This window comes from Phaenicophaeus curvirostris, chromosome 29, assembly GCF_032191515.1.
Source record: "Phaenicophaeus curvirostris isolate KB17595 chromosome 29, BPBGC_Pcur_1.0, whole genome shotgun sequence".
In the NCBI taxonomy this organism is placed as follows: Eukaryota; Metazoa; Chordata; class Aves; order Cuculiformes; family Cuculidae; genus Phaenicophaeus; species Phaenicophaeus curvirostris.
The window spans coordinates 540543-672529 of record NC_091420.1 but is presented as its reverse complement, the minus strand read 5'-3'; the positions used below and the strand labels follow the sequence as shown (position 1 = coordinate 672529).

The following is a 131987-nucleotide window of genomic DNA, read 5'->3' as shown; positions in this document are numbered from 1 at the left end:
ATGAGGTCTCCCTTCAGTCTCCTCTTCTCTAGGCTGAACGCAGAATCATAGAACGGTTTGAGTTGGAAGGGACCTCAAAGCCCACCCAGTCCCACCCCTGCCATGGGCAGGGACACCTCCCACTGGATCAGGGGCTCCAAGCCCCATCCAGCCTGGCCTTGAACCCTCCAGGGATGGGGCAGCCTGGGCCAGGGCCTCCCCACCCTCACAAGTAAAATATTTCTCCCTAAGATCTCATCTCAATCTCCCCTCTTGCAGCTCAAAACCGTTCCCCCTCGTCCTGTCCCTGCACTCCCTGATCCAGAGTCCCTCCCCAGCTTTCCTGGAGCCCCCTTCAGCACTGGAAGCTGCTCTAAGGTCTCCCTGGCACCTTTTTTTCTCCAGGCTGAACAACCCCATCTCTCCCAGCCTGGCCTCGTAGGGGAGGTGCTCCAGCCCTCGCATCATCTCCATGGCTCTTCCTTTCCCCTCATTGCCCCAGCCTGGCTCTCACTCACCCCCAGCGGACACGATGCCTTCTACTGAGCTGGGACTTGGGACGTGTCCGGCCACGGCAGCAGCCTGAGTGGTGACCGCAGTCTGGGTCCAGATCACTTGCTGCTGCATCTGGTGGTGACACTGACACAGGTCAAATACCTGGGGGGCAACGTGGGGGGACATGGGATGGGGATGCCCTGGAGACCCCCTTCAGCACAGGCAGAGGGGTCCTTCCATCCATGGGGTCCCCCGATTTGCCCCAACATGGGGGACCCACTGCCCAGGATCCCCTTTATCATAGAATCATCAGGTTGGAAGAGACCCACTGGATCGAGTCCAACCATTCCTATCAAACACTAACCCATGTCCCTCAGCATCTCGTCCACCCGGCCCTTAAACCCCTTCAGGGAAGGGGACTCAACCCCCTCCCTGGGCAGCCTCGGACACTGCCCAATCACCCTTTCCATGAAAAATTTTTTCCTATGTGGACATGGTGCTCCCTACACCCCTGGGGTCGCTCCATGGCCCCTCAAAAGGGGAACCCATTGCCCAGGACCCCCTTTATGTCAACATGGTGCTCCCTCCATTGCTGGGGTCCCTCTGTTGCCCCCCAGATGGGGGACCTACTGCCTGGGACCCCTTTAATGTCGGGTTCCTCAACCTCTGGTCTCTCCCAGCATGGGGGTTTCTTTGCCCGGGACCCCCTTTAACATGTCCACGGGGCTCCTTCCATCACTGGGGTCTCAATTCTGCCCCCCAAAAGGGGGACCCATTGCCTGGGACCCCTTTAACATGGCCATGGGGCTCACTGCACCCCTGGGGTCCCTCCCTCCTGGGGATGTGGGGGTCCTCCCCATGGATGCCCCACCTTGATGTAGGTACGGGGTTAGATCTTGTGCACCCTGGCCCGTGGACACCGTCAGTGCCCTCCAGCATCGCACCTGTCCCCCCCAGCCCCCCTCTGCCCCATACATCACCCCCGTGTCCCCATAGATCCCCGATTTCCCTTTGCCCCCTATATCCCTTTGTGCCCCATATATCCTCTATTTCTACCCTGGGGGCTTTTTCACAAACCTGTCAGGGCTTCTCGTGTGGCCCCGTGGGGCTGGGATCGAGGGCTCCCCTCCTCCCCACCCCTGCTGGAAAAATACCTCACCAATCCCACGGTTTGAGCCTCAAAACCAGAGCCAAGCTTGTCCCCCAGCTCCAGAGAGGGACGAGCAGGGAGGAGGAGAAGCCGGGTCTCACATCCCCCACAGTGACACTGTCTCCTTGGCTCCAGGGACGCTAACTTTGCCCCCAGATAATCCCAAGGGCAGGGATAAAGGGGCCGAGGGGTGTCTGGCTGGAGACTTCACTCCTGTTTGCACCTCCCCTGCTCCCAGCCCCTGCTGGGAAGGGGACACTCACCATGCTTGAAGCCTCAGCTCACGGAGGGCGGCAGAGGGAAGGGAAAGCAGGAGCGAAGCCAATTCTGCCCCATCCCAACTCGCAGGACGTCGCAGGGCAGCACTGAAGCTCCGTTCCGGCTCTCCCCTGGATTTGCTGCAAGGAAACCGTGGGGTCTGGGGGCAGCGCTGACCCTGGGGTCGGGCTGGGTACTCACCCTCACTCTGCTTCGTGACAGGTTTATTGCAAAATCAAAACAATGAAGCCCAAGCGTGTGAAGGCGCCGAGGAGCCGCAGCCAATCGCAGACGTGCTCCCAGGGCAGGCGGCTCCGCTTCTGCCGCAGGACTGGGGAGAACCGGCAGCTCCCGAAGCGGCGACGGGGAAACAATCCTGGACAAGGCAAAGCAGCCTCAGCAGCACGCAGCCTGCTTTGCTCCCAGCCCACGGTTTGCCATTCCCAACCAGCAGAATCCAAGGGGAAATCCAACTCTACAGCTTTGTCTGCGAACCGCGTTTGTACCCCAAAGGGCAGAGTGGGAGGAGAAAAAAACCAAACCTTTCCACGGAAAAAAAAGCCAAACAACCTAGAGCCCAGATTGCTTTTATCATTGTTTCTCCTTCGTTACAACAAACCAGAAACACAGGATTCCATGGAAATCGGAACAGCTCACAAAATGGCTGAACTGAAACTCAAGGGGAGAAGGAGGTGGAGGGAACAAAACCCCTTCCCAAGCCCATCCAGCGACACGCAGGCAGTCGGATGCCGTCTGGATACAGCGGAAGGTGCCGGACAGATTTTAGATCCCGTGGTTGAAGAGAGTTGTGCCATCACGGCTGTGGTTTGATGTTCCCGCTTCCCACTCCTTGACACAAACACCAGTTGTCTCGCCGCTACCGAAAGCGCCGGTGGCATCCAGTCAAACACAACGCGATGGAAACACGAAACTGATCTAGAACCAAAAAGTAAAACCAAGGAAGATTCCAACCTGGGAAGCGCCCTGTGCCAGGCAGGAATGGGACGCTGGTTTTGCAGCACAGAGGGACTTTCGCTTGGCGTGGCCGGGGGAGCACTAACCCCTAAATGGGCCCGACCGCTCGCCCTGCTGGGAGGCTTTTTTGCTTCCAATGGGATCCAACTCGGCATTTGGCCACTTGCAGGGACAGGGCCGATGCCAAAACGCAAGTGTGGAGCTGGAGAGGCACATGGACATGCAATCCCAGCACCGACGAGTGCTCGGCCTAACACGCCGTGCTGTGCAGGCACGGGCAGCGGGTTAACTCACAATCCCAGTGGAACACTTGGGGAAGGGGGAAAAAAAAAAAAAGATATAAAAAACAATCCATAAAGAGGGTTCATACAACAGAGTATCAAAACTTTAAGGGAACACACTAGGTCTGATCTCTTGGTAGAACAGGGCCGCTCCCTATTCCCGCAGGTCCTTCTGGCGCGGATCAGGGTTTCCATGTTCGCGTGCAGGCAGACGTCACACCCCGACTGCGACGCCAGTCTCTAGAGCGGCCTCAGTCGTTGCTCTCCGGGTCTGTCTGAGCCATGTAAGCATCCAGCTCCGCATCCAGGTGTCCTTTTGTTTTGGACATGTACGCATCTAACTGGTTGTCCAGCTGCTCCTTGGTCAGCGCAGGACGTGCTGATCCTCTTCCTCGCCCTCGGCCTCTGCCGCGACCTCTGAAGCCCCCTCGTCCCCGGCCCACCATGCCGCGACCTTACAGGGAGACAAGATACCGGTTACAAATTCCCCACGGCTGCTCCCTGGACTGAGCCTGGACAACCCGGCATCTCCACAAGGAATCCCACAGTGGCAGATGCCCTTCAGCTGGTCGGGTTTTGTCCCCAGGCTGCATCCAGTCCAGAGGCCCAGAGAGACATTTGATCCGTGACTAAGAGCTCCAAATCCCATCTCCCTTCCCCATGTCCCAATCCCACCTCCACAATGGACACCTCTCTCCTGGGGTTCACACCCCAAGGCCCTGCACAACTCCAGTTCAGTCTGAAGCTTTCAGCAACGCCGTCACTCTTTACAAGCCCTTTTTTCCTACAGACACGCACTCCCAACGGAGCGGCTTCCAAATTCCTTCAGGAGCTGGAGACCCAAGAACCCACATCAATCAGCGTGTGTTTGTCTGGCTAGGAAACAGAATGAGAGCTCCAAGCCAAAGCCATCAAGAGACAGGCAGCTTCCCAGTAACTGTGCTAACTCCAGCAGCATTCCCAGACCCATCACCAGTGTCTCCTGCATTTCCTCTCACACTCCTGCTGCTGAGAAGGAAGATTTCATTTACTCAAGACTTAATCCAGCTTCAGATTTTGAATTTAAGTTCAATTTGCAGGGGTTTAGGCCCTCTCCTCTACTGTATTTCCCCCTTCACTGATTATTTCAGGAGTCTCTGGGGTTACACAGGCTCTGTATCATTCCATAGAATCACAGAATGATTTGGGTTGGAAGGGTCCTCAAAGCCCATCCAGTTCCAGCCTGCTATCACAGACAGGGATGCCTCCTGCTGGATCAGGTTACTCAAAGCCTCATCCAGCCTGGCCTTCTTAAATTCAAGGAGACAGCGTAGTCCTCCTTGCTATGCTGGAAGATCACTCCCTGCCTCAACTACTGCTCCAAGCATTCCTCAGCCACGAACGCTTCCAGATGCAGAGGACTCTCCTGAGAGCCCCCAGAATCCTTCTGGCAGCACCAGAAGAGCTGAGACCTGGTTAGGCATAAAGCTGGGTGAAACATTTCTGCAGAGAAAGCCTTAACACAGCACCGTGCCATACACAAACTCAAGGACAGAGGGATTTAGGGCTCCATGTACGTACGCACACCAGCCTTAACCAGGAGCAAGAATTAAAGCTTCCTCCCACTTGCCCACCACACTGTGTTGCTCCTGAAGTCCATGTGCACTCACCTCGGCCACCGAGTCCTCCACGGCCCATGGCGCCCCTGCTCAGACCACCTCTTCCAGGGCCACCACGGCCTCTAATGCCACCTCTTCTCAGGCCCATCCTTGGGGACATCCCTCGTCCTCCACGGAGCAGGCTCTGACCTTCAAGAGAAAGGGAATTCCAATCAGAGAAAAAAAAAAATTCAGACCAAGCAAAAGGATCAGAGTCACACGGTCAAAAAACCCAAACAAACAGCTTTACAGATATGTAAGGAACCCCCACCCAGCCACCACACTGACCTCGGAGCGGGACTCCTCCTCGGAGCAGAGCTCTGGCTCCCCGGCCACCACGCATGGCTCCCCGGGGCAAGCCCCTCTGCCCCATGGACAGCCCTCTTCCTCCCATGGCTCCGCGGGCGAGGGCTCCTGCTGGCCGGCCCAGTCGTGCCTGGATGTTACTTTTACCGAGGCGTTGTTTTAAGCTCTTCTGGAATAAAATATTTTTAAGAAACAAGAAAATCATGCAGCAATCACCTACTAACAACAGTGTGGTGGTTTGGCTTGTTTAAAATCAAACAGAAGGTCACAAGCTCCCTACAATAGATAATCCAGCTTCAAAGAAAGACAATTCAATCTGCACTGTGAAGGTTAAACAGAGAACAGAGACCCTTCCTGGCAAGAAGTGTCCGTTCAGAGATACAAAGCTTGCAGATGTTGAAGGAACCATTTTTCTCTGTGCCATTTCCAAATCAGACACTTATTCCATAAGGCAGCCTGCTAATCCCTTCAGCTGGAAGGTGACAGTCCAAGCAAACACCCCTTCAGCACAAGCCTCGTCTGTCTCCAGAGTAAGTAGCATCCACGCAGCCAAATGCCATGGATGCCGTTTCCAGTGCTCCTCCAACCCTCTCCTAGCTCGGCTTCCACACAGAATAAGACAACAGCAAGGAAAAGCATCGACTTCTCCACCTATGCTGAAATACTGGGCAAAATCACCCTCACTAGAGGGGCAAACAGCCACCTTTGTGTACCCAGACTGTAACAGGGGGTTTTCCCTGCTGCGTCTGTCCCACCGCCAGACTCCATTTTGCAGACAGAGCTTCCCTGGGGACAGGGGCAGCTCTGCCCTCAAACTCACCGGAGCTGCCGCAGGGACGGCTCAACTGCTCACAACACAGCTGAACCGCCACCTCACATCCCAGTATCACCAACACTGGCACCAGTGCAGTCTCTGCAGAGCAGCTACAGCTTCCACAGGCACTGCTGAATCCTGCAAGGCGTCAGGAAGCACAGCGGGAACCTTCACACTTGTCTCAAGAACAGAAGCTCTTGGCCCCAGGAATGCAAAGTGATGGGATGACCATAAAAGCTGTATTTTACTACAGGTTCCAAAAGTTGCTTTGCTTGTCAGCTTTATAGGCCTGCTTGACCCATGCCTGTGGACAGCTGAATCGGTCTCTAAAATCACACTCTTTTGTAGCTGCAGCTTAGTCTTAGCGCATCAGAGTTCAGATAGTCAATTCTTCCCAACATAAAATGTTAGCCTCTCCCCTGCCCAGCCCCCCTGACAGGCAGGAACGAGGAACCATGCGGATGTGCCACAGCCGTTTATGGGTTTATAAGCCAATTACTCTTTCATGTTACATACCAGGAGTTTAAGAAGCTGCCGGGCTTTGCACTGCAACAGCCCAGAAGTGCTCATCCTTCTGCTCTCCCTCAGAGCAGTTGTGCCTTGGTTTGCCCCAGCGGCTACAAAAATATGTCCAAAACCACCGTCAAGATCAATGTTTTAACACTAAAAAATCCACAGCAGGTTCACACAAACACTTGTGCACTGTGATGCGGAGGATGGCAAGACACAAATTCACTGATCTGGCACAAGCAGCACTCCACAGGAACTCGGGAAGTCCTTTCTGAGGGACAGGTGACCCATCCCATCTCTGGAACCAGCGCTCCTCAGTGCTTCCAATCAGAGCATGTTCCAAATGATCCATAAAGCTCCTGGTACAGTACTTGTGAAAATCTAGCCACCACATCCACTTTCAGAGCAACCTGAAAAGACCCAACAAAGTTTCCAGATTCCTCTTCAGTGCCTTTCCCTGGCCCTTCCCTGCAGGATTTAACTCCAGCAGATCATGGAAGTACACCTATACCCAACAACAAAAAACAATGCATTGAAGAGCTCAGCCTAAAGACTGGTTCCCCTGCCACAACTCGATTCCACAAGCAGAAGCTTCATGCTTTCAATCCAGCTTCACTGTGAAATTCTTAACTCTTCAGACTTTATTCTTTTAAGCAGAAAAGAATTCAGGCTGCCACATCCAGAGCTTTTGTTTATGAGCTCTGCAAGGCTGACTGGCACCGCAGCCTGTACAATACGAGTCTCAAGAGATCTTAGAAAGCAACCACATTCCTCAAACAGAAGAGCGAGCTTCCAGGTTTAGGTATTCCAGCTATCTATCTCAGCCATTTCCAGGGCTTTCTCCTCCTGTGTGAGGTCATGCACAGAATTCTATTTAACTCACGCTGCAGTCAGGGCAGGCCGTGCTGCTCTCTGAACTTGCTGCACAGACAAGCAGCTGCCCCACAGCTCTTAATCTGCACCTTACACCTATTTTCAGTCAATCTTACCAGCCTCCCCATTTAGCCAGGCATTTTACAACTGGTAATCTCCCTGACAACAAGCAGGCCCTGGACAAACGTTATTGGTGTTGCTGTTGTAGAGAAAGGTCCGAAGGGCAAAATCTTGCCAAGTCCAGAGTTGTTGAGAAGCACATGGACTGCAACAAAGAAATCTAAATCTATATTTGTTTTGGTTTTCTGCTCTACTGAAGGCAGCCTGAGCAGCACACCATAACCTGCAGCACTCATTGCTGCGATGCAGAATGATAAAGACTCTTTATACAAGGTGTGTGTGACTCTATGCCTTAAGGCCCGGCCTGCGGCCTCGCACTCGTGGGCAATCAGAAACCGAGCTTGTTCCTCGCAGACAGCTGCAATCAGGGGAGGGCACCACGAGAGGGTAGAGCCGGGGACGGGAGCCCCCAGCCTCACCAGGACAGTGAGAACTGGAAACAACCTGTAGCAACAATAAGTGCAGTTAGATTGCGAGATGGAGCACTCGGCATATCCAGAAACCCTGAATGCGAACATTACTCTGTAAAAATAGAGAGGAGAGATGAACAGCCAGCACAAAATAACTCCAACTTGGCAATACAGAATCCTGGAATGGTTTGGGTTGGGCGGGATCTCAAAGCCCATCGAGGTCCACCGCCTGCCACGGGTGGGGACACCTCCTTCTGGACGAGGGGGCCCAAAGCCCCATCCAACCTGGCCTTAAACACCTCCAGGAATGGGGCAGCCACTACTCCGAGAACAAGCAAGTTACAAAGCATTACTTATCTGAATTACAAAGTGGGATTGTCTGCAAGTCCCTTCCAGGTCTCTCATTTTTAACTGTCAGGAGCGTTGTTGCAGCTCCACCACATCCTGGAAAGCCACCGGCTGGGGACAGCATCAACAGGTAGCCCAGAACACGCCACCCCCTCTCACCTGTTTGAGCTTCAAAGCAGCCTGGACAGAAGGTCTGTTCTCCATCTGCTGGGCCAGTCTTCTGTTTCTGGCACTGGCCAGCTGCTGCTGCTGCTGCATGGTAGCCCGAATATTCACTGGCATCGGCTGTTTGTTCTTCAGCATGTTAGTAAAGCTTCAAGGTCGAATAAAACGGGTGTTTAAATAAAGCTTTATTACACACATTTATCGGCATTTCATGGTTCTCAAGATTTGGTCTCCAGATCCCATGAACCTTACGTAAAGAGTGGTACTCGGGTCACGTCATACGGGATTACGTGTTCCTTGTTTTCCACAAGTGTGCAAGAACTGGAAACTTGGAAATGATGTTGGATATTAATTCAGAAGTGATAAAAGCTTTAGGTTACTGATTTTAGAAATGGCAGAAGGAATGAAAACAAGCGATAAGCAGAGATGGCCATGGCAGATGGGAGAGGCAACCTGAAATCCGCCCACAAAAGCAAAATTAACACTCATACATGAGAGAAAACTTTTTAAAACCTCTGTGCCAGAGACAAATTTGCAGAAGGCATTGCCCTGAGGACAGAGCAGCGTGCCCCCGGTGCACCACAGGACTGGGGCATAAGAAATGCCACCACCCCAGTGCTGTCACTTATAAAAAAAGCTCACTGGGCGATTTCTTTGGTGCACAAAGAACCGTCTGTCTTTAAGAGCTACCTACAAGCAGAAGACACAGCAAGATAGCGAACCTCCTTCGCAGCAACCCAACGGCTTCCTACTGCATCCAGGTTGCAGAAGAGAACTTCCAACTGATGAGGGATATGAACTGACCAAGATGAAACAGGCCAGCGAGCCCTCCCTGCACTGCATCTCACTGCTCTTCTTCCCTGAGGGAAGCTCCCAGGATACCTCCCTCTGCAGCGCTCACTTGAGCCAGAACCACACTCAAGTGGCTCCCTTTATCCCTGGTTCGATGACCCCAACATTGTTAATTCAGGCGTGATTAGTAAGAAAGTGAAACACAGCTGCAGCATCACTGTTAGGAAAGCACAATAGCTCAATGGCATGGAAAAACAAGAGGAATACTCAACAGAAGAAATAAAAGAAATCAAGAAGAGAGAAAGAAATGGAGGTGAAGCAAAGCATTTGCCTCTTACAAGGCCCAAAACGTTGTTAAGGGCCTTCGGGCGTGTCTGGCGGCCTGCTGCACGCCTCTTACAGGCCGGCCCACGTGCGTGTGCCCGCCTCGGACAAAGCAGCAGGCCTGCTGCAGCTCAGGTAACATGCTACCAGGCTGCAGGGCCGGCTCTACCAATGTAACAACATGTGGAAGAAACAGGGAGGGCGTGGGGTTTCTCTTTTTGGTTATAACACATCCCATCACATTTACGTGTCGAACAGGTTAATTTTAACCGCTATGGATAAATTTCTCCAAAACATTTGCCCTTTTAACCTTGTGTACCACATCTGTTGCAGTTTAAGACAGAGGTGCTTAGCCATCTGCTCGTTTTAGTGAGGTTAAAAGAGGGCAGAAACCACGTTGGTTTTTTGGACACTGGACAGTGATAATTTAAGTAAAAATATTTCTTATGAGCTGAAGGTGCTGTTGGCTTCCTCACCGCTCGTTCAGAGACATCTTGGTGGTGCTCTTTAGCACAACCTTCGGTGCTGACTGTGCAGCCATCTTCAGATCAAGAGAATCTGTAAACACAAGAACCAGACGTCACAAAGAGCACAGACATCTTGCATGTGCTGGTCTAAACACTGAAAAAACCTGATTCTCCCCTCTAAAGGAGACAGAATGCAAGAAAGGGGCAAATAACTGATATTCCGCCACGTTTTTAAATAAGTTTCCCAGGCCACTGCCACGAGAAGCAGATTTAATAAATCAGAAAGTTAACCTAACTCACCCTCACTAAGAAGTCATCTTTAGAAAGCGAGATTTTTACTGCTGGCAGGAGGAATGCTGCAAAACCGCAGCTCAGCAGCAGTCAAGATGGCACCCAAGTGTCTTGTTTAGTACAGCATCGAGTGGCAGTGCTGCCCTTCCTCAGTGTTTAGATGGACATCCCTATTTGTTTCAAACAGACACTGAATACTCGACAATAAAATTCCAAGATTGCTCTACAGAAGCCCTGCATATTCAACAAATAGAAAGGTTTCATCCTGGCACTGCGATTGCTGACACTTGGACAGAGATAAACTGTAAAGGGCACTGTCGCTCTGGCTTTTTAATATCCAAGGCTCTGGTGGACAGCTCATCTGCAGCCCCAACATTGTTCTCCGACATGATAGATTGCCACATGCCCCACAAAATCAGCAAAGGGATTTAAACTCAGCTGTTACAGGTATTTGGAGCACAGCTTGAGCCCAAGTGCTTTGGCGGTGATGAATGCGACTGAAATGTGCTGAGCTCAAACCCACCAACCATGCAGACTGAAGGCTCCGGGGAAACCTTACAGCAGCCTCCAGTACGGAAAGGGGCTCCAGGAAAACTGGGGAGGGGCTCTGGATCAAGGAGTGCAGGGAGAGGATGAGGGGAACGGTTTTCAGGTGAAAGAGGAGATATTGAAATGAGATCTTGGGGAGAAATGCTTTTCTGTGAGCGTGGGGACGCCCTGGCCCAGGCTGCCCAGAGCAGTGGTGCTGCCCCATCCCTCCTGGAGATGTTGAAGGCCAGGCTGGATGGGGCTTTGAGCTCCTCATTCAAAACCGTTCCCCTCATCCTGTCCCTGCTCTTCCTGATAAAAAACCCCTTCCCAGCTTTCCTGGAGTCCCTTTCAGCACTGGAAGCTGCTCTAAGGTTCCTGCAGCCTTCTCTTTTCCAGGCTGCACAACCCAAACGTTCCCACCCTGTCCTCGTGCAGGAAACGCTCCAACAGATCCAGGTTCTTCTTATGTCGACAGACTCCAGCACTGGGCACCTCGAGTCCAGCCGTCCCTGCCCAACTCCGAACCACCCCTGAGCACCTCGTCCACGCGGCTTTTGAACCCCCCCCGGGGATGAGGACTCCCCCACTGCCCTGAGCAGTCTCTGACAGTGCCTGAGAGCCCTTTTGGTGAAGAACATTTCCCATATCCAATATAAAACTCCCCTGGCACAACCTGAAGCCGCTCCCTCTCATCCCATCCCTTGGTTCCTTACGGGAAGAGCCCAGTACCCCCGTCACAATCTCTTTTTGATAGGAATGGTTGGACTCGATGATCCGGTGGGTCTCTTCCAGCCTGGTTATTCTATGATTCTATGATTCCTTTTGGGCAGTTAGAGAGCAACGACATCTCCCCTCAGCCTCTTCTCCAGCCTGAAAAGCCCCAGGACCCTCAGAACCCGTGAGCTCCAGCCCCTTCCCCAGCTTCGGGACAAGAAAGATCGGCTCTGGGTGTATGAAGCCTGGGCAGGGGCAAACACAGCCCCCCCACCCCTCCAAATGACAAAGATCGCCCTCTCTCTCTAAAGGACAAAGCCTCCGCCACCCCCATTCCTGAGGGGCCTCAATGAGGGCTTCCCCACCCCCATTCCTGAGGGGCCTCGCTGAGGGCTTCCCCATCCCCCATCCCGAGGGGCCTCGCTGAGGACATCCCCGCCGCCCGCCAGGAACCACCCGCTCTCACCGAAGCAAACAGGTCGCCAGATCTCGGTTGGGGGTGGTAGGGGCTAGCTGGCGGGTGACGGCGGGGTGCGGGGCTGACTCCGGGGCCCTCCGCCCGCTCCCTCCGCGCTGGAACCGCCGAAGCGACAAAATGGCGGCGGCGCCTCAAGAACACCCGGGCTCCCCTCCCCGCCCGCGCTGGCCAAAATGGCGGCGGGGACGCACGGGACGCACAGTGACGCACAGAGCCACGCCCACTGCGTCACCACGCACGGGGGCACCCGCGGCCATTGGTTGTCCGGGACGGGAGGGGGCGGGGCCAGGCGGGGAGGGGCGGGGCAAAGGAGCAGGGTGAGGGGGGGAGGTATTCAGGGAATAATGGAGTGAGGGAGGCACCGCGTTGGAAAAGACCTCTTGGATCATCGAGTCCAACGATTCCATCTGCCGCTAAGCCATGTCCCTCAGCACCTCGTCCACCCGGCCCTTAAACCCCTCCAGGGAAGGGGACTCAACCCCCTCCCTGGGCAGCCTCGGACACTGCCCAATCACCCTTTCCAGGATGTCCAGCCTGACCCTCCCCTGGTGGAGCTTGAGGCCATTCCCTCTCGTCCTGTCCCCTGTCCCTTGGGAGAAGAGCCCAGCTCCCTCCTCTCCACAACCTCCTCTCAGGGAGTTGCAGAGAGCAATGAGGTCTCCCCTCAGCCTCCTCTTCTCCAGGCTAAACCCCCCCAGCTCTCTCAGCCGCTCCTCTTCTTCTCCAGCCCCCTCCCCAGCTTCGTTGCTCTTCTCTGGACTCGCTCCAGAGCCTCAACATCCTTCTTGTGGGGAGGGGCCCAGAACTGACCCCAGGATTCGAGGAGCGGTCTCCCCAGGGCCGAGTCCAGAGGGAGAAGAACCTCCCTGGCCCTGCTGGCCACGCCGGGTCTGATCCAAGCCAAGATGCCCTTGGCCTTCTTGGCCACCTGGGCCCCTGCTGGCTCCTGTTCAACCAACCCCCCCAGGTCCTTCTCCTCCAGGCAGTTTCCAGCCAGACTTCTCCTAGGCTGGAGCTGCTCAGGGTTGTTGTGCCCCAAGGGCAGGACCCGCCATTTGGCCTCCTTAACCCTCCTGCCGTTGGTCTCAGCCCATGGATCCAGCCTGTTCAGATCCCTTTGGAGCCTCCCGACCCTCCAGCAGATCCAGCTTCCACCCAGCTTAGTATCGTCCGCAAACTTGCTCAGGGTGCATCGATGCCTTCATCCAGGTCAGTGATAGAGATATAGAGAAGATGAATTCAAGAGAAGGGGCGTGGCCATAGATGGAGTGGGCGTGGCCACGGGCGTGACAAGAGATACAATGAGTGAAGTGGGCGGGGCTAGGAGGAAGGGGGCGTGGCCATGGACTGAATGGGCGTGACCATAGAGAAAGTAGGTGTGTGGCAGATGTGCTGTGAATGGGGCGTGGCTTTAGCTGAGTGGGCGTGGCCTTGTGCCGAGTGGGCGTGGCCTGTGGGTGAAGGGGCGTGGCCGTGGCGGATGTGGGCGTGGCCTCGCTCCCTGCAGCTTCTTGTGGGGCCAGACTGGGATGGAGACCTGGAGCTGTGGGAGTGACTGGGTTGCACTGGGACCAGCAGCCCCGGCAGACGATGGCGCTGGCGGCCCCTTTCGTGAGCCCAGGCCTGAGCGTGGGGGCTGCTGGCTGGTGGCCCAGCGGGTGAGGAGATAAGAACTGGTTCCTCCAGTCCGACATGGCATGGTTCCCCTGCCTCTGGCAGGACCAGCTACGAGTCCCGACCTGCGGCCACCCCCTCCAGACCCTCGTGTATCCATACAAGGCCAGGCTGACAGAGCTGGGGGTGTTCAGCCTGGAGAAGAGAAGGTTCCAGGGAGACCTTAAAGCAGCTTCCAGTGCTGAAAGGGGCTCCAGGAAAGCTGGGGAGGGGCTCTGGATAAGGGAGAGAATGAGGGGAATGGTTTTGAGCTGAAAGAGGGGAGATTGAGATGAGATCTTGGGGAGAAATGTTCTCCTGCAAGGGTGGGGAGGCCCTGGCCCAGGCTGCCCAGAGCAGGGGTGGCTGCCCCATCCCTGGAGGGGTTCAAGGCCAGGTTGGATGGGGCTTGGAGCCCCTGGTGCAGTGGGAGGTGTCCCTACCCATGGCAGGGGGTGGAATTGGATGGGTTCTGAGGTCCCTTCCCACCTAAACTATTTGGTGATTCTATCATGCACCCCTGTGTCCTGCACCCCGTGCAGGTTGGGGTAACCCACCTGAGCTCTGCTGCACCCCGGGTTGATTTGGGGTTGATACTGGGCTCCGGGGCAGGGTGAGGCGCAGGGTGCGATGGAGGAGCCGGCACAGGGTGGAGACGGGAATGTCTCCAGGCACTTGGGATGACCCAGGGTGGCTTTTCCCCGTGACCCCGTGGCTCAGGAGAGGGAAGGTTCCCTGGCGTCCCCCGGGGGCACGAGCAGGGGGACAGGGTGTCCTGGGTATGAAGGAGCTCACAACACACCTCTGGCTGGGTCAGTGCCTTTATTGTGGAGCTGGATCCCAGTGGGATCCCCCGGGTGTGCTGGGGAGCAGAGGGGGAGCTGGGGGTATTGTGGGGGGGGGGCTCTGTGTTTTGGGGATGCCGTGGGTGGCTGCATTGGGGTGGGAAGTGGCCTGGGTCAGGCGTTCTCCCAGAAGAAGGTGTTGCAGGCGACAGTGAGGGCGGCCACCAGGACCACGTACTCCTGGAAGTCCACCTCCCCATCGCCGTTCTCATCCAGGTCCTGCATGATCTTCTCCACGGCTCCTGAATCCTTCTGGGTCTGTTGAGGGGGGGGACGGGGTGAGCCTTGGGGCTTGGTAGCCCCAGAAGGGAAAATGGGACCCCAGTTTCCAGGGTTCAGCTGTCCCAGGACATGGAGAGAAAAGGGGACCTCTTGTCCCTGGGGCTTGGTATCCCCAGGATATGGAGGAAAAGGGGGATCCCCATCATCCAGGGCTTTGTAGCCCCAGGACATGGAGGTAAAAGGGAATCCCCAGCCTCCAGTGCTTGGCAGCTATGGGATATGGAGGAAAAAGGGGGTCCCTGTGCCCCAGCATGGCCAGACCTTACCTCCAGGAAGCATCCCAGCTCACTCTGCAGCAGCTCCTTCAGCTCCTTCTTGCTCAGCTTGTACTTGTCCCCCTCTTTGCCCGAGTAGTGGTGGAAGACGTTGATGAGCGTCTCCATGGCTCCTTCCAGCTGCGACGCCATGGTTCCAACTACAGGGAGGCACCTGCTGCGTTAAGGGGAGCACATACCAGCCCCCCTTTCCAGCAACAGCACCCCCAGATCGCAGACACCCCCTACCACTTCCCCTACTGGGAAGCATCTCGTATCGTGGCCTTAATTCTGAACGCTTGGCGCTGGGCAGGGAGCTGGCAGCGGGGCTGGGGGGGAGGTCTCGGGGCTGGATGAGGTGATCCTGTGGGAGGGGGGTCCCATTGGTTTGTTCCCTCGCAGGGACACCCATGCTCTGGCCGGGACCCACGCTCACCTGAGCTCCCCACCGTGCTGTCCGCCCGCTGCTCCGAGTCTGCCGGGCTGGGGCAGCCGGGGACGTTAAATAAGCTCCAAGCCCCCTCCCTCCGGGAGGATCCGATACCGGGGCTGGACAGCCTGGCTGGCACCGCCAGGCCACCCTGTGCCACCTTCACTGGGGCCGGGATGTGGGGAGCCTGGCCCCATGGTGTCCCCATGCCCCACACCAGCCTTGGGGTGATGCAGAGGGGGGTTTCCAGCCCCACTGGTGCTTGCAGGTGGGGGTGGGCGGCGATACCAAGAGGGGGGCTCTGAGTCCCTCCCTGTGCTAAACCTGGGAGGGGGGGGTTGTTCTTGCCACCCCTACAAGGCTGGTGGGATGCAGGGGGAGGAGGAGGTGTGGGGTGGGCAGTGGGGTCCCTCATTGGAGTCACCCCTGGCCAGCTCTCCCCAACACCAACATCCTTGGGGGTGGATCTTTCACCAGACTCTGGGTCAGATCCCTTACTGGACCTGGGCTGGATCTTTCACCGGACCCTGGGCTGGATCCTTCACTGGACCCTGGGTTGGATCCTTCACCGGCCCCTGGGCTGGATCCTTCACTGGACCCTGGGTTGGATCCTTCATCAGACCCTGGGTTGGATCCTTCATCAGACCCTGGGTTGGATCCTTCACTGGACCCTGGGGTGGATCCTTCATCAGACCCTGGGTTGGATCCTTCACTGGACCCTGGGTTGGATCCTTCACCGGCCCCTGGGCTGGATCCTTCACTGGACCCTGGGTTGGATCCTTCGCTGGACCCTGGGTTGGATCCTTCATCAGACCCTGGGTTGGATCCTTCACTGGACCCTGGGTGGATCCTTCACTGGACCCTGGGTTGGATCCTTCGCTGGACCCTGGGGTGGATCCTTCATCAGACCCTGGGTTGGATCCTTCACTGGCCCCTGGGTTGGATCCCTCACCACACCCTGGGCTGGATCCTTCACTGGCCCCTGGGGTGGATCCTTCATCAGACCCTGGGGTGGATCTTTCACTGGACCCTGGGCTGGATCCTTCACCAGACCCTGGGTTGGATCCTTCACCAGACCCTGGGTTGGATCCTTCACCGGACGCTGGGTTGGATCCTTCACCGGCCCCTGGGTTGGATCCTTCACCGGACCCTGGGTTGGATCCTTCACTGGCCCCTGGGCTGGATCCTTCACCGGCCCCTGGGGTGGATCCTTCACCGGCCCCTGAGTTGGGTCTTTCACCAGACCCTGGGGTGGATCCTTCACTGGCCCCTGGGTTGGATCCCTCACCAGCCCGTGGGTTGGATCCTTCACCAGCCCCCAGCATCTCCTGCAGCCGCGTTCCCCGTGGCATCGCAGCGCCCGGGGTCTGACCCTGCGGTGTCACCCGCTTGGCGCCCGACGGCATCCCCCATCTGTCAGCACCGCGGGGCCATTCCGGCTCCATCCCAGCCTCCTCCCCTGGGATGATAAGCTGTGGGTATCCGGTGTCCTCGGCCTCGCCATGGGAGCCAGCCAGGCTCGGGGGGAGCCAGAGGGGGCTATCAGGTGTCCGCTTGCTCCCTGCACACAGAAAGGCCTCTTGTCCAATTCAAAAAGCCCCATAATTCCAGCTCGGAGGTTGCTCCAGCAACGGCGCAGCCAAGAAACCAGATTCCTGAGCTGGCGTTGCCGACGCTGATAATCCCGGCCCCGCTGTGGCTCTGCTTACGGCCCCACATCCGTGCGGCCAGGACCGAGAGTGCGGTGGCCTCCCCAGCATCAGCATTCCTGGGGGAACAGCAGCGGTGCTGAACCCCAAACTCGGGCGAGCATGGTTATCCCCCTTTTTGGGGCTCCCCTCAAACTTCCAGCATGGCTTTACGCAAGAGCCGGGTGGTGCTGGGCTCTTTATCCTGGATTCCAGTCCTAATTGGGGGCTAATTATATCCTGCTCCCTCCGTTTCCATCTGCCGCGCTTCCTGTCCCTGTGGTTGGGAAACGCTGTGGCTGTGCGGCATCCCCTCCCCGGGGACCCCAAATCAGCCGGTGCCCCAGGTTTGGGGTGGCGGAGAGTTTGGGGTGATGTGCAGGGCTTGGGGGTTCGGCCCTTGCCCTGCACATGGGGCAGCTGAGGTGGCTGTGAAAGGGGACGGATGTGGGGGTCCTGGGTGCAAATGGGAGTCCCAGAGAGAGGTGGGGGTCCCAGATGGAAGTGGGGGGCAAGATGGAGGTGGGGGTCCTGGATGGGGGTGGGGGTCCTGGATAGAAGTGGGGATCCTGAATGGAAGTGGGGGTCCCAGGGAGAAGTAGTGGTCCTGGATGGAAATGGGGATTCCAGATGGAGGTGGGGATCCCAGGGAGAGTTGAGGGTCCTGGATGGAAGTGGGGTTCCTAGAAAGAAGTAGGGTTCCCAAATGGAGGTGGAGGTCCAGGATGGAAGTTGGGTTCCTAGATGGATGTGGGGGATCAGGATGGAAGTGGGAGTCCCAGAGAGAGGTGGGGGTCCCAGATGGAGGTGGGGTCCCAGATGGAGATGGGGTTCCAGATGGAGGTGGGGGTCCCAGATGGAGGTGGGGTCCCAGATGGAGATGGGGGTCCAGGATGGAGGTGGGGGTCCAGGATGGAAGTGGGTGTCTTGGAGGGAGGTGGAGGTCCTGGATGGAGGTGGAGGCCTCACATAGAAGTGGGGGTCCAGGATGGAGGTGGGGACTCTGGAAGGAAGTAGGGGTCCCAAGTGGAACTGAGAGATCCCAGGAGGAGGCTCAGGACCCTCTTCCCAGCAGGACACAGCTCCCATTTTTGCTGTGGGGCAGAGAGGGGGCCTTGGAGCTGGTAAGCCCCAGGAGAGGCTGGACCCAGCGCTTGGGGGCAGGGGGATATGGCAAAGGACCCCAATGTCACTCACTCAGCGGTGTCGGCGTGGGGGCCGGTGGCAGCAGAGCCCCTGTGCCCCTGTCCCCAGGGTGGCTCGGCAGCGTGCAGGATCCGGCCGCCCCTTCCGGAAAAGCCTGGCCTGTGGGGCTGAGCCACCTGCCCAGTCGGGCAGCAGCTGCCCGTGACGGGGACAGGCACCGCCACCCCGTCCTGAGCTTAAAAATAACCCAACCCCGCTCCCTGCGTTGGGCACAGAGCCCGGACCACCATGCCCCGGGCACCGGCACGGCCGCTGTGACCAACTGCCGGGCTCTCCGAGGGCTCCAGCTGTGCTTGGAGGGGCTCTGCCCGGCTCTTATCAACCCCCGAACCTCCCCGGAGAGCAGGGTTTGGCCAGGTGTTCCCCAGGTGGTGGGACTGGCTGGAGCCGGGTGCCCAGGGGTGAACCCTGACGCCGCGAGGGCATCGTGTGGGTGCCGGAGGGGTTGGCTTCGCCGGCTGCCGCTGCGGTGCCAGCCGTGGGGAGAGCACGCCCGGCGTGTCGGCGCTGGCAGATCCCAAGGACAAGCTCTTACCAAACCGGGAGCAGCGAGGGACATGCCAGGAGGTTTACACACATCTTGGAACAGGTTTCAGCCACTGCGACTCCCCATGCTCCACTTTGACCCAGCTAAACCAGTTGCTCCAGTTGCTGGGGCTGGGCTGATCTTGTCTCTTCATCCCATCGCTGGAGCATGGAAGAGGCTTTTCCATCCCTGGAGTTTGCAGCTGCTGGACACCTGCTGTGCCAGGGCTGGGAGCATCACGGTAGCACTGGGCACCCAGTTTTGCATCCTCAAGTAGTGAAGCTTTTCTCCAACAAGCCCTGATAAGGGCTGGTGTGGACCACTGCTGGGCTGGCACTCACAGTAGCTGCAGTGACCATCCTTGGTAGAGCCAAGACAGGTTGGGGACACCACGGGACGTGGTGGTGAGTGCCAACACCTTGGGATGCACCTGCATCCCTACGCCGAGCTCTTGCCCTGGCAGTCGTGCTCCTGCCCTCCTGGTAGCATTGGGGTCCCCTGTGCTGGGTCACTTGTGCCATGTCCACGGGCACGGCCCGAGCAGGGATCCCAGGACTGACCAGGAGGTGCTCCTCGCCTCCCATATGAGGAGAGGTTGAGAGACTTGGGGTTGTTCAGCCTGGAGAAGAGAAGGCTGAGGGGAGACCTTAGAGCAGCTTCCAGTGCTGAAAGGGGCTCCAGGAAAGCTGGGGAGGGGCTCTGGATCAGGGAGAGCAGGGACAGGATGAGGGGGAACAGTTTTCAGCTGAAACAGGGGAGATTGAGATAAGATATTAAGAAGAAATTGTTTACTGTGAGAGTGGGGAGGCCCTGTCCCAGGTTGCCCAGAGCAGGGGTGGCTGCCCCATCCCTGGAGGGTTTCAAGGCCAGGTAGGATGGGGCTTGGAGCCCGTGGTGCAGTGGGAGGTGTCCCTGCCCATGGCAGGGGTGGCACTGGATGGGCTTTGAGGTCCCTTCCAGCCCAAACCATTCTATGATTGTATCATTTGTATCATTCCCTGATTTCTCCTGCCACCTATGATATGGCTGCATCCTGTCACGGCATCGCTGCAGCTCCTGCTGCCTCCTCACCCCGTCCCAGCACCCCGAATTCCAGGGATGGCGAGTCACTGGCCCGCCTGGCTCTCAGGGCCAGTGATTCACCCCAAACCTGTCCCCATCCTTGCTGAGCCTGACTCACCCTGACAGTTTCCCAAGAGACCATCTTGGTCCCCTGACGTGGGACTCGATGGAAGTCCCATTCCCCCGTCATCCCAGGGAAGGGGCCGGGCCGGATGGGGCTGCAGGAAGCCAATTCCTCCCCTGTGAGCTGGTGTGATGGTGTGGGGTGGGGACTGGGCTGCCCGGTGCCGGCTGGAGCGTCCTCATCCCTGTGGAGAGGTGGAGCGAGTGCCTCAGGGCTCAGCAGAAACCAGGCTGGTGACGATGGCATCATGGCAGGGACCTCTCTGCTCTGGGTCCCCAAAAAAAACACTGGCAGGGGATCCCGAGGCTGTGCTGGGCTCCCCAGGACCCCAATCCCATGTGCTGAACTGGGGAGGCTGCATGGTCCAACCTTGCTGCCTGTCATGCTTGGTGCCGTGTTTCCTTGTGGATCATCACAGAATGGTTTGGGTTGGAAGGGACCTCAAAGCCCATCCAGTTCCACCCCCTGCCATGGGCAGGGACACCTCCCACTGCATCAGGGGCTCCAAGCCCCATCCAACCTGGCCTTGAAAACCTTCAGGGGTGGGATCTGGGAGTTCTGGTTGATGTCAAGTGAGAATCATGGAACTATGAGACGGTTTGGGGTTGGAAGGGACCTCAAAGCCCATCCAGTCCCCGCCATGTCATGGGCAGGGACACCTCCCACTGCATCAGGGGCTCCAAGCTCCATCCAACCTGGCCTTGGACACCTCCAGGGATGGGGCAACTTGAGCCAGTACCAGAGCCTGTATCCCAAATCACAGAATCATAGAATGGTTTGTGTTAGAAGGGACCTCAAAGCCCATCCAGTTTGACGCTCCTGCCATGGGCAGGGTCACCTTCCGCTACATCAGGTTGCTCAAAGCCTCATCCAACCTGGTCCTGAACAACTCAGGGGTGAGGTGGCAGGCAATCAGGGACCTCCCTGCCATGCTGTCAGCAGAGATAGTCCCCAACACCATCCCCATCCGGTGCCACCATCCACATCGCCTCTTCCCCGTGCTGTGGGCACCACACAGGGTTTGTGGCTGAGGTGCGATGCTGGGGTGCAGGATGCGGCTTGGGCGGCCCCGTGGGAATGGTTGGTGCCACGGTGCAGAGCTGCTCTGTCCCCCAGGTGGAAACCTACTTGGGCTGCCATGTTATAAATACATGATGATTAATGGGGAACGCTCGGGGAGATCCAACCCCCTAATTCATTTGGATTAATTAATTTCTACAGAGCCCACTATTAATAGGGATGATGTCAGCAGGTGGCTGAGTCATAACTCTCACTTGGTGCGGGTCGGGCCTGGCCCCGGGTCTGCAGCTGGATCGCAGGCTGGGATGAGCTGGAATGTTGGGACACAGCGAGATGTGAGGAGGGTGCTGGAGACCACGTCCCCATCCCCAGAGCGACCCCATCCCGCAGGGAAACATTTGGGGCTGGCACCTGCCTTCCCCGTCCAAGGAAGGTCTGGGTGATGCTCAAGCTCTGTGGGATGATCCCATCCTTCTTCCCACTGGAGCATCTCCCAAGTGGTGCATGAAGGTCAGGGAAGGTTTGTACCAGCAAGGCTGAGAAGGATGGGATGATCCCTTCATAGAATCATAGAATCATAGAATAACCAGGTTGGAAGAGACCCACCGGATCATCGAGTCCAACCATTCCTATCAAAACCATTCCTTCCTTCTCACTGGAGCATCTCCCAGGCGGTGCATGGAGGCTGGGGAAGGTTTGCACCGGCAGGGCTGAGTGCAAGTTTGGTTCGCTGCCCGGACGGGGAGGGAGAAGAGGGGGCTGTCTCCTCGCCCGGGCATTGTCTGTGCATCCGTCCGTCCGGCTGCAACAGGAAATCCAACCCCGTGGCGGGGGGGACAAAGCGCTGCGCTCTCCCCTCCTGCGACGCAGGGTATAAAACCTCCTGGGAGGCCGATATCGAAACTCCCAGGGGGCCGAGACCTGCCTGCAGCTCTCTGCCTGCAGGAGACGGGGGGGGGTAAGTAGGGAATTGCTGCCTGCGGCACCGGCTCCACCCTGGGCACCATGTTTCCAGTGCTTGCAGGACAAGAGGGAACCCCTGCTGTCCTCCCATCCCTTTCCTGACGTCCCCTCATCCCAGCTGCTTCCGTGATGTTTGTGCCGGATGGTAGCGCCGTCACCGAACGGCTCTGCTCCCCCTCCCTCGGGCCCTAGGGAGCAGAGGGACAACCCCTAGAGATAAGCTGAGACTTCGCAGACTCGCTGCACCCTGGGCAGGGAGAGGGTCCCCTTCTCCCATGGCACCCTGGGATGCCCCTCCACCTCCGCCCCCTCTCAGCTCCTCTCCCTGCAGCCCCGGGCTGCTCCCGTGTCCCGGCACCATGGCCACGGGCGAGCTGACCGAGCTGGAGACGGCCATCGAGAAGATCGTCACCGTCTTCTTTGCTCACGCGGCAAAGGATGGCAAGAAGGGCACGCTGACAGCCGATGAGTTCAAGGAGTTGGTCCAGCTCCAGCTGCCCAACCTGATGAAGGTGAGGTGAGGGGCAGTGTGTGGGGCAGCCTAGGGGGGTGGCTGGATGCCCATGGATCCCCCTGAGCTCGCGGGGCTGCTCCCAGTGCCCTGGGATGTGCCAGCAAGAGTGAGCAGCAGCCCTTGCTCTCCTGCATCCTCATCTGGGGACCAGGACGTGTCCGCACATCCCCTGTTCTCCCTGCAGGATGTCCCCTCCTTGGAGGAGAAGATGAGCCAGCTGGATGTGAACAATGATGAGGAGCTGAAATTTGGCGAGTACTGGCGGCTGATCGGGGAGCTGGCAAAGGCCATGAGGAGGGAGAAGGCAGGGAAGAAGAAATGATGGGGCTGGAGGCTCGGCTGACACAGAGTTAATAAAAGAAGTGTCCTTGAGCCTCAGCATCACTCTTGTTCTTAGCAGAGCTCCCAGTTTGGTCACCCATCTCCATGTGTGTCCATGGCCATAATGCCTAGGGACCAGCTTGGCACCACGAGTGGTGGGTTGGGGCTTGCTCCGTGTTGAGGTGGCTGCTGTGGGGAACCTGTGGTGGATGGGATTCTTCCCAAATCACCCTTGCGCAGGTCCGGCTTTGCGGGGTACCACCCTGTGCACCACAAGCACCTTCCTGCTGGGCTGTGGAGTTGTTTAGTGCAAGCGCGATGGGTGGCTGGGACCAGGGTGGGGCTCGGGAGCACCTCCAGTAGTGATGCCGCGGTGGCTGCCACCTCCACAGCATCAATGTCCATCCTCTCTTGGGTCTTGGGTAGCATGGGTGGAGTTGTCCACTCGCTCAGCCTGGCTCAGCACCTCTAACCAAGCTCCCAGTATAGAATCACAGAATGGCTTGGGTTGGAAGGGACCATGAAGGTCACCTAGTACACCCCCCCCGTGCAGTGAACAGGGACATCTTCAACTAGATCAGGTTTCTCAGAGCCCCATCCAGCCCAACCTTGGATGTTTCCAAGGATGGGGCATCTCCTGCCTCTCTGGGCAACTTCTTCCTGGCCTTCAGCTCCCAAATCCTGGTGCTACTGGGAAGTGGTGACATCCCCACCGTGGGGTGACGCAGCCCTGCGCCTGGTGCCCGGGTGGCCGTTCCCACGCGGTGCCGCGCGGCTCTGCCGGGTTGGGTTGGTTGGATGGGGAACCATCAATGTGGCCGGGAAGGAGGCGTTTCCCAGCCCCACGCTGGCCCCGGGCCAGGCTCCCAAATGAGACGCCTTGCACCACACCACAGCTGGCGGCGCGCAGGGAGCTCCCACTCACACCTCCCCGTGGTATAAAACCCCGGCGTGCCGCAGCCCGCGCAGACCCAGGAGAGCCCGTGGAGCAGGTAAGTGGCCCATCGCCACCATGGGATGGGGGGCTGTGCCCAGGGGTCCCACCACCCCTCCGCACCCCTCCGTGCTCCCACGCTTGGCTCTGCCACGACTTGCAGCTGGGGCAGGGATGATCCTGCTACTGGGACATGTCCCGGCAGCTCACAGCATCGCAGGGCTTCTTCCTTGCCCTGCGCTCGGTCCCGGCACTGAAGGAGGAGAAACTCCCCCCCCAAGCCGAGAGTTGAGCCTGGCTTTCTTCCCTCGCCAGCTTCTGAGATCCCATCGGAGAGGACAGCCCCACCGCTGCCGCCACCGAGGACCTCCAGCCGCCGCGAGGACCAGCATGGGCCAGTGCAACTGCCGCAAGAAGCGCAAGGTCCATGAGCGACGCTGCGACACTGGGAGGGCTGGGACCCCTGATAGGGGCGTGGGGTGTGGGGGTGACCCCACATGCCCCCATCCCTTGGAGCAGAGCCCTGGGCATGGGGTGACTCAGAGCAGCGCGACCGGGCCAGCCCCAAACTGGAGCCAGACTCCAGTGGAGGAGCCGGGGGGCTGGTTTGGGGGTTCAGCGACGCTGCCCCGGCGCTGGGCAGAGGGACCTGGTGCTGCAGATTTGGAGCCGCTTGAAAGCTCGGGGAACCAGGCAGCTTTCTCCAGCTCCCATGGACTCACCATCAGGAGCTGCGCTCGCTCCTTGCGACCTCTCCAAGGATGCCCAATGGCAGAAAGTCTCCTGTTCTCCTCGGCTTTCAAATGGGAGGTGCCCACCCTGCACACCTTTGCACCTGCGGAGGATTTGAGCTGGGGTGCCGGGCTGAGGCTCCGAAGATTGTTGGGTTCTTTCCTAATGGGCATCTCCTGATGTGGTTTAATTGTGTTTCGAGGGGAAAACCGCAGCTGTTGAGTGAATCATCATCGTTTCCCTTCAAACGCAGCCGTGGCTGGGGAGCCGGGCGCGTGGGTCAGGCTGGTCTCTGCCCCCCATCCTGCTGGGGAAGGGGTCAGCAGCCCTGATGGGGAGGGAAAGGGGCTCCTGCTGCTGCCAAGCCCCATCCCGGCGGGCACACGAGGTGTCCTGGGCACTGACTCATGCTGCCATCCACTGCTTGTGCAAAGGAGAGGAAGAACCAGTCTGGACAGCCGCAACGGCCCCCGCGTGCTGTGGGTGTAGCGCCCGGAGACGCCGGGGTGGCTGAGCCTCGCTGGCCCTGGGCAGGGAGAAGTTGGGGCAAGCAGAGACAGGCGGGTGACACGTCTTCATGGAGGGGTGGCACGTTGAGGGGGGGGGAGTATGGCAGCTGGAGGGGGCATTGGAGCTGGGCAGAGCTTGTATGGAGGGATGCAACATCTGTAAGTGGGAGTCTCACATCTGTAAGGCAGGGTGTCACCTCTGTACGGAGTGGGGTCAATATGTATGGAGTGGGGTCAATATGTATGGAGTGGTTCTATATCTGTATGGGGATCTCACAGGAGTGCAGTGGGGTCTCCTGCCTGTTTGGTGTTGTTTCACATCTGTACGGAGCAGGCTCACATCTGTATGGAGTGGTCTTGAGTCTGTAGGTGGGCCTCACACCTGTACCATGAGGTTTCACACCTGTACCATGAGGTCTCACACCTGTACCATGAGGTCTCCCGTCTATACCGTGAGGTCTCATATCTATACCGTGAACTCTCACATCTGCGGAGGGTCTCACATCCATATGGAGGGTTAGCATGTTGATAAGAGGGTTTATCACATCACTGTGGAGGGTCTGAACATCTGCAGAGAGCGCCGGCACGTCTGCTCACGCGGTGTCCCATCTTCTCAGGGGCTTGTTCTGTGCATCCAGGGATGTCCTGTCCTTCCAGGGAGGTGTCCCACAGGTCCTCACCCTCTCTCCTCGCCCCGCAGGACTGCCAGGAGCTGACGGATGTGGAACGGGCCATTGAGACTGTCATCAACCAGTTCCACTGCTACGCGGTGAAGGGGCAGAAGGAATACCTGACGCCCAACGAGATGCAGGATCTAGTGGCACAGAAGCTGCCCCACCTGGGGAAGGTGAGAGCAGATCCCAGGGGTGGCAGGGGAGCTGGGGTGGGCACAGGCTGCCTTGGGGACCCCTCAGCCTCATCACCCCGATGCTTTTTTTCTCTCTGTTGCAGTGTGTTGGACCGCTGGAGGAGAAGATCGAATGCATGGGGAACCCTGATGAGGCCAAGCTGGAGTTTGGAGAGTACTGGGACATGATGGGGGATGCAGCCAAGGGCTGCCGGAGGAAGTAGAGGGTGGTGGGGGACGGGAAGGCACCCGAGGCCTCAGGCTCTGCACCGAGAAGCGCGAGAGGCTGCTGGTCGCAGCAGGATGCACCTGGGAAAACACAGCATTGCTCCTGCTGGGGTTCATCTCCTCCCCGCATCCCTGGCCGGGGCGGTGGGAACCCCCTCCCTGGCTCCATCCCTGCCCTCTCTCGGTTCTCTTTTCCATCAGGAAAGCTCCCTTCCCATCCCCAGCTCTGGCCTGTGCCACGGCAGGAGGGAGCTGGCAAGGGGGTTCCTGGCCCTGGCTCTGGAGGTGCCTCTTTCCGTCCTTTGCTCCAGAGCCTTTCCCCCCCAGTTTGTCCCACCTCTGGCCCCAAAACCCCTCCGGTTGCAGGTTCCCCAGCCCCAGAGCATCACGGCAAGAGGGATTCAGCTCCTTTCCCCCCAAAAATCCCTTGGATGTGCAGGCTTGTACCCCTGCCACCCGATGGAAGCCCAGATTCTGCCTCGTGTTTTGAGCACCTTTGGGGTCATCTCGGGCTCTGGGCCAGCCCCGGCGTTGCCGTTCGTGGCCTGGGTGCATTCCCTGCTCTTCCCCCGGTGCAGGGATTGCGGTGCCCTGTGCCTGCCCACACGGTTTGGGGTGCTACGCCGGGATGTGCTGCCTGCACGGTGCTCCCCGACCTGCCCCCCTCTCCAGGGATGCTGGCCCCTGGCTAGCGGCTGGGCGCGGGGCTGGGACGGTGGCGGGTTGGTATCAGCTTGTGTCACTTGCAACCATTTTTGTATAAATTAATAAAGGAAAATATCGGAAAAATCCCTGCCAGGATGAACTCATTTGTCCTCCAACATGGGAGAAGGAAAAGGGAGGGATGGGGCTGCAGTGGTCGCAGCTCTGAGTGTCCCTTGCTGCTGGGTGACAGACCCTCTGTCCCCAGTGCAGAGCATGAGGGTGCAAGGGATGCTGTGAGCGTGCAAGGGATGCTGTGAGCGTGCAAGGGATACTGTGAGCATGCAGGAGATGCTGTGGGCATGCGAGGGATGCTGTGAGTGTGCAAAGGATGCTTTAAGTGTGCAAAGGATGCTGTGGGTGTGCAAATGATGCTGCAAGTGTGCAAAGGATGCTGCAAGTGTGCAAGGGACGGTATGGGCGTGCAAGGGATGGTGTGGGCATGCAAGGGGTGCTGTGAGTGTGCACGGTGCTGTGAATGTGCGTGAGCACCGTAGGAGGGTGTGGGCGTTGCGGGTGTGTGCGCTGCTCTGAGTGTGCGCAGTGCTCTAGGTGTGCACGGCACCGAAGGTGAGCATGGGGCTGTGCCCATGCCCAGTTCCCGGGGTGCCCCATGGTCCCTTTTGTGGAAACCCCACAAACAGAGCCAGGGCTGTGTCTGCAGACCAGGCACCCCGAGGGCTTTGGGTGAGCTCAGAGGACACCCTGAAATCCGGGGCTCAGGGAGACACAAAAGCTGTGAGGCTGGCAGCAAGATCCCACCTGTGCCGGGAGAATGTTTGTTTTCTGTTTAATTGCAACAAATAAGAAAACAATAAATGCCAATAAAAGCGGTGGCTAACTAGGATGGAGCAATTAGCTCAGGCAGTGAGAGCATAGAAAGCAAAGAAATGGGCTTGGAGAGGGTGCAGAGCCACTGAGTTGGGTTATCCCACCTTTCCTCCTCCACCCAGGCCATTCCTGCTGAGCTCGGCATCTCGGAGGAGCCTGTGAGTGGTCCTGGAGACATGATGGGGACCCCAAAAAGTGCAGGCTCCTCAGCAGCGCCTGCATCACCTTGCGAGGCTTTGTGCTGCAGGGAAAAACCCAAAAGATGAACCAAACCAACCCAAAATGCAGAGAAATGGGATGAAACTCGAGGACGGACCAGGGTGGCAGGTTGTCCCGACACGGTGGCTCGGCCACAGGCCACCCTCTGTCTCCTCTCACCTTGGGGTGGATTTCACAATGCGAATGACTATTTATTGTTCCTGCCTTGGAAATAAATACATGGAAATTAAGCAGAAAGGTGTGGTGTGCATTTAATTAGAGACAGGAAATGTGTCAGGGTGATGGGGGGGGAGGAAAAGGGGAGCCAGGACTTCTGGATCGCCTTCCCAGGACCAGGCTGGGAATGTGCCGTGGGAGTGGGGACTCCTGGGTCCCCCTTCTGGTTTGGCGACTGGCTCGCCGTCGTGATGGTGCGTTGTCGGGAGGACGGCAATTCCTGTGGCGTGAGCCATCCTTGATAAGTATCTGTTGGATCTGGAAAGTCTTTGGTGGCAGCAGGAAGAGCTCAACCTGCGCTGGAGGGGTTGGTGCCCCTTGGTGAGTCAGCGCTGGCCGCACAAGGACGGCACCACCACGACCCCAGGTGCTGGGGGAACGCTGAGAAACGCATTTATCCATGCTGGTGGTGTGCAGGAGCGGTGATGGAGCCCATCACAGCCAACACAAAGACCCTCGAAGCTGGAGCTGCGCGTCCTCCATCTACAAAGGGTCCCACGGAGCAGAGTCCATCCATGAGATGCCAAACTGCTCCCAAGCTTTCAGACCTGGAGCTTTGGGGGGACCAAGGGAGAGATAAATGTAATCAGGACAATCAAAACGGCTGGGAAACTGTCTTGCCATGGGTTTGGATGGGACGTGGCTGCTCTGAGCACACGCACACACCCTGGATGCCTTGTAAAAATAAGGGCCTGGATGTGGTTGTGACATCTGCCAGGCACAGGAGAGTAATGAAGGGCCATGATTCAGAGGTGAGCTGTTTGCCTGCAGGGTCGGGGAGGGATTCCCACCCTCTTGGATTGTTGCATCAACGACACCGGGAGCATCTCGGCTGAGGATGGGTTTGCTTCTCCCAACAGAGATTAGGAAAAAGCCAGTGGAGAGCTGAGATGACACATATGGTGGTTTTTACAGGATGGGAGCCCCAAAGGTCTTCTGAGCAGGTGGAATATATCACCTCCTACATCTCCAAATATGCAGCTCCCAGTAACGCCCGTATCTAATCTGGGCATCGCATCGCTGCGCCATCGCTCCAGCAGACACACAGGGGTACAATTTGCGGGGACAATTAATTACGGATGTGAGTTTTCAAACACAGCTTCCAGCTGAGGAGCTCCTTATCTGTCCCAAAGCATCCAGAGAGAGCTGAGAGCTGGACTCGGCCCTGCTTGGTACCGGTATTTGTGCTTCCAGAGCTCCTGATGTAGCAAAGACCCGAGCCAGCCCCTTTACCCTTAAAAACGAGGGCATTTGGTTCAAATAAACGATGGTCCCCACCTTGCTGGGCAGCTCCTGTCCCACATCGGAGCTGATGGGCTGTGGTCACGGAGGGTGGTTTGGAGCAGGGTGGGTGGTGGGGATGTGTGATGGGATGGAGGAGCTAGTTTGGCTGGTGCATGGCTGAATGGTGGTGGGTTTCAAAACCCAGGGACTAGGCTGGAGTTGGTCTGTGGCCAGGAAACCACCTGGAGCCCACCGCCCTTTCCAGCTGTCAGGGTCCCTCAAGGTGGCCTCCAAATGCCATCACCGCACAACCACGTGCAGGGCAGCCCCTGGGAGACGGAGCCCACAGCAGGTCCCAGCTCGCGACGACCCATCCCGGTGTTGCAATTGCAAGGAGCCATTTCCCAGGTGAGCCCCAGCCTGGGAACGCCCCGGGAACGTCAGGGAGGGGCGTGAGCCTCTTTAAAAGCTGGGTTGGGCTCTACGGTATGGGTGCAAGGTGAGGAAAAAGCGGGTGTCATCGTCTCCCACTGCCCGTACGGCCAAATCGGAGACAGACGGACACAACAGGAACCCCAGACAGAGCCAGGTAAGAGTCCGAACTGGGGATGAGAAAACCAGCACTGGGACCCTTTGAGTGAATATTCAATCAAGAACAGCTCTGGAACATGCTGCTGCAGGTCGAGTGATGGAAATCCCTGGAGCCCTTTGGCAGCTCCGTGTATGTGGGGCTGGTGAGGACCCATCGGGTGCTGGGGAGCATCTAGGGCAGTTGGGTTGGAGTGAAAAGGACCCACTGGATGCCAGGGAGCATCAGGGAGAGCCAGGCTGGTGTGGAGAGGACCTGTTGGATGCTGGGGACTATCCAGGGGAGATGGGCTGGGGTGGAGAGGACCCATCGGATGCCGGGGAGCATCCAGGGGTGTGGGGCTGGGGTGGAGAGGAGTCATTGGATGTCGGGGAGCACTGGGGGGAGCTGGACTAGGAATGGGTGGTCGGGCACAGGGCTTTGCCAGTGTCCATCGACCTCCACTGCCTACGAGAGCCCAGGACACGGGGTTGTCACTGGGATCTGGAAAAGGGGCATTTCCCCTGCGTTGCCCAGGGTAGGGAGCACCGGGGCTGTGGGTCTCTGGGCTGCTGAGCGCGTGAGGAAGGAGAGGGAGAGGTGGCAGAAGAAAAGCGACCGCAGAGGCAGGAGCAGAGACGCTGACAAGCCCCGTCCTGCCCTGCCCGCCTACCTGTCCCCCAGCCCTGCCACCAGCGTGCCAGCATCCCCGCGCCCCGACACGGTGACACTGTCCCTGTGCCCTGGGCTGGCCCCGGGGCCGCGTGGCGGGGCTGGGGAACGGGCGACGGCGGGGCCGCGCGGGCTGGTGCCGTGAGTCAGCGTCGGAGCAGGAGCCACGATGCCCCGAGGATGGGCTGGGCGCAGGGCGGCGGGGGACCGGTGCCATCAGCGCGGGGTCCACAGCGGGTGCAGGGGGTGGGTGCTCTGACCCGAGTGCTGCTAATTAAACGTCATTGGTAATTAATGGCCTGAGATGAGGAAGGGCTGGAGCTGGAAGTCTCCAGTGAGACCAGGCTCGTGGTGGGACCAACTGCCAGCACCAGGACCCTTCAAAAGCCACCCTGGAGCCCAGCAGCCTGCAAGGTGGGGATCATTCCCAGTCGTGGGCCACCGCACAGCAAAGCCTTTCATGAAGATGAGGATGGCTCAGGAGAGCACCCAGCCACAAGGAGGCATGGAGGGATGAGCACAAGAGCGCAGGGAGCCCAGGGCTGAGCCTCCTGTCTCTTCCCACCACCCTGATGTGCCAACATCCTCAGCTTGGGGCTGAGTCGGGGAAGATCAGTGCACAAAGAGGAGATGTGAGCCAGGTTTAGGGTGTGGAGCAGGTCCTGTCCTGCTCCCAGAACTGCAGACGCTCTCCTGGATGATGGCGCTGGAGTGGGGGATGGCACTCGGCCACTGCTCTGGGCTCCACATACGCTGGCCCGTTGGCTTCTTCCAAGACCCACACGGCCACCGCCACTGTGGAAGCGGGCGTTACACCCGTGGTGTAAATCAGCATTGCTCCAGTGAAACGCCACGGAGCAACACGCTCCATCCCTGCTACCGATGGGGCAGGAAAGAGCCAAGGCCAGACAAGGTGACGCAGTTTCCGTCCCTGCCTGCCTGCATCCTGGCCAGGATGTGGACGCTGGACCCCGTGACGGGGACCATCCTGTTGGGCTCAACCATAGGAAGGATCTTCCTGACTTGGGGCAGCGGAGTGAGGACACTGGACATCCATCAGGCAGGCAGGATTGGACCCTGGGGGATTGTGGACGCCTTTGGCTGGGCTCGTGGGGGGCTTGGGCAGGTCTGGGCCTGCTGAGGTGTTCCCGGAGCTGTGAAGCAAGAGGAGGGCTGGCTGGTAATTCCTGCCCTCATCCTGCTGCCACCGCCGCCGTGTGGCTCCCAACCCCATTCCTCCCTAATGATCCCTGGGAACCGTCGGCCACGGCCCTGGCGCTGTGGAGCCCCGCGGCCTCGGCACCATAATTGCCACCCCATCCCACGCGTGGGGGCGGCCGCCCCGGAGGGGCAGGTGGGGTGGTTGGTGTGGGGCGGGTGCTGCTCTGGAGCCGCGGCAAGTGGAGCCGTGCCGGGGCCAGGAGGAGTTTTGGGGTGATCCTATCTGCACAGCGAGGCAGGGGGAAGAGCAGCTTGCGTGACGGTGCTGTGGTGGCTGCTTTTTGCCTCTTGAGGGGCTTGTGCAGACCTCGCGCACGCCCTGAGTGATGTCACCATGAGATTGGACGGGCAGCCTGATCTTTTGGGGGGTGTCCCTGCCCATTGCAGGAACTGGATGATCTTTAAGGTCCCTACCAACCCAAACTATTCTATGATTCTATGATCTAGGGGCATAGCACTTGCCTGTCTACCCCTGTTCCCCAGTGTGGGCACATGGTGGGTCCCACAGCCCCCATCCCTGACCTCTCATCCCCACAGGTGACCGCAGGCAGCGATGGCACAGTGCACAGAACTGGAATGGGCTGTCCAGGTCCTGGTGAACAACTTTGACAAGTACTCGAGCCGCCGCTGCTGCTGCAAGAAGCCACGGCGCATCAGCAAGAAGGATTTCCGCAAGATGCTGAGCTGTGAGCTCAACCACATGCTGACGGTGAGGCCGGAGTGCGTGGGGCTGAGGGACCAGTTTCTCCTCCTTGAATCATAGAATCATAGAATAATCAGGTTGGAAGAGACCCACCAGATCGAGTCCAACCATTCCCATCAATCACTAACCCATGTCCCTCAGCACCTCATCCACCCGGCCCTTAAACCCCTCCAGGGAAGGGGACTCAACCCCCTCCCTGGGCAGCCTCAGACACTGCCCAGTGACCCTTTCTGTGAAACATTTTTTCCTAATGTTCAGCCTGACCCTCCCCTGGTGGAGCTTGAGGCCATTCCCTCTCGTCCTGTCCCCTGGCCCTTGGGAGAAGAGCCCAGCTCCCTCCTCTCCACAACCTCCTCTCAGGGAGTTGTAGAGAGCAATGAGGTCTCCCCTCAGCCTCTTCTTCTCCAGGCTAAACCCCCCCAGCTCTCTCAGCTGTTCCTCATAAGGCCTGTTCTCCAGCCCCCTCCCCAGCTTCGTTGCTCTTCTCTGGACTCGCTCCAGAGCCTCAACATCCTTCTTGTGGCGAGGGGCCCAGAACTGAACACAGGATTCTCATCCTGCACCCTGCTTTCCCCATCATCTTGGTGTGAACGGCTCTGCTCTGTCCCCCAGGACACCGGGAACCGGCGAGCAGCCGACAAGCTCATCTGTGACCTGGATGAGAACAAAGACGGGCGCATCAGCTTTGAGGAGTACTGGACCTTGATAGGCGGCATCGCCAGCCCCATCGCCCAGATCATCCGCCAGCAGGAGCAGAGCATCAAGCACACCAAGTAGAGCTGGGCTGCATCCCAACCCTCGCTGGGCTCAGCCCTTGCTTCTCCATGGTTCCCCGCTTCTCCCAAAGCATCCACCAGCAGGAGAAGAACATCGAGCTCGCCATGCAGCCGCCTGCATCCCAACCCTCCCTGGGCTCAGCCCCTGCTTCTCCACAGCTCCCTGCTTCTCACCTCTCAGTCCTGAGCCCCAGCCTGCCCCAGGGCACCCCGGTCTCCTGCAGCTTTGCTGACTGAGCTGAGCCCCGCCAGGATGCGATCCGGGCAGGCAGAGCCTGGGGGTGGGAATTGAGGTGCGCGAGGCCATCCCAGCCACGGTGGGGGCTGCATGCCACATCATCCCTGTCCTCATCTTGCCCCACAAGCCCTCTGCTGGGCAAGAAGCAAAGGGAAAGGCTTCCCCTCACCTAGGACATGAATTCTGCCCATTCTCAGACCTCTGGGGCAGAAACCCCATCAAAACAGGGACTCCCCTGTCCCCACAGAGCTTCCCCTCGCAGCTGGGGATCTCCCTGGGAACAGGGTGTCTTTCCACCCCCAAAACTGGTGAAGGGTCTGCCCTGCCTGTGCTGACGGGTGCTCTGGTCCGTTGGGTCCCGTCCGTGCCACCGTGGTTATTTATTGCAGCAATAAAGTTTGGAGGAGCAGCGGGTGGTGCCAAGGCTCTGCCTTCCCGGATGCACCGAGGGGATGTTGGGGGGACACGGGAGGGGTCTGCCCTGTCCTCTGCCACCCACACGGTCACGATGATCATAGAATCATAGAACAACCAGGTGGGAAGAGACCCACGGGATCATCGCGTCCAACCATTCCCATCAATCACTAACCCATGTCCCTCAGCACCTCGTCCACCCGGCCCTTAAACCCCTCCAGGGAAGGGGACTCAACCCCCTCCCTGGGCAGCCTCGGACACTGCCCAATCACCCTTCCCATGAAAAAATTTTTCCTGATGTCCAGCCTGACCCTCCCCTGGTGGAGCTTGAGGCCATTCCCTCTCGTCCTGTCCCCTGTCCCTTGGGAGAAGAGCCCAGCTCCCTCCTCTCCACAACCTCCTCTCAGGGAGTTGCAGAGAGCAATGAGGTCTCCCCTCAGCCTCCTCTTCTCCAGGCTAAACCCCCCCAGCTCTCTCAGCCGCTCCTCTTCTTCTCCAGCCCCCTCCCCAGCTTCGTTGCTCTTCTCTGGACTCGCTCCAGAGCCTCAACATCCTTCTTGTGGGGAGGGGCCCACAAGTGACCCCAGGATTCGAGGAGCGCTCTCCCCAGGGCCGAGTCCAGAGGGAGAAGAACTTCCCTGGCCCTGCTGGCCACGCCGGGTCTGATCCAAGCCAAGATGCCCTTGGCCTTCTTGGCCCCCTGGGCCCCTGCTGGCTCCTGTTCAACCAACCCCCCCAGGTCCTTCTCCTCCAGGCAGTTTCCAGCCAGACTTCTCCTAGGCTGGAGCTGCTCAGGGTTGTTGTGCCCCAAGGGCAGGACCCGCCATTTGGCCTCGTTAACCCTCCTGCCGTTGGTCTCAGCCCATGGATCCAGCCTGTTCAGATCCCTTTGGAGCCTCCTGACCCTCCAGCAGATCAACACTTCCACCCAGCTTAGTATCGTCCGCAAACTTGCTCAGGGTGCAATGATGCCTGTCCCAGCCCTCTGGCCTCGCAGGGATGGGATCCTTGTGGTTGATGGAGCCACCACGAGATGTCAGCAGACACCACGGCCTCTTGGCACCCCGAGCCACTGCCTGCGGCACAGGGTGCGGCTGCTGCTGCCACATGTCCCAGGGGACCCTGTCCATGTCCCCGTGTGGGGACCTGAGCTGCCTTAGGACCACAGCCCAGCATCCACCTCTGCGAGGACACTGCTGCCTCAGCCCTGGGGCGTCTCTGGGAACCCCAATTCATAGAATCGTCTGATTGTTTGGGTGGGAAGGGACCTCAAAGCCCATCCAGTCCCACTCCACTGCACCAGGGGCTCCAAGCTCCATCCAACCTGTCCTTGAACCCCTCCAGGGATGGGGCAGCCACCCCTACTCTGGGCAACCTGGGCCAGGGCCTCCCCACCCTCACAGCAAAACATTTCTCCCTAAGATCTCATCTCAATCTCCCCTCTTGCAGCTCAAACCTGCTCCCCTCGTCCTCTCCCTGCCCTCCCTGATCCAGAGCCCCTCCCCAGCTTTCCTGGAGCCCCTTTCAGCCCTGGAAGCTACTCTAAGGTCTCCCCGCAGCCTTTTTTCCTCCAGGCTGCACAACCCCAACTCTCCCAGCCCGGCCTCATACAGGAGGTGCTCAGGCCCTCACATCACCTCCATGGCCTCTTCTGGACTCTCTCCAACAGCTCCATGTCCTTCTTATAATGAGGACTCCAGAACTGGACACAGGACCTTTCAGCACCTCACAGCTGAGACCCCTCACCCCCTTCCCCATCCAGCCTCGCCTCCTTGACCCCGCTGCTCCTCTCCCTCATGCGGGAGCATCGCTGGCTCCTACCTGTGCCCCTGCCCACCTCCCCCTACCCTGCAGTGCTGAGGGTCTCGGTGAAACTGGGGATCCCAGGCAAACCAGGGGTGCATCCGTGGGAGCCGGGTCAGCCGGGCAGGGCTGGGACTGAGTCACTGTGCAGGAATCCCTCTCAGGGGAGGGCAGGGCTCGTGACTCACATCACTGTTTATGAGTGGGGCTTGGCTGGGTGCTGTACCCGGATGCTCACACAGGATCCCAGCGATCCAGTGGGATCCTGGGTAGATTCTCAGGGTCTTTCCAAAAGGGACCCTCAGACTGAGGACCAGCCAGCACCCAACATCTCATTTCTAGATGCGGATTGGCTGAAGCACCTGGAAACAATTCAGGATGTCCCCTCACTCTTGCCTGCTTCCCTGCAGGACCCTGGCATCTGGGTTTGGGCTTGGGGTGGTTGCAGACCCTGGGCCTATCCTGGTCAAGGCTAGGTGCATTATTTCATAGAATCATAGAATCATAGAATAACCAGGTTGGAAGAGACCCACTGGATCACCAAGTCCAACCATTCCTATCAAACACTAACCCATGCCCCTCAGCACCTCATCCACCCGTCCCTTAAACCCCTCCAGGGAAGGGGACTCAACCCCCTCCCTGGGCAGCCTCGGACACTGCCCAATCACCCTTCCTGTGAAAGAATTTTTCCTGATGTCCAGCCTAAACCTCCCCTGGTGGAGCTTGAGGCCATTCCCTCTTGTCCTGTCCCCTGTCACTTGGGAGAAGAGCTCAGCTCCCTCCTCTCCACAACCTCCTCTCAGGGAGTTGCAGAGAGCAATGAGGTCTCCCCTCAGCCTCCTCTTCTCCAGGCTAAACAACCCCAGCTCTCTCAGCCGCTCCTCATAAGGCCTGTTCTCCAGCCCCCTCCCCAGCTTCGTTGCTCTTCTCTGCACTCGCTCCAGAGCCTCAACATCCTTCTTGTATGAGGGGAGCCGCTTGGAGCAAATGGGGTGCATGGGGAGCTGTATTGAACCGGTGTCAGAGAGAGGTTCTGGGTATCTGTGTGGGCAGAGGGGGGTTGTGTGTCTGTGCTCCACAGCCTCACCCTGGGGTGCTCCTGCTGGCAGCCCGGGGGCACTTAGGCAGGTGGAGGGGGTTGTGGCGACAGGGATGGGGCTGCCAGGCTCTGCACCCAGCCCCGATTCAGGGAGCTCAAACCCACACTCCTGTCCTTGTGTGAGATCAGCTCTGGGCACCCTGTGCCCGCTGCTAACACTGGGCACCAGCCTCCAAATCCCACGTGGCACAAGATGTGCAAGATTTCAGACTGTTCCCCAAACGTGTGTTCCCTGTGCCCCTCCCCAGCTACAAATCCCTACAGAAAAGCTGAAGAGGGGTCTGTATTGGGGAGTGCAGGGATAGGATAAGGGGGAATAGTTTTGAGCTGAGAGAGGGGAGGTTGAGATGAGATCTTAGGGAGAAATGTTTTGCTGTGAGGGTGGGGAGGCCCTGGAACAGGTTGCCCAGAGCAGGGGTGGCTCCCCTATCCCTGGAGGGTTCAAGGCCAGGCTGGATGGGGCTTGGAGCCCCTGATGCAGTGGGAGGTGTCCCTGCCCATGGCAGGGGTGGGACTGGATGGGCTTTGAGGTCCCTTTTCACCCAAACCATTCCAGGATTCTATGTGGGGTTCAGGGAAGGGCTCACTCCTCCCCAAAATGACTTCTCCCCACCTGTGAAAAGCACCCATTGTGGATGAAACACCAAGGGATGGCTCAGCCCTTCCCTGTCCCTGTGTCCATCTTTTGACTTGTGCCTTGCCCCCCGCCGCCCCCAGACTCCCCAGCAGGGCCAGCAGCTCCTTCCAGCAGCACCCAAACTCACCCACCCCCCACTAATGGAATCACACAGCTCGTTAGGCAAAAATGAGGTGCGGGCGAAACCACCTGCATGGAGCTGCTGGGAAAGCCTGGAGGCGAGGGGGCTGCGTGGGGTGCGCTGGGCAGAGCCACCCCAGCTGGGCTATAAATGCCCATCCTGCTCTGGCTGCAGCACCCCGACTCCTCACTGCTGCCTTCTCTACGACAACCCCGGTGAGTCCCTGCTCCTCTTCCTCCAGCTGTTGCGCAGCTGGAACCCACACGGTAGTTGCTGCACCCCAGAATTCCCCCGTTAGAGGTGCTGGGGTTGCAGCTGTCCCTCTGCAGCATCATGGACCGAGGAGCAGCTGAGAGAGCTGGGGGGGTTTAGCCTGGAGAAGAGGAGGCTGAGGGGAGACCTCATTGCTCTCTGCAACTCCCTGAGAGGAGGTTGTGGAGAGGAGGGAGCTGGGCTCTTCTCCCAAGGGCCAGGGGACAGGACGAGAGGGAATGGCCTCAAGCTCCACCAGGGGAGGGTCAGGCTGGACATCAGGAAAAAATGTTTCACAGAAAGGGTGATTGGGCAGTGTCCGAGGCTGCTCAGGGAGGGGGTTGAGTCCCCTTCCCTGGAGGGGTTTAAGGGCCGGGTGGACGAGGTGCTGAGGGGCATGGGTTAGTGATTGATGGGAATGTTTGGACTCGATCCAGTGGGTCTTTTCCAACCTGGTGATTCTATGATTCTATGGAATGCCCCTATGATTTGGGTAGGGTGAGGCAATGGTCCCACTGACTCCCATCCCTGGTGCTCTGCCCTCCAGGAGCACAGGAAGCTGGCGATGGCTTTCCCCCTGGAGCAGGCGATGGCCGTGATGGTCACCACCTTCCACAAGTACTCAGGGAAGGAAGGGGACAAGTACAAACTCAGCAAGGCGGAACTCAAGGAGCTGCTGAACAAGGAGCTGCCCAGCTTCGGAAGTGTAAGTGGCCGTAGGAGCACATCCCTTCACATCCTTGGCAGAGGGGTTGGAACTGGATGATCTTTAAGGTCCCTTCTGCCCCAAACCACTCCATGATTCTGTGATCCCTTGGAGGTGTGAAGATGCAGGGTGGAGGTGTTGTAGGAGCAGGGGCAAACCAGCCTGGGGTCCCCGCATAGAACATGCAAACTGGGCTGAGCAGAGGTGGTCTCAGCATTTCCCCAAAGCACGCGATGGATGCTGCCCGCGTGCGACCTGCGGAGACCTCACACTCCAGGGCAAGCCCTGGGGGAGAAGGAGGGATGAGGCCAGGGGGACCTGAGCTGGAGCATGCTCAGAGGGAAAGGAAACTTGGTTTTCTCGTACCCACAGAAATATTTTTGATTGGCAAAGAAAATCATGCTCTGATTTCAATTTTTTTTTTTAAATCCTTTTTTTTTTTTTAACCCCCACTTCCCCTTCTGGCTGTGGTTTGAACTGGGAGGATTCAAAGAAGGGAGGAGAAATGTTTTAGCCAAACATTTTGATGACCGAGAAGAGCATTTGCTGTGGCTGTGCTGGTTCGCCCCGCATCGCAGATAAACCAGCTGCGTTTCGAACAGCCACCTCCTTCCAAAAGCAAAGAGAACACCCTCCTTCAAGCCAGGGGGAGGGAAGCCCAGGCTCCTTGCATCTTCCCTCCTTGCCAACAGCAGGTTGGATGCGGAAGCCCCTCGCACATCCATGCACCCGCTTACCCTCCCGTGCCCTTCCCCTCTCGCAGAAACAAATGGACGAGATGGAATTCAAGAGGCTGATGAATGACCTGGATCACAACAAGGACAGCGAGGTGGACTTTAAGGAGTATGTCTGCTTCCTGGCCTGCATCACCATGGGCTTCAACGAGTTCTTCAAGGACTGCCCCAGGCAGCCCCGCAAGAAGTGACCCCCCCGCCTCCTCCCCCACCAGCCCCTTCGGGCTTCCAATAAAAGCTTTTTAAAAGCCTCTGTGTGCACCAGCTGGGTTGTGTGCGCTGTACGTTAGTGGGCAGCCGGGTGACTCACATCTTTCTCCACCTCCGTAGGATTTTCCACACAGCAACTCATCCCCAGGAGGCATTTTTTGGAAGAGGTTGAGCAAAACAGCTCCGCACCGCCTCCAGGCAACATACTTGGACTTTAACCCCCGCCAAACCATCCTTGCTGGCTCAGAGAGATGTTCAGTGCATGTTTAGCTCAAAACATAGGAGCTTCCCCGAGTCCAGCTTAGCTTGTAGGTTGGCACAAGCTGCCTTGGGCTTGGGGAGTGAAAGTTGGGCTGGAGGAAGCAGACAGCCAGGTGCAAGGTCTGTGCAAAGCAAAAAAACCCAGTGTCCTCAGTTCCTGCAGAGAAGAGTTTTTCCAAGGAGCTAGAGGAGACCCTTGGCCCCTTTGGGATGTGGATAAGCATCTCTTGGGGGGCTGCATTGGATAAAGCCAACCTGAGCTGCCTGGTTGGCCTTGGAGCTGCGGGACTGCAGTCAAGCAGCCTGCAATAGTGGCTGGAAAGCCCAGAACTCACCCTCCTCCTCCCAAAGCCTCAGCAGCTCCTGGCAGGTCTGGACTAGTTTGCAGAAGGTGCTGCAGCTGCTCCCCAGGAGCTCCAAAACCCAAGAGACACCACTCCAGATTCAAAACGCCCTGACAAATCATCTGCGTCATTGCACAGCAGAGCAGAGCCTGTCCCTGAGTCCCCAAGTAACCCTCGAGTCCCCAAGTCCTTCCAGCATCTCCCCAGCAGCTCTAAACCTTGCCCTACCCCTTCCCAGGATCCTTAGAAAGAGCCCCTGTGAGCTGCCCCCTCCCAGTGATTTGCACCACTTTGCACTTGCTGCCAGGGAGATGAGGTTCAGGCTTGGGATTTTCTTTTGCCAAAATGGTCCTTGAAGGAGTCCCTGACCTGGGGAGATGCTGTTTGGTGAGATTTCACATCCCACTGGGTGCTGGAGCAACCCAGAGCTGGCAGTGGGAGCTTCATCCCCTGTTTTTTTTTCACTCTGGTCCCTGGCTCAGCCAGGCTTGGGGTATTTTTAAGCCCTTGCACTGTGGCGAACAGCTCTGTGTCAGGGAGCTGCAAACTGCTGGCTCTTGGCTTTCCCTCACCACTCCCTGACATGTGCCTGGGAGATGCGGACACCAAAATAGCGCTCCGTTACACAACGGGGCATTGTGACGCACAGCCCTCCCCATTAGGGAACAGAAATTGCTTGCAGTCAAACTGAAAACAGAAAAAAACAAACCCCAAACCCTCATCCAAACCTAAACCTAAATCCCAGCACGGCGATGCTGCCAGGGAGAAACCCTGCTTGGGTTTTTGCGGCTTCAGATATCCCTGAGGATGCTGCCAAACCCACCGCGCGTGGCACCTTGCCCCGCAGTGGCATCGCCTGCCCTCGCTTCATCCCTTGTCCCCAGGGATGCTCCTCGATGAGATGGTCCCCACCCAGCTGCAGGGACGCATTTGGCTCTTTCTAACCCAAACCAGCCCCCTTGGCAGTGCAGGAGCAGGATGGTTAGAGGAGGCCAGGGCTGCTCCCACAGTTTCTTTTCCTCCTTTACCAGCCCATGTCTGAGCAGATGCAGGAGCAGGATTGGTGCCTTCCCATCCAGCCAGTGAGGGAGGTGTCCCAGGCGGGGCTATAAATGCCATGGCCCGACACCAGCTCTCCTCCCTCCCTACCCGTCCTTGGCTGTTTTCGCTTGAGCTGTCGGTGAGTTGATTTTTTTATCTCCAATGCTCCATTCCCCTCCAGAGGTTGCGTTTTGCCTCCAAGGGCTGGAAAAGTGAGTGATCCTGTCCCTGCCTGGTTCAGGCAAGACGGGTCTGCTCCCTCCCTGCATGTTCTCCCCTCTGGCGTGGCTTTCTTGGAGCTCTGATACCAGCAGAGCAACGCCCAGCTTGGGTGCTAACGGGAGGGTCAAATTAAGGAGGAAACGGTGATGCATCCCGGGGCATCAGGGCAGCCTGCACGGTCTGGGGGGCAAGGCTGAACGTCAGCCCCACATCACTGGGTTGTTCGGGGGTGCTGAACTCGACCCTCACCTCCCTGTGGTGTCGGTGGCTCCAGGCTCTCCAGCATTCCCCATGGCAAGTCCCCTGGAGCAGGCGCTGGCCGTGATGGTCTCTACCTTCCACAAGTACTCCGGGAAGGAGGGGGACAAGTACAAGCTCAGCAAGCAGGAGCTCAAGGACCTGCTCATGAAGGAGCTGCCCAGCTTCAGCGTAAGTGTGGGGTCCCATGGGTGATGCTGGGACTGGGGGATATGACCCATGATGCAAACCCCCATTTTAACTCCTTCTTGCCCCTGGGCAGAGCCAAACCAGTGAGGCCAGCTTACAGCAACTCATGAGCCACCTGGACAACAACAGGGACAGCGAGGTGGATTTCCAAGAGTACGTGACCTTCGTGGCCTGCATGGCCATGATGTGCAACGACTTCTTCGTGGACTATCCTGACAAGATGCCACGCAGGAATTGAGCAGGGGACACCAGTCCCAGGCTGCGTTGCTCCTCCCACCACCCTCGAGCCATCTTCCTGATGCTCTTTCAATAAAGGTTTTTTTAAACAAAGTCCTCTGCATGCTTCGCAATGGGGGGTTCTTGCCCCAGGGGTGCTGTCACACTGGAGAAGACCCCATTTCTCCTCCCTGTGTGCGTCATTGGTACTGGATGAGTGAGACCAAGAGTGCTTCCAAGTTGGATTTTGCTCTGCCACAGCCTGGGCACGGTCCCTGAGCCCTCGTAAACCACCTGTGGGGCTGATCCTTGCCAGCCACGTTAGCGTGAGTCAGCGGCAGCACCCTGCCCCGCAGCCCCAGTAACGTTTCGTGGCTGGGCAAGGCGAGGCAGGAGCTTTTGCAGGGATTAGTGTCTCCAGCTGCCTTCACGATAAAAGTGAGGGGCGGACAGCTCTCTTTTTTTTTTTTTAACCATTATGAAGTTCACGCAGGGTCAGCATCCGTTCCCCTACTTGCTGCTCCGTGGGTCAGGTCCCGCTGCACTGGGAAGTCACTCTTGTCCCTTGTCTTCCAAGCAAACCTTTGGGGAGCAGGGTTTCGGTTGCGTTCCTGCTCGGGGTGGGGTTATGGTGTGCAGAGGAGTGGCCGCCCCCATGCACCCAGCCAGCCCCCCCCCCGAGGCAGCAGGAGAGGACTCAGCTCGTGGTTATAAACGTGAGGAGCCGTGCAGCTGCAGATCTCCCTTCTCAGCACCACAGCCTGTCCCGCTCACATCCACGAGTCTCCATTCCCTCCCTCTGATCGCCTTTTCCCTCTGCTGAACAGCTGGGCTGGTGTGCTGGGCTCCAGATGTGCAGCACACCCCTTCTAGATGTGGATGCCCCCACCTCTAACTCGCTGGATGCCAGAGTCTCATGGCTGAAGGCAGCTTGAGAAGGACTATCAAGTGGACATGCCATGAAGGCTTCGCTCCATCCAGCCCTGGCTTTGCCCCTGGAGGATGCCCCCTCTGCGAGCTGCGGGGCAGCGTGCAGGGGCAGCTGGGAGCCACATTTGGGCTGCTCGCTGTGGGTGACCCTGCAGCCACCAGCCCCAGCTGGTGCATCGCCCTGGGGTGGGGTGACGGCAGGGATGGGGAACAGAATGCGACCCACTTATGGTCGGAGCCTGCGGGCTGCATTGAGCTGGGTCTGCAGGGGCTGTCATAGAATCATAGAATCACCAGGTTGGAAAGGACCCACCGGATCATCGAGTCCAACCATTCCTATCAAACACTAAACCATGTCCCTCAGCATCTCGCCCACCCGGCCCTTAAACCCCTCCAGGGAAGGGGACTCAACCCCCTCCCTGGGCAGCCTCTGCCACTGCCCAATCACCCTTTCTGTGAAACATTTTTTCCTGATGTTCAGCCTGAACCTCCCCTGGTGGAGCTTGAGGCCATTCCCTCTCATCCTGTCCCCTGTCCCTTGGGAGAAGAGCCCAGCTCCCTCCTCTCCACAACCTCCTTTCAGGTACTTCTAGAGAGCAATAAGGTCTCCCCTCACAGTTCTCCCTCCTGACCAGCCAGCACTGGGACAAGCTGGAGAGCTGGGGAGCATCCCTCAGGGTGGAGAGAGAGTGATGCCCCAGGTGCTCTCCCCTCCCTGTTTCAAGGCTTGACCAGCTCCCAGTCATCCGCTGAGCTCCTCTCCATAACTGCAGCCCAGCCCTGTGGTGCCCAGAGCTATAGTGTGGACAGGACCTGGAACACAGTGCAAGGTCCTACACCCAAGTCAGGGCAATCCCAAGCACAAGTCCAGGCTGGGTGGAGAATGGATTTGGAGCAGCCCTGAAGAGAAGGACTTGGGGCGCTGTGAGAGGAGAAGCTCCACAGGAGCTGGAGAAGTGCACTTGTAGTCCAAAAGGCCAAGCAAGTCCTGGGCTGCATCCAGAGCCGTGGGACCAGCAGGCAAGGGAGGGGATTCTACCCCTCTGCTTTGCTCTGGGAGACCCACCTGGAGTCCTGCATCCAGTTCTGGAGTCCTCAGCACAGGAAGGACGTGGAGCTGTTAGAGCGAGTCCAGAGGAGGCCACGGAGATGAAGCAAGGGCTGGAGAACAGGCTGGGAGAGTTGGGGTTGTTCAGCCTGGAGAAGAGAAGGCTGCGGGGAGACCTTAGAGCAGCTTCCAGTGATGAAGAGGGCTCCAGGAAAGCTGGGGAGGGGCTCTGGATCAGGGAGGGCAGGGATAGGATGATGGGCAACAGGTTTGAGCTGCAAGAGGGGAGACTGAGATGAGATCTTGGGGAGAAATGTTCTGCTGTGAGGGTGGGGAGATCCAGGTTGCCCAGAGCAGTGGTGGCTGCCCCATCCCTGGAGGGGTTCAAGGCCAGGTTGGATGGTGGGAGGTGTCCCTGCCCATGGCAGGGGTGGGACTGGATGGGCTGTGAGGTCCCCCCACCCCACCTCATTCTATGATTCTATGATTCTATGAATGCAGCAGAGAAGAGAAGGTGAATTTCCAGGGATTTGTCACCCTCCTGAGGGCCCTGGCTGGGAGCTACATGCACTGCAGGGATGCAGAACGTTGAGCTGCGCAGGTCAGGTGACGAGGGGTCCTGTGGGACTTTTGAGGTCCTTTTGTAAGAACCTCATAAAGTTTTCTGTCATATCCTTCTGTCAAGTTTTTCTTCTGTGTTTGTGGTCAGTTTTGAACCTTTAATAAATTAAGACCTCATGGACGACGCTGTTTTTCCTTTCTGCGGGGGCCGAGTGGTCGGGACCGGTGCCCACCAGGTGCTGGTGATGCTTTGCCTGCCCCCATGCCTGGGGCTCCCACCCAGGCGCCGCAGCCTTGGGTTTCCAGGGGCTGGTTTGACCACAGAAGGTTGAAGCTCATCCCCGTGCTCCCCTGAACAGAGAGGGGGGTAGGGATCCCTTGCTCAGCTGAGCACCTGCATAGGGATCAAAAGACATTTCCATCCCTCCTGTCTCAGGAGACAGCCGAGAGTGGCTGCACCACATTTGCATCCAAATGCAGGTGACAGAGACACCTCACAACCCCCAAGACCCTTTTTGTACTTGATTTGTGGCTATTGAAGCTGTCACAATGCTGTTCACAGGCACTCAGCCTGCCTGCGCTCATCCAACAACCTGATCTGGTTGAAGATGTCCCTGCCCAGGACAGGGAGGTTGGACTAGATGACTTTCATGGACCCTTCCAACCCAAACCGTTCTGGGATGCTATGATCCACACCCCCATCACCACTCTGCCCTTGGGGCCATGCTGGCTCCTGTCCCCACGTCCTCACTTGGCCGCAGGGCAGGTACCAACACCTTACGATGGTTCTTGCACTGGAGCGTGGTCTGCCACAGCACAGCAGCTGGGCTCTGGGGTAGAACATAGAATCGTAGAATCATAGAATCACCAGGTTGGAAAGGACCCACCGGATCCTCGAGTCCAACCATTCCCATCAATCACTAACCCATGTCCCTCAGCACCTCGTCCACCCGGCCCTTAAACCCCTCCAGGGAAGGGGACTCAACCCCCTCCCTGGGCAGCCTCTGCCACTGCCCAGTGACCGTTTCCATGATAATTTTTTTCCTGATGTCCATCCTGACCCTCCCCTGGTGGAGCTTGAGGCCATTCCCTCTCATCCTGTCCCCTGTCCCTTGGGAGAAGAGCCCAGCTCCCTCCTCTCCACAACCTCCTCTCAGGGAGTTGCAGAGAGCAATGAGGTCTCCCCTCAGCCTCCTCTTCTCCAGGCTAAACCCCCCCAGCTCTCTCAGCTGCTCCTCTTCTTCTCCAGCCCCCTCCCCAGCTTCGTTGCTCTTCTCTGCACTCGCTCCAGAGCCTCAACATCCTTCTTGTGGGGAGGGGCCCACAACTGACCCCAGGATTCGAGGAGCGGTCTCCCCAGGGCCGAGGCCAGAGGGAGAAGAACCTCCCTGGCCCTGCTGGCCACGCCAGGTCTGATCCAAGCCAAGATGCCCTTGGCCTTCTTGGCCCCCTGGGCCGCTGCTGGCTCCTGTTCAACCAACCCCCCCAGGTCCTTCTCCAGGCAGTTTCCAGCCAGACTTCTCCTAGGCTGGAGCTGCTCAGGGTTGTTGTGTCCCAAGTGCAGGACCCACCATTTGGCCTGGTTAAACCTCATACACCAAGGGCTTCCTGGTGCGTGCGTACGTTCCCTCTGTGGCAGCAGCAGACGGCAGCAGGAGAACCCATGGCCCACATCCATCCCTTCTTGCCCGCCCCACAGCGCACGCGTGTCTCCTCCCACCGCCCCACATGACAGGTGCATCCCTTCTCACCTCCCCACGCCTGCCCCGTCATGTCTCACCCATGGCACATCCCTGTCTCCGCGGATCAGCCCTGCCTGGCTCAGCACCGGGGGGCTCCCCTTTCCCGGCATGACGCACCAGTCTCACTCCACTGTACACCCTGTCTCTTTGTTTCACTCTGTGGCAATTCAAGATTTTCCTGGCACCAGTTCCTCCTGTTACTGGCTTAGGAGGCTGAAAGGGAGATGTTTCACCAGTGTTGTCATTCCCAACTCCTAAAAGCCCCAAAGGATGCCACAGGATTTTGCTGTGCCTGTCCCACCAAGCACAGACCTAGGGTGAAGGACTTGAGCATCCTGGGGCACAGGCTCTGCCCCAGAACCCCCAGATTGTCTTTCCCCAAGACACGCAGAGTTGAGCAGCCCATTCCAGGCACTGGGAACACCAAGAGGTGTCCCACAAGTGGTGAAATTCCCCCAGCACTGGGAGGAAACAGAAATTGCCAATGCCCTCAACTCTCATTGGGTAGCAATTACGGATGCTGGGAAATGCCACCTCCTAACAGTGAGACAGGTTTCTGGGATGTTGGTGTGCCTGGAAATGCAAAACCTTTCTTGGCTTCCTGTCTGGCTATTTAGAAATGGTTCTGGATGGATGATGCTCATGGTTTTGGAAAGAGGGGTGGGGGCAGACACAGCATCTCCAGCCAAACCCAACAACATCAAGACAGTTACAGGAGTGATAAACACCATCCCCTGGTAGGAAAACACATCATCCCACTGGAGACCCTCACTCAGCACCTTACATGTGAGCTGGAAGAGCTTCTATTCCATCATCTCTGCAAATGGCACTGGAACAGGTTGCTCAGGGAATTTCTGGGTGTCCCATCCCTGGAAGTGTTCAAGGCCAGGTTGGATGGGGTTTTGAGCCCCCTGATCCAGTGGGAGATGTCCCTGCCCATGGCAAGGGGTTTGGAATTAGATGATCTTTAAGGTCCCTTCCAACTCAAACCATTCTATGATTCTATGCCCTGAATGGCCCTGCTCCTGGGGAAGCCCCTGCACTGTCACCGACCAGTGATGTTGGCTCCCTGGAAATGTCTCTTTTGGTGCTTCCTTGTTTTGCCCTAACGAGTTTGGTGTGTCCCCTCCCTCATTAAGAGTGGGAGCAGCCAGTTCCTGGAGGAAGACAAGAAATCACTGTCTGGGTGTGCTGCATGGCCTTGCACAATTCTTAGGGTTATCGCCCCGAAGCGTATTTGCAGGTGTCACAAACTGTAGCTCAGGGAGAGTATAAAAAGAGACCTTGCCTCCTCAGTGCAGTCACTGCTCCTGCCTGCTCCTCGCCTCCCGTGCACCACTGCCTGCAGAAGTCAGCCCCAGCACCGCTCGTGGGTGAGTAGCTCTTGGCCAAGCACCTACCATGACAAGCTCTTCTGGTGGCATGGTAGGCGCTGCTGGCAATGCCCCCGGTGTGATCCCATCCCCGTGGAGCAGCCAGAGCTTGTCTGGGGCTCCCAGAAGAGAAGGGAGTCCTTCTCCTCCTATAGGGTTTATCGTTTTGCTGCCTGTCCCTTCCTAGCAAGATGAAATCTGACTTGGAGCTCGCCTTGGAGTGCATGGTCAACATCTATCATGAGTATGCCCCGAAGGACCGCCCTATTGATGACTACCTGAACAAGAGGGAGTTCTCAGATTTGATGAGGAACAACGCTCAGGCCTTCCTCGCCGACACCAGGCCGGTAAGAGCTGAGCATGGCCCCGCTCTCCTAACACTGCAAGAGCTTGCAGGAGCGGTGCCCTCCTTGGGGCATTGGGGGGGGTGACAGTCTCCCAAAGAGGAGAGAGGGTTTTCTAGGGTTTTCCTCAAACCATGCAATCCTTGCTGGGTGAGCCTTGTGCTGTAACTGCAGGCTGGGAGGGTGACCCCATGCTTCACACTGACCTATTTTCCCCTTTGTCCTGCTGCAGCCTAACACCTCCGAGGAGGATTACATCGAGAAGCTCTTTGCCAGAGCAGACAGCGACCACGATGGTTGCCTGAGGTTCACCGAGTTCCTGACCACCCTGAATCTTGTATATATTGATGCCCACAACAGGTCCCACAAGCATTCAGATGTTGGTCATGGCCATGGTCATGATCATGGTCACCAAAACTGAAGCAGTTCCTAGGGTGACTACACCCACGGGATTGTGATTTCCAGCAGCATCACCCGTTCTGCTGGCCTACAAGCACAAATCTGTATCCAAATCTCTGTCATCTGCTTCTGCCTATGGCATTGGAATAAAAGGTCTTTCTTCAAGCATGAAATACACCCGTGTTGTGTGTCCTGTTGTCTCCAGGAAGGATGCAAAGTGCACCCAGCCTGTGGGGGAGTAAATGCAGATTGCACTGGAGAAGCTATGGGCACGGGAAGGTGCCATGAGGAGGATTTTGCACCAGGACAACCGCATTGCTGTGTCCCAGCTGAGCGGTAGAGGCTGCATGGGCTCTCTGTCTTGAAGCCTGCCAGCCCCTGGCATGTTCCCCACTGCCCTCCTGCATCAAATCTGCATCAAATCCATCACACTGGGGAGGTTCTGGGAAAGAGGCAGCCAGTGGCTGCACAGGAACACCATTAATCTTGGTTTTCCCAGCCCCTCTTTGCAGCAGCTCCAGGATGCACCATGGGCAAAGCACAGACAGGGGCAGCTTTCCCAGATGCCTGCTGAGTCCCTTCTTTGGTGCTGGGAGTGCAGCAACCATGCGTGTGATGCACAGTAGGCAACCCAGCACCCATCTTGCAAGCCCTGATGCAGCAAGATACAAGGCTGAGGAGCGCCGGGTAGCTGGTGTTAACTCTGCACAATAGAATCATTGAATCATAGGATGGTTTGGGTTGGGTTGGACAAAGTACATCCAGCCCCAGCCCCTGCCATGGGCAGGGACACCTCCCACTGCATCAGGGGCTCCAAGCCCCATCCAACCTGGCCTTGAACCCCTCCAGGGATGGGGCAGCCACCCCTGCTCTGGGAAACCTGGGCCAGGGCCTCCCCACCCTCACAGCAAAACATTTCTCCCCAAGATCTCATCTCAATCTCCCCTCTTGCAGCTCAAAACTATTCCCTCTTATCCTATCCCTGCACTCCCTGCAGTCAAGAGCCCCTCCTCAGCTTTTCTGGAGCCCCTTTCAGCTCTGGAAGCTGCTCTAATGTCTCCTCGTAGCCTTCTCTTCTCCAGGCTGAACTACTCCAACTATCCCAGCCTGGCCTCATACAAGAGGTGCTCCAGTACTCGTGGTTCTTCTCTGGGGGAATCAAGTCTGATGTTTCAGTTAGCATGGGTCACAGCATGTTTACCAGCCATGCTGGGCTCCTAGACACTTGATACAGGAGTAGAAAAGAGCTCATGGATCTGCCACTGATTGTACACTGAGTGGGAGACCCTCAGGCCCAGGAGGATTCATCATTTCCTACCTCAGCTGAAACCAGAAGCCTGTCCCATGGGAAACCAAGTCATGAAAGGAAGCACAGGGTCATTGTGTGGTTATTCGCACTCGGTGACACAAGTGATCACCGTGTGGCTCCAATGGGGAGCAGCCCTTCTCCCTCAGAGGCAGATGTTACTCAGTTCCCTGCCAGAACACCCAGGTGGGCATCACTCCCCTTGTGGAACTGGGTATGGCGAGCTGCCCCCTGCCCCAGGTTTTGGGGAGCATGGCTGGGAAAGACAGGAATTCAGAGCCCACTGGGCTGTCTGCGCGGCGATTACACAAGTGCATAGTGTGAAAAAAAGCAGCCTCAGCTGATGCTTTGCCAGTTGGGGAATGAGGATGCAGTTTGGGATTATCGACACTCCCTCTTAAGTAGAGTAGAAAAAACAGAAAACTCAATAAAGTGAGTCAGGGATACCAGAATAAACCTCATGCAACAATTCTTGATACTGCCCTGGGGACACGTAAGAAGCATCCTCAAACAAGAATGGTGACCCTTTTGTTTTTCTGTTCCTACCCTCCTTCCTGGCAACTATTGTCTTTTTTACATCTCTTTACAGGGTCTTCATTCTTATGGTACCTGTTCTGCTAACACAGGATAGGTGGGCACAGAGGTGACTTGCAAAACACTTGCAAGTTCATGCTCCCGCCAGCAAAGATCCTGACCTCAGGTTTACTTCTTGTTTTCTTCATGAAGTTGCCGGAGCAAGAAGAAAAGTTCAGGTACAAGTGATGTGAAAACAGAAAGTAATGGAAAATACTCTGGAAATGAATTTATCAAAAGGTGGATGCTGCCTCCATCTTCGCTGGTCGTCACACAATCACAGAATCCTGGAATGGTTTGGGTTGGAAGGGACCTCAAAGCCCATCCGGTTCCAATCCCTGCTATGGTCAGGGACACCTCCCTCTGGTTCAGAGGCTCAAAGCCCCATCCAACCTGGCCTTGGACACCTCCAGGGTTGGGGCACGGATGTGTTCAACCAGTTAGTATGGTAGAAAACAAGGAGATCACATTAAAAACAACCAAGGGACAAAGACACATGGAAACCAAGTCATATGGAAAAGCCAAAGGGTGATGGGTATAAGTTGCTCCTGGGGAGATTCCAATTGGGTTGCAGAAGAAAATCTTTCAGCATGAGAACTGTTAAATATTGGAGTAACCTCCCCTGGGAGTGCTGGATTCCTCTACACTGGACACTGTTAAGGCTCAGCTTGGCAGTGTGCTTGGCCATCTCATTGCAACCATATATCGCCTTAAAAGGTTGCACCAGATGATCCTTGAGGTCCCTTCCAACCCGGCATTCTCTGATTCCGTGATTATCTGTGTCTCTCTGAAACAGCCCATCTTCTGCACTGGTGTGAGAGCGTGCAAAGTGGTCAGCACGTGGCAAAACGTACAAAGTTCTGGTGAGTCTGGTCAAGATGGATTCGCTTTTTGCACTCACGTTGACGTGTGGTGGAACATCCAGTGTTCTTCTCATTCTTTGCCCAGCACATAAGCAGAGGTGACAGTGGGATGGAAGGACAACATTTCCAAAGCCTGGTGGGTGCAACCAGGAACTATGAACAAAAGTATGAGACAGGGAGGGGTTCAGAAGTTCCCACCTTGCAATTTCCAGCTACGGGAAGTCTTAACTCAAGCTGTTGCTTGCTGCAGGTGTGTCACCATCTCTGATGAAAGGGGACCTCAGACATGTATAAAAGGGTGTCCTAGGCTCTTGAATCACTATAACAAACCCATCTCCTGCAAACTCACCTTGGAGACAAAGGTAAGCGACACTACAATCGTTATTGCAGGAAAGATGAAGGAGAAGTGACTTTGGATATCACTTCATGTCACGCTTGTTTTCTTCCAGGGTGATGCTTTGCTTGGGGCAGGGTACGAGGCTGGTTTTGGCTACAAGAAGTTAATGGCATTTCTGTGCCACCCTTAGTGGAGATGTAGTTGTTTCTGCTGGCATGGAGAGCACCTTCTGGGGCTGTCACCTGCACAATGACACCCAGCAGAGAGCAGAGTCTGTGCTCAGTGACTAGATAAAAGGGTTTGCAGCCCAAAGAGGCAAGGGAGATTCTCAGAGAGAGGAAGAGGAGGGCAGGCAGAGGCTGCAGTGAAGCCCGTACATGATAGGGTTGCCCCCTGCCTTGAAGTCATCCTCGCTGGCAGTGGCATGAAGCAGCTCCACGACTGCAGCCTGGTGGGTTTGTCTAACTCACTTGACAAATGTCTCCAGGTCAATATGAATGAAGTGCTTCTTGGATGAAGCTAAAATTAGAGACAGTTGGCTGATGCTGTACAATGCTGATACCCCTCAAACTGCTTATTACCTGCTCAGCACTGAGGAGCCACTGGCTGCTCCCAGGCACGCTGGGCACTGCTGGCTTGCTCTTCAGCCCTGGTGAGGAAGCAACCCCTGGTGCAGAACCTGCTCCTAGGCTGGGGATGTGCAGCACAATCCCCTTTTGGAGTGTGTGGGATGGGGGCCAAGAGAGTGGCACGTGGTACCTGATTTTTGATGCGCCTCCTGGCTTTTGTGGTTCCTCCGCAGTTTCTGCAGGTACCTCAAGTGTTTGGCCATGTCTGCAAGCACTACAACCACCTCTCCCCAGTCTCGGCAGTTCCCAGGAAACTGCAGCATGGAGCAGGCCCTGGAAGCCATTGTGAAGATCTTCCACCGGTATAGTGTCCGGGATAGCGAGCTTGACTTACTCAGCTTCAAGGACTTCCAGACATTGCTGCAAGAGCAGGCATCAAACTTCCTGCAAGTTTGTGTGAGTGTTTACAGGAGCTGTGTTGTACTTCCCAGGGTGATGATCTCCTTAGAGGGCTGGTAGGGGAGATGAGACTGAGGTTGCCCCCAGGGATGCTCCTAGAGGTGGGCTGCAGTCCCCACCAAGGGCTATGGTTCATGAAGTGGGTGTTTGTTACCAGACACAGCTTCGTCTGTGTGCTGTGGGGTCACCTGCACTCATCCCTCCTGAGAATGCAGGGGTGCTGAGCAGCCAAGGAGGCTTGGGACAAGAGCCTGTTCAGCTGCAGTATTAACCAGGGGCTAACGGCAACGTAAAAAGGGGTCACAGTTATCCTGCAGCTTCCAAACCCTTCCTGGGGCATGCATGGCTCAGTTCCCACCAGTGGGTGTGCAGCCCAGGGAGGGGACACACTAACCCCTCTGTCACCCCATTGCAGGACAGGAATCGTCGCAACTACTTGTCTGAGCTCTTCAAAGAGACAGACATAAATCACGACAGACAGATCAGTTTTGAGGAGTACACCATCGTGCTGGCCAAGCTGGCCACGTATGTGCATCGCCTGAGCCACGGCCAAGACCCCTGCAAACCAGAGAAGGATTGAGATCTCCATGCACGTCCTGTGAAAACCTCAGTGAGGGTTGCTTATAGGAATTGGGCTCTGGCTGCTTTCTGTCTGCTTGGATCTGTCATGCTTATGGGACAATAAAGCATCACTTGAAGTTCTCAGAGTCCTTATTTCAGCCTTTGGCACCCGCCTGTCATGGATGGGGAGGGCAGTCATCAGCTGCAGGGAATGCCTGGTCCTGCCAGAGCCATGGGATAAAGGCTCACGCAAATGAGGCGACACAAAACCCCATAATGAAGCTTATCATCAAGATGTAGTGGGTGGGCAAGAGGTCTATTGCTCAGGGTCTGGTCAAAGCTGAGCAGGCTACAGCAATGGGCTGGGATGGTTTCAATGGCCAGAAGACCAGTGCAATCATGTCCTGAACTGGAAGGGTCTCACAAGGACCATTGAGTCCGACTCCTGTCCTAGCACAGGACAACCCCAAGATTCGCACCATGTGCCTGAGGGCATTGTTCAAACGCTTCTGGAACAATTGTCAAGCTTAATGCTATGACTGCTTCCCTGGGAGCTGTTCCAGTGTTCCACCACACTCTGGGGTAAGAACCTTCTCCTAATGTCCAGCCTAACCCTCCCCAGCACATCTTCCTACCATTCCCCCAGGGGCAGAGAGAAGAGATCAGTGCCTTCTCCTCCTCCTCTCGTGACAAAATTGTAGAGCACAATGAGGTTTCCTCTCAGTCTCCTCCAGGCTGACCACACCGACTTCAGCTGCTCCTCACACAGCTTCCCTTCTAAACCCTTCAACAACTCCGTGCCCTCCTCTGGAAACTCCCCAGTAGCTTTAGATCCTTTTCATCCTGTGGTGCCCAAACTGCACCCAGTACTCAAGGTGAGGCCACACTAGTGTGGAGAAGAGCAGGACAATCATCTCCCTTGACCAACGAGCAATGCTGTGTTTGATAGACCCTAGGACATGGTTGCCCTCTTGGTTGCCAGGGTGCATTGTTGGCTCACGGTCAACTTGGCATTGACCAGAATCCCCAGTTCCCTTTCTGCAGGGCTGCTCGTGAGCTGGTCTGACATTGCTCAAAAGTACTCAGGAACCAAGGCTGAGCCTGTGTCCCATGGCTGTCTTGAACTAAACCCATGACTAGGAACCAGAACATATCTCCTGTCCTGATCCCGGGCTAAAACCCTACTGCGAAACACAGCAGACCTCAGTGACAAACCCTGGTGCTCCCTCTTCCCTCCTCAGCCACTCACTTGCCCGTAAATGTGTTTTGAAAGAGTTTTGCAACCACTGCCAAGCATGGGATGCACAACCAGGTCTCAAGTCCTCAGGGCACAACCAATCCTAATCATCTCAAACCAGATCTTTCACTTACTGTAACTACAAGGATGCTTCACACTTCTTCCTTAATCAATCCTGGTGGCCTTGGGGCCAGGATTGCAGCTTGCTGCAGGCAGACTTAGGGGCACAGCTGGACAGGGGGGCACTGCCTGCAAAGAGAGCTGCAGATCAAGGCAAAAATTCTGTTAGAACACAATTCCCATGTCACTTTAATGACTGCACTGGTGGTGTCCAAAAAAAAAAAAAAAGGATCCATGAACCAGCGTGCAATTGGTCAATAACTACACCACAGAGAGAGATGTTGTTTTAGTCCCAGGTGCTCGGAGATTTTCCACTCTACTGTATTCTGGTTAGACCTCACCTGGAGCCCTGTGTCCAATTCTGGAGTCCTCAGGACAGGAAGGACATGGATCTGTTGGAGAGAGTCCAGAGGAGGCTACTGAGATGATGCGAGTGCTGGAGAACCTCTGGTATAAGGCCAGGCTGGGAGAGTTGGGGTTGTTCAGCCTGGAGAAGAGAAGGCTGCGGGGAGACCTTAGAGCAGCTTCCAGTGCTGAAGGGAGCTCCAGGAAAGCTGGGGAGGGGCTCTGGATCAGGGAGTGCAAGGACAGTATGACAGGGAACAGTTTTGAGTTGCAAGAGGGGAGATTGAGATGAGATCTTAGGGAGAAATATTTTGCTGTGAGGGTGGGGAGGCCCTGGCCCAGGTTGCCCAGAGCAGTGGTGGCTGCCCCATCCCTGGAGGGGTTCAAGGCCAGGTTGGATGGGGCTTGGAGCCCCTGATGCAGTGGGAGGTGTCCCTGCCCATGGTAGCAGGTGGGACTGGATGGTCTTTGAGGTCTCTACCGACCCATAACAATATATGATTCTATGATTAATTTAAGTTCCCAACTACTTATTCAAAAGTCATGCAAATACATCGCTCAATTATTTAATCACACAGCTGAACAAACTTTCCTCCTGTACCACAAAAATTACAAAAGATAATCACTACCTGGGACCCATCTTGCTTAAATCTCCTGCCTGTCTGATGATCCGAAGTTACTTGTAAAGATATTTAAAATCATAGAAAGGTTTGGGTTGGAAGGGACCTCAAAGCCCATCCAGTGCCACCCCTGCCATGGGCAGGGACACCTCCCACTGCATCAGGGGCTCCAAGCCCCATCCAACCTGGCCTTGAACCCCTCCAGGGATGGGGCAGCCACCCCTGCTCTGGGCAACCTGGGCCAGGGCCTCCTCAGCGTTATAGTACATAATTTCTTTGCAAGATCTCATCTGAATCTCCTCTCTTTCAGCTGAAACCCATTCCCCCTTATCCTAAAACACCATGGGCTTTCACCAACACTGCATTTAAAACACAAACCTGAGGTCTCATCCTGGCTGCCTGGTCAGCATGTTGGAGGATGCAGCCACCATCCCTCTTCGGAAATCCTTGGGCTGTCCCACACCCTGTAATCAGTCCTTGCTCTTCCTCACCTCTGAGAGGATAAAATGACCTAAAGTATGGTTTCCTGAAATTGCTACAAAACTCTGCAACTGAGCGGATGGTCCTCAACACCCTGTTGTGAAACGCCCTGGCCCTTCTCCAGCGGCTTCGCGCTCCTGTTGTGAAATCTATTGCACCCTCCCTGTGAAGACCAGGATCCAGGTGGCCACTGTGCCTGAACCTGGGCTGCATCCTCAAGCAGCTCCCTGCAAGGTGCTGCCCCATCTCAGCTCACCTGGAACCTGCCCGAGGCCAACCATATCCTGGTCTGCAATGAAAGTGTGACCAGAGGGTGAGGAAAGACACCTCACCTGGAGCCTGTGTCCAGTTGTGGAGTCCTCAGCACAGGGAGGACATGGAGCTGTTGGAGCGAGTCCAGAGGAGACCACAGAGATGATCTAAGGGCTGGAGAACCTCCTGTACAAGGACAGGCTGAGAGAGTCGGGGTTGTTCAACCTGGGGAAGAGAAGGCTGTGGGTAACCTTAGAGCAGCTTCCAGTGCTGAAAAGGGGCTCCAGGAAAGCTGGGGAGGAGCTCTGGGTCAGTGGTTGCAGGGGCAGATCAAGGGGAACAGTTTTGAGCTGCAGGAGGGGAGAAATGTTTTGCTGTGAGGGTGGGGAGGCCCTGGCCCAGGTTGCCCAGAGCAGGGGTGGCTGCCCCATCCCTGGAGGGGTTCAAGGCCAGGCTGGATGGGGCTTGGAGCCCCTGATGCAGTGGGAGGTGGGACTGGATGGGCTTTGATGTCCCTTCAAACACAAACCATTCCACGATTCGTTCTCTGATTCTATCCATGGCCCCATTTTGGCTTCTGGTTTGTTTTAGGGCTTAGTAGAAGGTTTGGCAGGTTACACCCCCTCTCCCTACCCCCCCAAGACAAGTTGGCTAATTCATTTCAACGCAGCAGCACCGGAAAATCTCGTTTTGCTCCTCATCTTGGCTGCTGTGAGCGACAAGTGCCTGCGTTGGGTCCCTGCAGCACTGAGTAACAACAAGAAGAAAAGAAACCACAAAGCAGGACACAGTCCTCAAAAGTAAAAATACACCTTTTGGCCACGCCCAGGCTCCAGGGCTCAGAGCACACCTCAGGTGGCGAGAAACAACCCTTGGCATGGAGAAACAACCCTTGGCATGGACTGTCGCTAACCTGAAGAGCCAAAATGAAGTTCCTGGAGCCCCGCCAGGGTGGGAACCTGCCCCGTATTGTTTTTTCTTTCACAGAGAGCTGCTTGCTGCAGGCAAGGGATGGTCCCGCAGCACCAGCTCTGTCCCCGTGTCACACCAGGGCCATGCTCTCTGGCTAAAGGTGGGCAACAGGGGGATGGTTTTGCTTGCACAGGACTGTCATGGAATCATAGCACCATTCAGGCTGGAAAAGACCTCCGAGAAGAAAGAAAGAGACCTGCAAAAAGACCTTTGAGCTAGAAGTGAAGATCTTAGATGAGATCTTAGGGAGAAATGTTTTGCTGTGAGGGTGGGGAGGCCCTGGCCCAGGTTGCCCCATCCCTGGAGGGGTTCAAGGCCAGGTTGGATGGGGCTCAGAGCCCCTGATGCAGTGGGAGGTGTCCCTGTCTCAGGGAGTGTGACTGGATGGGCTTTGAGGTCCCTTGCAATCCAAACCATTCCATGATTCTAGGGTGAAGGGGACCGAGTTGCAGTGACATGGCCACACCAGGGTACGTGACAAACCAACCTTGCAGGAAAAGCCACAGAGAAGCCTTTTAAGGAACTGGCCCAGAGCCTTAAGCAACGCACAAGTATGTCACGGAGATGGACTGGAACTGGAAGAAACGGAGACATTTCACAACTGGTGGAGTGGCACAGGCGGACGGCCAGACTATAAGAGATGCTGCGCTTGGGACCCGCCGCATTCCAGCCAGAGTGGATCTTGCTACTTCGTCAAGATGAGCAAGGCAAGTCTAGGGGTCACAAGGGTGTTTAAAGTCTCCATGGTCTTTTCTAGGTGCCAGATGGGCCACCAGAGGTGGAGGGAACCTTGGGGACCTGCTTCTCACCACGTGAGCTGCCATCAGCTGCTGGCAGAGGATAACCATCTCCACTCAGGCTCATCTGACTGCAACCCACAAGGAGAGAGGTCTCCCTGCAGCACAGCCTGACCACCAAAGGGGCTCCTGGATGCTGGATCTCATACTCAACGTCTGCGTCTTTCTCTAGTGTTTTCAGCTTGGCTCCAGCAGTGCCCGACTCGCAGAAGGCACATTCTGTGGGGGGAAAAGCAGATTTCAGTTGTTACCTGTGGCTGCACAGCCCAGAACAGAAGCAGGCAAAGGCTGCAACCCCTGTCAGAGTCCTTTGGCTTGCAGAGAAGAGCAAATTCAGAACAAATAGCTCGAATTTATCCTCCCCCAAAAGAGTGACTGAGCAAAAGCAGGCTGCATTCTCCTCTGGAGTGGAGCTGTACTAGAGCCTCACTGGTTTACATCAGACTTTCTCATCTATTGTGGTTCCTGATGTTACTCCATGTAATTTTCTCTTCCAGACCTCCCAGACCCAGGAGCATCTCTCTGACCTCGAGAAGTCCATGGATGTCATCATTGATGTCTTCCACCAGTACTCAAGACGAGAGGGGGACAGAGACACTCTGACCAAGCAAGAGCTGAAGCTCATGATTGAGAAGCAGCTTGCAAACTACCTGAGGGTGAGTGGAGTCCAAGCAGGGTTTGTTGTGACCCACGTGGGGAGGGAGCCAGGCTGGACCCTGTTGACCAAATGCCCCAAGGGGCTGGATTCAGCCCCTTCCTACTCTGCTTTCCTGCTCCAACACCTTCTACCCAGACCCTCCCTGGCCAACAACCACTTTCCAAGCATGCTCCATAAAGACAGATGAAGGAAACCCACTCACGTCTGGGTGAACCTGTAGCCAAATATCTACCCTCACCATCTTATCTGCAAAAAATAGGTTCATATTGTCCAACAGCTCCTTTGTTCTAACAGATCAAGTAGCAACCATGTCAGAAATCAACCCAAAAGACCATTTTTATAATAACTCACTTTGCTAAAGCAGAATGCAAAGTGTTTTTAATCCAAGATGCTAAGGGAACAGCCGATCTAACAGTGCCTCCTTCATTGGTCTCCACGTTGTACCATGTGCCTGCAGGGCTGCAAGTTTATTGCTCTGTGATTTCTTTATTGTTGCATGTGAATCATGGTTGCACCCAAAGCAATGGGTGATGAACATAGAATGGTTTGGGTTGGAAGGGACCTTAAATATTATCCAGTTCTGAACCTGGCATGAGGATGGAGCCATGCACAGCACTGGGCTGTTGGACATCTGGCACCTGTAAAGGTTAAGCTGTGAATGATGGAACTTCTCTCTCACCTTTTCCCTACCTTTCAGCATGTGAAAAACAAGGCCACCATTGATGAAATCATGAAGGACCTGGATGTCAACAAGGATGCTCAGATCAGCTTCTCTGAGGTGATGATGCTGGTCATCCGGGTGACCATTGCCACCCACGAACACCTCCATGACGTTGAGGACCAGCAGCATCAGCAGCACAAACACCAGCACCAACACCACCACTGAAGCAGACTGTGGTCTCTGGCTGAAGGCACCACACTGTAATTGCAGCCCCTGATTTCCTCTCTCCACCCCTATTTTCCCACCTCCCTCTGTCCTTTCCATCAAGTTTGATGGTTTTGGTGCCAAATAAAGATTTGCCTTGAGGCTGTCAAAGCTCTTTTGTGTGTCTGCGTGGGTTTCCTCAAGGCAGTTCTGCATTTCTCCTTCCTCCCATTGTGGCTTTAAAACAGGCAAACCCACCTTGGAGACAGCCTGTGGGTTCCCAGGGGGGAGCTGGGTGCCTGGAGAGAGCACGAGGGTTCATTGCAGCGGGTGTTCACAATGCTCCGACACAAGGTGCTCTGTAGGTCAAGGAGGGCAGCACAGTTTGACAGGTCTTTGTACTTCCAACCACAAAGAAGTCCAGTTTGGAATTGTAGAATCATGGAATAGTTTGGGTTGGAAGGGATGCCAAAGCCCATCCAGTCCCACCCCTGCCAGGGGCAGGGACACCTCCCACTGCATCAGGGGCTCCAAGCCCCATCCAACCTGGCCTTGGGCACCTCCAGGGATGGGGCAGCCACCCCTGCTCTGGGCAACCTGGGCCAGGGCCTCCCCACCCTCACAGCAAAACATTTCTCCCCAAGATCTCATCTCAATCTCACCTTCTTCAGCCCAAAACTTTTCCCCTCATCCTCTCCTTGCACTCCTTGATCCAGAGCCCCTCCCCAGCTTTCCTGGAGCCCCTTTCAGCCCTGGAAGCTGCTCTAAGGTCTCCCCGCAGCCTTCTCTTCTCCAGTCTGAACAACCTCAACTCTTCCAGCCTATCCTTGTACAGGAGATTCTCCAGCCCTCACACCATCTCTGTGGCCTCCTCTGGACTTGCTCCAACAGATACAGGTCCTTTTGATCTGAAAACTCTCTGCATGTCTCCTAGGATTAAGCTGCAGTGGTCTGTGAGAGCTGGAAGGAAGGGCAGGGATGAATGCACACTTTTCTGGAGGAGCACCCTTTTTTAGTGAAGTTTTGCTCTCCAGGGCCCTCATAGGGCTGGGATGGAGCTGGAGGATGGTTGTGTTTAGTTTTAGTACTATAGCCAGTGGTAAGATCCAGCTACTGGGTTTCATGTGGAGAGGAACCTCAGCTCTTCAACCAGAGCATCCCAATTTTCCACCGTTACTAATAGCTGCTTTCTGGAGTAAAGAGCCTCCGATGCTGCTGAGCAGCCTCCTGCTGGGCGTGCTTAGAGCTTCACTAAGCATTTGTCTTTTAGAGGGAGGGAAGGAACAATTGTGATTTCCTAAGGGTGAGTCAAAGCCCTGAAATCATCCTGCTCTGCAAAGGAACCTGCCTTAGCTTCCCCAAAACAGCAGCACTGAAGCAAGCACCCTGGTTAACACAAGACAGCTGTGAGTTTGCTTCACTGCTGCCGGCCAGGTTGCTTCAGCTTCCTCTGGAGACAGTTTTGACATCTGAAATATCCATCACATTCTTACAAAGCAAAATCTGCTGCAGCAGCCAGAGTCCACTCAGTCTGACTGCAATCTGCACAGTGGAAGGTGTCCTGTGGAGCCAGACCCTACGCCCAACACCTGACCCTGCAGACCAACATGATGATTCTAAAACCCTGTAGGATCATAGAATCATGGAATGGTTTGGTTTGGAAGAGGCCTTAAAGATCATCCAGTTCCACCTCCCTGCTACAGGCAGGACACCTCCCACTGCATCAGGGGCTCCAAGCTCCATCCAACCTGGCCTTGGACTCCTCCAGGGATGGGGCAGCCACCACTGCTCTGGGAAACCTGAGCCAGGGCCTCCCCATCCTCACAGGAAGAACATTTCTCTCCAAGATCTCAACTCAATCTCCCCTCTTGCAGCTCAAAACCATGCCTCTCATCCTCTCCCTGCAGTCAAGAGCCCCTCCCCAGCTTTCCTGGAGCCCCTTTCAGCCCTGGAAGCTGCTCTAAGGTCTCCCCGTAGCCTTCTCTTCTCCAGGCTGAACAACCCCATCTCTCAGCCTGGCCTCATACAGGAGGTTCTCCAGCCCTTGCATCATCTCCGTGGCCTCGTCTGGACTCACTCTAACAGCTCTATGTTCCTCCTGTTCTGAGAACTCCAGAGCTGGACACAGGGCTCCAGGTATGGAAGAAGGTGTTGGATACACCTCAACTGCTTTGTATCCCATGCTGAGGGGGACTGGTTGGTCAGGCTGATGGGCAAGGTGCCTTGGTGCCCACAGCCACTCTGCCCATGCAGGGACGAGGATGGAACCCGGGCTCCTCCAGCCCCACTGCCCCAGGAGAAGTGCTCCAGAAGAGGGGCAGCGACCAGCCCCACTGCATCACCCCCACGTTGTAAAGCAGTGCTCGACATCCACAAGCTGAGGACCAGGCAGCCTGCGACAAGCTCCTGCTGCCACCTGGTGGCCACCAAGGACGCCGGTGTGGCTACTGTCCCCGAAGCAGCCCAGGAAGCCCGTGGTCCTGCCCTGCTCCCCAGAGGCTGCATGGCAGGACGCAGCAGCAAAGCACCCAGGGCCTCGTCCTGTGACCCCTTATTCATCACATCCCCTGTTCCTGCACCTCCAGAGCTGTTTGCAATAAGTAGGATTGTCTTGATTTACATGCTGGTAGCGAAACCTGAACGTTTGGGCTCAGCTGGTGCTGTGAGGACAATGCACCACCTTGCAAACAGCTGTAACGCCTCTCTCACACACCCCCTGCTCAAGCACCCACACAGTTGTGCTGGTAAAGGCTCCTCTCTTTCCCAGTGCTGCCACAGCAGCAATTCTTGAGCAGGGATGCTCTCCTCTGCTCTGCCCTGGTGAGGCTGCATCTTGAGTCCTGTGTCCATTTCTGAGCTCCCCAACCCTAGAAAGACAAGGAGCAGCTGTGGAGAGCCCAGTAGAGGCCATGGAGATGAGGAGGGGACTGGAGCATCTCTCTTAGCAGGAAAGGTGGAATGAGCTCTGTCTGTTTAGCCTGGAGAAAAGAGGACTGAGAGGGGATCTATCAGTGATCAATATCTACAGAGCAGGTGTCAACAAGATGGGGCCAGACTCTTCTCAAGGTTGCCCAGGACAAGGAGCAATGTGTACAAACCAGAGCACAGGAAATTCCATCTGAACATGAGGAAGAACTTTCCTGCACGGATGACTGAGACAGGAGCAGGGAGGGTGTGGAGTCTCCTTCAGAAATATTCAAACCTGCTTGGACATGTTCCTGTACAACCGGCTCAAAGTGACCCTGCAAAGTGGGTTGGACTCGATGAGCTCCAGAGGGTCCTTCCAACCTCCACCATGCTTGGATTCCATGATCCCAAGTTCTGTAGGAAGCAGTAGAATGATCTTTAAGGTTCCTTCCAACCCAAACTGGTCTAAGACTCTGTGATTCCTCCAGGGCACAGGTGAAAGCAGCAGGCAAATGGTGGATTCAGGCGAATGCTAAATCCTCCTCACCTTTCCCTGCTCAGGGGGCTCGTGCCCCACATGTCTCTCCCTAAGTTTTGTCCCGCTAAGTGTGTCAGTCTGGTCCCTGTCTAAGGACTGTATTCCCCCTAGCTGCCACCCCATCATGTCCCATCAAAAAAAGCCTCAGGGTGACCCTGCCAGCTCCTCACAACCCTGACCTCCTCACAAAGCTCCCAAAGCTGGAGAAAAAGAAGCTGAAGTCTCCAGGGCTGGGTTTTATAAACGACCCTACAACGAGGAGATGTGATCCATCTGGGGCTGAGCTGTGCCCCCCAGCCCCAGCATCCCCATCCTACCTGGGTCCTCCTGCCCACCAGGTCCCCCTCCATTCACTGCAGATCTCCTCTACTTGATGCAGACCCCTTTGACCCCCCCAGACCCCTCCATGTGGTGCCAGCAGCACAGGAAGGGTTGTGTAATGCCCAGCTCTGTGGCAACTGGTGACTTTGAAGCACGGTGCACGTCACACTTGTTATTAGTCTAGACATGCAGATAAGGATGAGCCACAGTGGGGTGAAACTGGTTGGTCCTGAGGGGCTGGTGAGGCCCATGGCCAGGAGACAGCCTGCTGTCGTGGGCAATCTCCCACCCGGAGCCCAGCAAAGCCAGCCTGATGAAATTGTGGATGGGGATGGCCACCGCAGGATGGCAGCGTGGTGGCAGCAGGCTGGGAGGGAGTAGTCAGGAGAGGGTGATTCAGAGCAATTTGCCTCCTAATTCCCTTAATTCCCCAGGTGGATGTGTACTAATTGGGACGGCAGTGATGGAGGGAGGAGTACAGTGGTTGTAGGTGCCATTGCCGTGTGTTGCCCTCACACTCTCTGCAAGAACTTCCTGCCTGGTGCTGTGATTTCCACACTGTGGCCACCTTCCAGAATCCCCTGTCCTGGGGTCCCTTCCACACCTAGGCACGCACTGTCCCGATGGCAGAATGATGCTCTTCCAAGGTTGTTTGCACAGAATGAGGGACCAGCCAACATAAAGCCTTAAACCTTAAGCACCTGGCCATCGGCATTCTCACCTGGAGCCCTGTGTCCAGCTCTGGAGTGCTCAGCAAAGGAAGGTCATGGATCTGTTGAAGAGAGTCCAGAGGAGGCCATGGAGATGATACGAGGGCTGGAGCACCTCCTGTGCAAGGCCAGGCTGGGAGAGTTGGGGTGGTTCAGCCTGGAGAAGAGAAGGCTCCATAGAGACCTTAAAGCTGCACCCAGTGCTGAAAGGGGCTCCAGGAAAGCTGCGGAGGGGCTCTTAACTGCAGGGAGTGCAGGGATAGGAGAAGGGGGAATAGTTTTGAGCTGCAAGAGGGAAGATTGAGATGAGGTCTTAGGGAGAAATGTTTTGCTGTGAGGGTGGGGAGGCCCAGGTTGCCCAGATCCGTGGTGGCTGCCCCATCCCTGGAGGGTTTCAAGGCCAGGTTGGATGGGGCTTGGAGCCCCTGATGCAGTGGGAGGTGTCCCTGCCCATGGCAGGGGCTGGGGCTGGATGGGCTTTGGGGTCCCTTCAAACCCAAACCATTCCAGGTTTCTATGACTCCAGCCCATGAGAAAACATTCCTTTGCCTGCATCTCCATCAAGGACGTGGCTGGGAGCAGCAGGCGCTCTGGCTCATGGGAGAGACAGTGTGGGGATACTGGTCTCCCTGTGGAGTTTGTTCTAAGTGAACTGGCAAGGCTGTACCACAAAAAGTTGTGGGGTAAATTGTGCTGCTGTCTGTGCCCATTTGCCTACCCTCCCTAAATATAGACCTGATGTGATGACCCCAGGGCTGAGGTTCTTCCAAATGCTCCAGCTCCCAGGGACCTAAGATGCATGAGCAGCCCCTGGGCTGATCTGGCTTCCGTGAAAAGCACCCGTGAGCCAGGCAGCCCTCGCTGCAGAGGGCCTGTGGTGACTTGCTGCCTTTGAACTCACAGTGCCAGAGCAAAATTTAGCTCCAGACCATGGTCTACGTCTCATTTGCAACCCACTTCATATCAGGGATGTCTTGTGCCACACTGATGGTGTCAGCAGCAGCACGTGGGCGGCACAGGTTGGCTCCAGCCACCCCTCCTCTCCCAAACACGCTGCTATGAACCTGGCTCTGCAAATGCAGTCTGGAAAGATTTACACAGAGTATGATCTCATCTGGCTTCGTACCGTATCTGGCAATCTTGGGATGGTGCCTGAGCCCTTAATGAAAGCTGGCACACCCTTCATAGCAGGCAGGGCTTGTTACACTCCCTTTCCAGGTAAGCAAACGTGGGGTCATTGACTTCTCTGAGACCACACGGAGAATTGGTGGAGAGCCAGGCGTCGTGCTCTGGCTGCCACAGCATCCCCACGGCCCCTGTGCCTGGGAGCCCGGGGGCAGCCTGGCTCCATGCATGCCTCGGTTTGTTCCATCAGTTTTGGAATGCGACCCGGCCCCATGCGCAGCTTGATGTGCTCCATAAGGGCTGAAATGCTACCTTGGCCCTGTGCACAACTTGATGTGTTCCATCAGGTTCGAAATGCTACCTGGCTTCATGTGCAGCTTGGTGTGAACTGTTGGTTTTGGAATGCAACCTGGGCCCGTGCACAGCTCGGTTTGCTCCATTGGGGCTGAAATAAAACCTGGTCCCATGCACGGCTTGATTTGCTCCATTGGGTTTGGAATGCAACCTGGCCCACTGCATGGCTTGATTTGCTCCATCAGAGCTGAAACGCAGCCTGTCCCTGTGCATGGCTTGGTTCTCTCCGTTGGGTTTGGAATATAGCCTGGTGTGGAGGCCGCGCTGCTGTGACAGTGGTGGCTGTCCCAGTCCCATCGGGATGTGTACTAAATGACTTTGCCATGGGAGGGTGCTCATAAGCCTGTTGGCCATGGCCACCCAGATTTGCCATCACCAAGAGTCCCCACACTACTGTCACTCTGGGGTACAGGCTGCCCTGTTTGAAAAACTCTTTCAGCTTCTCAGTGCTCTTTCTCCTTTCTCACAGAAGAAACCATGGTCCAAGCTGGGCAGACATGAATGCAGTCTGGGCTCAGTGACAGCCCACACAAGACACTGGACAACCTCAAAAACAGGATTAAACTGACCTTTTCTGCAGGAATTTATTTTGCTTATGACATTTAATAGAATCATAGAATGGTTTGGGTTGGAAGGGACCTCAAAGCCCATGCAATTCCAACCCCTGCCATGGGCAGGAACACCTCCCACTGCACCAGGGGCTCCAAGCCCCATCCAGCCTGGCCCTGAACCCCTCCAGGGATGGGGCAGCCACCCCTGCTCTGGGCAACCTGGGCCAGCGTCTCACCATTGTCACAGGAAAACATTTCTCGCTGACACCTCATCTAAACCTCCCCTTTATTTTCTAAGTTTTGGCATTGCAAAGCCCCACAAACTCACAACACGGCTTGGTTGTAAAGAAAAAAAAAGAAAACCTTTTGGGGGAATGCAAACTATTCTATACGAAGAGAACCTCTGATTAGCTGTTTTTTGATCCAGGGAGATTTTGCAGTGCAAGCCCCTGTTGCTCAGGAACACCTGTGGAGAGCAGAGCTGCATGCTGACCTACATACACCTTTCCCAGGTGTGCTGGTAAACATCCTCCCGGGCTAAGGATAATGAGGGAGGCTCCCTGGGAAGAGCAGCCAGAGAACAGGACTGACCGGAAGAAATCTTCACCCTCCACCCACTCCCCAGAAGCCTGCAAGGAGTTTGTACAGAGCTGCTCCCACCAGTCCGATCCGCGCCTGTTGGCTGGTTGATGCATGTGAGCAGGGTGAGTCTCCACCATTTCTTTTTGTACTTGAAATGAGCTTTTTATGTTTTCAATGTCCTTTTTTTTTTTTTTTTTGCAACCGCTCCTCTCCCAGCAGGGCTCAGGGCAGCTGGGACTGAAGACGCAAGAACAGGATTAACTGCCTGGAGTCCCTCCCGGCCCTGAGCGCTGCAGGTGTGTAGACACGGCACTTTCCTTAGTTGCAAGAGCTGATTCATTCAACCCAACAAGTGGCTGAGATGGCTACAAGGAGCTTCATCCTTTTAATTTAAACAAGGAGTGGGAAAGTAGAGGAATGAAGTGAATGAAGGTGAAAGTCCTGAGAGTAGCCAGGGCGGTGGGGCAGCTCAATTTTCAACATCCAGCAAAGGGAGGTTTCTTTTTAACTATAAGGCAGAGCTGCCCCCGCTACCTTGCTGTGTCCTCATGTTTTGCTTCCCTCCAGGTCTGGAGACATGTCTAAACTCATTAAAGCCATCACTGACATGATGGAGAGCTACCAGGGCAGTGCCAAGAAGGGGAAGAAATCTGAGCCGTTCAGTAGAAGTGAATTCAAAAAGCTGATCCAGCAAGAATTTGCTCCTGTCAAGGTAACTGTGTGGGATCAAGGGTGAAAGGATGGATGGGAAACGTGCCAGGGTGATATGCAGGGGTGGCCAGGGTGGTGAGGGGTCCTGCAACACCCAACCCACACCCAGGCTTGGAATTGTATCTCTCCAGTCTTTGATTTTCCTGGGATCAAACATTGTGGGCAGTTTGCTTTGCAAAGCACCAAAGCTCCTGTGCACCCCTCCCAGTCCCACTGCCCCAATTTTCCTGCAAGGAAGGGAAAGTCGGAATGAGGAAAGGGTAAATCCAGGTGTAACACCATGCTATGAAACCTCAGTCTTGGACTTTGTGTACTCTCTGCTGCCTGCTGTGAGTGTCCTCTTCATTGAATTGCCTTTGCAATTCAGCCCTCACCTCACTACCTTGTCCGTTTGGGAAGGTCTGATGGGTTCCTCTCCTCTCAGAGGTCATCCACAAGCAAGTACAGATACATCACCAACCCACCTGACTCAGACATGGAGCCCATGAACAAGAAGGAGAGGGGCTCTTCCAAACGCTGTGTGTACTGAGCGGCGGCTGCCACTTCTCCTGGGGTGCAGAGACAAGGAGGTAAGGGAGAGCTCAGGGAGCCCAGCAAGCAGGCAGAGCTCCTGGACAGCATTTACATTGCCTTGTTAGGCAAGGACAGATCCTTCCTTACAACTGGTGTCACACTGAGGTGGTTCATGGCTCTCCAGGTCTGTGGTCCCAGCAAACCTTGTCCACTGGGGAGGATGGGATGGAAACAGGAGCTGAGTTCCAGCTCCACAGGGATCCAGAGGGTATTTAATTGCCTCTAATAACGCCAACAAAATTGCACAAGTTTATCAGGCACAAACTTAGTGCAAAGTAGAGGTCTTGCAGGGTGGGTGGTGAGGAAATGGGGGCTGGTGTAGGGGAATGCCAGGGCTATGGGGCGATTGCTGGTGGACTTCCCCATGGTTTTTTTGCCTCTCCTGTAGGATCTCTGATTTTCCCCATGGGTGAAGGACAGAGGCGCCAACAACCTGTGGGCATGGTGTGATCACCTTTTGGACTCTCTTTGCTCCTCTGGTGCAGGCAAACCCTACCCTTGCACCGATGGTGGGGGAGATGTGAAGACCATGCCCTGCTCCACATATTACCTCCATGAGGCAAATTTTACACAGGGTCTCATGTTTTATCCTGATGCTCCAAGGGTGCTCTTTGGGGTGCTTTGCAAATGCAGTTTGAAGGCTGGCTGGGTGGGATGGGTGGGGGTAGATTTGCTGATTTCTCCTCATAAACACAACATCAGAGCAATGGCTGAGCTCTCAACCCCTTCCTCTGTGAGCTCCTTTGGTTTTTAATGGGTAGAAAGTGAAAAATCACTCCAGTCAATAGGGCTGAATGGGCCATACAATTAGTTGACTCAGGCTGTATGGTAATAATGAATAAAGAGTGGCTATTCTTCAGGGAAAATGAAAGGTCTGTGGTTGAGGAGTTCATCTCCAGCACTTGAAGTCAACAGCAAAATTCCCATGGGGTCAGAGGGGGAACCAAAATGCACCTCAACACTAACAGGGATGTTTCAGTTCAGTAAATGCAGCTGTGGGGCACCACACTGGCTTTCTTTTCCACTGAAAAAGGGAAGTCAAGCCCTCTTGGTTTTTTTTTTATTTTATTTTATATCTTTTTATCCATGTTTTTACATAATTTATCTGTGCAAAGAAATGTTACCAACAGTGAGTGGCCAGAGGATGAGAAACCAGGACTGCTTTCCTTGGCCATACTCAGCTAAAACATTGCTCCTGATATATAAACAGATAAAATAAACGTCTTTTAAGAACAAAAAGGGATGGGAGAAACCCTGCATTTCACTGGAAAAAACCACTGCAAATAGTTTCAATGTCTGTAATATTTATATCCCCATCCACAAGTTTTAGGGAAATCAGGAGAAGACGTAGGTTTTGACAAAGATTCATTTTATGATCACTTTACTGCACGGATGGCTATTTTCTGCAGTGGTTTATTATAGAATCATAGAAACCTGGAATGGTTTAGGTTGGAAGGGACCTCAAAGCCCATCCAGTCCCACCCCTGCCACGGGCAGGGACACCTCCCACTGCATCAGGGGCTCCAAGCCCCATCCAGCCTGGCCTTGAACCCCTCCAGGGATGGGGCAGCCACCCCTGCTCTGGGCAACCTGGGCCAGGGCCTCCCCACCCTCACAGCAAAACATTTCTCCCTAGGATCTCATCTCAATCTCCCCTCTTTCAGCTGAAAATCATTCCCTTCATCATGTCCCTGGACTCCCTGATCCAGAGCCCCTCCTTTAACCCTCTCAAGCTAATGAGTGCAGGGTCGGGTCCTTTGACAGTTACTTGTCTGAAGGGGTTAATACATCAACCACCTTCACTGGGGTGCTTCTGCATTGTAAATACCCAAAAGGAAGTTTTTGTGGCATTTATTTTTCCCCTTCTTACATAAATAAATGGTTGTGATACCATAAAAGAGCAATAAAAACTGTACAACATGATACCTGCCTGATTTTTGTGAGTGACCCAGTGATTGCCAGGAGTCTCCCTGGGTTGGAGGTTGTTCAAAGCTCTGTAAACAAAGCTGTCATGGTGGGGTAGCCCCAGTGGGGCAGGGCAAAAGCCCTGGGATTCTGGGGATCCAGGGATACCCACAACCATTCCTGCACCCTGGGTGTAGGGCCCAGGTAGGACAACCTGGGCCAGGGCCTCCCCACCCTCACAGCAAAACATTAGTTCCTAAGATCTCATCTCAATCTCCCCTCTTGCAGCTCAAAACCTTTTCTCCTCATCCTCTCCCTGCACTCCCTGATCAAGAGCCCCTCCCCAGCTTTCCTGGAGCCCCTTTCAGCTCTGGAAGCTGCTCCAAGGTCTTCCTGGAGCCTTCTCTTCTCCAGGCTGAACAACCCCAACTCTCAAAGCCTGTACTCGTATGAGAGGTTCTCCAGCCCTCGTATCATCTCCGTGGCCTCTTCTGGACTCTCTCCAACAGCTTCAGGTCCTCTCTGTGCTCAGGACTCCAGAACTGGCCACAGGCTCCAGGTGGGTCTCACCTGTGCAGAGCAAAGGGGCAGAATCCCCTCGCTCACCCTGCTGGCCCCACTGCTTTGGATGCAGCCCAGGACACGGGTGGTTTCTGGGCTGTGAGTGTACATTGTCAGTCACGTGGAGCTTCTCATCCACCAACACCCTCAAGTCCTCCTCCTCAGGGCTGCTTCCAATCCATTCTCCACCCAACCTGTATTTGTGCTTAGGATTGCTGCTACCCAGGTGCAGGACTTTGCGCTTGGCACTTGAAGCTCTTGAGGTTTGCACAGTCCCACCTCTCAAGCCAGTCCAGGTCCCTCTGGATGGTATGTCTTCCCTCTGGATGGCTTCCCTTCCTCCAGTGTGTCAATCGTAGAATCATGGAATCATAGAATCACTAGGTTGGAAAGGACCCACTGGATATCGTGCCACTCAGCTTGGTGTCATCTTGGCACTGCAGAGACCACTTCTCGAATCCTGGGGTCAGTTCTGGGCCCCTCCCCACAAGAAGGATGTTGAGGCTCTGGAGCGAGTGCAGAGAAGAGCAACGAAGCTGGGGAGGGGGCTGGAGAACAGGCCTTATGAGGAACAGCTGGTAGAGCTGGGGATGTTTAGCCTGGAGAAGAGGAGGCTGAGGGGAGACCTCATTGCTCTCTGCAACTCCCTGAGAGGAGGTTGTGGAGAGGAGGGAGCTGGCCTCTTCTCCCAAGGGACAGGGGACAGGATGAGAGGGAATGGCCTCAAGCTCCACCAGGAGATGTTTAGGCTAGACATTAGGAAAAAAATTTTCACAGAAAGGGTCATTGGTCCCTGGCAGAGGCTGCCCAGGGAGAGGGTTGAATCACCTTCCCTGAAGGGGTTTAAGGCACGGGTGGGTGAGGTGCTGAGGGGCATGGGTTAGTGTTTGATAGGAATGGTTGGACTTGATGATGCGGTGGGTCTCTTCCAACCTGATTATTCTATGATTCTATGATAAGCAAACTTGCTGAAGATGCCCTCAATCGCACTGTTCGCATCTGCGACAAATAAGTTAAACAGCACCAGTCCCCAGGTTTGGAAAGAAACCTGCTCTTCACAAATGGTATGAGTGTGTTTATTAATCCTGCTGTGCCCCTGCAAGTGCACAAGGAAAATAAGGATAAGGAGTTTAAGGAAACACCAACACAAGATAAGTGTCAGAAATGTAATGCTTTATTGTCTCATAGGACCAAAGCACAGCCTGGCGCATCAGATGGAGGCAGCAAGGATCCACAAACGATGGACCTTCCCCAGGGGGTGATGGTCCTGGAAGGCAGAGGGTTTGCAGCCCAGCAGCCTTGCAAAGCTTTGGGAAGGCTGGAGGGAGCTGGTCCACGTGTGGCCTCTGCTGCTGGAGCATCCTCTCACTTCATCTTCTGTGAGGGCATCTGGTGGATCTGCTGCTGCTGCTGCTGCTGTTGGCATGGGACCTGTGGCTTCCCGTGGCAGCCACCGCCACTGGAGCTGTGACAGCCACCGCTGCCCCCAGAGCTGTGACAGCCACCACCGCTGCCCCCAGAGCTGTGACAGCCACCACCGCTGCTGCGGGAGCTGTGACAGCCGCCACCACCGGAGCTGTGACAGCCGCCGCTGCCCCCAGAGCTGTGACAGCCACCACCGCCACTGCTGTGGCAGCCGCCGCTGGCCTGGCGGGTGTAGCGCTCCTGCGTGTGGCAGTGATCCTTCTCCTGACGGGAGCACATGGTTGTGTTTCGAGGTGACCTGTAGGGAGAGAGGAGCTCTCAGGGACTGCTCCATGTCCCACCCCGATTGCCCCAACATCCCAGCACTGCGGACCCTGTGCCTGCCCTGCTGATAATCCCACCCCTGGTGCTGTTGTGCAGGATCCTTGGAGATCTGCTGGTCTGGAGCAGTGCCCTGTGCTGACAGATTCAGGATTTCGTCAGCTGGGTGTAGCAGCACAGCAGGTCCCAGCCACAATACAGCTCCCCACCTCCCTCCGTGCATCCCACCACCCTACGAGCATCCCCACACTTGTGGGGCTTGTATTGAATCCATGCCCCACATCCCTTGCTGGGAAGTGAGTCCCCAAAGGAGGACAATCCACCTGTGCTGCCAGACTTACCCGAGCTTGAGAGGAAAACAAGAGGAGGGAATGAAGAACCTGGGGACAGGGGCAGTTTTATAGAGATCTCGGATTCCTTTGCCCGGAAATGAGACACCTCTCTGTCATAGTGATCTATTAATTTAATATCCAATCCCCATCAAACCGCCCTCTGTTTACATCGCTCTCCTGACTCATTCATGATGGGTATCATTCCTTTTTTATCTGTTTCCTGTGCCACATAAATATCTAATTGCCAGTCTCACCTGCCCTCAATAGGAAAACCTGTAGATGCCTGGGTTTCCCAAGGCTCACTTGATTGGGGTTTGTTTTGTTAAATTAAAACCAGGCATCATTACAAACCCATCCCATGAGACTGTTCTCTCAGCCTCTAATCCCTGCTATTGAGCCAGAACCAGATAAAGCCAGAAATAATCCAGGTAAAAAGGAAAAATGGAAAGCTGCTCTTTCTTCTCCTTTAGATGTTTGGTTCTAATGAGCTGCTGTGGCCACTGGGGACAGCCAGTGGGGCGAGGAAAAAATCTGCCTGGGCTTACCCTAGGGAAGGGTCTCAGATCTTTGGCGTGAGTTTTTTATCTCTCCTCCCTGACCTAAAGGGCGTGAGTCCCCCCTCAAAAGGCCCCTGAGTGGCCAGAAGATGGTCTTGAGGACTACTGAAAGCCTTGCAAGCTCTGCTACGTTCACATGCATCTAAGCAAGGTCCCAGGCTGGTTTGTTGACAAAGACTGGCTACTTCCATCCTCTTAATGACAAAGATCAGGAAATCGTAGAATCAAAGAATGGTTTGGGTTGGAAGTGACCTCTAAGCCCAACCAGTTCCAACCTCCCTGCCACGGGCAGGGGCACCTCCCACTGCATCAGGGGCTCCAAGCCCCACTCAACCTGGTCTTCAGCACCTCCAGGGATGGAGCAGCCACCACTGCTCTGGGCAGCCTGGGCCAGGGTCTCCCCACCCTCACAGCAAAACATTTCTCATCAAGATCTCACCTCAATCTTGCCTCTTTCAGCTGAAAACCATTCCCCTCCTCCTATCCCTGTACACCTTGATGAAATGAAGACTGAGGCATTAAAAGACCCATCTGGTGCTGCCTGCTTCATCAGTCCATCTGCTGGAGCAAAGCCAGAGCTCTAGAGATCACCCTCCTGCTCAGCCCTGTTCTGGTTGAACTTCATCATCTTCCCAGCACTTCATCATCTGACCTAAGTATTTTGTAAGTGAGTATTTTGACCTAAAGGCCCCAGTTCCTTTTTTGCAGGATAAAGGCAAGGACAAGCCTGAGACATAGAAGGTAATGTTGGGAGCCAACGCAAACAGACACAGAGATCCACCTTGTTGCTAAAGAGGAATGATCTGGCAGCTCTCTGAGGGAGGAGGGGACAGAACTGGGGCTTGAACTGTGTGAACTGAAAGCCAACGTCTTTCCCAAGACACGCACCAGCAAGCACTGTTTTGTTATGCTCAGCACCGTTAGTGGCACTGAACAGCAGCTCTTTCTTACTTCTTCTGGAAGCTGTTGGGTGGCTCCTGCCTGGCTTCAGGCGAAAGCCCGTTGGGAGGGAGTTGAGCTGGCCCTGGGGTCCTTGTGTTCTGCACGTGGCCCTGCTTGAGCTGAAGGGGACATGGTGACAACAGGATGAAACCTCCCCCAGGGCTGCAGGTGTTCCCAGGACAGGATCTCTGCTCACATCCAAAACTTTCAATCCTTGAACTGTCCATCACGACCCTCCCAACTGCTCGTAATGGCTGTCTGTCTTATCTTAGGGGTCATGGAGAGGATTGCAAGGCTCTCCTCCAACTTCACAGACCCATGGCTCACCCAGCACGAGGTGCAGCCAGCATTTGCATGCTGATTGCTGTTGATGTCATAACATCTCATCTAGAAACTGGTGGCTAGAATTATAATTAGCAGAGGAACTGGGCAGACGCCCACTTAGCGTTGTGTGCGCTGCGGGCAAAATCCATGGTGCTGTTGGAACAAGTGTGTGCAGGCACAGGACGGGCTGGGTCCTGTGCGGGCTGAGCCCAGGACCCAGAGGGCTTCTTGCAACTCCTGTGGGCATCCCTGCTACCACCCAAACCAGTGGCTAAAGTCTCAAGGACAAATGCATTTCTGTGCATGAGTCTTGTGCAATCTGTCTCTGTCTTTTCCGGGGGATATCGACAGCAGTCATGTCCTGTCCATGCATGGGCATCACGGGTGATGTTCTGCACAGGAGAGTTTAATGCTGATTGAGCTGGCAATGGGCACTTGCAGCCCAGAAACCAACCGTATCTGAAGCTGCATCCAAAGCAGTGGGGCCAGCAGGGTGAGGGGGGAGATTCTGCCCCTCTGGTGAAGCCCCCACCTGAAGCCCTGCACCCAGTTCTGGAGTCCTCAGCACAGGGAGGACCTGGAACTGTTGGAGCGAGTCCAGACAGGGCCATGGATGATGCAAGGGCTGGAGCACCTCCCGTATGAGTGCAGGCTGGGAGAGTTGGGATTGTTCAGCCTGGAGATGAGAAGGTTGAAGGGAGACCTTAGAACAGCTTCCAGAGCTGAAAGGGGCTCCAGGAAAGCTGGGGAGGGGCTCTTGATCAGAGATTGCTCGGAAAGGACAAGAGGGAAGAGTTTTGAGCTGCAATAGGGGAGATTGAGGTGAGATCTTGGGGAGAAATGTTTTGCTGTGAGGGTGGAGAGGCCCTGGTCCAGGTTGCTCCATCCCTAGAGGGGTTCAAGGTCAGGTTGGATGGGGCTTGGAGCCCCTGATGCAGTGGGAGGTGTCCCTGCCCATGGCAGGGGTGTGGAACTGGGTGATCTTTAAGGTCCCTTCCAATCCAAACCTTTCTATGATTCTATGACTGGATGATTTACTTTTCAGGTGATGACACCATTCATTCAATGAGAAAGGACACAGGACTACTTTCAGTGTAACCCTCCGTGTACCAAGTTTCATAGTGGCTAGTGTTTTCCTTGCACACCCTCCCTGGTTAGCCTGTTCCAATGCTCTGTCACCCACACAGGAAAGATGTTTTTCCTCATTACATGAGGAACTTCCTATGGTTCTGTCTGTGCCCAGTGCCACGTGTCCTGTCACTGGACATAAACCCCATCCTCCTGACACCAGCCCATCAGATATTGATCAGCATTGACGGGATCTCCTCTCAGCCTTCTCTTCTCCAGGCTGAACAGACACAGGTCTCTCAGACTTTCCTCTTAAGAAAGATGCTCCGTTCCTCTCATCATCCCCATGGCCTCCTTTGGGCTCTCTCCAGTGGTTCCCTGTCTAAATGCTACATGTTAAGACTTTGCTGGATTCAGTTGCACTGTTTTACGCAGCCATTCCATTCTCCCTAAAACATGACACTAAATTATCTCCCTGTGGGCACGTGCTGAAGGATGGCCCCTTCCTCAGTGGTGACTTCCCCTGGTTAAGATATGTGACCTGCTAGTAACTGTATAGACCCTATATTCCCCTACACCCAATGCACCCCTCTAGCATACAAAGAAAATCAGGATGAGGAGTTTAAGGAAACGCTGACACAAGAGAGGTCTTGGGAATTTAATGCTTTATTGTCTGATGAGCACCCGATTGGGCCAGAGCACAGTATGGCACCACAAGTGATGGCCCTTCCCCAGGGAGTGATAGTCCTGGAAGGCAGAGGGGTTGCAAAGCTTTGGGAAGGCTGGAGGGAGCTGGTCCACGTGTGGCCTCTGCTGCTGGAGCCAGGATGTGTGGGACATCCGCTCACTTCATCTTCTGTGAGGGCACCTGCTGGATCTGCTGCTGCTGCTGCTGCTGTTGGCATGGGACCTGTGGCTTCCCATGGCAGCCACCGCCACCGGAGCTGTGACAGCCACCGCTGCCCCCGGAGCTGTGACAGCCACCACCGCTGCCCCCAGAGCTGTGACAGCCACCACCGCTGCTGCGGGAGCTGTGACAGCCGCCACCACCGGAGCTGTGACAGCCACCACTGCCTCCAGAGCTGTGACAGCCACCGCTGCCACCAGAGCTGTGACAGCCACCACTGCCGCTGCTGTGACAGCCGCCACTGGCGTGGCAGGTGTGGCGCTCCTGCGTGTGGCAGTGATCCTTCTCCTGACGGGAGCACATGGTTTTGTTTCGAGGTGACCTGTAGGGAGAGAGGAGCTCTCAGGGACTTTCCTTTCTTGCTTCTGCTCTTCCAGGGGGAAATCTGGATGTTCATTTATTTAATCTTTGCCAGACTACACAATCGTCTTTAAACTTTGCATCAGCTTCTTATACAATCCATGGGATTGTCCCACCAAAGCCTTAGTCAAAGATACTGGGAGCATCCAGAGCAGCTTGGCAGGCTGAGCACAGATGGCTTATCAAAGCAGAGCCATCTCTCTGCTGGAGGGAGCTGAGAAACACACCAGAGCCTTCCTCCAAGTCCCAATCTTTCTGCTTTCTTCCAGCATCACCTCCTCCTGCCACCTCCCTGGTCACAAGCACCCGCAAAGCAAGCCCCAACCTGGTACAAAGCACAGAGCTCATCCTGCTCCAAACCCATCCACCTTTCAGAGAACTTTGTGTGCTGTGCCAAGTCCCAAAGCTCTGCAGCATCGCTGCTCTTACCTGAGATGCTCGTGCAGTGAAGAGGTGAGGAAGGAATGAGGTGTTCTAGGACAGGAGAGCTTTTATACCCTCTCTGCGCACCCCATCTGGTAATGAAGTACCTCCCTGCCTCTTCATTTGATTCATCAATGGCTTTTTATTTTTTCTTGCCTTCCCACTCTTTAGGATACTTGCGTGACTCATGTCACCTGCGCCAGGTATCACCTCTTCTTATCAGTCGTCTTCCTGCACCGCAGAAAGATTTAATTGCCAGCCCTACCTGTACTTGACTCCAGTGGGGGAGTGGTGTGGGTGGCCTTGGTTTCCACAGCTTTGCCAGCTTGTTTTTGGTGTTGAGCACAGCTGGGGAGTGCTTTGCATTTCGATGGAGGAATAATGTCATGTACCTAAATCACACCAACCTTTTAAAAGATCTTGAGGTGCTGTAGTCCTGCAAATGCCTGTAAACCCAGAGATATGCCTGTAAGAACCAACAACACCCTTGGCATCGTGGACAACCTTTCCTTAGCACCAATCTGACTGGTACCAGTGTTGACTCATTTCTCTTAAAATCAGCTGAAATATGGTAAAGAGATTGAAAGGTCACTCCATGTACAACATTTTTTTATCCATCAGAAGTTTCCTGTTATTGCTCCTGGCCAGCAGGACCAGGGAAATGGTTGTGTCCCCATATTCAGCACTGGCAAGGCTGCACCTCGAATCCTGTGTTCAGTTTTTGGGCCCCTCAGTACAAAAATGGTATAGAGCTCCTGGAGAATGTCCAGAAGAAGGTAATGAGGCTTGTGAAGAGTCTGGAGCACAGGTTTTATGAGGAGCAGCTGGGGGAACTGGGATTGTTTAGTTAAAGAGGAAGCTGAGGGTTGACTTTGTTGCTCTCTACAACTCCTGGAAAGGAGGTTGTAGTGAGGTGGGCGATAGGCTCTTCTCCCAATGAACAAGGATAAGATGAGAGGGAATGGCCTCAAGTTGAACCAGGGGATGTTTAGAGAAGATACTAGGAAAAAAATTCTTTACTGACAGAGTGGTGAGTGGGGGAGACCTCATCCCTGAAGGCCTGCAAAAAATGTGTAGATACACTTTGGGACATGGTTTAGTTAGCACGATGGTGTTGGGCTGATGGTTGGACTGGATGAACTTAAAAGTGTTTTCCAACCTTAATGATTCCATGATTCTATTGTTCTAAGAAGGACTAGAAGCAGCTGCGATTCCTATTTTTGGAAGGGGGAAGATCAGCCCCAGGTTGTGATCCAGGATTAGCAAGGTGCATAATTATGTGGTTAACTTTCAGCCCATGAGTAATGCCAGAGTGGCAGCACCAGTGGCTTTTTTTCCGGTTGTGAGCGGCTTCAGTGCTGCCGTGTGGAGAAGGAAGGCTCCTATGAGTAGTTTAGTCATCACGGTGGGGTTGGACTGATGGTTTGACTTGATGATCTTAGAGGTCTTTTCCAACCTTAATGAGTCTATGGTCCATGGGTACTGCCTTCAGTGACGCAAAGTGGCCTGGGGTGGCTGCTGTGTGGCAAGGAGACAGCAGAACCCAAGGCCTTTCCCCAAATTTGTAGGAACATCGGTTTTGAAGCATTTATCCCTGCTCCCCCATTAGGTCATAACTGGCCAGCAAATCTGAGTGTTATTTATATGGGTGCATGGACCCACACGAGCCTTTGGGCCAGGCTGGGTACCACGTTTGCAGGGAGAGCTCATCAGAAGATAATCCTTGTACCTTTCCTGAACCTCTTCTGCATGGGTTGCGAAGTTCTTCATAGAATCATAGAGTCATAGAACAGTTTGGGTTGGAAGGGACCCTAAAGATCACCCAGTTCTAACACCCCTGCCATGGGCAGGGACACCTCCCACTGGATCAGGGGCTCCGAGCCCCATCCAACCTGACCTTGAACCCCTCCAGGGATGGGGCAGCCACCCCTGCTCTGGGCAACCTGGGCCAGGGCCTCCCACGGACCTCCCAGGAGGTTCTTCCTTATGTCCAGTTCAAATCTACCCCTCTCCAGTTTATAGCCATTGCCCCTCGTCTTGTCACTACAAGGTTTTGTAAACAGCCCCTCCCCAGCTTTCTTGTAGCCCCTTTAGGTATTGGAAGGTCGCTATAAGGTCTCCCTGGAGCCTTCTCTTCTTCAGGCAGGACAACGCCAACTCTCTCAGCCTGTCCTCACATGGCAGGTGCTCCAGCCCTCGCATCATCTTTGTAGCCTTCCTCTGGACCCGTTCCAACAGCTCCATATCCTTCTTCTTTTGAGGATTCCATTCTTAGGACCATGGATCTTGTTCTGCCCATACTTGTGGAAGACATTTCAGTAATGAAACAGGCAGTGAATAAAAGACTAAAATCAGTATTCTTAGCAATCATCTGAAAAAGGGAACTATTCTGATTTTTGGCAGTACAAAAGTCCTTGGAAAATACTGGCTGACTACCAGGAAGGTTGAAATACTTCAATTGCCTGCAGAGATGCTTGAACATTTGGTATTTCTGGTCCACCTCAACTGCTTTTTACTTTTCTTTCTCCATGTTGATTAAGTTTTATGCTATTCCCAGGTGCTGAACAAAGTGAGATGGAGTTTTAGCCCCATTCTGTCTTTGCTAATGCTGTTTAAGAGACATGGTGTCCTTTGGGAAGCAGGTGAGATGCTACTCCAGCCTGGTGTGAGTTCCTGCTTTGACTATAGACACCTGAACCTTTGTTAAGACACTGTAAGTCCTAATCAATTCATGCAGCCCAAAAATGTTCTGACACATCTGCTGTTACAGAAACAGGGAAGACTTTCGGAAAGGCAGGTGGAAAGGGCAGGGTTAAGGAATCAGGTGTGCAACCTAAATGCTTCTTTTGTATTGCTTAATTGCTATTATGAACTAGAACAGTGTCAGGGCAAACTGTACCTGGGTTTGATCCCTTCTGTTTAATTGTGTTTTGTTCTGGCATCAGAAGAAATATCATAGACTCATAGAATCCTGGAATGGTTTGGGTGGGAAGGGACCTCAAAGCACCCTCCCACTGCACCAGGGGCTCCAAGCCCAATCCAACCTGGCCTGGAACCCCTCCAGGGATGGGGCAGCCACCTCTGCTCTGGGCAACCTGGGCCAGGACCTCCCCACCCTCACAGCAAAACATTTCTCCCCAAGATCTCATCTCAACCTCCCCTCTTTCAGCTGAAAACTGTTCCTTGTTATCCTCTCCCTGACCTCTCTGATCCAGAGCCTCTCCCCAGCTTTCCTGGAGCCCCTTTCAGCACCAGAAGCTGCTCTAACGTCTCCCTGGAACCTTCTCTTCTCCAGGCTGAACAACCCCAACTCTCTCAGCCTGAGCTCGTACAGGAGGTGCTTGGATCATGTCCATTGCCCCCTCAGGACTCCCTCCAACAGCTCCGTGTCCTTCCATGTCCTGTGCTGAGGACTCTATAACTGAATGCTGGGGTCCAGGTAAGGTTTCACTCAAAGATGGCAAATACTCTCCATGAGAAAAGACTCAAGGTAATTTTTGGTTTTCAACTTCACGATGTATATTCAGTTCCTCACCTTTCCATTGTTCCAAGTTTGTGAATGAGCAGCAGCATCCAGCCAGCATTACTGGGCATCTGTAGATTTTGTGGTTGTCCACCTTAACAAGCCTTGAACGTGGGCTTTACAATGGGGGTGTGAAGTGCATGCCAGGCTCATGGAAACACCTTTTTTCCAATAATTCCTACACCAAAATCAGGCAGCCCGTTCAGCGAGTTAACTGATTTCTGCACCCTTTTCAGCAGTGCCAGATATTTCTGAGCATCGTGACACACTGGAGAATCATCTTATCAGGGCAGCATCTACTTCATGAATGGCAATCTCAAGCCAATAAATTACACAATTCATTTTAATTACAAGTGAGAAGAATCAGTTTATTGCTTAACACTAGCATCTTGCAACCTCCCTGGCTCGAACTTGGCCTCTTGAAGAGATGGGCAGAAGGTTTCTAGAAAGGCTTGCTGGGGGGTTTGTCATAAACATGTGAAGATACCTGCCCCATGGATGGTGTCTTAAGACCAGAGGGCAATAAAAGGGGTTTCTGCCCCATCACTGCTGTCTTTGCCTGTGGGACTTCAATAAGTGTATAAATATGGCACTTTGGGACATGATTTCATCAGCAAAGTAGTTTTGGGTTGACAGTTGGACTTGGTAATCTTAGAGGTCTTTTCTAACCTCTATGACTCTGTGACTTCTGCCCTGTGGCTGTGACCATGCTCATGCAAAGCAGCTTGTGGGGTCTTGGTTGGAGGTTCTTGGTCTCCAGCTCTGTGAGCAAGTGATGTGGAGGAGACCTGGCTGTGCTGCAGGGGCCAGAGAAGGTCTCCTAAAATGCCAGCATTTAGAAATCTTTATTCTCTCTCTTTTCCTTTAGAATCCACAAAGGAGAGTGTGGCAGCATCTACTATCACATGTGTCTGGGCAGGGTAAATTCAGGGCCATCAAACAAGCTCAAGGTGTCTCGTATTGCGATGTGAAATACAAGGTGAAAGAAAAATCATGAACACAAAAGTCTCATGAACTCCAAATTTTAATGCCTCTTATATATTCAAAGAATGATAGAAAGGAAACCACACCAGTGTGAACATACACAGTGTATTTCTAGCACCCACATATAAGCTCAGCAGAGGTACAGGACTTGCCAGGGAAGAGAGGGGGAGGCACAGATTTTCTTTGAAGACTGCAAGGAAACATGCAAAGCTTTCTGAACTCATCACAAGATCAAAGACATGCATGTGTATAACACACAGATGATGTCCTGATCACTTCATATTTGAGGGTACTTGATAAATTTGCTGCTGGCAATCTTGTGGCTTTCCATGGCAGGATCCACCACTGCTCCCATGGCATCCGGATCCACCACTGCTCCCGTGGCATCCAGATCCACCACTGCTCCCATGGCATCCGGATCCACCACTGCTCCCATGGCATCCGGATCCACCGCTGCTCCTGTGGCATCCAGATCCACTGCTCCTGTGGCATCCGAATCCACTGCTGCTCCCATGGCATCCGGATCCACTGCTTCTGTGGCATCCGGATCCACTGCTCCCATGGCATCCAGATCCACCGCTGCTCCCATGGCATCCGGATCCACTGCTCCTGTGGCATCCAGATCCACCGCTGCTCCCATGGCATCCGGATCCACTGCTCCTGTGGCATCCATCACTGCTGTGGCATGAGGATCGTTCCTGCTGGTGGCACTGGTCTTTGTCCTGGCGGGAGCACATCCTTGCAAACCTGCTGGAAAGACTGTGATCTCTGAGAGGCTGCAGAGGTGAGAGACACTGTGAAGTCTGCCAGCAGCAGTTTAGTTGGAGGGGTTTATATATAGAATCGTAGAATCATAGAATCGTAGAATAGTTAGGGTTAGAAGGGACCTTAACAATCATCTAATTTCACTCCCTCTGCCATGGGCAAGGACATCCTACTAGATCAGGTTACCCAAGAATAAATCATTGTCATAAGCCAGGTTCTTGAAGAAGAGAGAAAAATCAGCAATGCATGTCTGCCTGCAGTGGTCCCTGATCTGTACAGAGGACTCTGTGCTGTCTTCCTTTAAGCAGATGCATCCAGTGTTCAGTTGTGTGAATGAGTAAGCTTTAAGTTTTCCTAGCTGCTTTCTGTAATTTTTGTACAGGCATGGATGGAGAAAGCAAGCAGCCAGAAGAACGGAGCAACTGTGACTGGAGACATCACAGAGATGAGAAGCATAAGAGAAGTGGTCTAGATCTCAGGAGACAAAGCTGGTGATCATTAAAACCACAGAAGTTTAATGGAGCTGGACTTACCCTGCTCAGTAGGTCTTCGAGAGGAGATGTGAAGCTGAGAGAGTGAGGAGACACGGGGTGTGAGATCTTTTATAGGACGCGTAGAGTTTTTCCTCCGGAAACAAGACGAGCTCCCACTGGAGAGACTTGATTGTTCACCACCCCAAGCAGTTGGTTAATTGTAGAGTTTTTACATTGCTGTTTTGACTCATTGTATTGTGAGCAGATCAATATCCTGCCTTGGAATCACTGTTCCTCTAGTTATTACATAAAAATGTTAATTGCCCACCACGCCTGGTGTGGTTCACACGCAGGGATTGGGAGGTTTCTGAATGGTCTTGATGCATCTGCATAAAACATTTACCTGCTTCACGTGCCTAATGCAAAGCAGCCGTGAACTGAATTTGGCAACTTGAACATGTTGGTGGATGAGAAGGTGGGAGAGTGGGGTGGACCCGTGGACTAAGTTGCAAAGGGATGGCCTTAATGGCCTCAAGTTGCACCAGGGGAGGTTTAGATTGGATAACAGGAAACATTTCTTTACTGAAAGAGTGGTGAAGCATTAGAAGAGGCTGCCCAGGGCAGTGGTGAAGTGCCCATCGCTGGAGGGGTTCAAAAACCATGTGGATGTGGTACTTGAGGATGTGGTTTAGTCAGCACGGTGGGGTTGGGCTGATAATTGGATTGGATGATCTTTTCCAACCTTAATGGTTCTATGATTCTATGATAGAGCAAATAAAACTGGCTTGAAAGAGAACAAATAAGGCCATGGTGGTGTTTAGGAAAATTAAGTGCATCTGTGCAGCTTGGGGAAAAAAAAATCTAGGCTGTGAGTGGGTGAGGAGACAAAGGGAATTAAGGATGCAGCTGTGAGCAGGCGATGGGGTGGCAGAAGGTGAGTGCAGAGCGTGGGGTGGTCTGTGTGTGGGTGCCTTGAAAACAAAGAGTGTGAGCATCCTCCACTGAGCCCCAGGGTCTGGTGCTGGCCACCCACATCTGCTAGGATGAAGGGGCTTGGCCCTGGTGGGTTGCAAAAGTTGCCTCTGGGCTCCAAAGCTGTCAATGAGGCTCAGATTGGGGTTTAGAAGTGGATGATGGCAATGTGAGTCTTTGAAGCAAACTCTTGCTGGATGCATCCAGTTGCAATGGTGGGAGTGGGCAAATGCAGGCAGTGGGATGTGTCTGGGGAGCAGCCTCAAAGAGAAACCTTTTTCTGTGTAAAAGAGCACTAGTGGTGTGGTATTTCAAGTTCTTCACTGAAAGAGAAACTTTTAACTCAAATAATTGGAATTTAAAAGCCCATAGGAGGCTGAGAGCACCCAGGCAGGAGGCTTGCAAGGACGATAGGGCTCCAACCGTGTCCCATCCTCGTGACAGATGTTTGCAATAGCATAGAATCCTGGAATGGTTTGGGTAGGAAGGGATCTCAAAGCCCATCCAGTCCCACCCCTGCCATGGGCAGGGACACCTCCCACTGCATCAGGGGCTCCAAGCCCCATCCAGCCTGGCCTTGAACCCCTCCAGGGATGGGGCAGCCACCACTGCCCTGGGCAGCCTGGGCCAGGGCCCCACTGCCCCCACAGCAAAATATTTCTCCCTGAGACCTCATGTCAATCTCCCCTATTTCAGCTGAAAACTGTTCCCCATTGTAGTATCCCTGCACTCCCTGATGAAGAACCCCTCCCCCGCTATTGGTTTCTCTTATTACACTTTGATTGTTGAAAATAAGTAGGGAGGAAAGTGTTGTGAGCTCATTCCTCCTTCTGTGCCTCTGTCCTTTTGTATACATTGGGGAGGGTATTGAGATCTGTGTCTCTGTTGGTTTAATGCACTGCTTTGGGGAGAAAAGTGTCTTTCTGCCTACAGAGCACGCCAAGCCTGATCTCAGGCAGGACTCTAGAGGCCACTGTGATATTAATAACAGCACAGATCAAACTAAAATACAATATAAAGCCAAGGGGATTCATTGCCAACCAATGGAGCTGAATCACTCAAACGAAGAGATACATGAAGAAATGAGAATGTGTCGGGGGATATTTCGCAAGGGGTAGAAGAATGAATTATTCATGATGAGGCACTAATTGCACCCTGGATCACCCAGGTGGTGACAAACACATTTCTGATTTCTCTTAGTGATAGAGACATCCACCTGAGCATGGCCTGGTGGGGAGGATGCTCATGCGCATCGGAGACCTGGAGCTGTGAATAAAAGAGGATCATATTGACCCCACAGACAGTCTCTGAGCCCCACACATCTTCTCCAGAGCCCCTAGTCTTTGGGAGAGACTTCCTTGCATCCATCGATGCTATTCTGAGTAGGTGGTCATCTCTCTGGGTAATTTGTTTTTTTTTTATGGAGGGAATCACCTTTGCAATTGTCCTAATACAGGTGTCAAGAGATGGTTTGTTCCTCCTCATTTTGATCATGGTTTCTGGATGTGTGGTTGTGATTCTTTCATGCAAGTACAGGCTGAGAGAGTTGGGGTTGTTTAGCCTGGAGAAAAGAAGGCTTCAGGGAGACCCTAGAGAAGCTTCCAGGGCTGAAAGGGGCTCCAGGAAAGCTGGGGAGAGGCTCTTGAACAGGGAATGTAGGGATAGATACGATGAGGAATGGTTTTCAGCTGAAAGAGGCGTGATTGAGATGAGATCCTGGGGAGAAATATTTTGCTGTGAGGGTGGGGAGGTCCTGGCCCAGGTTGCCCAGAGCAGGGGTGGCTGCCCCATCCCTGGAGGGGTTCAAGGCCAGGTTGGATGGGGCTTGGAGCCCCTGACGCAGTGGGAGGTGTCCCTGCCCGTGGTAGGGGGTGGAACTGGATAGTGTTTAAAGTCCCTTTCAACCCAAACCATTCCATGATTCGGTGATATCTCAGTTACTGGTATTCTATTTATGAAGGATATAAATGAAACACAGAAGAAAAACAAGATCTTAGAAGGAACTGGGGATCCTCCAGGTACAATTTCAAACCTCCAAATCTCCGAGAGTTATGCAAGCACAAAGATCTCTTTTGTTTTGGATAGGGATTGCTTGTGTGAAATCCCTCTCATTAGAACTTACAGAAATTTATGTCAAAATGGCTTCAACAGAGCAACTCCTGCTCTGGGGCATGGGCAGAGGGATTTACCCTCCTGAGGTCTTCTCCAGGAAACTCCCCTCCTTCAGCAAAATCCAGATGGATTTGAAAGTGGGTTCGGATGCCTCTGCCACCACCCCATTGTTTGGTGTGATCGTTTTCCTGGCACCTTCTTTCCCACAGAACCCCCAAGGCTTGCACAATTGGAGTTACATGCAGTGCGATAGCTGAGCTGTTGTGAACTGAGCCCTCGAGCCCATGGGCTGTGAAGGCTGTGCCAGTCCACCAAGCTGTGTTTGAGATGGAGATTCTGTGCTCTGTAATCATAGAATCATAGAATCACCAGGTTGGAAAAGACCTACCGGATCATTGAGTCCAACCATTCCCATCAATCACTAACCCATGTCCCTCAGCGCCTCGTCCACCCGTCCCTTAAACCCCTCCAGGGAAGGGGACTCAACCCCCTCCCTGGGCAGCCTCGGACACTGCCCAATCACCCTTTCAGGGAAAAAAAAATTCCTGATGTCCAGCCTGACCCTCCCCTGGTGGAGCTTGAGGCCATTCCCTCTCGTCCTGTCCCCTGTCCCTTGGGAGAAGAGCCCAGCTCCCTCCTCTCCACAACCTCCTCTCAGGGAGCTGTAGAGAGCAATGAGGTCTCCCCTCAGCCTCCTCTTCTCCAGGCTAAAGCCCCCCAGCTCTCTCAGCCGCTCCTCTTCTTCTCCAGCCCCCTCCCCATCTTCGTTGCTCTTCTCTGGACTCGCTCCAGAGCCTCAACATCCTTCTTGTGGGGAGGGGCCCAGAACTGACCCCAGGATTCGAGGAGCGGTGTCCCTGGTGCTGAGTCTAGAGGGAGAGGAACCTCCCTGGAGGTAATGCACAGGTATCAACCACTGCACCCATGCGAGGAAGAGCCTGGTGAGGAAGGCCTGCTGTCAGTGCAGTGTGTGTTGGCACCTTCTGTGTGTCCATCTATTAAACCTCCATCCCAGGAAGGGGCACCCTCCACCTGTTTTTACTTCTTTTCCTAATCCAGCTTGTCCTTTAGGAGAAATCTCCACCGTTAATGTTATGAAGTGGCTGATTCCATGATGCGTCACATCCTGCAGGCTGGGCCCGGCAGGACACTGGGAGATGGGGACGATGGAGGCTCCAGTCTGGGCTGGGTGAGGCGTGAGGATCCACCTGAAACGTGATGCTGTGAGTCACTGACTCCAAATCCCTGCTTTGCTGAAGCAATCCTCCCAGGTGATTCCTCCTCTAGCCCTACCAGGCTTTGTTTTGCAAGTAGTTCAACTGGTGAGGGGCCATTATTGGGGAGTGAAGGGATAGGATGATGGGCAACACCTATAAGCTAAAAGAGAGGAGTTTGAGATGAGATTTTAGGGAGAAATGTTTTGCTGTGAGGGTGGGGAGACCCTGGCCCAGGTGGCCCAGAGCAGTGGTGGCTGCCCCATCCCTGGAGGTGTTCAAGGCTGGGTTGGATGGGGCTTGGAGCCCCTGGTGCAGTGGGAGGTGTCCCTGCCCATGGCAGGGGTGGGACGGGATGGGCTTTGAGGTCCCTTCCCACCCAAACCATTCTATGATTCTGTGAGTTCAGGGTCTTTTGGTCCATTAGAGAGAACAGGTCCAGCCCCCCGATGCATACAAACCCATTTCTAATTTTCATTCCACATGAATTCCCAACCAGAAAATCCCTATTTCTTCCTGGGTCTATGTTCAGCTCTGGGAGGTCTTGCCCCTCCCTGGTCTTTCTCTCTGCTGTCATAACGGCATTGAGCATCCCTGAGCTCTGGGTGCTGAAGGTATGTGGGAGCTGCCTTGCTTGGGGTGAGACATTTGGCATCCCTGAATTTCTAATACTAGTGGACCATGGGCCAAAGATTTCTTTTCTGATGACTTCAGCATCCCATCTTATTCTGCACTGGCTGTGCCAGTCCTGTTCCTGAATCTTCTTCCTGACTTGCTTCCCTGGGCTTTTTTTTGGAGGCTTATGATGTAAGTCATGAGATCTCTCTGGTAACCAAGGATAGAGCCCGAGGGAATGCCAGAATGATGTGCAAGGGGTGGTTTAGGTTGGACATTAGGAAAAGTTTCTTCCCTCAGAGGGTGGTGGAGCACTGGAACAGCACAGGGAAGCAGTCACGGCACCAAGCCTGACAATATTCCAGCAGCATTTGGACAAGGCCCTCAGTCCCATGTTGTAAATGCTGGGGCTGTCATATGCAGGAACAGGTCTTAGACACAATGATCCTTGTGCTTCCCTTCTAACTCAGGACATTTGATGTTTCTAAGTTTCCGCGTCAAACTATACCCATTGCCCCGTCAGGGAATGAAATGATGTGCCAAGCAGATCCTCCCAATTTTACCTCTCTGATGAAGTATGTGGGTTTTATTTACGTTATAATTTTTATGTTGCATGAAGAGTCTGCAACGAAAACTGTTTGTTCCTTCTCCATGTGGAAGCTCTCTGGAGCAGGAATAAAAGGACACCAAGTGGAATCAACCCAGAACCTCAATGTGAGGATGGACGCAGACGCTGCAAGTATCAGCTTTGGCCACAAGAAGGAGCAGAAGAGACAAAGTAGAAAACACTGAGTGGGGGGGTTATGAAACATGAATTTTTATTGCCTCCACAGCTGCTGTGAAATAAGGAGGTGAAAAGCACTTAATATTTCACAGAGACAGTGGGTTACATCTTCAAAGCACGTTACAAGAAGAATGGCAGGGAAAGTGGAAATCCATGAGCAACACAGGACGTGTTGAGCATCGAGGCATTGTTACAAGAATAAGAAGTTTCATCCCTGCTCCTCAGGTCCCCTATTTTATTTTCTGGACTGGCACTTTGCAGACCTGCTTTTGTTGCTGGCTTGGGATGCACTTGGCCACGGGCACGCAGCCTTGTTGCACCGGAGGGGGGCAGGTCTGCACGGGGCAGCACTGCTGGACATACTGCCTTGGTTTGCTGTAGGACGGCTTCCCGCCCTGGTATCCTGATCCATGGCATGTCTCGGAGCAGACTGGCCTCCCGTAGCTTTGGCATCCTCCTGATGACCCATAGGTGTACGTGGGCCTCCTGACACAGCTCGAGCCTCCGCCTCCATGGCATGAACCTGAGGACTCGTTGCATCTCTCGGAGCAGACTGACCTCCCGTAGCTTTGGCATCCTCCTGATGACCCATAGGTGTATGTGGGCCTCCTGACACAGCTCGAGCCTCCGCCTCCATGGCATGAACCCGAGGGCTCATTGCATCTCTCAGAGCAGACCGACCTCCCATAGCTTTGGCAGCCTCCTGATGACCCGTAGCCGTACGTGGGCCTCCTGACACAGCTTGAGCCTCCGCCTCCGTGGCACGAACCAGACGTAGTGTAGCCATGGCATCTCTCAGAGCAGACTGGCTGCCGATAGCCATAACACCTGTAGTCGTGCCCTCTCATGCCTTCGACGCCTTCGCCGTCGCACCCTGTACAGCAGGTGTTGTAGCCGTAGCGGAAAGGTGTGCGCCGAGTGTCCAGCCAGGACCCTGCAGGATCATACCAGGTGGAGTTCAAGTTGAAGTATGATTCTCTTCCAGAAGAATATATCATGTTGGAGTAGTAGGGAAAAACCTGAAAAACAGAGTCAGCTAAATTTGCATTTCCACCCTCTTGATTTTCATTTAATTCCCCACAAATCTGCACAGGTCACTGCTTATCCTGAAAGCCCTGATCTAAAAGTTCTTGCAGTTGCCCAATATTCATCAGATTAAGTCCAGATCTCTTTCTGACCTTACATTTGATTTTTCCCCCCTCCAAGAACAGAAACAACCATAAGGCACTGCAGCACATAGTGACAAACCCACACCCAAGTTCCCCAGTAGCTTCTTTCTTGGCTTAGCCCACAGTCTTGGTGCGCAGAGTATCGTTTGAAGGACACTGTAAGTGTGCCAGGTCCATGACTAGCTGAACGAAGACACCCGACCAAAAATGAACCCAGCTAGTCTGCGTTGGGGCTTACCCAATTCACAAGGGAAGGCAGACACTGACCAGGGGAGTAGATTGAGAGAGGTAAAGGGACAGAGGCCTTTTATATGGTTCCAGGTCTTCCCCTAGTAAATGAAACATGCTGCAGGAACGAGGACTACATTATTTATTGAGAAAACCTCTCCTCCATTTGGATGCTGTTCCCAGTGCTTGGCATGATCTGCTTGACTCATAATTCTTGATAAGCATCTCTTAATTATAATGTAGTTACTGAATGGTGCACATAAAGGACTAGCATCGTTTAAGATGTGCATTGGCTGTGTGAGGTAGCTAATAATATCCTTATTCACCATCTCCAAAGGACTGAGACACTGAGGGGTGGCTGACAGGTGACCTGTGAATCAGGAGCTGTGATGTGCACAGGGCTATCATCCTGGTCTTCCCCTTCTGCTGCCCATGAGGAGCATTTTCAGGTGCCTGAAACACAAAGGGGTAATTAGGAAGAGCCAGCTCAGAGTCACCAAAAGCAAATTTGTCCTGATGAGTTTTGATGATGAAGAGGTTGGCTCTGTAGATGGGAGTGTGATGGATGGTTATTCTCCCTCTGTACTTGGCACTGGGGAGACTGCTCCTCGAATCCTGGGGTCAGTTCTGGGCCCCTCACCACAAGAAGGATGTTGAGGCTCTGGAGCGAGTCCAGAGAAGAGCAACGAAGCTGGGGAGGGGGCTGGAGAAGAAGAGGAGTGGCTGAGAGAGCTGGGGGGGTTTAGCCTGGAGAAGAGGAGGCTGAGGGGAGACCTCATTGCTCTCTGCAACTCCCTGAGAGGAGGTTGTGGAGAGGAGGGAGCTGGGCTCTTCTCCCAAGGGCCAGGGGACAGGACGAGAGGGAATGGCCTCAAGCTCCACCAGGGGAGTTTCAGGCTGGACATCAGGAAAAAAAATTTTCACAGAAAAGGTCACTGGGCACTGGAACAGGCTGCCCAGGGAGGGGGTTGAGTCACTGTCCCTGGAGGTATATAAAAGATGGGTAGAAGAGGTGCCTGGGGACATAGTTTAGTGGAACATAGGAATAGTTGGACTCGATGATCCGATGGGTCTTTTCCAACCTGGTGATTCTATGATTCTATGGTGCTAACTCAACATTGCAAGGCTTTGAGCACAGTGTCCCACAGCAGCCTTGTAGCTAAACTGGTGGAGGTATGGACTGGATGAGTAAGTTACATGGTGGGTGAAAAGCTGTCTGGTACTGGTGCTGTTGCTGTTTCACATCTTCGTTAGTGCCCTGGATAATGGAGTGGACTCAGCATATCTACTGATGGCACTGAACTGGGGCAAGTGGCTGAAATTCCTGAACCACAGGACCTGCAGGCAGGAGAAATGATCCCGTGGCTGGGGTGGGATGTGATAGGCGATCTGGGGCAGCCAGTGAAAAGCATCTTGGAATCAAAGATGGACCAAAGGTGACCTGGGAGTGGCAGCGTGTGCTGGCTTGAGGGCTAAGTTGGCCCTTGGGATGGTGCTGGGATGGTGTCTGGGAATTGGCTCTCCCCAGCAAGCTTCCATGACAAGAGGCTGGGGAGAAGGCGGCTGATAAAATAATGCACCTGATGAAAGGCTTTTCTGTTAAAGTGAGTGAAGTTACCAGTGTGCCTGCAAGAGGCAGGCAGCAGGGAGCTGCAGAGGAGGAGCCTGGGCTGCATTTTCCAGCACTGAGTGAAAGGCGTTCCTGTCTTGCATGGACACGCCTTACGTGTGGCAGTGCTCGCTTATTATCATGATTAACATTTATATGATGGACGGCCTCCCAGTGCCGTGTTCTGAACTGGCTAATGAGGGTGATGACACACTTTATAGACCGAACTGTTTGTACCTAGATGGACCTCGTGTTTGACCATGATCCAACATGGATCATGGATCATTGACTGCCCTGGCAGTCAAGAGGACCAACCGTGTCCTGGGGGGCATAAAACACAGCAAGGAGGGGATTGTCTCACTCTGCTCTGCACTGGGGTGGCCCCACCTTGAGTACTGGGTGCAGTTTTGGGTGCTGCAGGATAAAAAGGATCTAAAGCTACTGGTGAGTGTCCAGAGGAGGCCACAAAGCTGGTGAAGGGTTTAGAGTGGAAGCCATGTGAGGAGCAGCTGAAGTCACTTGGTCTGGTTCAGCCTGGAGAAGAGGAGACTGAAGGGTGACCTCGTAGAGGTCTGCAGCTTCCTTATACAGGGAGGAGGAGAAGCAGGCATTGAGCTCTTCTCTCTGGTGACCAATGGTAGAACCTGAGGGAATGGCAGGAAGATGTGCCAGGGGAAGGTTAGGCTGGACGTTAGGAAGAGATTCTTCCCCCAGAGGGTGGTGGAACACTGAAACGGCTCCCAGGTAAGCAGTCACGGTGCTAAGCCTGACAGTATTTCAGAAGCACTTGGACAACGCCCTGGGGCACATGTGTGAATGTTAGGGTTGTCCTATGCAGGGACAGGGGCTGGAGTCAACGATCCTTGTGGGTTTTTTACAACTCAGGACATTCTATGGTGCTATGGTTCTAGATCACTTTCTGTTGCACCATAGTGAAGTCCATCCATTGGTCCTATGGTGGTTAACCACAGTGGAGAGGAGATGGAGTTCAGCCATGAACTTTAATGACCTTTAACACCTACTCATTGTAATACTGGTGCTATTTTGGAGGTAAACAAAAAGGAACCAAGTGTAAACTCAATTTTTTTTCAACTTTATTCTTCAATACACAGGGAGAAAACAAAACTGCAGGAGTCCTTGCTGCTCCTGCAGTTGCAGTGTGCACTTTTGTTTCAGTACAGTCCTGTCTTGCTCTGGAACAACCTTGAAATCACAGTCCAGTGAACCCATGTGAGAAATGTGAACCCATGTGAATCCATGCAGGCTGTTTTCCCACCTTTGCTCAGACTCTTTCCATTCACTTTATCCATCGCCAGGCTGCTCACCTTCTCAGAAGAGGAGAGAGCTATTTAGTCCACCCCAAGGAGAAGCCAAGTAAGTTTTGGATGGTTAAAGCCTGTTGCCTGGCAGGGGAAGACCCTGGGGATGTAAAGTGCCGGTGCTGGGGTCAGGCAGGGGACAGAGGACCCTGAATCCAGTGTGCAAAAAGCGGCAATGAGCCGGGCAGTGTTGTATCATGCAGAAAGTGGAGGTGGAAGCACCAGCATCCCCACTGTGAGCGGCATGTGGGCGCGTGCTGGGGAGGGGTCACAGCACCTTGCTGCCCCCTGTGCTCATTTCTTCTGCAGACAGGGTGGCAAGAGAGGGACCTGCTTTTGCTGGTGCTGGGTGGGATGCGGTGGCAGGGGCACAGGGGCTGGGCAGATGTGCTGGACGGGTGGGCGGCAGCGTGGGGCACAGGGGCAGCGATGCTGGACGGGTGGGCGGCAGCACGGGATGCAGGGGCAGCGATGCTGCAGTGGCCGGGGATGCACTGTCACGGGTGGGCAGATCTCCTGCGTGGGGCACTGCTCCACTCGCCGCCGGGGCTTGCAGCAACCCGGGTCTTCGATCTGCAGGGGTGGGCGATACTGCTGCAGTGGCCGGCGGTGGATTTTCACGGGTGGGGGGCAGATGGGCTGCACGTGGCTCACTTCCACTCGCCGCCGGGGCTTGCCAGGATCGCAGCTCTGCTGTGGTGAGCAGCAGCTCCGAGGTGGGCACGGCTCCATGGGCTGGCAGCTTTGTGGTTCGCTCTGGCAGGACCCCTCGATGTCACGGCTGATGCTGCCGGGGTTGTGGCAGGGAGGCAGGGCTGTGGTGCCCACAGGGATTTCGTGGCAGCATCTTGAGGAATCTTGCCACGTCCAGCCCTTCTCGCCACAGACTGAGCCATTGTGGCACAAATCCTGGTCTCCATCACCTTTAAGGTAGTGCATCCTGTGGCAAATGTAGCCAAGCCCTCAAGGATAAACAGTCTGGGAAAGAGAAAAAAACACTGACTTTTTTTTCCCCCTGTTTCTGTGGGAAAAATAAATAAGAAATCCAAGACAGCTGAGAAAATCCAACTCACCCTGATGACAGATGGGCTGAGCAGAGAGTCTGAGTCCTGAGGACAGCACTGGGGCTGAAAGCTTTTATATGTGGTAGAGCTCTCTTGGAAATGAGGCATGCCATGGGAATTAATAGCTGAGCAGTGAGTGCCACTTCTGCATGTGTATTTTTTTCTGGCCCTCACTATTGGATTAATCAGCTGCAATTAGCATCTCCCTTGATGTAACGTCAGCTTAGCTCTGCCTGTGCAGTGGCCATTATCTAATTAGTTCTCCCATTGGTCATGTTCAAATACGCTGTTACCTAAGGTTAGTCAGATGGGATCCCTGGATAAGGATACCTGGAATACCGTGATGCTGAGTGATGTGCCCAAAAGGAGTTTTTTTTGTGCCAGTGGGAAAATCACCGAGAATCCCAGGAGTCCTGGTGTCCAGTTCCATGTCCGGGTGCCCAATGACTTGTGCCTCGAGAGAGGGTGTTGGAGCAGAGCTATGCAAATGGCAATGTTTATTCAGAGGGCTGAAAGAAAGCAGGGAAAATCTATCCTAGAAAACAAACAAGCTTCCTGCCAAAGTGGGGGCTTTGAGCCCCCTGATGCAGTGAGAGGTGTCCCTGCCCATGGCAGCAGGTGGAACTGGGTGGGATTTAAGATCCCTTCCAACCCAAACCATTCTGTGATTCCATGAAAATAAAGAGCATTTCTTTTAAAAACAAAGGAAAAACGGGGAAACTAGTCTTGATTTCAGTTAGAAGTGACTGCTTTTTCAACTCTATTTCAGCTTAACATCACCCTGACAAACCCTAACTCAGGAATTTTTGTGTTCATGCTGTGCTCCTCAGATCTGGGGTTTATTCCCAAACCACTCCCTGGGTGTTTTGTCCACAACTGGAAGATTGGATGGATGCTCAGCAGAGATGAGATGGTTTTATTGCCTCTTCATGTCCCACTTCATGCTTTGTGCCATGGCACCCCAGTTTGCGGCTGGAAGTGCCCTGTGATTAAATGAGGGCTGCTTTCTGTTATCAATTCTACTTGGATATAATTAGCAGTGGGAGAACTTCTTTTTATTGCACTAACTTTGTGGAATGTGTCCATGGCAGAGGGATTGGAAGTGGATGGGCTTTAAGGTCCCTTCTAATCCAAATTGTTCTGATTCTATGATCCCTGCAGATACCAGCATGTCAGGGATGTAGGGATGCCCTGTGTCAAGCTGTGGAGGGGATGCACACTCCCCTCTTTAAATTAATTAATTCCATTCCAAGTGAGGAGCATCTCAGTCAGTGAATGGATACGACACCGAAACCCCTTTTATTTGCTGTAAAACTGGAATGAGGAAGCCACAGAGGAGTGCTGACCTCACAAACAAACAATTCCAGACTTCCTCAAGCACAATTTCCACCTTTCTGACACTTCTGCCTTGACTCATTTTTCCAGTAGCTGCTCCACTTTGCATTTCTGTGGACTCTCAAGGCATTTTTTAAGCAGCAGCAAAGAATGTCTGGTAGCAGCCTGGGGGCTGTCGCTATAAAAGGTTTTTCCATGAGCTCACTCACACAGCAGAGCCTCCGTAAGAGATCCTCAGAGCTTTGCCCAGTGCCATTTGGGTTTGAATCACTGGGAAAAGCATGAGCAGAATTCAGGGGTGTGACTTCAGGGCGCGTGCTTGGACCTGACAGCTTTGTGGCTGCTGCCAAGATAATTTATTCTTTAGCCTCAGGAGAAATGTAATTGCTTTGCAGGAAGCCACGGGACTTAGATGTAGGAAAGAAAAGACCTTGGTATCTGTTAAGAACCAACACGAATTTTTGATTATGATTCATTACTGCAGCCCTAAGTTGATGCTGTTTTCATATAATTTGGATTTTTCATGTTAGAAAATGTGTTTTGGAGTCACTTCCTTTCCTGAGGGTTTTACAAATCACAACATGCAAATATTCCATTTCTGAAGCTCAGATCTTAAAATCTGCCACATTTCAATAGAATTCCAGATTATATTACACAGTATTTTTGCATCCTTCAGGCTAAACTTGTAGCTTTACTTTTTCAGTCTCTCCTGCATCACACAGACCGTGCTTGCTGGGCTGTTCAATCTTATTGATAAGATACCAATCATTTCAGAAGCCTGTTTTAAAGCTGGAATGCATTGGAAGTTTTTCCTCTAACAGAAAAGTCCTTTAGCTCTGGCCTTAGGTCCACACAGATGCTTCGATTGTCAGCTGTGCATCTTCAAAGTTATAAGCAGTGAAAAAACTGTATGAAACTACACAGCTCCTGTTGCTCAGATAACACACTGACACCAGCAATCGCTATTATTCCCTGGATGGGAGGCTGACCCAAGAAGTCTTCTGCAGATGTTGGGGTGCTCTCATCATCAGCATGAAGAATAGTTGAAAAATGCATCATATTCAGAAATTAAGGTAATACTAAATCTTACCAGATCTGAACTAAGGTTTGAAACAGGAAGATAAATAAATAAACATAAACCAGACTTTTGCAGGGTAAAAAGATACAACTTTTATTATTTTTCATGACTAATTGGAGATTAAAGCAAGGAAAGGGAATAATATATCGACAGCATTAAACATCCCATACACCAAGAGGAAAATTAACAGCAGGACTCATGCTTACAAAGGAAAATCACGAAGAGCAGCTTCAAAGGTCATTACAGGCGTTCAGTGATTAAAGGCAGATGAAGAGGGAGAGAGATAACCTATGGTCTCTATGCAAAGGAGGAAGAGAGTTTAGGGCCTTATCCATATTCATATCCATATCCAACACCGAGTGAGCCAGGAGGAAGGCAGGAGGCAGCGTGGTGGCAGAGGTGATGAGCGCCGCCCTGCCTGCCCTTTGCCGACTGGGTTTAGTTGCCGCCGCAGCAGCCGCTGCAGCAGCCTCCATTGTTGCTGTTATTGCCCATGACGTAGCAGCGGGTCTGCATGGGCATGTAGCAGGGAGAGCAGCAGGGAGTGCAGCAGGGAGTGCAGCACTGCATGGGTGAGCAGCACATGGGCGTCTTGCAGCACGACTTTGGGGTGCTGTAGCAGCAGATGGAGTAGTTGTTATTGTTGTTGTTTCCACCACAGCATCCACAACCGCTGGACATGTTGTTGGTAGTAGTGAAGGCAAAGCTGGAAGGAATAGAAGAGACTCTGTCTGTGAGTGGGAGCAAGGTATTTGGAGATAAAGAATTCGTTCAAAGCTTGTTTATGCTAAATTTGGAGATTAATGGAGCTGAAACCCAGTATAGTCTTGTTTGTAGTAAATCATAGAATGGTTTGGGTTGGGAGGGCCCTCAAAGCCCATCTAGTCCCACCCCTGCCATGGGCAGGGACACCTCCCACTGCATCAGGGGCTCCAAGCCCCATCCAACCTGGCCTTGAACCCTCCAGGGATGGAGCAACCTGGGCCAGGGCCTCCCCACCCTGACAGCAAAACATTTGTTCCTAATCTCTCATCTCAATCTCCCCTTTTTCAGCTGAGAACCATTCCCCTTCATCCTGTCCCTGCGCTCCCTGATCCAGAGCCCCCTCTCCAGCTTTCCTGGAGCCCTTTTCATCACTGGAAACTGCTTTAAGGTCTCCCTGGAGTCTAGTCTTCTTCAGGCTGAACAATCTCAACTCTCCCACCCTGTCCTTGCATGGGAGGTGCTCCAGCCGTCGCATCATTTGCCTCCTCTGGACCTGCTCTGACAGATCGATATCCTTCTTGTGCTGAGGACTCCAGAACTGAAAGCAGTACTCCAGGTAAGGTCTCACCAGAGCACAGTAGAGGGCATAATCCCCTCCCTTGCCTTGCTGGTTACACTTCTGATGCAGCCCTGGATGTAGGTGGCCTTGATTGTAACTCTTCTCTCAGTCTTTTTGCTGCAATGTAGGTGCCCACCTACACTGGGTCTGAAATGTTCTCCATCGCCTTGCTCTGCTGATGCTCCTGTAGCCTCTCCATCCTCAAATGCTTCTAGCTCGTCCCCTCAATTCCCAGTACACAGTTCATAAAACCCCAACTTCAGCCAAAGTCCCAGTTCTGATTCCCATAGAATCAAGATGTTCTCACTTACCCTGCTGAAGAGTGAGGAGAGGAGGAGGGAAGATGAGCGAATGAAGCGAGCTAGGCCAGGAGGCCTTTTATAGTCCTAGACACCTTCCTCCTGGAAGTGAGACAACCATTGACCATTCAAGCTTCCCTGTTTACTAAACCAAACCCATACTTTTAAACTATACGTGTCTTCTGGTATTTACTCTCTGCCTTATGATCACTACCTTGGTTCTCCATCCTAATTGTTTAGCCTGCAGATAATCAAAGGGCTTCTATGAATACTGATGACTTTGTCCTCACTGTCGCCTTGCAAAGGAGCCAAAGAAATGCATCCTCATATCTGTTTGACAAACGCAGGCAGCGACAGCCGAAGATGCTCAGGGACTTACTCAGCAGTGGCTGGTGCTGAATCGGTGTCGGAGCTGAAACTAAAGTCCTGGCTTGCGTCTTTCAGGCACGTGAGGGGCTGTTTCATTGGACGGGTGTTCAAAACAGATATTTGGAAAATTTAATGAAAACAGGTTTGTTCCTGGTCACAGGACATGCATGTGAGGAGCCAGTGAGAAGACCATGGGTTCGGGGTGTGCCAGGAGTCGTGCTGGCCTCTGGGTCTCTGCCACCTGCATGTGACCCCATGCAAGGTCATAGAATCATAGAATCATAGAATCGAAGAATCATAGAGTCATAGAATCGTAGAATCATAGAATCATAGAACAGTTTGGGTTGGAAGGGACTTCAAAGATCATATAGTAACGATCATCTCAAAGATCATCTTCTCCTCCTGCATGCCAAGACCCTCCTGTGATGCCAAAGCCATCTTTATCCTTTGTCTTGCCTAAACTCTTGCAAATCCTTCGTGTAGAGATGTTTAATTTTGCATGTGGACATCACTAACACAGGGTGGGCAAAAGTGCTTCAGTTCCTGCTCTGCTTTGCTGGGGCTGCTTTCCTACAGACACTTTTGGAGACTCTGAATTGAATTAGCCTCTCTTCAATGTAGTTCATGTCTTAAATAAATAATAAAGGAGCAGCACTGCCTATGCCAGTGGCAATGCAAGGAGCCATGGTTCCGGGGCTGGGAACGACACATTGCAAGTCAACATGCGACTCCTGCAACCTCCTCTTGCATCCAGCTAAAATTTCCTTGCATGGTGTAGCCCTGATCCTGTGCAGGACCATCTCTGCACAGCTCCTCAACAAGGAGGAAGGAGGTGTGGAATCAGAGGTTATCATAGAACCACCAAATGTTTTGGGTTGGAAAGGTTGTTCCTGTGCTGAAGACTCCAGAACTGGACACAGGGCACTAGGTGAGGTCTAGGTGAGGGTGGAGAATCCCCTCCCTCACCCTGCTGGTTCTACTGCTTTGGATGCAGCCCAGGATGCAGTTGGCTTTCTGGGCTGCAAGAACGTGTTGCTGGCTCATGTTGAACTTCTCATTGACTTGCGCAAGACTTTCTGAGCGTTGGAAGTGGTAAATGAAGGCGGCCAGCATGGACTGAGAGGGTGAGAGGAGGCTGAAGGTGTAGGAGCTATGACAGTCACAGAGAAGTAGGGTCATGGAGCTAAGTGGGAGGCAGAGACTCAGAACTGATACAGGAAGAGGTGTTGTCAAGGTGAAGCCATTTTCTGGGTGGGAGAGAGGAAGGGAGGAAGGTCAAGGTAAGGCAGCGCCTTGAGCTACTGAGCCAAGGTGGATGAATGCTTATTTAATGCCAGTAACTGCCTCCAATGCCATTTGCTGTGGTGCTGAGTGCTGGCAGGAACACAGAATATTTGGGAGGAATTTTTTGCGTGGCTTAAAATTGCACCTCTTATTTGAAGACCTTGCCGCGTTATCCCGAGAGTAGTTCTTCCTAATGAGAGGATGGCAGAGCCTGCCTGGCAAGTTCCCTGCTTGCTGCCTGACATGCCCTGGGATCCCTGGGGTACTTGGAAGTGAGCTGCTCCTGGCTGAGCTGCTACCAACCCTGAGGATGCTTGCAGGGGCCTCTCACAGTGCAAAGGGGAGCAGATAAACCTTTTAGTGCCTCTTTACCCCTGCAGAAAATGCAGCCAGCTCCTTTCCAGGCATTTCTGGCATACGAGTAATTCCTGAAATGAAATGCTGGAGAAGCAACACCTGTAATTGCAGCTTCTCCAGGCAGAGTAGAAGAACATGCATGGCATTTCCTTCCCAGCAGGTCCCTTTTGAGGAGCCATACACTTGCCTGCCCATGAGAATGGGTTAACTTACAAGGCATCAACAGCGCAGAAGCAAAGGGACACACTTTACTAGTGCCTCCAGAGGGAAAGTTCTCACTTGTAAACCCTGCAGCTGCAAGAAGAAAGTGATGATCCAGGTGGGCGCTTCCCACCCGTGATAGTGGAGTCCAACCATTCATGCAACCTAGGTACTTTGGTGAGTGGGCTATGGATCCTAGTGCAAAGGAGGGATGGAAGTGGTATGGAAAGAGAATCAGTAAAAAGGCCTTGGACAGAGCATGAGGCCTGTGGTGCAGAACTTGCATGTTATGGTTTGGTACAGCTCTTACTGACCCAGTCACTCGTTGAAGATAGCGGTGGAGACTTCTCACCATTGATTCTAACACTTCAACTTGATATCTGGTAGCCCAGGCATTTTAACAGAGGCAAGACCTCCTTCTCATGAATGTTTAACTATTTAGAGGGATTGTCTGTAGGTTCTGAAGTAGACCTCCAGCCAGTTGAAATACATGGATCTTTCCTAGTTGGGATGTGCCTGTGTCAGAGAGTCAGAGTCATAGAATCATAGAATCATAGAATCACAGAATTGTTAGGGTTGGAAGGGACCTTGAAGATCATCTAGTTCCAACCCCCTGCCATGGGCAGGGACATCCCACTAGATCAGGGTACCCAAGGCCCCGTCCTACCTGGCCTTTCACACCTCCAGGGATGGGGCAGCCACAACTTCCCTGGATAACCTGTTCCAGTGTCTCTCCACTCTCATGGCAAAGAAATTCTTCCTAAAGTCTAGTCTAAGTCTGACCCTCCCCCATTTATACCCATTCCCTCTCATCCTATCACCACAAGCCTGTATGAATAGTCCCTCTCCAGCTTTCTTGTAGGCCCCTTTCACATACTGGAAGGTCATTATAAGATCTCCTTGGAGCCTTCTCCAGGCTGAACAAGCCCAACTCTCTCAGCCTGTCCTCATATGCAAGGTGCTCCAGCCCTCTGATTATCTTTGTAGCCCTCCTCTGGACTCGCTCCAACAGCTCCATGAAGTGTCAAACTGCTTTAGAAGAAATTCACATCCTCTACAAGTTTATGTATTATTTTCTTTCTATTTCTTTGTGAGAGGAGAAATATTGCTAGCAGAGATGCAAGAAATGCTTGTGTTTGAGCAGACCCATGCAGAAGCTCAGAGCGGCATGAGGGGTGTGTTGATTCTCTTTGTGTAGGCAAACCACCCTTGTTAGCACCTTTTAGACAGGAGCATCCCAATACTAGAAAGAAGTGCCGGGAAACCCGATGTGATGCACTCTGGACACATCAGCTGACAAAAAGGTAACCACCAGGAGTTTTGCAGGGTCATGAGCTACAGATTTTATTTTTTTTTAGAGAGATTGAAGCAAAACAGTGATGAAAAGAATTAAACATCTCCCACACCAAGAGGAAAATTAACAGCAGGACTCATGCTTACAAAGGAAAATCACAAGGAGCAGCTTCAAAGGTCATTACAGGCATTCAGTGATTAAAGGCAGATGAAGAGGAAGAAAGATGATCTACAATCTCTAAAGAGGAAGAGCGTTTAGGGCCATATCCGTGTCCATATCCAACACCGAGTGAGCCAGGAGGGAGGCAGGAGGCAGCGTGGTGGCAGAGGTGATGAGCGACGCCCTGCCTGCCCTTTGCCGACTGGGTTTAGTTGCCGCCGCAGCAGCCGCTGCAGCAGCCTCCGTTGTTGCTGTTATTGCTCATGACGTAGCAGCAGGACTGCATGGGCATGCAGCAGGGAGAGCAGCAGGGAGTGCAGCAGGGAGTGCAGCACTGCATGGGTGAGCAGCACATGGGTCTCTTGCAGCACGACTTTGGAGTGCTGTAGCAGCAGACGGAGTAGTTGTTATTGTTGTTTCCACCACAGCATCCACAACCGTTGGCCATGTTGTTGGTAGTAGTGAAGGCAAAGCTGGAAAGAACAAAGAGATTCTGTTTTTCTCTGCCTAAGTTTCCCAGTTGTTTGTGCAGCTTGAAGCATGCTTATCCCAAAGTCCATCCCGAACTGCCTGGGGAAGTCGTGATGTCCAGAATCCCTGGACATCATCCCCTTGACATTTCCCTGAAGTTTCTCTATTTTTCCATTGAACACCAGTGCATTTGGCACATTGTCCAGCATTAGTTCCATCAGAAAGAAGCCACTCAGATGGATCCCAAACCCAGTCTCTCAAAATTGGTCCCAAAGCAGGCAGTATGGGAAATCATGCATGACTACAATTCCTACAAGTGCAAAACCACACAGAAATATGGTAAGCTGCAAATGGAAGGGCAAGTAGCAAGCTCTGACTTACCCTGTTGACCAGTGAGGACAAGTGAGGAGAAGGCAAGATGAGCGAATGGAGACCACTGTGACGGGCAGGCTTTTATATGGTTTAAAGCCACCCCTCCTGGAAATGAGGCATTCTTTGGCAATTCCGACTTGCCTTGTATCACCCACTACATGCCTCTCACGTGTTTTCCTGTATTTAATCTTTACCTCTTTCTGTTTGCTCACCACCTCGATTCTGCACCATAATTAGTTGTACCTACAAACAACAGATGCAAATTTTCTAATGACTTTACATTAATGGGAACCAGAGGTAGCTGTAAGGTATTCCTATCCGCTTCCCAAGGAATGACCTTGAGACACAGAGACAGCAATGCCCCTGGGGAACTGAGTGCTGAAACAGTGGGAAAACCATGCCTGGAACTTGTAAACGTCTCCACTCACGTGGCCCTACTGAGCTTGGCCAAGATTTTGTGGACCAGTGGAAACTACTGGTGAATGTGAATCTTTAGTTCCTGACTGGTTAAAGATGTCCTTGCCCATTGCAGGGAGGTTGGAACTTGATGGACTTTGAGGCCCTTTCCAGCTCAAACAATTCTACGATTCTCTGATACGACTCTGAGAGGTGGCTGTGTGGTCTAAGTTAAGACTGAGCCCATAGTGCTTGGTCCTTACATCCCCTGCTTTTTATTTCTGCTAAACTATTAAGAATCCTTTTATTTTTCTTCCATGGAATGGATGGAATAAGTCAAAGTTATGCAGCTTTCAAAGCAGTAGTGCACGATAGCTTTATTCTGTGTTGTTTCCACACACTCCCTTTATGATTTTTTTTCTAAGGCCTGTGAGACCGGATCAGCTTGGATTTAATAATATTCATGATGATTAGATTTGAATAGCACATTTGTGACCAGTAGATTGAAGAAGATGATTCTCCCCCCTTTACTCTGCTCTGGTGACACCTCACCTGGAGCCCTGCATTCAGTTCTGGATCCTCAGCACAGGTAGAACATGGATCTGTCAGAGTGAGCCCAGAGGAGGCTACTGAGATGATGTGAGGGCTGGAGAACCTCCTGTACAAGGACAGATTGGGAGAGCTGGGGTTGTTCAGCCTGGAGAAGAGAAGGTTGTGGGGAGACCTTAGAGCAGCTTCCAGTGCTGACAGGGGCTCCAGAAAAGCTGGGGAGGGGCTCTCGATCAGGGAGTGCTGGGAGAGGATTAGGGAGAAAGTTTTTCAGCTGAAAGCAGGGAGATTGAGATGAGATCTTAGGGAGAAATATTTTGCTGTCAGGGTGGGGAGGCCCTGGCCCTGGTTGCCCAGAGCAGTGGTGGCCGCCCCATCCCTGGAAGGGTTCAAGGCCAGGCTGGATGGGGCTTGGAGCCCCTGATGCAGTGGGAGGTGTCCCTGCCCATGACAGGGGTGGCACTGGATGGGCTTTGAGGTCCCTTCCAACCCAAACCATTCCATGGTTCTATGAGTGTTTCACTCTGATAATTTGATTCTGTGTTACTGTAGGTGAGCATGAGGTTCCAGACTGGAAATCCAATCCTGAATTCATTTCTTCATGCCTTTCAGGTGCCCAGTTAGTGTCTTCCAGCTACTTGTTACAGATGGTTGGGCTGCGTGTGACAGGCCCAATGCTGCTGTGCTTGCAATGTTTGCCTGAACAGTCAGGAGGGAATGGATAGGATGGTTGGAGTCAAGGCAGATGTTATGAGACAGGCTTGAGGATGCGGGAAGGAATTGTGGCCATGTGCAGAGCCAGGACAACTCTACATAAGAAGTAGGTATTGACGGAGTTTTCATCTGATGAGAGGGGACACCAGCATAAGATGAGAGTCCTAAGATGATGAAGCATCATCTGTTCATGGCAAATGAAGGCCATGAATGGTCAGCAGACTCCAAATGTGAGGGTGGATCAGCGACAGATCATCCCTTGTGGCTAGGACACATAATTTTGTCTCAAGATGGGAACATGACCTCCTATGACATTAGGTGTCTCTTCTGGAATTGTCCCTAGGGGAGCATTGTTTTCGTCACGCGATAATAGCCAGATACCTGCCTGCAGGAAGTAACGTGCTCCTTGTGTAAACCCTCAAATATGCCATCCACTGAATAAGTCTTTCATTGCCTTTTTATCAGACTTTATTGTCACCGTATTGGCCAAGATGATCCCTGTGTTAGAATTATAGAATAATAGCAAGGTTTTTGCTGGATGGGACCTTAAAGGTCATTCAGTTCAACTCCCTGCCATGTCCAAGGTCATCTTAAACTCTATCAGGTTGCTCAGATGTTTCCGGATGGCATCTTCCATCTCTCTGGTCAACCTCTGCCAATGCTTCACCACCCTCAGTGTAAGGGTTTCTTCTTTAAATTCAGTTTAAACCTCTCCTCCTTAGCTTAAAATTGTTACCCCTTGTCCCAACTAAAGGTTCCACTAAAAATTCTCTCCTCATCTTTCATATAAGTCTCCTTTAAGTGTTGAAAGGTCAAAATAAGGTTTCCTGGAGCCTTCTGTTCTCCAGGCTGAACAATGCCAACAATCCCAGCTTGTCCTGACAGGGCAGGCATTCCATCCCTCTGATCATTTCTATGGCCCTCTGGAACCACTCCAATGGTTCTATTCCTTTCTTAGAAATGGATCTGAACTCTGCAAGTCTGTTGCTGACCAGGGTCTTATAATGATATTGAGGAGATGCTGGCATTTAATGTATAGTCAGGTCAGAAATAACATCTTGGATGCTAAATTCCTTTTCCGTGCCGTGCCATGCTATGGTGTCTTTGTAAACTTTCATGGTGTTTACGTGAATTTGAGAGCTGATACCCTTGTGAATGGGGATGAACCTGTCTTGGAAGCTTTGCCACCAAATTAATATTCCCAATTTATATTCCAAGACCTCACCTGGAGCCCTGCACCCAGTTCTGGAGTCCTCGGCACAGGAAGGACAAGGATCTGTTGGCACAGGTCCATGGAGATGATCCGAGGGCTGGAGCACCTCTCGTATGAGACCAGGCTGAGAGAGTTGGGGTTGTTCAACCTGGAGAAGAGAAGGCTCTGGGGAGAACTTGGAGCAGCTTCCAGTGCTGAAAGGGGCTCCAGGAAAGATGGACACACACTTATTATCAAGGCCTGTTGTGACAGGACAAGGAGCAATGTTTTTAAACAAGAGGGAGATTTAGATTAGATGCAAGGAAGACATTGTTTACAATGAAGGTGGAGAGACGCTGACACAGGTCGCTCGGGGAAGCAGTGAAGGCCCCATCCCTGGAAACATTCAAGGCCAAGCTGGATGTGTCTCCAAGCAATCTGAGTCAAAGATGTCCTTGGTCATGGCAGGAGGTTGGACTGGCTGACCTGTAAAGGTCATTTCCAGCCCAGAGCATTCTATTGTTCTAAGATCTCCTTAACAGAACGCACTCCTGATGTAGTCTGGTATGGTGTGGCATGAGATACCCTTCTGCCAGTGCTTCATGCCTAAGTTGCCTATTATTCCAAACCTCCTAAAGACCTGGATAATCTTTGAAGGAGAGTCTAACACGGTAGAGAAGAAAATTCTAGTGCACACTTTGCATATGTTCTGAAGATCTGGGAAGCAATCAAGTCAGCGCTCAAGGCATTTTCCTGAGACATGCAATTCAGAGCTGAGTCCTGAATTTTAATAGTAAAGGAAGTCCCGGCCAGGTAGAAAGGATGTTGTTGACTCATGTGTGTACTATTCCAGGAATGAAACTTTTAAACTGTATGCTAACATCCGGGTTTCGTTCCAGCCCTTGTAATCCAGGAATGCTGCATGTGAAACTCGCTGCACACCTAAAAATAATTCACTGAATTAAGGCATTTTCTGATATATCATTTTTGAAGAAGGCAGCAGAAGAAGATGGTGCCTGCCATTCAGTGAGTAGTGAATTCCTCTTGGTACCTGTTGGAACAGCTATTCCAGTTTCTGTACGTTATGGAGTGGTGTGTTTTCAGATGGTGGAATTCTGCATGCCTCAGTCAGTCTGTGGTCTTTGAGTTTTGTTTACCTTAACCATTCGGTTTCATGCTACAAATTGACCCAGCTGAGGCAGATGATCAGTAGGTGCATGAAGGGATTGTGCTGGTCTGCTTGTTGTCTTTAGACGTGATCTGATTTATGCCAATGTGAGGTATGGCTGAGCAGCTCAGATTGAGATGGGATCTTAGGAAAAAATATTTTCCTGTGAGGGTGGGGAGGCCCTGGCTCAGGTGTTCCTGAGAACACCTGAAGGTGTTCGAGGCCAGGCTGGATGAGGCTTTGAGCCCCCTCATCCAGTGGGAGGTGTCCCTGCCCGTGGCACGGTGTTGGAACCAGATTGGCTCTAAGGTCCCTTCCAACCCAAACCATTCTATGATGATTCTATGTCCTGCTACAAGAGCATATTTGTAGCCAGCAGTATCCTGGCATAGAAAATGAGGCCACAACAAGGACACAGTCTTGGCAAAGTAATTTAAGAACAACCAAAAGACAAGATATTTTGTGTTTTGCTCAATGCTAAGTTTTATTGTCTACAAGTCAAGAAGGAAAATGAAGAAAGATCACATGAGTAGTAAAGGTATCTCAAGTCCCATACACCAAGAAGAGAATTAACCACCACATTAATATCTAACATCTCTTTGTCTTATACAATGGGTGACGCATTCAAGTGCATCGCAGATGTTCAATAATTAGATAGAAAGAAGAAGATAGCTTGTTTGCAAAGAAGAAGAAAATTGCGAGGCATGATGGAGTAACATCATCGTGTGAACCAGAAGCGAATGAGTAGGTTTTCATCTCCTTGTGCCTGTTCTTGTTGCACACCAGAGATGGGAGTGGACACAGCTGCTTTTGCCACCCAGAACTGGCTCAGCAACGCTTCTTGATGGCAGCGCAGCACTGCTGGATGGGGATGCAACACTTCGTTACCGGGGTGCCACACACCACAGCAGGCTTCTTCTTCACCGTGTAGGAGCAGCAAGACAGGCTTCCAGAGGAGCAGCAGGGGCGGCAGCCACAGCTGCAGCAGCAAGGTTGCTGGCACACTTGGCCACAGGAGCAGCAGGATTTCTGGCACACCTTGGTGCAGCAGACAGTCTTCTGGCACGGGTCGCAGCAGGACTGCTGGCATGGGTTGCAGCAGGATTGCTGGCATGGGTCGCAACAGGACTGCTGGCATGGATCACAGCAGGATTGCTGGCATGGATCACAGCAGGACTGCTGGCAAGGATCACAGCAGGGCTTCTGGCATGGATCACAGCAGGACTGCTGGCATGGATCGCAGCAGGACTGCTGGCACGGGTCACAGCAGGACTGCTGGCAAGGATCACAGCAAGGCTTCTGGCATGGATCACAGCAGGATTGCTGGCATGGGTTGCAGCAGGATTGCTGGCATGGATCACAGCAAGACTGCTGGCATGGATCACAGCAGGGCTTCTGGCATGGGTCACAGCAGGACTGCTGGCAAGGGTCGCAGCAGGATTGCTGGCAAGGGTCGCAGCAGGATTGCTGGCGAGGGTCGCAGCAGGATTGCTGGCATGGGTCACAGCAAGACTGTTGGCATGGGTCACAGCAAGACTGCTTGCATGGATCACAACAAGGCTTCTGGCACGGGTCGCAGCAGGACTGCTGGCAAGGGTCGCAGCAGGACTGCTGGCAAGGGTTGCAGCAGGATTGCTGGCATGGATCACAGCAGGATTTCTGGCACGGGTCGCAGCAGATGGACTTCCGACATGGGCTGCAGCAGACGGTCTTCAGGCATGGGTTGCAGCAGACGGTCTTCAGGCAGGGCTGGCTGCAGCACACTGTTTTGCTCTTCACGACGGAGCAGCATCCGGTAGAGCACATGTTGTGTGCAGTGTAGTCAAAGCTGGAAGGTGTGAGGACCTGAAACACAGAGTACTTTCAGATAGAACCCAACTTTCCTAGTCATAGAATCATAGAATCATTAAGGTTGGAAAAGATCTCTGAGATCATCCAGACCAAACATCAGCCCAACCCCACTGTGCCTACTAAAACATGTCCTGAAGTGCCTGATCTACATGTGTTCTGAACCTCTCCAGGACTGGAGACTCCACCACTTCCCCAGGCAGCCTGTAAGTACTAAGATGTGTCTTATTTTGGCACACAAGTGCTGCTGTCTAGGCCCATGGGTGACAGTCACATCACACATTACTCCCTCTAAATTTGTCTTGAGTTGCCTGAGAAGATAGTTACAAAAATCCATCTACTTGTTCCTATCCCAGTGATATTTCTGCATCTTTTGAACTATCCTAGCAACTAACTTTCCTGTGCTCATCCCTGAAGGTGCCTCCCCATATTTCCATCCCAAGAAGCTTATTTTCCACTGTGCTCTGTCTCCCAGCTGTCTTGCAATAAGCAGTAGACCAACAGGCTGGGAAAATCTAGATTTCAGAGAGCATTGTAGATTGTAGAATCATAGAACAGTTGGGTTGGAAGGGACCTTTAAGGGTCATCCAGCCCAACACTCTACAAAGAACAGATAGAAAGACAATTTATTGTTTGACCAAACCCAACTGAAAACGATTGCTATCAAGGAACACTACTAATAGGTAACACTTACCTTGCTGACCCAGTGGTGCAGTTGAGTGAGGAGCAAAGGGTACGGGAGACCTTTTATTTAGCTCGGAATTGTCCTGCCGGAAATGAGGTACCCCACAGCAATTCGGAATTTATGCACTAAGCCTATACTTATTTGTTGAATGTGCATTCATCTATTTAGTCCTTGCCTCGTTGGTTTTGACCAACCCCTCAATTTTGTGCTATTATCAATTTGTTCGGTAAATTTTTTACAATTTTTTAATGTCAAGTTAATTCTTGTGTGATGCTTGTGGGCTTGTGGGCTGCTTAAAAGGCATCTTTCCACTCATTTCGCATATGGTCACACTGTTACACTGAGATGCTGGATGGCTTGTTCATGCCTAGTAAGGGCTCAATTAGCATAAAAATATAATTAACATCAAGGAACAGTGGATTCCAGAGGCATGCAGAGCCCTCCTGGACATCAGTCACTCCTTGATATGACATTTAGAATAAAATTCCATCAAGTGTAATTCCATGGCACCATGTTTTGTTTTTGAATGCAGGAGTGTTGAAGATCGATGATTTACTTTGAGGTCTCTGGTCATCAGAACTGGAAATACCATAGAATCCTGGAATGATTTGGGTTGAAAGGGACCTCACAGCCCACCCAGTCCCACCCCTGCCATGGGCAGCGACACCTCCCACTGCATCAGGGGCTCCAAGCTCCATCCAACCTGGCCTTGAACCCCTCCAGGAATGGGGCAGCCACCAGTTCTCTGGGCAGCCTGGGCCAGGGTCTCACCACCCTTACAGAAGAACATTTCTCCCCAAGATTTCATCTCAATCTCCCCTCTTTCAGCTCAAAAACATCCCCCCTCACCCCACCCTTGCGTTCCCTGATCAAGAGCCCCTCCCCATCTTTCCTGGCTGCTCTAATCAATCCCTGGAACCTTCTCCAAGTTGAGCAACCCCAACTCTCTCAGACTGTCCTTGTATGGGAGGTGCTCCTGCCCTTGGATCTTCTCCATGGCCTGTGTAACTGAAGTTCTTGACATCTTATCCCCTGCTGCCTCATCATATCCATGCATGGGAAAACCCATGCCCTTAGCCTCACCAATATCAGAAATTTTAGGTGCAAAGGACTGTGCAAATTCATTAGGGAAATTTGGAATAGAGTCTAGGTTAAATAAGAATGCATTTCTTTCAAATTCCTTTTTGACCTCTTTAAATAAAAGCAAAACATGAAATCTTTTGGGAAGTTTTCCATCCTGTTTCTGCTTAGCATGACTTGATCTACAAAATTCCTATTACATTTCTTTAAGTCTGCCCTCAAGGAATGAAAGATCCACCTACGGATGTTACTTGTTGAATAACTCCATGCTCAGTTCTCAGTCACCCATTGGCTGTCATTAGTTCTGATGGTAATGATCATGTTGCAATTATTCATTAATGATGTTAATATTCATTTTGCAGGAAAGCCCGAAGGTCTCGCATGATGCACTGAGCATCTTTAGGATTTCAAATTAAACTACGTCTTTTAAAACAAATGATCTCTCTTCAGGCCGGGGGAATTCACACATCCTGGGACCGTGACTGACGTGATGAAATGTTTAATTTCTGAGATCATCCGAAGGAGGACAGCTGCTTCTGCTGCTGTGGGGCTGTGCATCTGCAGGAGCAAAGCACTGAATGACCTTGGCCACCTTGCCCTACAGCTTCACTGGAGATATCCTATCTTATGCTGAGGTGAAGGACAGAAGGTTCATGCAGAAATACAGTGTGATCCAGATCACAGATGCTGAGGACAGGATAGGTCATTGTGAACCATGATCCCCCTGATCCAGTGGGAGGTGTCCCTGCCCATGGTGGGGTGGGTGGAACGGCATGATCTTTAAGGTTCCTCCCAACCCAAGCTATTCTATGATTGAATGATTCGGCTGGCATAAAGACCCCCTCTCCACTCAGTTTCTGTTTCACAGCTAATCACAGAATCACTAGGTTGGAAAAGACCCACAGGATCATCGAGTCCAACTATTCCCATCAACCACTAAACCATGTCCCTCAGCACCTCGTCCACCCGGCCCTTAAACCCCTCCAGGGAAGGGGACTCAACCCCCTCCCCGGGCAGCCTCTGCCACTGCCCAATCACCCTTTCCATGAAATTTTTTTTTCTGATATCAAGCCTGACTCTCCCCTGGTGGAGCTTGAGGCCATTCCCTCTCGTCCTGTCCCCTGTCACTTGGGAGAAGAGCCCAGCTCCCTCCTCTCCACAACCTCCTCTCAGGGAGTTGCAGAGAGCAATGAGGTCTCCCCTCAGCCTCCTCTTCTCCAGGCTAAACCCCCCCAGCTCTCTCAGCCGCTCCTCTTCTTCTCCAGCCCCCTCCCCAGCTTCGTTGCTCTTCTCTGGACTCGCTCCAGAGCCTCAACATCCTTGATGGTCACTGGGTTTTTTTGGCTATGTCCCAGCTTTTAGAAAGCTACCCAACCTTACTTTGAAGAATTCAAAGGGCCATGAAGTCACCACTTTTCCTGGCAAGCTTTTCCAAGGTCAATGTTGCTGTCCTCTAAAACACAGCCTTCATTTCCTATGGAGTTTGCTTTCATGCTAATGACCAGGTTAGACCAGATCACTGCCACACATTAGAATCTAATTAGTGATAGAGATTTACCCCAGCTGAGTGCCTGCATCTCAGCCAGCAATAAAGGAGGCTCATGGCAACCTGGAAGACAGCCAGGAGGGGATTTCTGAGCCTGCAGAGAAATGACATGAGACCCTGATATTAAAAACACGGTGGATCCTGAACAGTGAGGTAAAGCAAGAGATGTTGATTGATATGAGGTAGTTTTCTGTGTGACTCTGTATGGATCTGGTGCTTCATCCAGTGTCCCTGTGAGTCAAAATAAACATTGCTGCTGTTATTGCTGGATGTGAACGACAGAGATGCCTAAAGTCATTTGAGACAGATTCATAGACAGCTGGCACATGCAGAACTGATTTTACTAGAGTTTTATGAAAGAAAAGATTCAAATTAGTTTTAAAAAATTCACATTTAGTGAATGAATTTAGCAGGCTCTGTCTGCTGCCCAGAGGACTCTGTTTGGATTTGAGAATTACAGAAGCAGTGAAGCAATCCTCGCTGTGAAAGCAGTTCCTCCTCATTAATCCTTAGAGGTTTGCTCATGGTTTATCCTGGCTGTGGAAATCCGTTATTACATTATTTAACATGCACTCAGCAGTGCAGAAACATCCCTCTAAGCTACCTGAAGTGTTAGGCACTTCTCTTGCCAAATGTCTGTGGTCTCTGATTTGACAAAGAATATTCCAATGAGATAAAGCATTCAGAAAAGCTTTGATTCTTGATGTTCCAGGTGTCATACATCTCCAGGGCTGCAAAAGCTTAGAATAGAATACAAAACAAATGAGTCATGGGCAGGGACACCTCCACTGGATCAGGGACTCCAAGCCCCATCCAACCTGGCCTTGAACCCCTCCAGGGATGGGGCAGCCACACCTGCTCTGGGCAACCTGGGCCGAGCAGTAAAGGATTTCTCCCTAAGATCTCATCTCAATCTCTCCTCTTTCAGCTGAAAACTATTCCCTCTTATAGCCTCGCTGCACTCCCTGATAAAAGTCCCTCCCCAGCTTTCCTGTAGGCTCCCTTTCAGCAGCGGAAGGTGCTTCTGTGGGACTCAGAAAAGAGAACATTGGACACAGAATAGAAAGCTGGAGGCCTGGAACAGCAAGGGAAAGTGGTTGTGTAGACTTGAAGACAAAACCACTCCCATGGTGGACAGAAAGCCTTTCTGACTCAACACCCAACTGCAGAAGAGGTGAAGGATGAATAAGGAAAAGAGCTTTTGATGTGACTGCCGAGGGTCGTGTGAAAATGAGCCATCTCTTAGCAATGGCAACAAATTGAAGGTAAATGAGTAATTAATTGCTCTCTGCACCCCGTTTGCAACTTCTCCTTTTCAGTAGGCTGCTCCTCTATAATGACAATTTTCACTGTAACCTATAAATAACTAATTCCAATTACTTATACACCAACTGCTCATTTACTTACTCACTTGCTGTGCCCAGCTCACACAGCCTGTTTCCCATGCCTGCTCTGGGATGGGTGAATCACGCTGGGGAAACCTTCTCCCATTTTACCCCGTAGGAATTGTTTAATTGAAGGTGTTCCAAGGCAGTTTCCAAACCCTGCAGGATTTGCTTTGTTTTGTTTCCAAATATGACAGCGGCTTTTAAAGACCGCATTTGCTGTAAAAACATGACCGTGCAAGCCAAGCCCCTGGCTAGAGCTCTGAAACACCCGTGGCACCTGCTGAGCTCAGTGCAGATATTTGGTTTCACTAGGAATTAACTCGACTCATTTCTCTCAGCCCTCTGTGTGTGGTGCCGTGCTCCTGGCACCGCTGCTGGGTGCCGAGGGCATTTCCCTTGACTTTCATGTTTCCTTGGCATTCCTCCTACTTGAGCTGTTTTCACCAGTGATGAAAGCACATCTCTAAAACAGCAAGAAAATATGAATGCTGCCAGACAAGCAGATATCATAGAATCTTAAAATGTCCTGAGTTGGAAGGGACCCACAAGGCTCATGAAGTCCAGCTCCTGTCCCTGTATAGTACAACCCCCAAAATCACACCACGTGTCTTAGGGTGTTGTCCAGATGAAGGAGCGGTGACTAAAAACATCTAGAACAGTTAGGTAGGCTTGAAATAAAATTTTTATTGTCTTGCTGGAAACTGAAGCAGCGAAGCAAGAAAGACACTGTTCACAGCAGACAGTGTGCTTTGCATTGGCAAGAGGAAGATAATCAGCTCATTAAACTGAGAAACATCATCCCAATGCCATGGGATGCAACCATTCTAGAAGTGTTTGCTCGCAGAGAAGTGACAAGCGATGAGCAAGAAGGTGAGGTTGAGGCTCCAGGTGAAGAGTGAGCCAGTCGATTAAGGTCTGGAGCTGGATCCTGCTGCTAATACTTGGGGCATTTTGGTGGCAGCTTGCAGATGTTCTTGGGGTACTGGGGGCAGTAAGGGACCTGGGGGCAGTAGCGCTGCACAGGGGGGCAGTAGCGCTGCATGGGAGGGCAGCAAGGTGTCACGTAGGAGAATTTCTGCACGGGCTGCCTCTGGATGGTGTAATGGCAGGAGGACCCTGAGTCATAGCAGGAAGAGTAGGATTCGTGGCAGGAAGACCGGGATCCATGGCAGGAAGACGCATGGTCATGGCAGGACCTGCGAGAGCACATCTTTCTGGAGTTTCGGCAAAGCTGTCAGGAGCAACAGATCAACGTGGTGAGAGGAGCCCCAGATTCCCTTATTATTCTTGAGATCCCCAGCAAACTGTTTCTCTCTATTTTGCCTGCCTAATCCAGACTGAATGCACCCTTGATCCTGCCTGATCTTCAGGGCTTGGTCTGGCAGTTGTCATGTGAAGTTGGATTCCTGCAATGAACCCCATGAGCCACTCCCAAGTCCCATCTCCCTTGTGAAACAGCACGGAACTCATGTTGCCTAAGTATCCCCTCATGTGCCTTTGCTGCACCTTCCCCAGCGAACCCCATCCCTCCACCCGCCATTCACCATGCCTGCCTCACAGCTACACGAGGGTGCAAGCAGAAGGCATTTAGCTAAGTTCTAGCTCCCATGAGGTCCATAAAAACCTATAGTGGAGATTTCTTCCCTCTCAACATGAATGGAAATAGTAAAATTGGTCTTACCTTCTTCGGCTACAGACAGAAGGATCTGGAAGCACAGGTGAGCAACTGAGAAGGACTGAGCTGAAATGGTCCTTTATACAGCTCTGAAAGGTTATCTCAGATATGAGACACCTCTTTGCAATGACAATTTAATTATTTCCACACTCAATCCCACAGATGTTTATGCTCTCCTATTTTTAGCATTTCCTCCTTGACATGCTATGTTTTGTCCCGTATGTAATTCTTAACGCATTTCCTATAAGGATTTTGGAAGGCGTTTCTTTCCCATTTCCTGGAGACTGACTCTAATCTCAGAGCTGTTAATTAGCCTGCCAATGGGCAACTGGGATTGCATCAGTGACAGAAAAGTCTCAGAAATGCTGACTCCTGGGATAGGCCTACTGTTTTGTGCAGGTGACAGCTCAGAATATTAATTTACACGTGGGTGAATGCCAGGAAGGAATGGGATTACCAGCTGTAACTCATGGGTATGGCACAACACTGGGAAGTCCAGTGTCATGTCTTCCATTCCATGGTACCGCAAAAAAATGAAGTATTTCTGAATCTTCATGTGTTCTTTGACTTGACAGATGATTTGAGTGGCTGTATCAGATTGTTCCTCATCTATCAGAGCTTATTCATAGTTAGGATCAGAGGAAAATCTCTGCAATGAGCTCTGTACAACATACAAAGGGCCTACAGGAAAGCTGGAAAGGGGCTCTTGATCAGGGAACGCAGGGATGGGATGAGGGGAATGGTTTTGGGTTGAAAGAGGGGAGATTGAGATGAGATGTTGGGGAGAAATGTTTTGCTGTGAGGGTGGGGAGGCCCCGGCCCAGGTTGCCCCATCCCTGGAGGGGTTCAAGGCCAGGTTGGATGGGGTTTGGAGCCCCTGATGCAGTGGGAGGTGTCCCTGCCCATGGCAGGGGTGGGACTGGATGGGCTTTGAGGTTTCTTCCAACCCAAGCCATTCAGTGATTCCATGATTCCTCGTTAAGTTTCCCCATTCTTTGGTTTCTCTTTCCTTTCACTAATTTTCTTCTCACTCACATAGATGTCTGGAAAACAAAGGATTCAGAAAAATGAAGTGTTTGAGCTGAAGTTTAAGCAAATATTGGTTTCTATCAATAATGGTGAAATTGTCAGCAATAAAACTGGATTTATAATCCTGTTTGACTCAGTCCTTGAAGCCTAAGAAAATGAAGCCGGTAACTCATCAACTTTGGAAAATATTGCCCATTAGAGTAATTTGCTAATTGCTAATGAGAAACTCTCTCTAAAGTAGGGGTGTCTTTCAGCTTTTCTCCAGGCTATAGGTGATGTAATTGCTTGTGGTGAGTTTTGTGTAGCAAGGGAAGACTGCATGGGTTTCTTAGGGGCATTTTGTGACTCAGTTGTGGGTCCAAAACCAAGAGAGGTTCTAGAAGCCCAGTGGGTGAAGCTGGTGCCTGCTTGACAGTTCTCCTTTCCTCTTCATTTTGGTCTGGAGTATCACAACAATGTTCCTCCAAATCTTTCTACCTCCTTAACAGCCTTCCAAACTGGACTGTTCTAGGCTATATCCACTCAAAAATTGTACCTGAATCTTTCAATTTCAGATCCTGCTAAGGAAAACAAAATCGTACAATCATAGAATGTTTTGGGTTGGAAAGGATCTTAAAGATCATTCAGTTCCAAACCCCCTGCCATGGGCAGGGACACCTCCCACTCCACCAGGGTGCTCAAAGCCTCTTCCAACCCGATCTTAAACACCTTCAGGGGTTGGGGCATCCATGGCTTTTCTGGGCAACCTGAGCCAGTGCCTCATCACCCCTGCAGTAAAACATGATCCCTAAAAAGTTATCATCCATTGTTTTTAGTTCTTTTAGGGGAGTATGTAAGGGAAGTCCAGTCTGCAGTAACAAAATGTCATTTTTGGATCAATATGGGAGTCATTCACTACTTCCCATTAGCAGCCAGTGTTCAGTCATCGCCAGGAAAGCAGGGCTCCATTGCATGTGGCGGTTACTTGGGAAGACAAACACCGTATCTCCAAGCATTTTCCCCTTCCCTCTTCACCCAGCTTTATATGTTGAACATGACATCATACGATAATGGAATATCCCTTGGGTCAGTTGTCCTGGGGGTATTCTCACCTAACTTCTTGTGCACCCCCCAGCCCAATCAGTGGTGGGGTGGTGTGAGGAGAAGTAAAAGCCTTGACTTTGTGTGAACACTGCCCAGCAGTAACTAAAACACCCCTGTATTATCAGTGTGGTTTCCAGCACTAATCCAAACCATAGCCCTGTGCTAGCTACCATGAAGGAAATTAACTCTACACCAACACATTAATTTATAGCTCTCCTTAAGAACAGACTGTGGTGTTCAGACTGTTCTGTGTGAGTAGACAGAAGTCTTACATGAGCTGGACTGTCTGTGGGCTATGCCCGCCCTCTGCTCCAAAGGATTTACAATTAACACTGGAAAATGAAAAATAAGTTTGTGCCTTCAGTAGGCACCTGGGGTCTGCAAGAAATCTGAGGAGGGACTTTTTACACGGGCATGTACTAATAGGACTAGCGGTAATGGCTTTAAATTGGAAGGGGAAAGATTTAGTTTAGACATTAGGAAGAATTCTTCAGGATGAGAGCGGTGAGACACTGGCCTAGGTTGCCCAGAGAAGTGGTGGCTGCCCCATCCCTGGAGATGTTCAAAGCCAGGTTGGATGGGGCTTGGAGCAACCAAATCCAGTGGGAGGTGTCCCTGCCCATGGCAGGGGAGTTGGAACTGGATGGGCTTTGAGGTCCCTTCCAACACAAATCACTCTATGATTCTGTTTTCAGGGGTTTTAAGATATTTGAAAATATTAACATGCTCAAGTTCTGAAGTTAAGCTTGGAGTAAATTAGTGCAATGTACTGAATACAAATATTAGCAGCCATGAACTTCTCTTTCCTCTTCTATTTAATGAGCTGTGCTTGTCTCCAAAGCAAAAGAGTTTACATTCAGTTGTCTTTGATCTCACTGTTTCCGAAATGATGAGACAAAAACCTGCATAGACCAGTGTGGTTTAAGCAGGGGAAGCTTTGTTGAGGTTCATGTAGATTTTTGGTAGTTGAGAACCTTCTCCTCTACTAATGTGTCTGTTTTCTTCCCAAATGATTGTGGGAATTGTCGTTATTGGCCACCAGCTCTTGGGGCACTTTGGGAATATGAGGAAATTTGACTGAAGTATCCAGAATAAAAGAAATCTAAAGGAAAATGTGAATAAAGAAACTGAAAGACAATGCAGGTCTCATGAATTGTAAGATTTATTGTTTCCCACACCCAAATGAGTCTGAAACAGAAATGCAAGGCATAGAAAGATTCTCAACAGTAATTAAGCACAGAATAATTAGAAAGGACATTTCCAGCATAATTAGAAAGAATGACATCTTGAGTGATAATTAGGGGAATGCTTCAAACAGAACAGTAGTGAGGCACATGGCAGAGACCCAGGGATTTCAGCAAGGATGAGATGATCTGTGGTCACAGCATCCAAGGGAGGAGCGAGCTGGTGGGTCCAGGTCTGAGGCTGAATCCTGCTGCTAATACTTGAGGTATGTTGGTGGCAGCTTGCAGATGTTCTTGGGGTACTGGGGGCAGTAAGGGACCTGGGGACAGTAAGGGACTGGGGGGCAGTAGGGCTGCACAGGGGGGCAATAGGGCTGCACAGGGGGGCAGCAGGGCGTCACGTAGGAGAACTTCTGCACAGGCTGCCTCTGGATGGTGTAATGGCAGGAGGAGCCTGAGTCATGGCAGGAGGAGTGGGATCCATGGCAGGAGGAATGGGATCTATGGCAGGAAGACCGGGATCCATGGCAGGAGGACTCATAGTCACGGCAGGACCCACGGGAGCACATCTTTCTGGAGTATCGGCAAAGCTGTAGGAAAGAGAAGAGACCATCATGCTGGCACAGCTGCAACCTCCGGCTCTTTGGCTCTTGTTTTGTAAAAGTCTGGGAAATTATGTTTTCCTCTTTTTTTGTAATATATTGGATATCTTCACCCTGAGTGAGATGCTGCCTTGTCTCTTGGGAGTTACTCTACGATAATCCAGCTCTAGTGGGAGCATCCCTACCAAGACATTGCTGTTGGCTTTTTCAGGTAAAGTTTACTTCTGACACTTTACTAACTAGTCTGAGATATCTCTCCCTCCATCACTGTATAGTTTGGGATTAACTCCTTGCTGGGTCTGAAAGACTCTGTGTCTTTGCAGTCCTGGTCCTTCAATTATTCCTATTTTTTCTGTTGTCCCGTCTGCTGTGAGTATACCATGAATATTCTTTGCGTAGCTTACATGTTCAGGCACCCAGTCACCAAGAATATGAAATTTCTAAGACAAAGGCAAGGTCTAAACACAGAACCAGTGAGCTGGAATTCCTATCTGAGCTCCTACTGCTCTACAGTAGATAACAGCAGACCTTTTTTTTACTGTGAGGCTGGGGAGGCCCTGGCCCTGGTTGCCCAGGAAAGTGGTGGCTGCTCCATCCCTGGAGGGGTTCAAGGCCAGGTTGGATGGGGCTTGGAGGCCCCTGATGCAGTGGGAGGTGTCCCTGCCCATGGCAGGGGTGGGACTGGATGGGCTTTGAGGACCCTTCCAACCTAAATTGTTCTATGGTTCTATGAAATCAATATAATCCCACTTACCCTTGGCTGGAGCAAAGAAGAGGAAGAGCACTGAGAGCTGACGCTGGATGGAGGAGGAATGGGGATGGCGAACTTTTATACCTTCCAAAGGGTTGTCTGAGATATTACGCATCTCGTGACAGTGCTGACAATTATTTAAGCAGTCACGTTCATATTTATCTTCTGTGTCTCATTTTTAGCATTTCCGATTTGACAGTCAGGAAAAACAATTATGATTTTTTTCCTTAACAAGCTAATAGGCAATGGATTTCCCAACCTGCTTTATAAGGGAATTTTGAAGGTAGTTACGTATTTACATATTAAAAATGAACCTAACCCTAGAGTTATTAAGTGATTCGTCGTTGGGCAACCAGTATTGCATCAATGTACAATTCAAAAGTGTTGACTCCTACCCTGCCTGTCGCCCCTTCGTCTGCATGGCAGACTCACATTTTGATTGATATGTTTTCTCGAGACACAAGGGACTGTAATTAACATCCACATGGACTCTACTTAGAGGGAAGTCCTGCTGACTGGCTCTAATACACCTGATGCCTCGACACCGGAGATGACTCCAGAGGTACGTCCCCAATTCTGATGTGTTTCATTCCGAGTCCAACAACCATCAGCTGTTTTTCCCTTGTGTCAGGATACTCTCCTGTTTACATTCCTTCTAGAGGAAGAGGATTTCAAATCCGAAGCAGGAAGGATTTATACCGGGAAGGTCTCACCCACTGGCATCTTGTTTTCAGCTCCCAGTCACTTCGGGCTCCTGTCTTACTTAAGTGGTTTGGTAATTTTTACTCATTGCAGTGTTCCACTATTTGCTGCTGAGTTTCTCTCACAGCGGTTCAAGGTTTTACTTTAGGACAATGAAATGTGTCATTCATCCTTTCCTGTGACTTTTATCCAGGTGGGTGCTACAAGAATCATAGAATGGTTTGGGTCGGAAGAGACCTTAAAGATCATCCAGTTCAAAGCCCTCTGCCACGGAGGGGATGTTGGTTCCACTCCTTATGAGAATCCCGTGGGTCAGTCCTGATGCAACTAGAATGAAGGGGTCCTAAAAGTTGCTTACAGAGTTCACAAGGGAGCAGCTACCCCTGTTGAGAGGTCTTCACACCTTTCAGTGTTTATTTTCATGCCATATTTGGGGAAAAAAATACTTTGCTACTCTGCCAGCAGGTTTGTGAGATGCTAATTCAGTCTGAATTTGAAAATATATCCTGGTAAACCATGTTTTTTGTGTTCTGGTTGGGTTTTTTTAAGTTTATGCTTTAAAGCCATGATTCAGGGAAAAAAATATATTTAAGAGCGCTTTAAAGCTCACAATTCTTCGGAAAAATCTTGCCTTCTGAGCAGCGCTGAGAGTTGTAAGTAACGTAGAAATGTTTCATCTAGGCTGATAAATCAGGATGTTTTGGGAAGGCCCTTATGTCAGTTCTGTCATTTACATTGCGTTCATCTCACCCCTTTCTAGATACTGTAAGTTGTTTAATCTGAAGCTCATCAACGAGCTCTTTGTGACGCTGCTGCAGGGAAACAGGCACCGGCAGAAGGAAGTGAGCGGTCCTGTTTGAGAACAGATGTCTCAGCTAGATGGGCTGGTGACTGGGGAGATAAGGAAAGTCTTAGGTTGTAAAAAGTAGGGAGGGATTTAGCATTTACTTTTAAATGTGTGAAATTTTTATCGAAAACAGTAAGTGGAAGTGCAGGGAAAGGAGAAAAGTCCTCTGGACACCTATTTGCATTTATTAGGCACCTCAAAGTGTAATTCTGAGTGGGAGTGAAAAATGAAGTGTGAGGTGCTGCTAAGGTAGAGAATTGAGAAAGACAGAATCACAAAATGCCTGGGGTTGGAAGGGACCTCTGGAGCTCATCCAGTCTTTCTTAAAGTAGGGTCACCTTGAGCAGGTTGCGCAGGAATGTGTACAGGTGGGGTTTGAATATCTCCAGAGAAGAAGACTCCACACCTTCCCTTGGTAGCCTGTTCCAGTGTTCCATCAGCCTCGCAGGAAAGAACGTTTTCCTCGTGTGGAATTTCCTGTGTTCAAGTTCCCTTGCCCTCTCTCTGGGAACCACTGAGAAGAGTCTGGTCCAACCCTCTTGACACCTTAGATATTTATTAGTTCTGATGAGACCCCTCTCAGTCTTCTCCAGGCTAAACAGATCAAGGTCACTCAGCTTTTCCTCCTAAGAGGAAAGGCTTATTTTTTGATAAGAATGGTTGGACTTGATGATCCGATGGGTCTCTTCCAACCTGGTTATTCTATGATTCTAAGAGAGGTGCTCCAGTCCCCTCATCATCTCTGTGGCCTCTGCTGGGGTCTCTCCAATTGTTTTGTGTTGTTCTTGAACTAGGAAGCCCTGAACTGGACATAGGACTCCAGACGTGGCCTCACTAGGACAGAAGAGGGGGAGAAAAAACTCCCCTGCCCTGCTAGCCACATTCTTCTTGATGCATCCCAGGATCTCCTAGGCCCTCTTGGCCATGAGGGCACATTGCTGGCCCACTGTCAACTCGTTGTCTACCAGGAGCCCCAGGTCCTTCTCCGCAGAGCTGCTTTCCAGCCGGTCAATCCCTGACCTGTACTGGTGCAGGGGGCTGTTCATCCTGAGGTGCAGAACCCTACATGTGTCTTTGTTGAACTTCACGAGGTCCCTCTCAGCCCATCTCTCCATCCTGAATGGCAGCACAGCCTTATGGTCTATCAGCCACTCCTCACAGTTTTGTATCATCGATACAGTCCCGGACTGAAGAGGGTACAGATGAGCTCCCTGTATGCTGTCAATTATGGAATTATGGAATGGAGCCTGTCCTCAAACAGGAGGTGCTCCAGCCCTAGCATCATCATATATGAATAAGAATAAATGCATTCATCTGCTCCAGAATTACATCTGGAATTACTGGCTTCCGTTCATTTTTAAACTTTAGGATGTGGGCATTTTGTGAAAGGTTGGAGAGAAAAAAGGAACGAGAAGTGGTGATGAAGAAGTTAGAGGTGAAGATAATTCTGAAGTAAAGAGACAAACCGAGAACTCTTTGTATTTTTGGAAATGAAATTTTATTGTTTCATCCGCATGATTTGGAGGTTGACACATCATGTGTAAGCCCCCACCAGCAGAAAGCATGCCCAGTCTTTTGGAGAAGAATATAAACTGGCCCTTGCACGCTAAAGAAATCACACCAGATCTGATTTATAGTTTGAAGAAACTTCTAATCACAGATAGGTTATTTGAGGATTCAGACAAACCAGGAATGGGAAAAGAGAACCAGCAATTCAAGCTTTAAGCATCAAGACCATACAATGGAGGAGCGAGCCGGCGGGTCCAGGTCTGGGGCCGAATCCTGTTGTTAATACTTGGGGTATGTTGGCGGCAGCTTGCAGATGTTCTTGGGGTACTGGGGGCAGTAAGGGACCTGGGGGCAGTAGCGCTGCACGGGGGGGCAGTAGGACTGCACAGGGGGGCAATAGGGCTGCACAGAGGGGCAGCAGGGCGTCACGTAGGAGAACTTCTGCACAGGCTGCCTCTGGATGGTGTAATGGCAGGTGGAGCCTGAGTCATGGCAGGAGGAGTGGGATTCGTGGCAGGAGGTTTCGTGGCTGTGGCAGGGCCTGCGGGAGCACATCTTTCTGGAGTGTTGGCAGAGCTGTAGGGAAGAGAGAAAGAGACCATCAAGCTGGTATGGCAACCCCTGTACACATGAGCATCCCTACCATCCCTATTTTCTTCCTAATTTCTTCACATAGAACAAAGTGATTTCAATGCTAGTTAGATATTGGGAGGTGATTTATATCCCCCACCAAAACTATGACCTTTTATGGATACACTTTTCTTTTGAGACAAAATTACTCAAAACATCCATTGCCCACATGTAGCCCCAGACCTTCCAGTGCCTCAAGAACCTCAAAGCTTCTTTTCCATAAAGTCCTCTAACTGTCCTCTCTCTGTATTTTTCAGTCTTTCTGTTGTTTTAGTTTGGCTGGAGCCTCTGCCTGCTAAGCCCATACCCCACTTCTCATTTGGGTTGACAAAACAGCTCATGTGGGTAACAAAAACTTGGTCTTTGGCATGGGTGAGGTCCAGAGACAAGGAGGGAGCATCATACTCCAACTCTATCAAAGCTGGTTTCATAAAGAAACCCAAGAGAAACAGAAAAAATGGACTTACCACTTCAGCAACAGGAGTGAAGGTGTATAAGTACAGGGAAGCGAATGAAGCAAACCAGGGTGAGAGACCTTTTATACTCTTCCAAAGAGTTATCTGGGACATGAGACATCTCTTGGCAAGTGTAACCTAATTACATATCCTAGCCCATTTCTATCCGCTGTATTCAGCTTCCTACCTTTTCCCTTTGATGCACTGTGCTTTTAACATTTTAATTGTCCCATGGGTTATTAATAGCACTTTAATTCCTTTGCCTCCCTATGAAAGAGATTGGAAGGTATTTCACATGAAGTGACGCCAGTGCTGAAGAAACAAATGGATCTGGTCATGGACAACAAATGTCAGGCGGAAGAGATGCTTGTAATCCAGGAGTACCAATTCCTCAAGCTGGGTTGGGACATCACATGGACCAAGAGCTAAACGTGATCACATTTCCCTGTGAAAGAAAGATGACTACTAATGTTAACTCATGCAGATTAAGTTTAGGGCACAGATACTCCAACTGAGTTGCCCAATGGCACCCCAAGAATGTCCTTGACTCATCATTTAAGTCATAAAATCAGTTGGAAAAGAACTTTGAGAACATTGAGTCCAACTGCACCTGTTCACTACTAAACCATGTCCCTGAGTGCCTCAACCTGTCTGCATGATGTATAGTGTCAAGGATTTGTTGTATTCCTGCTGTAGGTGCTGTTTTAGTCTAATTCTGTGGTATGGTATTGATGGCAGTGATATCAAATCCTGAAGCAGAATGGTTGGAGATGAACCCACTAGCCTGTGTTCAGCTCACGCTCCCAGAGTTGTAGTTATTTTCTGTTCCTATTGTCCTCTGTCCTTCTCTAATATACTTCTGATTTTTCTCCCATCATTTTAAATAGAGCCTGATCTTTAGTTTACTTTCTGGAGACTTTTAGCAGTTGAAGTAGCGAGGAGGTGGGCCACACATCTGCCTTCAGGCTGACATTTAAGATCTTTAATTTCACATTAATGTTGAGGAGGATATTTGGACTATTCATAGAAACATAGAATCATGGAATGGTTTGGGTTGGAAGGGACCTCAAAACTCAGACAGTTCCACTCCCTGCCATGGGCAGGGACACCTCCCACTGGATTAAGTTGCTCCAAGCTCCATCCAACCTGGCTTTGAACCCCTCCAGGGATGGGGCAGCCACCACTGCTCTGGGCAACCTGGGTCAGGGCCTCCCCACCCTCACAGCAAAACTTTTATTCCTAATCCATCATCTCAGTCTCCCCTCTTTCAGCTCAAAATCTTTCCCCCTCATCCCATCACTGCACTTTCTGATCAATAGTCCCTCCCCATCTTTCCTGGAGACCCTTTCAGCACTGGAAGCTGCTATAAGGTCTCCACGGAGCCTTCTGTTCTGCAGGCCAAACAACCCCAACTCTCTCAGCCTGTCCTCATGCAGGAGGTGCTCCAGCCCTTGGATTATCTCCCTGGCCTCCTCTAGACTGGAACAGAATGCTGGTATTGCTCCCCTGCTTTCAGTACTCAGCCATGGCATCTCTGCATCTGTTATGGAAACACACATTAGATGTGGCTGTAGCTCAAGAAAAAATAAACAAAACAGTGTAACGAGGTAGGCGAAGATGCTTCTGAGCCTGGATTTTCCCATGAATCATAGAGGGACTTAAAAATCCTCTTCCATGTTCAGGTCATTCCCATGTACAGTACGTTGCTGGGTCATTGTACCCAGCAATTACATTTTCTTGTCACGTAAAAGGCAAGGATGTGTCAACACTGGGATGGGATTGTGGATTAGCCGTCAGACACAACTGATTTTGTGTGATGCTCTACTGACTCACAGGGATCCCTCAAACAGGTCCATTCTTACCTGCGCTGCAGTATCACAATGTACGGAATGAACCTATAAATAGTTTGCTGCAGACTTTTATTTAAGTTGTGGTTAGGCAGCACCCTTGGAAATCTTTGATCATGTTTAGAAGTAAATATGCTGTCAAATAAAGGAGGGAAGATGGTAAAAATGCAAGAAGTGTGTCAGGTGTAAACATCAGGAACTAAGAGCAGCAAAGAAAAATGTTGTGGTCAGGGGCAAGCAAAGCCCCCATTCTCCATGCGTGCCTCACTGCCGAAGCCACCAGGTCTATAAAGTTCCCCTGTTTCAGGCCATTCCCTTCAGTTTGACTTTGCTTCTCCTGTCGCTCCCCTGTTGTTGACTGAGGTATGTGATTTGAGTGAGGATCTGGAGCATTTATAAAAACTTATTTGTAGGCTGCGGCTCTATTTATCCACTTGGCTTGGCTCTGCTTAAAACCAATTTTCTTGTTTATTGTAAATAGTACATACAAGAGATACTTTATACGGAATAGTTCTTATGTTTTATTGAATGTTATTTAATTACTGAAAATAACAATAAATAATAAGCTTTTGGGATAAATATAAAATCATAGAATTATAGAGTCATAGAATGACAGAATGGTTTGTGTTAGAAGGGACCCCAAAGCCCATCCAGTCCCGTCCCCTGCCATGGGCAAGGACATCTCCCATGGGATCAAGGGGCTCCAAGCCCCATCCAACCTTGCCTTGAACCCCTCCAGGGATGGGGCAGCCACCCCTACCAGGGGTCCTGGGCCAGGGCCTCCCCACCCTCACAGCAAAACATTTGTTCCTAATCTCTCATCTCAATCTCCCCTCTTTCAGCTGAAAATCATTCCCCTCATCCTATACTGCACTCCATGATCCAGAGTCCCTCCCCAGTTCTCCTGGAGCCCCTTTCAGCACTGGAAACTGCTATAAGGTCTCCTCAGAGCCTTCTCTTCTCCAGGCTGAATAATCCTAACTCTCTTAGCCTGTTCTCAGGACACGAATACTGAATCTCAATGCTAATAATATCTCACTTGTAGGAGAAATATTATGATATCTAATATGCCATAGAGAAGATATCTTATAGACGGTGATAAAACAGGTGGAAAAACAAAAGTCCATATTTGCTGTAGATAAGTCCTCTATTTCTAGTTGGCGCTGATTACTCTGAAGTGCAGTAGGTAAAACATTTGCATAGAAAGATATTGTTTTGCTTCCATCACTGTCTTCCTTTTCTTTTAGGTGTCCTCCACTGCCCAGAATGGCTTGCTGTTCTTCTGGGAGGGAATCCTTCTTCAACTTGAACTCAACATGTTATGACCCAGCAGGTTTCTGGATGGACACCCAGCACACCCCTCTCCTCTACGCCTTCAGCATCGGCTGTGCCCGTGGCAGTGACTCATGCTTGGGGGGCTATGACTACTGGCACTGTGGCTACCACCACTCAGTCTGCTCCTGAGCTGTCAACATGCCAAGGAAGCAGGTCTTCTCACTGTGCCAGGGAGCTGGTGAGTGGCTGTGAGCTGTGCGTGGGATGCCATAGCTATGGGGTATGCTCGGAAGGGTGTTATGAGAGATGCTGTGAGTAAGGGGAGACCAGAAAAGAATCATAGAATCGTTAAGGCTGGAAGAGACCTTTAAGATCAACAAGTCCATCCATCAGCCCAATCCCACCATGCCAATTAAACCACGTCCCGAAGTGCCATGTCTACATGTTTTTGAACACCCAGGGAAGGAGACTCCACTACTTCCCTGAGTTGCCTCTTCTAATCTTTGACCAGTCTTTTGGTAAAGGCATTTTCCCCAATATCCACTATAAACCTCCACTGTTGCAACTTGAAGGCATTATGTGGGACCTTGAATTTGGTGTGGTCCGGCACTCGTACATGGCAGTGTTGCTGTGTGCAGCCACAACGGCACAGCCAGAGCGCTCTGTAGGAGCCCAACACTTGCTCAACACTTGTTGAGTGCTGAGAAATGTGGTCTGCATGCAGGGCTCTCTTGGGTCTCGCTTTTCTAATGTTTGCCTTGGGTTTATCATGCTTTCTGTGGTCTGTTCCTCACCCGCTCTCCTCCTGTTGACTATGAGGCACTGTCTAGAAAATGTCTTCTGCAGAGGTTGACCTCAGCACAGGCATCATTGCAGTCATGGAGGGGAAAGGTGGAGATAACTCCTGCTGAATTTATGTGATCTGCTTTCCTGCTTCACTTCCCAGATGTGAGTGCTGAGATAACACAACTCCAGCTCAGGAGAGATATTTGCTGTCTCAGTTCCTCAGGCTCTTCCTAAGTGTCTCCTTAAATGAATGATACAACCTGCAGTGCTTCAGCTTAGCCGAGAGCAAGAGCGTAGGTGAGAACTTGGATTGCTTAGAAAGAATTAGGAGATTTTATCTCCCTTTCCCCAAAATGCCTTCAGCCAGACTCAAACCCAGCCTGGAGCCTCAAGTCTGGCTTGGTTTCAACCTCCTGTTTGGTACTGGCAGAGGGGACCTGGATGTCTGGGGGGACTGGGACCGTCGGTGGCACCACACCACACCTTGGTGTGCAGTCAGACCTACACGTCTCTGACTCCGACGTTCATTCCTTGCACCTGCAATCATGAATCTTGCATATGGGAATGATGTTCCTTGTTATTTTAATTAACAGTAATAATAAAACAAGTGTTAATAATAAGTTTCTTGTTCCTTTCAAAGGCTCGGTGCAAACCCTTCGCTTATTAAATATTTAGCACATTACACACAGTACGGCTCTCATCCCACAGAGGCATGAATTGCTACAGCAATCTGCCTCTGTGCTGCTGGAAACTGGAGGAGAACCTGGGGATGAATCTAGTGCTGCGAGAAATACTCACTTTTATGGCCATCTGTCCCTTTGATATTCCTTTTTTTCTACATCTACAAGGGAAGCTCAGAACTTCTATGGTTTCTGCTGAGAAAAGTTAGCTTGAACTTCGGTAGGAACTAAGAACATCTTGTTCTTATAGAATCATGGAAGGGAACTCAAAGCCCAACCAGTTCCACCTTCCTGCCATGGGCAGGGATACCTCCCACTGGATCAGGTTGCTCCAAGCTCCAGCCAACGTGGCCTTGAGAACTTCCAGGGATGAGGCAGACATGATTTCTCTGGGCAACCTGGGCCAGGGCCTCCCCAACCTCACAGCAAAACATTTCTCCCTAAGATCTCGTCTCAATTTCCCCTCACTCATTAATCTCCCCTGAAAATCATTCCCCCTTATCTTATCCCAGCACTCCCTGATAAAGAGCCTGATTCTTTCACAATCTTTCTCTTCTTTTCCAGACCTGTGTGGTGTTTCCAGGAAGAGAGTTCACAGCAGGAGTCACTGCTGCAGTGCATGGCTTGACTTAAACCTGGTTTTATTTGGCATCAACCAGTATTTCACCCAGGCAATAGGGACCCTTGTTGGGGTTTTCAAAGAGGGTAGGGTTGCCTTGCACAAAATATCGGTCTGACCCCGTATTCTCTATCTAGAACAAGTCAGAAGGAAGATTAAGTATGACATAGTCCTTCCTCTGCCTGTGCTCTCTTGCTTATGGTGATCAGTGATTTTTCAGGCTTCCTAGATAGAGTCTGCCTTCATGCTTACCAACCATGTACGTATTAAAAAACCAAAACTTTGCTTTTAGCTCCTTCAAAATGTTCCTGTGAAGGTCTAAAGCTGTTGTAGAGCTAAGGGATTGGATTAATGAGATGCTGATCTACACCTTCAGCCCTAGGCAGCTTTTCCAAATACAGCATCTGGCTTTTTCTGACAGATGCATGAGGTCTGAAAGCTGAGCACTCAAGTACAATGTGGGAGGTGATGTGTGTGGGGGAAGCTGTTTTCAAGGTAAGAGAACCATCTCTTGTTAATAACAATGGTCTTGGGTATGACGCTAAACAGCAGGAGGAAGGCAACGGTGGAGAAACATGAGGACACCAGCATGGTTTGTAAGCTTTAGATTTTAATATCACATTTTTGCTGGATACAGAAGCAGGAGATCAATGGATTCAAATTCTCACGCGCGCGAGAGCAAATCACGTTTCTGCCACGCTAATGCCACTTTGCATTATCAGGAGCAGGGAGAGGTAATATGTGCTGGAGGGAAGGGGCAGGACCTGCCCAAGCTCAGGGCTGCATCTTGCACAGGAGAGGGGAGAGGTGCAGCCCCGTGGTGTGCGCTGACTGTCGGCTCGTCCTTGACGCCTCACTTCTGCTGTGGGGGCCACTGCACGGGCTGCTTGATCTGCTGCTGCTGCTGGCAGGGAGCGGGAACCACTGGCACCTGCCCAGGCACGGGCACCACAGGGCACTGGGGTTGGAGGACGACCACCGGTGTCCCGTCCTGCACAGCGTTCACTTCGTGGCACACGACCCCCTCGGAGCCATGGCAGGACCTCTCGCTGTCATGGCAGGAGGAGCCTCCACTGTGGCAGGAGGAGCTCTCGGTGCTGTGGCAGCCTCTGTCTCCACGGGAGCACATTTTTCAATCGGTGTGGTAAACCCTGTGAAGGAGACACCTTTGTCGTTAGATGCGTGAAGCACAGCTTGCTTTCACTATTCTGCTTTGCGTTCAGATTTCCTTGATGTGTTTATGAGCCTGTTGGGGGTTCGTCGGGATTTACCTGTCAGCTCATCCCATTTCTCCAGCTTGGAGCTTTGTTCCCACAGCGCTGGATCCATCCACACCATCTGAACACCCTTATGAGCCCCTCCAGCAGCTCTGATCTCCATTTCTGCTGGCTCCCTGAGCCGCTTCCCTGCTCTCCCTTGCTGTATCCCATGAGCTCTCATGCAAGATACCCTGGGATTATTTCAGGTCTGAGTAATTGAGGAGTGGATGCTCCGTGAGCTGCCAGTTTGTTCTGCACCAGCAAGAGGAATCTTGGCAAGGGGCTGAAAACTTGCAGCCCAGGGTGGTCCTGGAACAACTGTTGAATTTACAGCCAGGACTGGTGGTATTAGACCCTTGGCAAAAGCATCTCCCAAAGACAGGTGCTCAAAATGATAAGACTCCTTTGCTTTCCTCACTCCTTGTGTCCTTTTCTCCCTCTGTCCCTGTGGAGCCCTGGCTGGTCAGTGCCCAGAGGCATGAGGAAAATCCTATGTGCTCATCTACAGCCCCTTCTAAGGAGAGCTGAAATTTCAAGGATGCAAAAGGCATCCAGGAAGCGGCCAGCTGAGCTGAAAGCTGTCATTCTACTCCTTCCTCTCGTAATTTCACTCTGCCTTCTCAGTTCTTTCCTAAATTTCTTCCAGGACAGCTTAACACTTTCAGCTCCAGAAGATTTAAACTTTCCATAGGATCTTAGTAAAGGAGCCAAGTTCACAAGTGCAGTCAAACTTCCCAACTTAAACCCAAAGTTTCTTATTAAAGATCAGCCTGAGGTCTCCCATTCATTCCCAAATCACACTCTTTGTTATTTCCAGTTTGCCCTTAGGAAATTAGGAATCCTGAGCATTGAAGTAATCCATGTGATAAGAACAATACACTTTGCTTCTTAGCACAGGCAGCCTGGAGACCAGTTCTGGGTGACCCAGCTCAGGCAAGAACGTGGCTCTCAATAATCCCAGCACCTGCAGACAAACTCATCTTTATATGAGCAGAGCTCAGCTTGGTCCAGCAAAGTTTCCTAGGAAGGCAATGTTAGCAGTGTAGGAGTAACTTACCTTGGCTGTAAAGGCTCTGAAGAAGGAGAGGAGCTGAGTGGATGAGTTGCTCTCCCATCCGAGAACTTTTATATGGTTCCTAACTCTCTTCCTGAAAATGCAATAAACCCCTGGGGAAAAATGACCAATGTATTTACCAAACAGCCCCACCTCTAATTATCCACCACCTTCAAAAGCTTATTCAACCCGATTTTTTTGATTGACTTGTCATACAGTAGATTGTCTTCCTTGTGTTACACAGCTTTAATTGCAGCCCTGCCCCATGCAGGTTGTAATGTGTGAAGAGTGAAAAACGTGTGGGTGGCTTGACTGTCTCACAATCATGCCAGGATGAGTTTTCTATTGCAAAATGGATGGCAAAGGTGTTGCTTTATGGGGTTTCTATCCTCCTGAAATCTCTCATCCAATGTCTGGAGGAGAGGTCATGGTGCCCAGTCACCTCTAACTGCTCTTGGCAGGACCAGGATTTTGCGCAGTGGATGAGAGCCACCATTCCCAGGTCCTTGCCAGAAAAAACCCCAAGTTTTTAGAAAATCCTTATCTCATGTCCTCTGAAAACAAAAAAATTCTCTAAAGTTGTCTTCACCATGTAAGACATCTGCAGGTGCCAGAAACGGAGCAGCTTCCCACTCCAACTCCTCCCTCTGTTACATTTCCCAGAACAATAAATCCAGGACAATAAAGCCTGTGGCCACTGTGGCTCCAAAAACTGCGACTGGCAAATGGCCTCTCAAAGCCAGGTAGTGGTACTTCTACCTTTGGAGGTTTTGACTTATACCTGTCGATATCTCAAAAATGCAGTGGATTTTCTCTACATCACGTCTGATTTTATTGCCATTTCACATACACTGACATAGTTACCATTGGTTTTCATAGAATCATAGAAAGGTTTGGGTTGGAAGGGACCTCAAAGCCCATTCATCCCCACACTTCTGCCATGGGCAGGGACACCTCCCACTGCATCAGGAGGCTCAAAGCCTCATCCAGCCCTGCCTTGAACCCCTCAAGAGATGGGGCAGCTGGTCCAGGACCTCCCTGCCCTCACAGTGAAACATTTCCCCTTAAGATCTCAGCTTGATCTCTCTTCTTTCAGCCAAAAGCTGTTCTCCCTCATCCTATCCCTGCACTCCCTAATCAAGAGACCCTCCCTAGCTTTCCTGGAGCCCCTTGTAATTGCTGCTATTTTTCCCAGGCAATACCAAAAAGCTCTGAACCA

The 131987-nt window shown here is 52.5% G+C and overlaps 14 protein-coding genes across 20 annotated transcripts; 8 read left to right on the top strand and 6 right to left on the bottom strand.

Moving 5' to 3' along the window:
• Positions 1-2453: 2453 nt before the first annotated feature.
• On the bottom strand, positions 2454-12072 carry CHTOP (chromatin target of PRMT1). 2 transcript variants are annotated; one of them, XM_069878420.1, is made up of 6 exons: positions 11907-12072; positions 9914-9995; positions 8316-8469; positions 5064-5247; positions 4788-4925; positions 2454-3592 (listed from the first exon to the last, which is right to left on the bottom strand). In XM_069878420.1, exons 2-6 carry the CDS (start codon positions 9976-9978, stop codon positions 3390-3392), a joined length of 744 nt encoding a protein of 247 aa, XP_069734521.1. In that variant the 5' UTR covers positions 9979-9995; positions 11907-12072; the 3' UTR covers positions 2454-3389. The 2 variants fall into 2 exon arrangements, with proteins under 2 accessions (XP_069734521.1, XP_069734520.1); XM_069878419.1 differs by having other exon boundaries at positions 5064-5250; positions 11907-12067.
• Positions 12073-14376: 2304 nt separating this feature from the next.
• LOC138732062 (protein S100-A1-like) lies at positions 14377-18378 on the bottom strand. Of its 3 annotated transcripts, none has more exons than XM_069878413.1 (3): positions 18268-18378; positions 14965-15113; positions 14377-14674 (listed from the first exon to the last, which is right to left on the bottom strand). In XM_069878413.1, exons 2-3 carry the CDS (start codon positions 15103-15105, stop codon positions 14531-14533), a joined length of 285 nt encoding a protein of 94 aa, XP_069734514.1. In that variant the 5' UTR covers positions 15106-15113; positions 18268-18378; the 3' UTR covers positions 14377-14530. The 3 variants fall into 3 exon arrangements, with proteins under 3 accessions (XP_069734514.1, XP_069734516.1, XP_069734515.1); XM_069878415.1 differs by having other exon boundaries at positions 14965-15130; positions 18268-18376; XM_069878414.1 differs by having other exon boundaries at positions 14965-15127; positions 18268-18376.
• Positions 18379-21825: 3447 nt separating this feature from the next.
• On the top strand, positions 21826-22882 carry S100A13 (S100 calcium binding protein A13). 2 transcript variants are annotated; one of them, XM_069878681.1, is made up of 3 exons: positions 21826-21966; positions 22303-22483; positions 22670-22882. In XM_069878681.1, the coding sequence occupies exons 2-3, from the start codon at positions 22331-22333 to the stop codon at positions 22805-22807; spliced, it is 291 nt and encodes a 96-aa protein (XP_069734782.1). In that variant the 5' UTR covers positions 21826-21966; positions 22303-22330; the 3' UTR covers positions 22808-22882. The 2 variants fall into 2 exon arrangements, with proteins under 2 accessions (XP_069734782.1, XP_069734781.1); XM_069878680.1 differs by lacking the exon at positions 21826-21966 and having other exon boundaries at positions 22005-22483; positions 22670-22881.
• A 1091-nt stretch (positions 22883-23973) lies between these two features.
• S100A14 (S100 calcium binding protein A14) lies at positions 23974-26839 on the top strand. Its single transcript, XM_069878678.1, has 3 exons — positions 23974-24163; positions 25682-25828; positions 25933-26839. The coding sequence occupies exons 1-3, from the start codon at positions 24131-24133 to the stop codon at positions 26050-26052; spliced, it is 300 nt and encodes a 99-aa protein (XP_069734779.1). The 5' UTR covers positions 23974-24130; the 3' UTR covers positions 26053-26839.
• A 2847-nt stretch (positions 26840-29686) lies between these two features.
• S100A16 (S100 calcium binding protein A16) lies at positions 29687-33921 on the top strand. 2 transcript variants are annotated; one of them, XM_069878684.1, is made up of 3 exons: positions 29687-29837; positions 32247-32418; positions 33025-33921. In XM_069878684.1, exons 2-3 carry the CDS (start codon positions 32263-32265, stop codon positions 33187-33189), a joined length of 321 nt encoding a protein of 106 aa, XP_069734785.1. In that variant the 5' UTR covers positions 29687-29837; positions 32247-32262; the 3' UTR covers positions 33190-33921. The 2 variants fall into 2 exon arrangements, with proteins under 2 accessions (XP_069734785.1, XP_069734786.1); XM_069878685.1 differs by lacking the exon at positions 29687-29837 and adding an exon at positions 31525-31668.
• Positions 33922-37345: 3424 nt separating this feature from the next.
• On the top strand, positions 37346-39424 carry LOC138732150 (protein S100-A4-like). The gene is made up of 3 exons (XM_069878558.1): positions 37346-37715; positions 38300-38458; positions 39222-39424. Exons 1-3 carry the CDS (start codon positions 37548-37550, stop codon positions 39381-39383), a joined length of 489 nt encoding a protein of 162 aa, XP_069734659.1. The 5' UTR covers positions 37346-37547; the 3' UTR covers positions 39384-39424.
• Positions 39425-41060: 1636 nt separating this feature from the next.
• LOC138732151 (protein S100-A4-like) lies at positions 41061-42047 on the top strand. Its single transcript, XM_069878559.1, has 3 exons — positions 41061-41187; positions 41545-41699; positions 41791-42047. Exons 2-3 carry the CDS (start codon positions 41562-41564, stop codon positions 41953-41955), a joined length of 303 nt encoding a protein of 100 aa, XP_069734660.1. The 5' UTR covers positions 41061-41187; positions 41545-41561; the 3' UTR covers positions 41956-42047.
• Positions 42048-47459: 5412 nt separating this feature from the next.
• LOC138732162 (protein S100-A12-like) lies at positions 47460-48492 on the top strand. Its single transcript, XM_069878573.1, has 3 exons — positions 47460-47587; positions 47775-47934; positions 48164-48492. Exons 2-3 carry the CDS (start codon positions 47779-47781, stop codon positions 48350-48352), a joined length of 345 nt encoding a protein of 114 aa, XP_069734674.1. The 5' UTR covers positions 47460-47587; positions 47775-47778; the 3' UTR covers positions 48353-48492.
• Positions 48493-51355: 2863 nt separating this feature from the next.
• LOC138732102 (protein S100-A7-like) lies at positions 51356-53135 on the top strand. The gene is made up of 3 exons (XM_069878461.1): positions 51356-51434; positions 52212-52434; positions 52853-53135. The coding sequence occupies exons 2-3, from the start codon at positions 52240-52242 to the stop codon at positions 53015-53017; spliced, it is 360 nt and encodes a 119-aa protein (XP_069734562.1). The 5' UTR covers positions 51356-51434; positions 52212-52239; the 3' UTR covers positions 53018-53135.
• Positions 53136-57589: 4454 nt separating this feature from the next.
• LOC138732160 (protein MRP-126-like) lies at positions 57590-59519 on the top strand. Its single transcript, XM_069878570.1, has 3 exons — positions 57590-57731; positions 58319-58477; positions 59177-59519. Exons 1-3 carry the CDS (start codon positions 57723-57725, stop codon positions 59363-59365), a joined length of 357 nt encoding a protein of 118 aa, XP_069734671.1. The 5' UTR covers positions 57590-57722; the 3' UTR covers positions 59366-59519.
• A 21845-nt stretch (positions 59520-81364) lies between these two features.
• Positions 81365-82788, bottom strand: LOC138732121 (keratin-associated protein 6-2-like). Of its 2 annotated transcripts, none has more exons than XM_069878483.1 (2): positions 82647-82788; positions 81365-82095 (listed from the first exon to the last, which is right to left on the bottom strand). In XM_069878483.1, exon 2 carries the CDS (start codon positions 82083-82085, stop codon positions 81621-81623), a length of 465 nt encoding a protein of 154 aa, XP_069734584.1. In that variant the 5' UTR covers positions 82086-82095; positions 82647-82788; the 3' UTR covers positions 81365-81620. The 2 variants fall into 2 exon arrangements, with proteins under 2 accessions (XP_069734584.1, XP_069734585.1); XM_069878484.1 differs by having other exon boundaries at positions 81365-82098; positions 82647-82770.
• A 5510-nt stretch (positions 82789-88298) lies between these two features.
• LOC138732109 (loricrin-like) lies at positions 88299-89378 on the bottom strand. Its single transcript, XM_069878470.1, has one exon. It carries the CDS (start codon positions 89279-89281, stop codon positions 88514-88516), a length of 768 nt encoding a protein of 255 aa, XP_069734571.1. The 5' UTR covers positions 89282-89378; the 3' UTR covers positions 88299-88513.
• Positions 89379-92544: 3166 nt separating this feature from the next.
• LOC138732143 (uncharacterized) lies at positions 92545-94106 on the bottom strand. Its single transcript, XM_069878552.1, has 2 exons — positions 93682-94106; positions 92545-93586 (listed from the first exon to the last, which is right to left on the bottom strand). The coding sequence occupies exon 2, from the start codon at positions 93545-93547 to the stop codon at positions 92903-92905; it is 645 nt and encodes a 214-aa protein (XP_069734653.1). The 5' UTR covers positions 93548-93586; positions 93682-94106; the 3' UTR covers positions 92545-92902.
• Positions 94107-101239: 7133 nt separating this feature from the next.
• Positions 101240-108063, bottom strand: LOC138732177 (keratin-associated protein 10-4-like). Its single transcript, XM_069878609.1, has 4 exons — positions 107066-108063; positions 106224-106243; positions 102225-102437; positions 101240-101845 (listed from the first exon to the last, which is right to left on the bottom strand). The coding sequence occupies exons 1-4, from the start codon at positions 108038-108040 to the stop codon at positions 101581-101583; spliced, it is 1473 nt and encodes a 490-aa protein (XP_069734710.1). The 5' UTR covers positions 108041-108063; the 3' UTR covers positions 101240-101580.
• Positions 108064-131987: the final 23924 nt, after the last annotated feature.

Coding starts and splice junctions, on each gene's coding strand:
- S100A14 (XM_069878678.1), top strand. CDS start 24,131: ATGGGCCAGTGCAACTGCCGCAAGAAGCGCAAG. Junction 24,164..25,681: donor ACTGCCGCAAGAAGCGCAAG/GTCCATGAGCGA, acceptor CTCGCCCCGCAG/GACTGCCAGGAGCTGACGGA. Junction 25,829..25,932: donor AGCTGCCCCACCTGGGGAAG/GTGAGAGCAGAT, acceptor TCTCTGTTGCAG/TGTGTTGGACCGCTGGAGGA.
- LOC138732062 (XM_069878413.1), bottom strand. CDS start 15,105: ATGGCGTCGCAGCTGGAAGGAGCCATGGAGACGCTCATCAACGTCTTC. Junction 14,675..14,964: donor AGCTGGGATGCTTCCTGGAG/GTAAGGTCTGGC, acceptor CCCCCTCAACAG/ACCCAGAAGGATTCAGGAGC.
- LOC138732121 (XM_069878483.1), bottom strand. CDS start 82,085: ATGTGCTCCCGCCAGGACAAAGACCAGTGCCACCAGCAGGAACGATCC.
- LOC138732109 (XM_069878470.1), bottom strand. CDS start 89,281: ATGATATATTCTTCTGGAAGAGAATCATACTTCAACTTGAACTCCACC.
- LOC138732151 (XM_069878559.1), top strand. CDS start 41,562: ATGGCAAGTCCCCTGGAGCAGGCGCTGGCCGTGATGGTCTCTACCTTC. Junction 41,700..41,790: donor AGGAGCTGCCCAGCTTCAGC/GTAAGTGTGGGG, acceptor GCCCCTGGGCAG/AGCCAAACCAGTGAGGCCAG.
- LOC138732102 (XM_069878461.1), top strand. CDS start 52,240: ATGTCTGCAAGCACTACAACCACCTCTCCCCAGTCTCGGCAGTTCCCA. Junction 52,435..52,852: donor CAAACTTCCTGCAAGTTTGT/GTGAGTGTTTAC, acceptor ACCCCATTGCAG/GACAGGAATCGTCGCAACTA.
- LOC138732177 (XM_069878609.1), bottom strand. CDS start 108,040: ATGTGCTCTACCGGATGCTGCTCCGTCGTGAAGAGCAAAACAGTGTGC. Junction 106,244..107,065: donor CTGCCATCAAGAAGCGTTGC/TGAGCCAGTTCT, acceptor GTCAATTTGTAG/CATGAAACCGAATGGTTAAG. Junction 101,846..102,224: donor TGTCCTCACTGGTCAACAGG/GTAAGTCAGAGC, acceptor TGTTCTTTCCAG/CTTTGCCTTCACTACTACCA.
- LOC138732162 (XM_069878573.1), top strand. CDS start 47,779: ATGAAATCTGACTTGGAGCTCGCCTTGGAGTGCATGGTCAACATCTAT. Junction 47,935..48,163: donor TCCTCGCCGACACCAGGCCG/GTAAGAGCTGAG, acceptor GTCCTGCTGCAG/CCTAACACCTCCGAGGAGGA.
- S100A13 (XM_069878680.1), top strand. CDS start 22,247: ATGGCACCCTGGGATGCCCCTCCACCTCCGCCCCCTCTCAGCTCCTCT. Junction 22,484..22,669: donor AGCTGCCCAACCTGATGAAG/GTGAGGTGAGGG, acceptor TTCTCCCTGCAG/GATGTCCCCTCCTTGGAGGA.
- CHTOP (XM_069878419.1), bottom strand. CDS start 9,978: ATGGCTGCACAGTCAGCACCGAAGGTTGTGCTAAAGAGCACCACCAAG. Junction 8,470..9,913: donor AAGATGTCTCTGAACGAGCG/GTGAGGAAGCCA, acceptor TCGACCTTGAAG/CTTTACTAACATGCTGAAGA. Junction 3,593..4,787: donor TGGAGGACTCGGTGGCCGAG/GTGAGTGCACAT, acceptor TCTCCCTGTAAG/GTCGCGGCATGGTGGGCCGG.
- LOC138732143 (XM_069878552.1), bottom strand. CDS start 93,547: ATGCACTACCTTAAAGGTGATGGAGACCAGGATTTGTGCCACAATGGC.
- LOC138732160 (XM_069878570.1), top strand. Junction 58,478..59,176: donor AGCTTGCAAACTACCTGAGG/GTGAGTGGAGTC, acceptor CCTACCTTTCAG/CATGTGAAAAACAAGGCCAC.
- S100A16 (XM_069878684.1), top strand. CDS start 32,263: ATGGCACAGTGCACAGAACTGGAATGGGCTGTCCAGGTCCTGGTGAAC. Junction 32,419..33,024: donor AGCTCAACCACATGCTGACG/GTGAGGCCGGAG, acceptor TCTGTCCCCCAG/GACACCGGGAACCGGCGAGC.
- LOC138732150 (XM_069878558.1), top strand. CDS start 37,548: ATGAGGTGCGGGCGAAACCACCTGCATGGAGCTGCTGGGAAAGCCTGG. Junction 37,716..38,299: donor CCTTCTCTACGACAACCCCG/GTGAGTCCCTGC, acceptor TCTGCCCTCCAG/GAGCACAGGAAGCTGGCGAT. Junction 38,459..39,221: donor AGCTGCCCAGCTTCGGAAGT/GTAAGTGGCCGT, acceptor CCCCTCTCGCAG/AAACAAATGGACGAGATGGA.